Raw genomic sequence first — 144,179 nt, 5'->3', positions numbered from 1 at the left:
CAGTGTTAACATAGATCCAGCTTCATTTCAGTCGGTACAGTTATTGGGAAATAAAATCGGGGGTTTTAAAGGCCTATCTTATTATGCTAAGAGGGATGAGGACTGGAGGGATGGGTCCCTGCTCTGAGCGTACCTCCACACCACAGAGGAATAAGAAGTGGAGGGGAAGAAAGATCTTGTAGCCAGAGGCAGTATTCTTTACCTGTTCTTTTTTTTTTTTTTTTTTTTTTTTAAGATTTTATTTATTTATTCATGAGAGACACACAGAGAGAGGCAGAGACACAGACAGAGGGAGAAGCAGGCTCCCTGCGGGAAGCCGGATATAGGACTCCATCCTGGAACTCCCGGATCACTCCCTGAGCCAAAGGCAGACACTCAACTGCTGAGCCCCCCAGGTGCCTCTTTACCTTGTTCTTAAAAAAGGGCAATCTAGGGATCCCTGGGTGGCTCAGCGGTTTGGCGCCTGCCTTTGGCCCAGGACATGATCCTGGAGTCCCGGGATCGAGTCCCATGTCAGGCTCCCTGCAGGGACCCTGCTTCTCCCTCTGCCTCTCTTTCTCTCTCTCTCTATCATGAATAAATAAATAAAATCTAAAAAAAAAAAAAAAAAAAAAAAAAGGGACAACCTAGGAGACAATTAGGAGAAGGCGGGAGAGAGTACCTGAAAGTCAAACATCTACTGAGAAAAGTTGACTAAATGAGATAAATAAGAAGTAACCACTAATAAAAGGTCTTTGAGCCAAGGGTTCCCACGCTGACCTGCTTTCCTATGGAGTTAAGTTTTCACCATGAAGAGGAAGAGTGGCGGGAATTTGAGAGGTATTTTTCTTAATGGAATTGGCTGGGATGAGAATGCAGACATAGGTCTGGAGAGTGCCTGTAGATAATGTACCCACACTTGAGTCTTAGCTACTCACCACCTATGCCTACCTTCTCTTCTCCTCAGTTTTCTGAAAGACTGAAAAAATATTACAATTTCTCAAATGTCCATATTTCCAGCCTGAGTCCCAAGAGATCCACTCAAGGGGACCAGGTAAACACTGAACAGATGTGATGGTAATCTACCAATATACTATTGGGCAAATAGCAGGACCAGATGAAGTTGTGCTCAATAAAGTTGAGTAAGAAGCAGGAAAAATGGGATTTCCTTACAAATCACTTAAAAAAAATGGAAAAGGAATGTGACATGTAAAAGAAAGCTGCATTATGTGCGTTAGAATAATAATTACTTCAGGAAATAAAAACAATAGACTAAATTTCCTCCATCCTCTCAAAGGACTGAAAGCCATGGTGAGTGGAAAGGAGAACTGGCATACTTAAGAAAGAAATTAAAGGGGAAAATATGATCGGTTTCAAAATGAAAAGTGCTTGAGAATCAAAAAGCAGAACAGAATCAACATAGAACAAAGATCAGAGATGGGGAGGGTGGGCAGGAGAAAAACCACACAAGGGCAGTGGAAAAATATCAGGCAATGAAAGACATTAACTGGGAGCTCACAGATGTGCGGACCCAACACAGGGATGATCTATGTACTGGAAGATGAAAAACTAGAATGAGCTGACACTAAATGATGCATCAACATCTTGTAAACATACCATTTTCCAAAATGAACAAATGGCAGAGGAATGCATGCAGGTTTTTATTATTTATGTAAAGCTTAAAAACGTTAACATTTCTATATGTATAACATGTTATGAGAATATAAAGCAATGGGTGAGAATGGTAAATTCCTAATTCAGAAGAGTGGCTACCTCGAGGGAGGGATGGAGGCATGGAATCTCCAATGTATTCAGTGAGTTTTACCTGGGTTATGTTTGATTTTTCTTTTTTCTTCCTTTTTTTTTTTTTTTTTTTTTTAGATAAGGTAGTGAGAGGATGGGTTTTCATTATATTATTACTTATGGCTCTTTTTTCTGTGCTGGTGAGGATAGGTCTTCTCAGAGCTTATAAATGAAGTATCAATTCTATTATTTCTGGAACTTAGTGGGCAATTAAAAACTTCATTTTGGGGAATTTCTTTATTCAGGATATTTTTCTTCCATTATATCCTAAAATTTTATGTTATGAAATATTTAATGGATACAACCAGGTTTAAAGGAAACCTTTTGAAGTTCTTATTTTTGTCGTATTAAACTTATGTTCTGATTTGTGAGGATGAGCATTTTAGGGATATTAAGTCTTTCCATCTAGGAAAATTTCATCTTTACATTCATTCATGTCTCCATTTCTTTACATATTCTTCTCATATGTTATTTTTCTTGTTAAATATATATCTAGGTCTTTTATACTCCATATCTCTACTGCATATGCGATAATTACATATATCATTTCTAACTCCATAATACAATATAAATGCTTTGACAAGTTACCTATTAGTCTTTTTTAAAAAATATTTTAGTTTTTAGTTTTTTTTTTTTTTTTTTCGAGAGAGAGAGAGAGAGAGAGAGAGAGAGAACAAGCGGGGGGAGGGGAAGAGGGCTCAGTCTCACAACCCTGAGATCATGACCTGAGCCGAAACCCAAGAGTTGGACACTCAGCTAACTGAGCCACTCAGGCACCCCAAGTTTTCCTATTAGTCTTGATAATTTTTAGTTATATGTCTTGGGATCTTTAAACATATAATATAAAATTTGCAAATAAACATAATTTATCTTTGCATATGTGTATAAATAGGTATATATATGTGTACACACACACACACAGGTTTTTTTTGCCTTTTTTTATTGCATTATTCAGGTCATCCAAAATAAATTTGAAAAAAATTATAATGATAAAAGGAATTGCTAATTTTATTCTGATTTTTTAAAAGATTTTATTTATTTATTCATGAGAGACACAGAGAGAGACAGAGACATAGGCAGAGGAAGAAGCTGGCTCCCCATGGGGAGCCTGATGTAGGACTTGATCCCAGGACCTTGGGATCATGACCTGAGCTGAAGGCAGGGCCACCCAGGTGCCCCGATTCTGATTTTAATGGCAATGATTTTAAAATTTTTATCATTTATAAAATATTTATTATTTATTAAAACTTCTTTAATATATTTAGTTATGTTTCTTAAAAGAAATATAAGAATAAAAGAAAAATATGAAAGTATATTTAGATAAAGATGATACTGCGATCTTATTCAGAGTTTTTATTAGGAATTTTTTGTGATACTTATATAAATGTTTCTGCATCTATAGATATAGTATTTTTCTCTTTCTACAATAATTATAGTTTTCTAAAATATATCTACATGGTCATGCTATATTATTCTTTGTGACTGGATGTATTCAACATACTAATATTTTGAGAACATTTGCTTTCATAAGAATTTTTTTCCTTTTAGAATTATTAACTTGGGGTGTTCCTATTTTAGCTTCGTAGACATCTTGATAGTGTTCAATCATTTTTGGGAGTACAGAATATTTTGAATAAGATAAACAAAATAAGAATTGCAAATAGTTCCTCAAAATTCAAATTTGTTTGGTACCTGTGTTCAGAAAACAAAAGTTTTGACAAAGATACCACAAAATCTGATCATACTTGGTATCTGAGGTTTGGATGGTGAGTACCAAGAGCTCAAAAACCAAAGGATCTGTCGAAACTTTCTGAATATATTCAGCTTCTAGGTTGAATAGTAGAATTGAGACAGAGAGGAATACTTTCTAAATTTTTATTTGTTCTTTTGAAGGTTAGACTCTGAAGTAAGACTAACTCCGCCTAGACCCTTTCTAATGGTAGGTCATTCATGATATTCCAATTTCTTATTTGGTAAGGAAAAGAGAGAGAATGTTACTTTTTTTTCCTACATTTTTTTTTTTGTATTATTTATATTCTCTATGTCCTTGCTTGTTTGTATCTGCTTGAACCATCAAATTCTGATGCAAAATTCTCCACTATGTCTGTGATTTTTATGATGGTTATACCTCTTTGTCAGAGTTTGGTTTTATGGGTTTTGCTGTTGTAGTTTGTGATGTACAGGAATTCATTAGCTGTACTTATAGATGTTATAATATGCTTCTTTTCCCTGCTTAATGGCCTGAATCTTGAATTTTTCCTACCTGATTTTGATTCTGCCATTCTTGCTTTCTGTTAGCATGCATTTGCCTGGTGTAATTTTCCACATGCCTTATTTTCAAACTTTCTTTGTTCTGTTTTAGGTGTGTTTCTTGAATACAGCATTGAGCCGGTGTATCCATTAGGATAATTTGAGTTGCAAATAATGCTCACTGGCTTTAAAAAAAAAATGCTCTTCTAAAGTTGCAGGATAGGTTTTGTTTCAAGCATGGTTTGTTATAGTGTTGCTGCTTGATTTCTCTCAGGTCTTTCAACTCTGTGTTCCTTTGTGTGTTGGGCTGCTTCTCTCATGGGAGCAAAATAGCCACAGAGGCCCCAGGCCTCCCATGCATTTCTCCCTCACAGTCCAGAAGAAGAGAGAGCTCTTCTTCTGAAAACCTTGGAAATCTTGAATTACATGTCAACCCCTAAAAAAAAGTCACTGTGACTGGTGCCATGCCCCATTGAGTCTGGGCCAGTGTTACTCATCCTTGAACCAATTGCTTTGGTAAGAAGATTAGTATTATGATAAATGGTCAGTTTGGGTGAATTAAGGGTCAAGCTTAAAACTGAAGTTTGAAATTCATTCCACCCAATGGGTGGAATTATTCAAGAGAACAGAGTAAGAAGCATAAGTATTGTAAAGAAGTTAGTAGAATTCTCACTACTACATAGTAATATAATTCTGTATCTTCAAAAACCAAATGAATTAACTGAGAAAACACCAGGAATAATTAAAAATAATAATACAGTTTTTATAATATTAATATTAATAATGGGGAAAAATCACTAGTTTTTCTAGTGAAAAATATCACTGAAAAAATATTTCATTTATAAAAAGCAGAAAATATATTAGAACAAGTTGATTAAGAAACATATAATGTATAAAAGCATGAACTTAAACTGAGAGATTTAGGATGTTTCCAGCTGGGTAAACTCAATACTATAAAGATGTTGATTTGTTTCAAAATACTCTCTGAAATCACTGCAATCCTAATGAAAATCACAATCGAACTTGTCTTTCGGGTGTGTATTTGGGAAGGGAAGTTTGGTAATTGAGAAAAAAATATTTTAAAATCTAGTTGATAAAATTATTCATGCTAGACTAATCAAAAAATTAAAACAAAACAAAACAAAAAAACTGCAAGTGTAATGGGCCCATGTAGAAGAAGGAAGCCTTTTCTCAGCAGAAACCTAAAGCTACAGTAATTAAAAACAGTGAAGTACTGATAGAACAGAATAGAAAATCCCAGAAAAACCCAACATAATATAAAGGTGGCTTAGCACATTAATGGTGTGTGTGTGTGTGTGTGTGTGTGTGTATGTGTGTTTGTGTGTATAAAATTCAAGAGAGTACATGAGTTATTCAATATACAGTTAGACAATACTTAGTTATTTGGGAAAAAAGTGAGCCAAACCCTTATCTCACAGTTCATACTAAAGTCAATACCAGATAGAATTTAGCTATAACTTAAGGTAGAATAGGCCTTTTCATGAATGATAGGGGAAAAGCAATTAAGAAATATGACTGTGTAAATATTTAAATTTTTTTATGTGAAAACAAACATATTAGCAAATAGTTCCTTTCCTCCTGCTAAGGAAACTACAAAATCTGGACAAAATTTTAAGAGGAAAACAAAACAAAACAATTAAGGCACCAGAGAAGTCTAGGAAAAGAAGACAACCCAGAGAAGTCAGTTTTGCATTTGGTACTGCTTTTCCTTAGAGGCAACTGCCAATTTTGGAAGTTAGATGAGAGACTGAGAAGGTGAGCTGATCCTTTGAATGACTGTTGGATTTAGGGAAGGGAAAGGAGGTCAGTGCTGCCATGGAGGAATGCATTGGTAAGTTCACATGTTTTAGGCTAGGACTCCAAACCTAAGGGCTACAATCCATGAATAAGTGTGGGCCTGAAATCGATCTTCCCCAGAAGGGACTGAAGCCCAGCTGTTTCTTCTCCTCCTCCTCCTCCTCCTCCTCTTCCTCCTCCCTCCTCCTCCTCCTCCCTCCTCCTCCTCCTCCTCCTCCTCCTCCTCCTCCTTCTTCTTCTTCTTCTTCTTCTTCTTCTTCTTCTTCTTCTTCTTCTTCTTCTAGATTTCTTCTTCTTCTAGATTTTATTTATTTATTCATGAGAGACACAGAGAGAGAGACATAGGCAGAGGGAGAAGCAGGCTCCATGCAGGGAGCCCGATGTGGGACTCAATCCCGGGACTCGGGATCATGCCCTGGGCCAAAGGCAGGTGCTAAACCACTGAGCTACCCAGGTGTCCCTGAAGCCCAGCTTCAAATCATATTATTTTGTGATTGAATTTAGAGAATTCAGGGATGCTATTATTTCTAGCCACTTGTCAGAAGCAAACAAAATCCTTTCTGAAGGAAGGTTACATCCTAGTCTCAAATTTTCTTTACCATTTTTCATATACAGTGTCTGACACTTGGTCAAGAAAAGATAGACATGTAAGGAATCAAGATAAGGGTACTGGAAAATCAAGAGAAGAAACAGACAGTATAAGAAACCTATCAGGAATCTTGAAAATGAAGTTTTCATACATGGATTTTAAAGTGAGTATGATTAATATATTAGAGATAATAAAATATGAGTTTTATAACTTTAATAGATAATAGTAAACTATGAAAAAATACAAAATGGAAATTCTAGAACAGAAAAAATATGTAACAAATTAGTAACCCAGTGGACAGGTTTTGTTTGTTTGTTTATTTAAAAAGATTATTTATTCATGAGAGACACAGAGACAGAGGCAGAGACATAGGGAGAGGAAGAAGCAGGCGCCCTGCAAGAAACCTGATGTGGGACTCAATTCCAGACCCCAGGATCTCACCCTGGACCCAAGGCAGACACTCAACCGCTGAGCCACCCAGGTGTCCTGTGGACAGGTTTATTATGAGGCTAGACACATTGAAGGGAGAACTAATGAGCTGGAAGTTAAATATGAAAAATATACAGAATAAATCACACAAATATGAAAAGATTAAAACAGAGAAAGAAAGACAGGGACACAGAGAACAATGTAAGAGACATAGGGGAACTAGTGAAAAGATCTAACCTATCTATTGACAGAGTCCACAAAAGGAAAAGAGAAAGATATTGGCGAGAAACAATGTTTGAGAAGACAATGGATGATAATTTTCTTAAAAATAAAAAAAATCTATGAACACACATGATAAATAACACATTCTCCAGTAAACAGCAAAGGAACTTCTGCACCCATAGACTGATACAAAAGAAAATACTGACATGTACTATTCTGGGACAAGAAAATTATTCCAGATGAAAACTTAAAGATACAGGACAGATTTAAGAGCCTCAGAAATGATAAATATTTAATGTTGATATAAAACTGTAATAATATCTTCTAGGGCTAATGTATTACAAATAACATGTTAGGATAAAAACAGTTAAAGGGTTCTAAGTTTCTTGCATTTTCTAGGAAGAGGTAAATATACTCATTTATCTTAGACTACAATAACTCATCTATACATGTTGTAATCTCTAGTGTAACAAAGCATAGTAAGAGAATGCATGGCTACTGACTTAGTAGAAGGAGGAAATAGAACTATAAAAACAATTGACCAAAAGAAGGGACAGAGAAATAATACAGAACAGCTAGTACAGATAAAAAGCAGATGGAAAATGGTAGAACTAAACCCAATCATATAAATAATTACATTAAATGTAAATGAACTAAATATTGCAATTAAAAGACTAATATTATCAGATGTGTTTTTTTTTTTAAGATTTTATTTATCTATTCATGAGAGACACAGAGAGAGAGAGGCAGAGACACAGGCAGAGGGAGAAGCAGGCTCCACGCAGGGGCCTGATGGTGGGACTCAATCCCGGGACCCCAGGATCACACCCTGGGTCGAAGGCGGGCACTAAACCTCTGAGCCACCCAGAAATCCCCCTTTACCGTAAGGTTTACAGTTTCCTTAATCAACCACAGATAACATGGTGGTGATGGTGGTTATGAACGCTGGCTCTGTAGAATTTTACTGGGCTCAAATTCTGTCTTCATATTGTGCATCCACTGCTTTCTCATTGTATGACCAAGGGCAGAGACTCTTAATCTCTCTTTGTCTTTCTCTCTTTTTAAACATAAAATGAAGGGATACCTGGGTGGCTCAGTGGTTGAGTGTCTGCTTTCGGCTCAGGCCATGATTCTGGGATCTGGGGATCAAGTGCTGCATCAGGCTCCCTGTGAGGCACAGGCTCCTCTATCTGTGTCTCTGCCTCTCTCTATGTCTCTCCTGAAAAAATAAATAAAATCTTTTATATATATATATGGAAAAATGATAGAAAGTGAAAATCATAGATTTGTGAGAATTAAATGAGTAATGAACATGAAATATGAGAACAGTGGCTGGAGCACAGTAAATACTTACCAAATAGCTGTTACTTTTATTATTATAATTATGACTTTTGTGTGGGATATTGTTTTGGTATCTAAATTAAATGCTACTTAGATAAGTCTAAGGATAAGAAGTCTAGTCTTTTTTTCTGGTCTTGCTCTGTCCTCAACTCTTTCCCATTATTATTGCTTTGTCATGGGTCTGGTCTTTCGGGCCTCAAATTGGCAAACTATGAAGAATGGAGTCCTTCCTATGTGTGGGTCCTCTGGTTGGGACTGGGAATATTCTCTAGTAAGACAGGGCTGTACCCTTGAAGGAGCTCTCAGACGTGTGAATAAAGGATTTCCATGCAGAAGGATATGACTAATAGGAAGAAGGGTGTATCCCAGCACGTAGGATGAAGAATGTGCTTTGGAAGCAGGAAAGGGGGATATTTTTTTGGCTGGGGAAGAAGAGGAAGGCTTCATAATACACTTGGAGGGAGAGGCTGGAGAGGTTGTTCTAGGCACCAAGAACAGCAGGCACAAAGAGGCAGAATGGCAGGGAAGTACAAGGCATGTTTGGTACAAGGGTGTGGCTAATTGCCCATTGTCCCAGGTATGTCAGGTGGACAGAATGGGACAGCATTTGTGAAAGCTGGAGAAGTAGACCAGAGTTGGGTTGTGACTGCTTTTCTGTGCAATTTAGAATTCTTCAGAATTATTTCAGAGGCAAATCTGGTATAGCAAGCCTCCACATGTAGTCACACTGAAGGTACAGTTGTGCTTTTTAGTTTATAAAAGAAATTCCAGTATGAGTGTTCCCTAAATGGCCAAAGAAGTATCGAAAGGAATTTAGGATCTAGAAAGAAAATCATTCTTTCCCAAACTAAATTATATATATTATGACCAACTAAATGTGAACTGGTACTTGTTCAACTGTTTAGTAATGGTTATACCGGCTATGACTATAATAACAGTGGTAAAGACAATAGCACGCATACTAATAGTACCACCGGCTAACACTTCTTGAAAACATTTCACGGGCCAGGAACTACTATGGAATCTCTTAATTCATGAGTATATTGACTATATAATCCTCATAGGACCTCTTTGGGGCAATGCTATTATTATGTATATCAGAAAACATATTGTAAACTAGGAAAAGCACCATGCCGATGATAGTAGTAGGTTGTATGGTTTTCTTTATGTGTGCCCTAGGCCTCACCTGCCTCTTATTTTCCTTACATGTTCATCTTTTCTCTAGTTTTATGCTATAGGCTGGAGGAAGAGACAAATAAGGGGTGGGGGTTGCAGAGAAACACGAAAGAGGAAGATCTTTAGAAATTATTACTCCCAAAGAATTGCAGTTGGAGTTTTGTTTTTAAAACTCATTTAGAGAGAAAAAATAAAGACAATGCTGTCATGTAAAATATTATCTCATTTTGCTATCATGTAAAATATTATCCCATCTTGCATAGCTGGAGATGAGTGGCTCCTGAATTAGAGATTCTGGGGGCTACACTGGGTTTCAAGCAGCCTGGGAGTTTGTCTTCTGTATCTGTCTATCAAGTCAGACTCAACTCTAAGCCTCACAATATGAGATCATTCCCTCCCATTCACTACATTTGCACAAGATCAGTACCAACTCAAGAGTGTCGCTTACTCTCCATCTAGGAATATTCCCTGGTTGTGGGAAGGAGAGGGTAAACATTGGGGAATCTCAAAGTACCATCGGGAAGATGTCGACGGACAGCCGGTTAAGATAGGAATTAATTCCACAGGGAAATTATGTCGGAGTAATCAATTTAGAAATTTAAAACTTGGATTGAGATTCAAAAATTTGGTGAAAGAAACAAAAACAAACCCAAAAACTCTGGCAGAAGCACAGATCTGCTTAACGTTCTTTTCAATCTCTGACAATTGTGGGCCTAAGATTTTTGCGAAATGAGAGGAAAGAAATTATGTGCAATTTTCACATCGGAACTAGTCTCTTTTTGCCTATTCCTTTCCAAATTTTGGCTACTTAGCATGTCGGCCAAATCCAACAATGAACATCACTTTAGAACAATCTGAATGGGAAAACCACAGAGCCCCGCTTCTTTAAAATTATGCATGAACAAATCCAGAATAATCAGAGGAAGCATAAAACAGATTACGTTTTACCTAAAGTGGAATTTAAGACATGCCACAAGTAATTGATTCTCTTTCTAGGATAATTTAAGAACAAAGGCTTGTTTGACTTCTCCCTTTTCTTTTTTTTTAAGATTTTATTTAAGAGCAAGAGAGAGCTCGAGCAGGAGCAGACGCTCCGCTAAGCAGGGGGCCCAGGCGGGGCTTGAACCCAGGACCCTGATATTTTGACCTGAGCCAAAGTCAGACGCTTAACAACAGAGCTGCCCAGGTGCCCCTATTGGACTTCTTAAGCACAGTAGCAGGTCACCGTTCTGCAAAGCCAGGACCGTGATGGTCTTCTCTGATATAACCGATGTACTTTTAATTTTTGCCACCTTTGTGCTGCTTCCTCTATTTTTGTATCTGTTACTCTTTCTTGTGATTCCTCGTTTATATGCCTGTCTCCACTGTTAGGAGTTCCTTGAGAGTAGAAATCTGTTATTTACTCTTCAAAAAGGTATTCTCGATTTTTGCCACTGCATCGTGCGTGGGAAGCAGTGAGCCACTGTTTGTTGAGCTCATGAATGAAAGCATGCTTGCCGTGGTAAAGGCCACACATTCGTTAAGAGACATCAATAATTAAAAAAAAAAAAAAAAAAAAAAAAAAAAGAGCCATCAATAGTTACAAGTCTGAGATTTTGAGCTCTGCCATTAACTAAGTTATTTTGAACTCCTGACGTTATGTTTCTTCATTTGTAAAAGATGATTTTGAAAAATTCGTCCGGCGAACGTTCATTTCTAGAACAAGAGAGTCCTAGTGTTTTTTTTTTTATAAAGTTGAAGCATATGTTATCAATGAATAATTCAAGTTTTGACATCTGACCACCAGCTTCGGGAAACCAGGCTACCCTGTCCTCTCATCTCACTTTGCCAAAAATTTCAATTATACTCCATTCTGGTTTGTGTTGTCTCTTTTCTGCTGATTCCTCTGGGGAGAAAAGAGGTGAGTAAAACAGTCGTTGTATAGAGGATATTCGAGGTCAGAGAACTTTGTTCCTAGTGCTGGCTGCCAGGGGCTTCGCTTCTCTGGCCTCCGTTTTCCATGCCAGCCTCAAATAGCCTCCTAGGCCCTTCAGGGTGTTATAATTCATTCTACCACAATTTATGACAGGGAAGAAAAAAAAAACAGTGGAAGAAGATGAATCAAGTTGGATTCTCTGAGGAGATTTTTGAACTGGAGGTTGGTCTTTGGGTAACATCTACTTATTTTTAAAATCGTTGAGAGTCTTGCAACTGTGTATGGGCCACAGGTCCTCTAGAAATTTTCCATGCTTTTGCAAAGCTTACATAATTGCTTATGTGGCAATTGCAAAATCAGCCCTTGACGTGAACATGGGCCAGAGAAGAACTGTCCTGCTCAGAATTTCAGGCTTTCCCTCCTGCAGAGATGGAAGGGGGAGAGGGGCTTTAGCAGGAACCTAGGAAGAGGGCGGAGTTTGTGTAACGGGTGGGAAAAATCATCGAAGGGTTTATAAACAGTTGCAGTGCATGGAGGCAACCACATTTGAGACTGGAAAAAAAGAAAAATACCGTAGAGCCCATCATTTGCCCTCATTTCAGCAGAGAGGGAGGTTGTCCGTCTTGTGTTTCGTTCCTTCTATGTTTTGGAGATTGATGTCAAAGTAAAAACAATGAGATGCTCACAGTATTTTCTTTCCTAATTTGTCAATTGAGAATCAACTACCCAGAAAAGCAGGAAGTGGACTGCGGATGAGTTTATTAAGATCCTCTCTAAGCTGTTATTTGAGAGAGGATTCCCCACCCTTCCTTAATTGTAAGAGAGCAAGAAAGGCCTGTGAGAAGTTTGTTACCAGAAATCAGTCTCTGGGGGGGAAGAGTTGGTGGTTTATGTTCTAAAATCCAAGGCCAGAGAGAGTGTCCTAAATCATTGCAAGCAACTTGTTGGAGGAGAAGGTATTAAGCTGTGAGAAGAGAGTCTGATGGGGGGTGGGGGGTGGGTTCAAAGCCAGCTACACAAACAGAAAGACCAATAAGGCCCCCCTCTCCCTCCAGGCTCCTGGATATTTCTCCCCCCAGGCATATCCTGTGCAGCCTCACTTGTGCAGGTTCAGGGCAGCCTGGCCCGTGTCGGACAATAGATTCGCAGGATAACAACAGGGCAGTTGCTCTGAGGCCTTGGCCTTTATCAGGATTAACTGTTACATCAATAAGCAAAACAGGGCGGCAGGGTTTTTCCATCGCTGGCCTTTGCTGTTCCTGGGTGCCAGATGGCATTTATATCCATGAAAACAAAATGCTGCAAGTTATAATGTTGACTAGGCACTGTTACTTCCACTTGATCACACTGTTTGGGGCTCTCTTTGATGTACAAAACACTCCTAAGATAATGAAATGCGTTGGCAGCTGGCTAATGGCTGGGAAAGTGCAAACCCGACACTGAACCCTTCCACGAGGCTATTCAACGGCAAGGTGGTGTGAGGCCCGGGCCCAGAGGGCGCAGGGAGGCTCGTTGCCAGGCAGGCCCGGGACTCCGGGGCAGCGGCAGACGAGGGGCCCGGGGTTTTGTCCCTTCAATAGAAGTGGTCTGTGCCTGCCGCAGAGGAGAAATAAATCCATCAAGGCCCAGCTCAGGCTTATTCTGAACTGGCTGCTGGAATTTGCATAAGAGCCTCTGGATCACCTCCCCTCCAAGTGGAGGTGATCAGAGGCTTGGTCTTTTTCGTGCTCCCCGAGGAGGGCCTCATCTTTATGCAAGGAGGGGAGGAAGAGGGTCTTAGGAATTAAATTTGACTTTGCTGCTGCTAATCTCCTCCCTGGCCCTATGCACTGGGAAAGTAGAGCATGCATAATGGGGGGAGGCCTTTGCATCCCCCCCATCCCTCTAGGCTACAGTCCACTCCCTGGAGGTTTGGCCGGTACTGGCCCCCCTGGGAGGTCCCCTGTGCCCCCCTCCACTTGTGCCCCACAGCCCCAGCTCCAAGACCCCCGGACTCGCTGGCCACCAAAAGTTCTGCCCCTGCCTCAACTTCCCCAGTCTGAGCAGAAACTCTCCGTTTAAAATGCCTCCCGATTCTCTACGTTGTGAGATTGTAAACTCCGGGCAGAAACTGCTTTGGACCAAAGGTCAGGTACCTCTGGGCCAGCCCCTGGACCACAGCCAGCCTGCCATCTGCTTCAAAGCTAAGAAGAGGTGTTTTTTTTTTTTTTTTTAAAGTGATAGAAAAAAAAATCAAAAGAATATTTTGCATCACACAATAATTCTAGGACATTCAAACGTGGATGTCCGAAAGTAGGGTTTCGTGGCACTGCCACTCGGGGCCATCCACGCCCGGCCTGGCTGGTCCTGCGGTACCATCGAGTCCTTGCTTCAGAGCCTTCGGGATAGTCTGCAAAGCCTAAAATATTTGCCATCTGGCCCCTTGCAGAAACGTTCCTGAAACATTTGCAGATCACAGAGGAGGTCCGACTGCCCCTCTCAGGCCACTGCTGAAGTCCGGGGATGAGACGAGCTGGGTGGGAAGTTCTCCACCATCCGGTGTCTCCATCACCTTTACCTAGAAAAGTCATCGGTGCCAACGTCAGAGATGCTTTTCCTTCTCTCCTTGCTGAAAAAGGAGCCAGCTTTTGAAGTTCTTGCTAAAGCTCCCTTTCTGTGCTTTGGGTCCCCAGGGTCGACTCCAACGATGGTATTTGAACAAATGCCTTTGGTTCAAAATGTCCCAAAGGTGTCTGTTGGGCTGGAGTGGAAATCCAAGGGGAAACACTGAGGTTGGGGAGAGTCTGGTGATGATGCTGCTTCCCCTGGCATTTCGCCTTTCCAGACGTCCTCTGCCACCACGAGATCACAGTTCAAGACTGTGAGCTTATCTGAGCCAACAGAACTAGGTCTGCCCATCCCATAGCTGATGTCTGTGTGTCTGCTTGGAGCTCCGCCTTTGCTGTTTCAAACAGTGTGTTGTTGTTATTGTTGTTTAAAGTCTTTGACCACATTTTCGTTTCCTCCTCATCCTGTTTGTGTGTGTGTGTGTGGGGGGGGGGGCCCTGGGTATGAGGTCTCTAACTTCATACCACTCCACTTCTTTCTGAACTCTGGCTTTCACGAGATTGTTGGCCACAGCCATTCTAGGTCTTTGTTCAACATGGAATCTTTCTTCTCCAAAGGTTACAGCAGTGGGGCTCTACATGAGAATAAACTATGGGTGATCGTTTCTTTCTTTGTATTTTTCTGTGTTTCCCATGGGGGAGCAGGTATTTCTTTTATATCAAAGAGAAAAAAAAAAGTAAAAGAAAAATCGTAAAAGTACCAGTATAGTGTTCATCTCTACTTACTGGTGAGTGTGTCTCAATTTCTTCCTTTCTTCCATCTTTTCTATTTCTTCTTCTTCTCCTCCTCCTCCTCCTCCTCCTTCTTCTTCTTCTTTTTCTTCTTCTTCTTCTTCTTCTTCTTCTTCTTCTTCTTCTTCTTCTTCTTCTTCTTCTTCTTCTTTTTCTTCTTCTTCTTCTTCTTCTTCTTCTTCTTCTTCTTCTTCTTCTTCTTTCTTTTAATATTTTGTTTATTTATTCATGAGAGACAGAGAGAGAGGCAGAAGCATAGGCAGAGGGAGAAGCAGGCTCCATGCAGGGAGCCCAGTGTGCGACTCGATCCTGGAACCCCGGGATCACACCCTGAGCCAAAGACAGATGCTCAACTGCTGAGCCACCCAGGGGTCCCACTTCCATCTCTTCTTGAAGAGCATCCAGACAGTATTTAAATCCATGAAACTAGATAAATCAACTCAGCTCTTGTAAATTATGACTTCATCAAAAAATATGAGAGATAATGTCTGAGTGTGTGTGTGTGTGTGTGTGTATGTGTGTGTAAAACCCAACTAGACTTCTGGTTTCCAGGTCCAACTGTAAGGACAATAATAAAAAGATGAACAAACTGGAAAAAAGACCTGAAATGACATTCATCGAATTATCAAGAGTAGTTCTCTCTGTAAGTAGATTTAAGGGGTAATGAGTGCTTTTACTTTATGCTACACTTGTTGGATCGTTTTACATTTTTAATTATGATGGTGTATTATATTGGTAATGATGAAAATACTTGAAAATAATGAAAAACTCCAATCCCACATATCTATTTCCACAGACCTTTGAATATCCATTGTCCGCACTACATCTGTTATTAATCAGCCCCTTCTTTACCCACCCACTCCTATGGCAAGAGACCCTGACTTTTAGATGCCTATATCACCCTTCATGGAACATTTGAAAAATGCTACTGTTCTAGTTCATCTGGGACAGGTAAAGGGAGTCAAACTTACTTTATGGTTTCAGATTTTTGGGTTATGCATAGAAAGAATTTTTTTGCTCCAATCTTTTACATGTAGGATGTTTTGACCCCACCATTATGTAATCAACACAAATTAAAGCTGACAGTTACAAGTGCACGTGGTAAGGTAAGTTATTAACTAGCTGCTTCCAGAAAGATAAATCTTCTTGACAAATTTATATCTGCAGTATTTGACTTGGGAAAAATTTTGACTTGATGAAAACAATGGTCATAGGAGAAAACTAAGAGCAGCAGAAGCTCTTTAATTGGTAAGATTTGATAAGGATAAAACAACTTGCAATTATAAGATTTACATTAACAAAAAACTTGGTCTCAGTGAACAGAATTTTTGATATGGAAATGATGATAATTAGAGAAATATTTTCATTATGCTATCTAGCAAATTGGTCAAGGGGAAATAACAATAGTTTAATTCTAGAATATTTCTCAAGGAAAATTCATCAGTGTTGGTAAAATTATGATATTAAAAATTGCTTGAATTGATAAAATCAGAGTGAAAAGGTTCTTGGGGCCAAATCAGTGAAGTGAAGATTATCCTTTTCTTTGGAGATCATGCTTTATTTTCTAAATGAGCGGCTTAGTATTCTGACACCATGTATGTAGGCAAGTGATCAATTCTCACAACTGGTCTGAAATGAACTTTTTTCATTTACTGAAATTTCATACTTGGGTCTACGTCTGGACTTTATTTCTTTTATGTGCTTACTTAATCTGCACTGTTTTTAATTATGGTAGATTTAAAGTAACCTTGATATCTAGTTAAGTAACCTTCTTTTGCCCCCCATTAGAGTGATTTTTTAAAAACATTTTCTTAGTTCTCTCACATTTACTCTTTCAGGGAACTTCAGTATCAGCTAGTTAAATAGACCAGATTTTAAATAAAAAGCTGGATGATTAAAAAAAAAAAAAGCTGGGTGATTATAGACATTTTAGTTGTAATCTCCTACTTAATTTTTTAAATATCTTGGCTCAATTTTATTTATATTTATATCCATCTAATCTTTATACATCTATATCTATACTTATATATGTAGATATCTGCGTGTATGTATTTATTTGGTTTTTAGCCTTTAAATTAATTGAATTTAATTATTTTATTTTTGTTTTCAGATTTTTTCTTATTTTTGAGCCCTTAAAGATCCTTTGCTGTTCATTCCTTTTGAAGATAATTTCAGTTACTATATTATACTTTGTCCATTTTCTGCTTATTTCCGACAATGATAAGACCCAAGAGCCCTAGCGTTCCTGCAGCTCCAGCACACAAGATGATTTTGGCACCTATTTGGAAGCAAAATGGCAAGGGTTTATTTTTTTCCTGGAATTCAGTATATACTCTGAGTGTTGATGAAGAGCCAAGATGTTGAAGTGTCCTTGCTAGTGGGATTTCCCTGTACCTTCTTTCTCTTTCCCAAAGAATAAGAATCTATTATTTATCCTGCCCTTTGCCTTGTCCTCTAAATTCTTGGATGAAATTCAGAAGGAGCTTTTAAAGTCTACCTCCCCTTTGATGAGAGTTGGTGATTTGAATTTGCATTGTAATACTCTCCCTAAGAGGAGAGCCTTAACCTTCACAATGCTATATTTGGTAAATTCAATACCAGATAATGGACAATTCTTTGAAATGCTGTCTCATTCATCTGCCACTTGTTTATAGTTTGTTTTGGGGGTCAGTCATGTGACCTTTGGGGTGTTTTTGTGTGTGTGTTTTTTGTTTTTTGTTTTTTTTTGCAAAATACCTTTTTTATACATGTCCTATTCCATGAAGGAAAAAATTAGATCGATCTCTAATTCTATCTTTAGTGTATAAAATGATGCCTGGCACATCGCAGGCACCCAGTAAATATTGTTGATTGACTGACTTGCGTACCTTTATTTCCAAACACCACCTTTGAAGAATGCTAGGTCATCAGAATTAGCTATTCGTCTGCCCCAGAGGTCATTCCAGCATATCTGAAACAGATCTGACGTCCCCAAAGCTTCTGACTCCTCTTATTCCCAAACTTTGATCTCCGTGTCCTCCGTGTCCTCCTCAAAATGTTTAGGCTGAACCCACTTTTCTGTCATTTAAGAACTTCTTCCCTTGTCTCTCTTCTCCAATCCCATTCACATCCACGTGTAATTAGCCCCCAGATTCTTGCATCCTATTTCACAATGTCTCCATACCCATTCAGTTCTTCTGGTTCCCACCACCCTAGTTCCCATTCCCCTTGCTCCCCCTCGCTTGGCTGTTACAATTCCCCCCTAATTATTATCCCTTCCTTCAGGGACTCTCCCCACTCAGTCACTTCACCAAAATCCACGTTAACATTGCCTCTAGAACACTCATCCTTCCACAAGTCTGACCCCATCACTATGTGCCTGGGCTTTCTTGTTACCTATAGAATACAGCTGAAATGCTCTAACCTGCTTATATATCCTTCCAGAATGTGCAGGACCTCAATCACGATTTCCAGTTTAATTTGCTTCATGCCCTGAACCCTTTGCTCCTGCCAGGGTGGTGTCTTGTCTTTCCCTGGACGAATCCTGCCATCTCTTTGCTGCTGGTCTTTATCCCATCTCTCTGTGCTCTTTTCACTGGATGGCCCTCCATGGCCTCTCCTGTTCAGGCTTCCCCTGAGGTACCTTGCCCGCTTGTCTGCCAGCTGCACGAGGTCGTGTGACTGCCCCTCACTCTCCAGATCTCCCTCCAAAACCACTTCTCAGGGAAGCCTTCCACAGTCCCTTCTCTGGGAGCCTTCCCTGCTCCCATATTTTAGGTCACACTAAATGCCTTCAGCCCTGGTACTCACTAAAAGGTGCAGTGTGTAGTTATACACATATTTGGGGGGTCATCTGATAAAGACTGTCTCCCCCAGTTTATTCTAAACTCTGTGAATGAGGAGATCTGGCCTACCTTGTTCACCACTGGGTCCCCTGCAACCAGCACTGGAGCACACTAAATAATGAATGAATGCATCAATTTCTACAAAAGACTTGGCCATGCTCCTTACCCTATCTTCTCTCAGAAACCGCCCAAGACCCCATTTTGAATCTCTCTCTCTCTTTCCTTTAATCCCTGAACACTTACATCTTCTCTCATAGGTGGTAGCTCCTAGGGAGTAGTCTTTTGTCATCTACACTATAGTTCCTCCTAGGAACCCAGGAGGATGATCTGGTTTACTTTTGATTTTGGCTCCATTCATGATCTCAGGATCCTGAGATCAAGCCCTGTGTAGGACTCCACCCCGCCCCCCATGTGAACATGGAGCCTGCTTAAAATTCTCTCTCTCCCCTTCCCTCTGCCCCACCACTCCCTCGCCTCCCCCCCACACACTTTCTCCCCTCCAAAATAGTTACTGTTTTTGTTTTACTCCTTTGTTCATAGGAGTAACAGAGGCTTGCAAAAGTTGAAATGGTTAAAATCTGAAATGTTTGGAGTATTATGTCATACTTCTAACACACCAGAGTTTCGGTCAGAAGCTCATCTAAACTAATGTACTCCGATACATTAGTTTAGCCTTAATTTTAACCAATCAATTCATAGATGTGCCAGGATGTTAGTTAGGGAGGCTGGGATAGGATAAGGGATGAGTTCAGTGGGAATTTATACCTACTGGTGGAAATCCATGCTCTAGTGCCGGTGTGCTAATAATATCTTCTTACATTCTTATTTGGTCTTCTTTTGCACACTTCACTCAGGAATCTCATTAATAAACTCTAGCAGATAATGATAATAAGGAAATAATGGTAAACTAATCTGTGTTTATCCTGTTATCTGCACCTTAGCTGAGGATATAAACCCACATGGAAAAATTTGGCCTTTGTCTATTTACATCTGTTACAAAAGTGCTTGACTTTACCAAGGCTGCAGGTTTATTGCTCTTAATTCTACTCACAACAAAATGAGTTGTCCTTCAACCTTGTTTTGCCAAGCATTTCATTTGGATTAATAAATGGTCTATTGCAAAGAAAACATCAAAAAGTGTTCAAAAAGTGATATAGCACAATTAGCTCTGGACTGCTGCAGAGGGCTTGGAGAGTTTCCGGGGGCATATATGTTAATTCGAAGTCACAGGAAAGAACATGGGAAGGAACAGGAAAAGCTGTGGTTATACCCTGTAATGGAGCTACCAAGGAGGAAGATATTAATAGCATCTTATAGGGGTGCATTCTGGGTATTTTTCTTATCTTGGCCATTGGAAAGGTGGGGAGAAGTGTAGTTTTAATAACAAAATCTACTCATTTTTCTTTCTCGCTTTTGAAGATTGTGAGAAAATTCCTAAGTGATATTTTTGGAAGAGTCAGGAAGGTATCATTCTGATCTCTGTGGGTACTCAGAGATGTAAATGACTCAATTTGGATAACTCAGCACCCAGTGTGTCTCTTAATTGTTCCTTTGATGAAAAGAGGACTTTCCTGAAAGATATGAGCCAGAAGGAAGAGAACCCCAGTTACAGGGCTCTGAAAGAAAAAGCTGAGGTCTTTGGGATTTCTGGTAACCTGCTCAGTTGGGGAGTCAATATCTATAGATTAGAGAGTCAGTGATATCACTGTCAGGTTCTGAGACTTTTGTAACTTGTATGTATTTGTCACTGTGGTCATTGCCTGTCCCCATTTTGACTGCCAGCAAAATGCTTGAAATGAAAGTCATTTCTGGACAATGTCTTAGATATGTTGAATTAAATCATTCACTCAACCAGTTTTTATGGAGTGCTTACTCTATGCCAGGGTCTCCTCCAGAACCTGAAAATACAGCAGTAGGCAGAGCAGACATCTGTGCCTTCACTGAGCTAACATTCTAGGGAAAAGACGACAATTAAAGAAGTAAATAAAATCTATAAAGTATTAGACACTGATAGGTGCTATGGAGGGGGAAAAAAAAGGAAAGAGGATAGAAGATATTGAAGTTGGGGGTTGCCATTTTAAATATGGTAGTCAAGAAATATTTAATTGAGAAGGTGACATATGTAAAGATCTGAAAGAGGAGACACAGCTAACTGTGGTTATCTGGGGGAAGGGTGTTCCAGGAAGAGGAATACAAAGTTTAAAGGTGATTTCTGAAACTAGTTTATTAAAGGATTTTATTGGCTCAATGTCTCTGAAAACTCAAGGGTTGAGGCTGGCCTCAGACGCAGCTTGATAAAGGGATTAGAAAAACATATGTGTGTGTATATATATATATACATATATATATATATTTTTTTTTTTTTTCCCTGTTCTCTCTATATGTTGGTTTCATTCTTACATAGTTTGGCCTTTTGTGGCTGTTGGAAAGCTATGGTGTTTCCAGTTCTGACATTCTTGTACTTCATCTCCATAGGAAGAGTAAAGGCCTTTGTCTCACTTTGTCTCAGTATTATCAGCAAAATTCTCATTTTGTCTCTTTTGGTCGGAGTGGGTCCCTGCCCATTTCAGAACCAATTATTGTGATCAGAGCAATTACTATGTACTGATTGCTTTATGTTTGTGTCTCTTGCTACAGCAGAATGGCACAGACTGAGAAAGTATGCATGTGCCTGGTTTTGTTCTGGTTTTTGGCTTTTGGGTTTTTTTGGGGTGAGGGGACATTCCCCTGAAGAAAATTGGGGAACCAAGAGAAGGATTAATGGGTTTGAGATAGCAGATGCAGCAAATTGTCCTTTATACCATGTCTTTTTTGCTTAAGTCAGATTCCTGTTAGAGTTAGAGCCATCACAAACTTGATGGGGAAAGTCATTTCATCTCTACTGAATCCAGTTTCTTTTGCTCTAAAATGAGGAGATTGGACTCATGAACTTTAAGGTCACATTGTAATTTATACTCTATGACCAAGTATATTTTCTGAAGTCTTAGATTAAAAATGTTATATTATACTATGATATTACAAATATAATCTGCTGAAGGAAGGTAAGAGGGAGTACTTAGCTTCTATTCTGGTGATTGCTATTTGGTGTAAGGGCCAGGATGAATCCTTGAGGCTAGACTCTAAAATGCAAGATTTTTAAAAGCTGGTATGATCAGTCTTAGATGCCTTTGTCCTGTGATTTACTGTTTCCTCTATTTGATGAGCTATAGGAAGAGAGAGACAAAGGAAGAGAGTGGATCAGGATTCTCTGCTGGGTCAATTTCTAGCCTGGGGTTGGATGACTCAGTTGAAAGTCCAGCTCACAGAGTGTATTTAACACCAATTTCTATATTTGAAACAGAGTGGAGAATCTATGCACCTTTCTATATTGGCCTCTGTGACATTAAGACCAAATGACATTAGAATAAGGATTGCCTTAAAGGTGGAAGACCCTGGGAATTCATTTCCTGGACTTTCAGGACTGCATAGTCTTTCTTTAGTGCTGGATTGAGGAGAGTGGCTGAAGGAAATGGCCTTTCCTATAGGCAGCATCTTGAGACTCTGATTCTCCCAATAATAAGAAGGGACTTCCATGAGTGTTTTGCCTGTGTTTCATATCAGAGTTCCACATTTTATATTTATGACTATGTGGGTCTGACAGCTGGCATTGCATAAGAGAAACAAGAATCTCCTCAAGCTTCCTGCATGATTCAGACAATACCTAAAATCCCTTCATGGATGGTTTCCATGTGTCAGGAATAATGCATTCAGGTAGCCAGACCTGTCTCTGTGAATATTCTCTTGGAAATTTCCATGCTCTTTAGTGCAGTGCACAAAGGCCACATCAGACCTAGAATTTCTCCCTTCTTCGATGACAGATTCAGGGATTTATGTTCTCTTGGCTTCCCCAAATCACGAAAAATCCCTATCCAGTCTCAAGAGGTTTTTACAGTCTGATGAAGGCCATTTTCCTTTCTTTTTTTTTTTTTTCCCATTTTCTTATGCTTTCTTTACTGAAGTATAAAGAACCCATTTGCTTTTCTCCCATCACCCTTTCTTTGAAGTTGTAAGGGCATACTTCATGAGGATGTGGCGTTCCTGAAACCCCTTCCCCACCCATCCGAAATACTCTCCTTATTGTGGATTTTACATGGTTGATTCACCACAATACTTGTCTCTGAAATATTTTCCTAAAATAAAATATATGTAATAATCTATTTCAGTGCACTGTCATCCACATATTGTTCCCATACTCCGAGTGTTATCATATGATCTCAGCCAATAAGAGCTGACCCAGCAAACTATACTATACGCGTTTGATCAGTGACACTGTTCTGCACTTCCTGAGTTGAGTGCGTCTGCAGTGTTTGTTGTTTCTTTCCCTGTGCTCTCTTTTTCTGCCATTTTTTGTGTTCTTTTCATGGCTTCCAGAAAAAGCAATAGTAGACTTGCTGCAAAGAAAGAAAGATACTTACAATGAGTATTAAAACATAAGTTTTAGCTAGAGAATGAGAAGACAAGCCATGGGACTGGGAGAAAATATTTGCAAGGTACATATTTGATAAAGGACTGTTGCTTAAAATGTGCAAAGAGGGGATCTCTGGGTGGCTTAGTGGTTTAGTGCCTGCCTTCGGCCCAGGGTGTGATCTTGGAGACCTGGGATCGAGTCCCACGTCGGGCTCCCTGCGTGGAGCTTGCTTTTCCCTCTGCCTGTGTCTCTGCCTCTCTCTGTGTGTGTGTGTGTCTGTGAATAATAATAAATAAATAAATCTTTAAAAAATGTGCAAAGAGCTCTTAAAACTCGACAGTAAAATAAACAACCTAATTTAAAAAATGGGCAAAACCCAAAAAGACACCACCCCGAAGAAGATAAACAGATGGTAAATACACATATGAAAGAATGCTCCTCATCATATGTCATTAGAAAATTGCAAATGAAAACAACAATGAGATAGCACCACATTCCTATATTCTAAGCCATTCTAGGCCGAGACATGGAACACCAACAACAGCAAATGCTGTGAGGACAAGGAACGATAGGATTGGTTGTTGGTGGAAATGCAAAGTGGTTCAGTCACTTTGGAAGACGGTTTGGCAGTTTCTTACAGAACTAAACATGCTCTTACCATATGATCCGGCACTTGCACTCCTTGGTATTTACCCACATGAGCTGAGAAGTTATGTCCACACAAAGCTTGCATGTGGGTATTTATAGAAGTTCTACTCATAATTGCCAAAACCTGTAAACAACCAAGATGTCCTTCGGTAGGTGAATGGATAAGTAAACTAGTATGCCCAAACAATAAAGTTTTATTCAGCACTAAAAAGAAATGAGCTGTCAAGCTATAGAAAGACATGGAGAAAACTTAAGTGCACATGCCTAAATGAAAAGTCAAACTGAAAAGGCTACATACTGTATGGTTCCAACTATAGGACATTCTGAAGGAAAAGGCAAAGTCATGGAAACAATAAAAAGATAGGGGTTGGCAGGAGGGAGGGATAAATAGAGCGCCAAGGATTTTGGGGAGTAGTGAAACCATTTTGGGTGATACTGGAATCGTGGATACATGTCATCTTATGTTTGTTCAAACCCATAGAATGTACACCAAGAGTGATCCCAATATAAACTACTGGCTTTGAGTGATAACGATGTCTCAGTGTAGGTCCATGGATTAGAGCAAAGGCACCATTCTCTAGGGACATGTTTATGGTGGAGGAGGCTGTGCCTGTGGCTGGGGGGAGGAGGGATGAGGGGATATGTGGAAAATCTCTGTACTTTGCACGCAAGTTTGCTTTGGCCCTCAAACTGCTCTAAAAATTAAGTCTTTAGAAAATACAAGTAGCATAGGTTTTTGAGGTGACCTTGTGTGGAAGTTCTTTGACATTATAAAAGACATCATCACCACATCCTGAGAAGACTAACATTCAGCTTCATAGAAGAGGGAGGCAAGAACCATCGGTGGTGAGGCCCAACTCCAGTGGCCATGACGAGCCTTTGCCAAAGCCTCGCTGTAAGAACCGTGCCTTGTCAGCCTGTTCAGAGCTGTTGAGTTAGCAGGTAAGCTTTCCCGGCCCTGCCCTAGGCCTGTGCCTCTTCCACCAACAAGACCAAGGAAGGAAAGTGGAGAGGGATACTGCTCACTCTGAGTTTCTAAAAGGCCTTCCTGGGAGATGATCCCCCTCCCTTGTCAGAGCTGGATGGTATCAAGCCCAGCCTATCTGGGAGGACAGCTGGGTGCAGCTGAGACTGTGTTTACCAGTCCAGCTGCTGAAGCAGCAAGAGTCTCTCCCCTGCTGCTCCCCTGGCTGCCCCTTGCTGGCTGGACAAGGAGAAGGCTAGATTGAGTGACTTTGGCCAATAAGTATGCTAATGGCTGACATATAATGACAGCACCTATTGTGCCAGCCGGAACACTCCGTGTTTTACATGGATTGTCTCCATCCTCAAGATTAACAGCCAGTAGCACTTCATATATACCAGGCATATTGTCCGAGCTTTAGATATATTACCCTGATCTAATCCTGATGAGAGGCTAATGAGGCGGTACCATTACCTTTCCTGTTTTACAGGTGAGGAAACTAAGAGAAACTGAATGACTTGCCCAATGTCGCACAGCTGCAGGGTGGTATCATCGGTAATCAATCTGAAGGAAAGCATGAGTCCAGAACAGTGTGATAATCAGAGTTGTGCAGAGTTGGTCTGTTATCATTTTATTGATCCCTAAAATATTTTCTAAAAATAAAATGTATATGAAAATCCATTACGGGGCAACGTGAATACATGTCTTTCCCCCGCACCCCTGTGTTCTTAGTGTACCATATGTTCTGGGATAACGAGTGTTAGCATAACAGACGGTACCACATGCTCTTAATAACATGAGGGGATTGTATCCCTTGATTGTGATTGCTAGCATTAAAAAAAAATAGAAAAGAAAGCACAACGCGAATTTGGAGAAGTGGCAAGAGGGGTGGGGTTACTATCCAAAGACACTTGGTTGGTTACCATAATCTTGGAGAGTTTGCTTTTCCTAGAAACTAGCCTACAAGTTTGCAGGAACCTGATCTGGTCAGTCCCATGAGAGGTTTAGCCTCCCTGGAACGGACTCCTGGAGACTACAATAAAAATGAGAACACCAATTTATCAGTATGCAATGAGAATTATAATTGTCAGGGCACCAAACCCTTTCATCTCACCAGACCTCACAACATACCGTCCTTATTGATGTGCTGGACAGAAAGTCAAACTGTAATTAAGTTGTTAGATTAGTATAGGATCAGACTGAGGGAGTTTTTCTACAAAGCAAATATTTCAAGGTTATGAGAGCTGGGTGCATTCAACTCCATGGCACCGAGAGATCTCCCACCCAGGAGCAGCTAGCTTGAAGCTCTGTGTTCAAGTCTGAAATTGCCTTTGTGTCAGAGATGCACATTCTCTTTACGTCTTGTTACTTTGCTCTGCACAGCCTCGATCTGATAGTCCAAGATAGTGGAGTTTGTATTTCAGAAGGAAGCCAGAGAACAGGCTAGGGAAACAGCGAAGAGCACTCACACATGCTTCTCTTAAAACCAGCCCCTGGAAGATGCCACGTGGCACTTTTGCTCATATCCCATGGTCCAGTATTTAAGCTTATGGCTGCCCCACCTACAAAGAAGTCTGGAAGATGTAGTCTCTACCCTGCATGGCCAAATGATCTTCCAAAAATCAGAGTGTCCATCGGCGTGCAGGAAGTAGAGAGGGAATATCGGAATGAGAGGTGAGTAGACCCCAGCCCTCACCATGGGAGGAGAGCCAAGTGCTCCCCCACCTACAAACCCAGGTGCAGCTCATCCTGCTGCAACCGTGGAACATCATACAGCTGCAGTTGCAAGGTGAGGGCCCCAGCTGCCGGTCACTTTAGAGAGGGATCCGGGGACTTCCTTTGCCCAAACCCCTAAAGCTGGGAGAGGACAGTCCTGGTGGCCAGGTTCTTCTGTTCCTGGATTTTTTTTTTTTTTATAGACTTTCTAAAAAGATTTATATTCCTGGAATTTTTTTCTTTGAAAGACAAAACCAAAATTAGATACATGACTAGGATTCCCATTAGTGAACTAAGTGTGATTTAAATCTATGTCTGCCTCGTCTTTCATATTTATCCCTCCTAGTTGTTTTGGTGCCATTTTAAGATTCATTCTTATTTGCTTTCTCCTTTGTCAGTTCTCTTTTCATGTTCTGATTGATCTAGTTTGGGACTTGTGGCCTCTAATGTTAGGCCTCCACTCCTCCCTCCCAAATCACATTCCACACAATTGTCAGAATGTTCCTTCTGAAGTACTAGAGCATTCTGGATAGTAGTCTTCATGGTCTGACCCAGGTTTTCCCTTCCAGCTGGGCCTCCTATCACTCCCCGACCTGTCCTCTAAGACTAGCATTCCAAATGGCTTGCCATCCCCCAAACTCATCATTCCCATCTTTGCCCCATTGCACAGACTTTCCCTCTGTCTAGAGCACTCTTGAACCCAGATGGGACTCTTTTTCATCTCAATCCTAAAGTCAAGCTTCCCTATTCTGATTTCTCTTGACTCTTCTTTTTGGAATCATGGGACCCTAGACATACCTTGATTTTCATACAATAAATATACATATCAGCTCATGTAAGTTTTTTCTATCAACCAATTTAGTTTACATTGTGAACCCTCATTCTGCCTCTTATTGGATACCTACACTCAGATATAGCGGGATACTTCTCCTATCTCTTCTCTGGGCTTATGTCTAAACCCATGTGACTTACATGACTCATATAGACCCAAATTATTTGGGTTAGGGAATGTCTTCTTGGCCATGATCTATTCTTGCTAGCCTCCACTTGATGCCCATTATCTTCACCATTTCTTTGGCTGTCAGTACAGACAGGTGGCTATGACATCACTCATTCTCACCTTTCAAGGCAGATTTAACAAAATTTCCGGCTTTGATGTCCTTCCTAGATGCACAGAAATACACGTTCCCAGGCCACTGTGGGCAATAGGAAAGTTTAGGGTGCTAAGGCCTATCTCTCTCTGGATCACTCTCTGTAATGTGAGAACATTCTGTTAACTCAATGAGATAGCCTGAGCCCAATCCTCCCATATCTAGCATGCTGATACCTCTCTGATACCTGAACGCACCTCCAGGGCTCTACGAGAGACTGAAGCACAAGTTCCTCCATCACTGGAGCTCTGAATTTCACCTGGGAGTCCCGCCATCCCCTCTTTCCCTTCTTGTACACTCAGCTGCGTGGAGTTTTCCTGTTTGTTCCGACTCTTCTTTCTTCTTACCCTCTGAGGAAATGTGATTCAGTAGTTGGTGAGATGGGTGGAGGGTGGGAGGAGGCATGTGGGAAATCTAGCTCTAACCCCATCCTGTTGTCTCTGTGCCCTGACTTCCCTTGGGCCTAGGCTTCTGCAATTCAGAATGTTTACTGTGCTTTTTTGCTGTAATAGCCTTTTGGCATTGAATCCGGTAACGCTAAAATGGGCCAAAACCAAGGGGTTCCAAAGATGAGGTATTAATAACACAAAATATCATTATCCTACCATAATTGTATTTACCATATTTTTTTAAAAGATCATAATTTTTCTCCTTCACTAGACTTGAGCTTATAACTTTGCACTATATTACCTTCTAATTCAAGACATAACCCCAGATAAAGGGTGAAGGAAGGACCCTGATTTGGCCGAGCTTAGGTATCTACAAATAGGTGGAACCAGGGTTCAAAGTATAAATTAAATTGAGCAATAAAAAAAGGGATATGTGAGCTGTAATGTGTACCTTTTGCACAAAGATCAAGATATGTCTTAGAGTTCCATCAAGGCAGAGTGCTGGGGAGAGAGTAGGAACTTAGTGTCTGATGAATGAATTAAGGAATTACGTGGCTGATGCTAAGAGCTTTTATTGCTCCAGTGCTTGCTCTGTGTGGAGCCAGTCTTGTTAATGATCTTATAAGGAAGGCAGTATTTTTCTCATTTATCCTTGAGAAAAGCAACCAAGGATCAGAGAAGTAACCTCCTTTGTCCCAAATCAGACAGCTTGTGAGTAGCCAATACAGAATTCCTTTTTTTTGAAAGATTATTTATTTATTTATTTATTTATTTATTTATTTATTTATGTGAGAGAGACAGAGACAGAGAGATCACAAGCAGGGGGAGGAGGCAGAGGGAGAGGGAGGCGCAGACTCCCTGCTGAGCGGGGAGCCCAGTGCAGGGCTTGATCCCAGGACCCTGAGATCATGACCTGAGCTGAAGGCAGATGTTTGACTGAGCCCTCCAGGTGCCCCACAAATACAGAATTCTGACTCAGGTCTGTTTGATCCCAAATCCTGAATGTTTTCCACAGTTATCCTATGTCATCAGTTGTATTGAACTTATGAGGTACTTCGAGATTAGAGTCCCAGGTGAGATAAATGTGTATGTGTAGATGCACATGCATGTATGATGAGGTCTCTTGCTTTCTAGGGAATTTGAGACATTTTACAACCACTAGAAAGGATCATTTAAATATACTCTCTGACTCTGCCATTCTTAGAAATTTGATGCTGTTATTCTGTGGTTATTTCTGTGAGCCTTATTGATCCATCTAATATTTACTGCCTTATCAATAAAAGCAGGATACAATGTTAGCATGTGACCCTTGGAGTCTTAAGATTTGCAGTTATGGTGTATTTCAGCCAGATGATGCATTTGCCATTCAAGTGATTTAGGCATCGGTGGAGAGGAAGAAAAAAATGTCTGTTGAGTTACACGGGGATAAACGTTTCCTTTTTGCACTGCCTGGCAAGATGGTGGCAGTATTTTTTACAAATAGGATATGCGATTGTGTGTATATTCCAAGCGCTTGTTTATATTTTTCCTTAGGGTTTGACTTTCTTAGATGTCTAAAACACTCTGTGGGGGGGGGGTGTGGTGGGGAGAGGGAATGCCATAAACTTTTACAAACAGACATTGTCCTTGTTTCCTAGGCAAATTCAATGCACCTTCTGTTGGGTAATTGGAATCCAAGAAGTAACATGGAGTGTTTTAGCCAACTGTGAATGAGCTGTATTTATAATGGAATGGCAGAGATTTGGAAATCCAAGCTATTCCATGTGAGAGAAAGTGATTAAAAAGACACAATGAGAGATCAGAGTGTGTTGACTCAGTTGTAGCATTTGGCATTCAACGCAGTAAACACAGGTAAATGTGAGTAAATATTTCCAGAAGAATGGCCTGCACCCCTTCTATTTCTGAGATAGGATCCCACTGCATTTTGCTGGCAAATGCATTCTCTTCTTTTAAGGGGTAAACTGCGTCATTTATTTTTTTTTTTTAAGATTTTACTTATTTATTCATGAGGGACACAGAGAGAGAGAGAGGCAGAGACACAGGCAGAGGGAGAAGCAGCCCCATGAATGGGGGGGTTGGGGAGCCTGATGTGGGACTCGATCCCAGGACCCCTGGGATCAGGACCTGAGCCAAAGGCAGACACTCAGCCACTGAGCCACCCATGCGTCCGAAACCGCACCATATAAAATGAGCTGTAAAAACAGTCCATCTCAGAGTGGTGTTATCTCCTTTTTTTCTTCCATTTTGGGTTAATTTGATAGAAAAGAGAGATTGGGGGAGTTGTAAGCCCCATATTACTTTTTTGTGTCTAAATAGCTTCTTTTACAAAAGGCCGTGTGTGTGTGTGTGTGTGTGTGTGTGTGTGTGTGTGTAAATGTGTCTTTAGAACGTCTGAGCTCCTGGGGCTTTGTAAATGCAGTACCTTCACAAGAGGTCAAGGATGGAGGGCAAAGGGCAAAGGCCATGTTGCTAGGACGGGACTGCTGGTTGGGCTGGCCGGGCAGTAAGAGGAAGAGAAAAACACAGCTGGTGATTTAAACAGCTCTGTAAGCTCTTCATTTCCTCTCATTCATTTTTAAAACACCATTTAACGAACATTTACTCATGTGAATATACAAATACACCCCTGCCCTCTCCTCTTCCCAGCCATTCATTCCAATTTACCATTTTAATTTATTTTATTTTTTAATGTTTTTTTTTAATTTTTATTTATTTATGATAGTCACACAGAGAGAGAGAGAGAGAGAGAGGCAGAGACATAGGCAGAGGGAGAAGCAGGCTCCATGCACCAGGAGCCTGACGTGGGATTCGATCCCGGGTCTCCAGGATTGTGCCCTGGGCCAAAGGCAGGTGCCAAACTGCTGAGTCACCCAGGGATCCCTGCTGAGCCACCCAGGGATCCCCAATTTACCATTTTATTGGTGGCTTGTGGTATCTCTCAGAATTCCCAGGTCCCTTTTTCTTCCACGTGAGAACAGTGGTTTTCAATCATTTTGGAGTCATATACTTCTGTGATTTCTATGAATGGTATGATATGTCTCCTAAGAAAAACTCACAAGGCCTCGGAATGTTAGGAGTTCAGAGCTCCCCAGAAGTTCTTCAGTGGACTCTTGGTTAAGAATCATCACTGTCTCTGGTCTCCTTTATCCATGTATCTCTAATGCCATCCTACTGCTTCTTTTCCTTACAACATTTTTCACTTGCAACTTAGCCAATTGCTCTGTTTCTAACTTTGATCAAAGATGAGCCATTTCTTTTATGCCATAACATGGTGGACAAACGAGAACAGGCAGTGTGAGTTCCACCAGCCCCACCATCCCTTACTAGGAGTCTTCCTCCCATGTTATTCTGGAACAGGTGTCTATGGACTCTTCTTTCCACCTGGTGAGGATGAAACTGAAATCCAATAGTGGAAAATGATTATTGAGTTTTTCTAGGAATGGCGATAAGTTTGGTATGATACTATCGCTACGCCTTAATATGCACCCTCTCGGACTGAGGTATATATCAGTAAGACGGCATCCCCATCAGATGGAGTGTTTGGTGGTAGAGCTGAACGAAGCTAACTGGTTCCCACAGGAATCCTATCTCTGATTAGACAACAGGTCTAGAACTGATGGGAAAAGCTCAATGCCTGCGCTTCTCAAAAAAATATCATAAAAATATTGAAGATATTCAGGACTGTGTGTTTGGCTACTCTAATTTGGAAGAGTCTGATTTATGAAGCTAAACTCTTATTCCCAGAAACTGCTTTTCAATCGCCAATTATAAATGAAAAAGGAGTTCTTATGTAGGCAAAATATTGGCTCCCCAAGACTTCCCTCTCCTAACCTCCTGAACCTGCTACTATGTTACCTCACGCTGACCAGAGGGATTTTGTAGAGGTGATTAAGTTTAAGGACCTCAAAACAGGGAGATGATCCTGCTTGACCCAACCTAATTACCTGAATCCCTAGACTTGGAGAACCTTTCCAGGCTATTGTCGGAGAAGATATGTGATAACAGAAGCAGGGTCAGAGAGATGCCGTGTCACTGGCTCTGAAGGTGGAAGAAAGACAAAGGATGTGGGTGACATCTTGAAGCTGAAGCAGGAAGATGGATTCACCCCTAGAGCCCTAGAAAGGAGTCCAGCCTGGCTGACACCTTGACTTTAGTCCAATGAAACACTGTCAGACTTCTGACCTCCCGAACTAGACGATAATAAATGTGTGTGTTATTTCAACCTGCTAGGTTTATGGTAATCTGTTACAGCAACAATGGAGAATGAATACAGTTGTTATTCATTCAGTAGGGCAGTAGGGTGGCTCAGTGGTTTAGCGCTGCCTTCAGCCCAGGGTGTGATCCTGGAGACCCAGGATCAAGTCCCGCGTCGGGCTCCCTGCATGGAGCCTGCTTCTCTCTCTGCCTGTGTCTCTGCCTCTTTTTCTCTCTCTGTGTGTCTCTCATGAATAAATAAATAAAATCTTTAAAAAAAAAAAACGGGTAAAACAGTTTAAACATACATCATTAATATTACTATGCAAAAATTTTTAAGTTTTATATAATTCATGACCCGTGAAAAGGTGCCCATGGATCCTTCAAGGGTCCTTGGGTCCCAGAGGGAGAAATGCTGCTATATTTAAATATTTGACAAGATGTAAACTGGGAGACCATAGATTCTTTTCATCTGTGCTTTCGTTGGGTTTATTTGTAAATTCTTAATTCATTGCTTCAAATGTGTTGGTCTCATTTTACGAAACAGATATCTTTCTCTATGTGTTGAGCCACTTTCTCTTACATTGTTTAGATTTCTCATCTCTCAGCACTCAGGTTACCAACAGTAGCTTATAAATGATGCATCATGTCTTTTAGTAATGCCATCTACCATCGCCAGAAGCTGTGCATTAATTTTTTGCATAGTTCAAAATTGCCCTGTTTCGGATTAAAATAGCAGATTGGCTTATCTGCAGTGAGATTCTTTCATCTGATAAAAATATAGCTAGTTTTTCTTAGTAATGCCTTGAACTGTAACCATGTTATCTCTTAGAATATTTCATTTGTAGTATGTGGGGAAAATGTGCATCTCATTCAGACAATATATTTGTCTTCTTTCTTTTTAAGTTTATTGATAAATTTACTAGGAGAGAGAGAGAGAGAGAGAGAGAGAGAGAGAGAATATAATAGGTTAAGAAAGGATCTGGAGAGGTCATCTCTTTCTTTAGGCAGGGCTGTATCTGAATGATTCCGAACAGATAAGTATCTATCCTAGGGAATGGAAATGGAATTTCCTCCCTCAAGGGAGCCCTAAATGTATTTCAGTCAGCTCATTTGCATGAGTCATTTACATTGATTTCCATGAACCATTCCTCCGTCTCTATTCCTCATATAACCCTTGACTTAACAAAACCTCTCTCTCTTTCCCTCTCTCCTCCCCCTATTTATTATTCATTCAATTCATATTTGAAAACCTATTCTGAGAATGTCCTGTGCAAGGCATGATGAGAATCTCTGAGAAATAAAGTGCAGTCTTACCTCAAAGAATTTGCAATCTCCTGGAGAAGCCTGAGTGTGGGCCTAAGGAAAGGTTAGAGGACTCCTCAGAGATGTTTAGAAAGCATCATATGGTTGAGGTGCAAATGCAGGATACTAATCAGGTAAGTGTGGGCAGTGGGGAGAACAGACTGAGCTACTGTGGAGTACCTACTGGATGGGAAGGCCATTCTGAATGTAACCTTTTTTCTTTTTATCCTCAACAAACTTTTGAAAGAGAGACTTTCATCTCCCTTTATGTAATTAGAGAATATTGCACTCAGTTTTCCAATGGACTCTGATTTATCTGAGTCTAAATATTCATGCTTATTTCACTGGGCTACATTGCCTTTGATGCGCAATTATAGGAGGAAGGCTCTCAGTGGATTAAAATGTCCCCGGAGGATGTGGTGATTGCTAGATTAATTTATCAATCATCTACGATGTGCCAGGCGCTTGCTGGCTCTAATCTCCCACTTCAAGCCCGAGGAACCTGAAACATAGGTTAAGTACCTTGCCCCACGGTGCCTAGTAAGTCAATGGGAGAGTCAGGAGAGGAGCCCAAGGGGCTGGATTCCCCACACAGCGCTGCCCCCTGGGTGCTCCACTGGAGTTGGGAGATTCTATGTTGAGTGGGATGGAGGTCTTTTCATCTTATCAGAATAACATGGAAAGAAGCCAGTTCAGCAGCTGACACCACAAAGTGTGGTACCCGTTTTGACAGGGGAAGTAGAATGCTGGGAGGACAACAAGAAAGCGTTTCGAACCTAGACACCAGGAAGAGGAATGCTGTCTCTAGGCAATCAGTGCCAGGCCCAGACCTGGGGCATGAACAGAAGAGAGCCAGGTGAGCACAAGAGCACCTGCTCATGGCCGGGCCTTAACTCTGGGGCTGATTCAGAAACAAGCCAATTGCCTGTACGAGCCTCTTTCCCCAGATGTCCAGTTGGTTCACCCCTTAATTTCATTCAGGTCCTGGGCCACGTGTCGCCTGCTCGTTGAAGTCTTCCCAAACCCCCCTATGTAAAGTTATACCCTGCCCCCAACCTTCCTGATTTCTTTCCATGGTGTCTATTTTTTCCCCACCACATCTGTCTAACTTCCTACATTACTGCTTTTAATCACAGATTTCCTCCCACTAGAATATGTGTTCCGTGAAGCCACGGTGGTGGTGGTTGTTTTCCTGCTGTGTTCGCTGCTGTATTTCAAGATCCTAGAATGGTACTTATAAAATGGTGAGCTCTCAGTTAATGAATGTGAAGATCTGCAAGCATTCCCGATTTCATGGCCACCATCTCATGCGAATCAGAGATATTTTCACTCAGGTGCTCTCCTTGGAAACTTCCTGAGGACCTAATATGTCATGCTCTAGGCTGGCTCCTCTGGAAGCCACCAGTCACGTGGTAGGCAAGTCCTTTATCTCTCTATAGTCTGCAAATCCACACAATCCAATTTTGTGTGGAGTGGAGGATCTTAGTTTTGGTGTGGGCCCATCATTTCCATTTTCCTTTCCATTTTCTGCCTTTGCAGAGACTTGTTTCTAGGGCTCTCCACCTCATCAGGCCTCTGAAGCTCCTCCCTGGGATGTATTCCTGGGTCGTGATGCTTGTTACACAAAAACTGAACAATGCCCTTTCTAATTTTTCATCTGAAACGAGTAAGGCCTTTGGCTTTGGCTGAGTAAAATGTTTAAACCTAAAAGGTTACTATTAGAAATATTTGGCGGAGCAGAGCTACCAAATACACCCTATTTTGTCTAAATTTACAGCTTCTATTTATTTTTCAGATAATCTTTACAAATATGTACTGACAGTGCGTACTTCACCTGTCCTTTTATATCTGGGTAGAGGGATTGAAGCAGAGAACCCAAAGCCTGTGTGTAAAGAGCTCGTGACTGCAAAGGAAGCCACAGGTCTTAGAGACAAGAGTAATTCGCTTAATGAGAGAGAGAAAGAGGGTAATGGTGGGGCTGTGGGAGAGCTGAATATAATGAGTGTATTAGTTGCCTGACCAGGAACCTACATAACACTTTGCGAACTCGTTTACCTTTCCTATGTGGAGTATTCAAAGACATTTGAAATTTTGTTTCCCTGGTGATATACTACTGATGTGAAAATATTTTGGTTGTGGTTACTGTGTGACCTTTGGAAATAGTTTGTAGAATCACGGGTTAACTAGGCTAACTCCATCCATACGGTATCATTATGGTCATTATGGCAGCAGAGAATAGCATACTAGAAATCCAAACTGGAAAGAAAACTATGAGGTCACATTTGGTCCCCGCCTGGTGTGATCTGAGCTTCTGTACAGTGGTAGCCGTACCTAGAATAGCCTGAGAAGGCTGAGGTCAGAATAGCAACCTGTTTCCTGCTATGACTTCCCTGTTAACCTCACTCCAGTTCTTGGATACAAATCAAGCTTGATTTAGAATTTTCCCAGCTGTGGAGGCATGGAGTCAAAGCTCCTTTTAGGTGGTCTGTTCCTTGTTTCTCCACTATATATTTAGAAGAAAGCAGAAGATCCATTTATAAGTCTCTTAATGAACCAATTAGATGTTTTCCTTGGTATTTGAACAGACAATTCACATAAACTCCCAAAGGCCAAATACGTAATTCTGAACAAAACATTGAACAGTTTCAGGTTTCATAAACTGTTGAATTTGGAAATAATAGTTTCCATGTGTTTCCACTGATGAATCAACCTATAGTCATTTCATAGTTCCATTAAAGACATTTTTTTACTTTTCACAGTTTGGTTTTTCTATCACATATGTGTTTCTCCTCATCCCACACAAAATCTATTCCCCAACAGAACTCATGAATGAGAGAGAAGAGAGGACAAAGCAGTGAAATGTTGAGCAGAGAGTCAGTTGGGCCAACTCCCATGACTCTTCACACATGAAGGAATAACAAGGGTGGAGTACACACGTAGTAGGAGCAAATAGTGGCTGACTCATATAGGGACTCATGTTCCACACTGGGACCAGAAGGTCTTGGCAGACTGGTGAAGGTTTGTCTGCAAGTCTCTTCTGAGATCACTGGGATGCATAAACCACTCCCTCCGGGCATACAATAAATAATATGACAGTCAGCCACTCAACTTTTAATACTCTTCCTTTGACTCATGTGCCCCACTGCCTCATAAAGATCATTTCTTGAACTGTTTATAGTTCAGAAAAAGACATGTAAGAATACAAGATAGCTTCTAGGGTTACTCGATTCAATACATATGTGTGGAATACCCATTAGGTACTGGTCATGTTCTTTTTCTAGGAATTGGGAGGTATGGGGTCGGGTTCCTTGGAACTTACATTTTAGTGGTTGGATGGAGAGTGATACAGGCAGACATTCTGCAGGTAAACCAATAGACAAGTATGACGATTTCCAATGATTATGTTTTACCAATGAAATAGACCTGGGAGTTATGATTGAGGGTGACGAGGCTGAGGTCAGGGGAACATTCCAGGCAGAAGGAACAGAACATGCAAAAACAGAGTGGTAGACAATGGTCCAGCCTTTTTCATCAGCATCAAAGGGTTTCTGGGAATATTGGCAGAAGCTCTGAAATCACCAGGGGGCAGGGCCCTCCAGTCAGTTGGTATTTCAAATCCGGGGAAATATGAGGCCCTGGGCGTACACAATGGGGCCTAAGGACGAAGCGGGTCATGAAGCAGAATGGTAATATTCTTTGTGTCTTCTTTGCCGTTTAGCTACTTTATGTCCTCCCCTCAGCTTCAATACACTTCGAGAAAAATCTCATCTTTGGGGGCAGCTGGATACACACCGCCCAGAGAAATGATGAATAAAAGTGTATGAGAAACTCCCACAAGGAACCGTGAGAAGGAATCCTATAATTACACTGGGTTTAGATATAAATGCTACAGTATGAGCTTTAGTACAGTAAGCCATCAGTTCTCCACTGAGGTGGTCCTTCCTTATCCCAAAGGGGACACTTGGCAAAGTTTCAGGTAATTTTGATGGTCACAATTTAGGAGATGGAGCATCTCGAGAGCAGAGAGGCCAGGGATGCCACTAAACACGCCACAGTGCACGGGTCACTCCCCGCACCAAAGAATTGTCTGATCCTGCATTAAATGCTGAATCAAAACCCTTGTAGCTCTCTTACTAGCATGAGCTTAATCCTTCACACCAGGCTCCAGGGTTGTCAGGGTGCAGAGCAGGTTAGGAGTTTCTGGAGGCTGCTAATCTTCTTGTTCCGTTATTCCTAGCTCTACAGCTTACTGGATATGTGATGACGTGTGTGTAAAGGACCTGGGGCAAACTGTTTCATGTTCTGTGTCTTCATTTCCTTGTCTATAAAATGGAGACGATACAAGCCCCTCCCTCAAGTTATTTGAGGTCTGTCATACTGCGATCACTCAGTAAATGTTAGATGTTGGTTTTTTGGCTGTGGTAGCCTGGTTTTGGGGAATGTGATTGGCAAATATCAGAAGAGCAGGGTGGAGATGACTTGCATCAACATACCCTCTCCCACAAATTCAATGCCGCCCTCCCATGCTTAGCTGCTCCATGCCAGGCATTCTGCTGAGGACGTGGAGAAGGATGACAAATACAGAGAGGATAGACCCCTAAATGCTTTCTTCTTGGTGCAGCAGCATGATGACCCCCCAACAAAATTGGTAGATGCATTTGCCTTTCACTTGAAAATAGAACTGATGTTTTAAAGCCTCATTGAAGCATCTTGTCTGTCTGATATGTGCATGTGCCATTGCACCACTGGCCACTGAAGCTGACCTGTAAGCATTATTCAAACTGAATTTGGATTATCTTTGGTATCTGCTCGAAGGTTATTAGACACCTACTGGAGACAAATCTCTAAATGAGTATATCATCAGGGTTCTCCAGAAAAAAACAAAAAAAAAAAAAACCAAAAACCGAACCAACAGGATGTACGTATATCTATAGAAAGAGATTTATTTTAAGGAATTGGTTCAAGTGATCATAGGGGTTAGCAACTCTAAAATCTGCAAAGTGGGGCAGCCCTAGTGGCTCAGCAGTTTAGTGCCACCTTCGGCCTAGGGTGTGATCCTGGAGACCCAGGATTGAGTCCCACGTCAGGCTCCCTGCATGGAGCCTGCTTCTCCCTCTGCCTGTGTCTCTGCCTCTCTCTCTCTCTCTCTCTCTCCGTCTATCATGAATAAATAAATAAAATCTTTTAAAAGAATTAAAAAAAAATCCGCAAAGTGGGCTGGCAGCCTGAAGAACCTGGAAGAGCTAATGTTGCAGATGAAACGCAAAGGCCATCTGTTGGCCGAATTGCCTCTTGTTCAGAGGTCTGTCTTTTGTTCTATTTGGGCCTTCAACAGATTGGATGAGGCTCACCAACATTATGAAGAGCAATCTATTTTACTTAAAAGCCACCAATTTAAATGTTCATCTCATCCAAAGACACACTCACAGAACTATCTAGACTAGTGTTTGACCACATATTTGGGCATCATGGCCCAGGTAAGTTGACAGATTAACTATCACAGTGAGTGAGGAAGTGTGGCCTATTATTGGCAAAGGACAAATGTTTAAAACTGGTTTGGCTCCGAAGCAGTGGTGCCTCTAAAGTGTGCTTGTCAGAGGTCTACTTACGGTGACCAGCCAAGTGGTAAAACTTGTCTTTTAATTGCATGTGTTATCTGGCAGAGGAAACCATCACCACAAAGAGCAACAGCCTTCTCTTTCTAAAACAGTTGAGAGACTTTGGTTTTCTTACTGGAAGATCAAGATCCTACCCTTTTATTAAATTATTCGATGTGACATTTCCATCCCCCCCCCTCCATGATTTTGCCATAGCTAGAAGGAATAAATCTTCTCCGTGTTTGGATGTTTATCTTAGACTCCTGCCATTTTTTCTGAAGCTCATTGATATGGATAAGTCAAAGCCCAATTGTCATATTTGAACCTCCTACACCCTTAGAATTGTTATTTAAGAGGTTCAGCTCTTCCTGGAAAATTGTCTGAGGAAATTGAGTAGAGATATGAAAAGTAAATTGTCATTTGTTTATAATCAAATTCATTCCTCTTTAATAAATTTTGTATTAGAAGCTGCCAAAGCTAGTCACAGCTTCCTGTTCTCCTGCAACCTAGATACAAAAGCATTTCATTCAACCACCCCTTCTAGTGACTGACTCCTTGCCAGGAACTCCCAGCATGCACTGCCATCTGTTCACCTCTTGGCTGCTTGAACCCACTCCCCTTTCTAAATTAATACTAAAATTTATTTTCCAAATGCCAGTCCTTTGGCTAGTCCCTCAGCTAACACCAACCTAATTCCAAGTATCAGGATCCAACCACTCTCCTCCAGGAGGAAACAACAGCAGCAAAGCAAGGAAACTAAGCCTGTCTAAATGTATGATCCAAATCAGCTGCTTAAAAAGAGTGCCGCAATCTTGACGTGGTTCCCAAACAGAATGTCTGAATCTAATTAGATTACTTGGTATCAGATTCAAACTAAAGGACCCTTTAGGAGCAAATTCTTTTTCTTCTCCCCTCTTCTTCAACTGCTGTTGGATCTTCCAAGAACTAGAGCCCTCAGCTCAAGTCTTTTGGGAAGGCAATTTCCCAGGTTAATAATTTTTTTCTTGATTTTTCTTACCATTTGGCCCCTGGGTAGAATTAGCCACTTATTGTTATCCTAGAGGTTTCTTATAAACGCTTCTTTGGAAATTAGGCTTCAAAGGTGAAGAATAAGATGAGTTTCAAGGATTTCAGGATGAGAGGAAAATAGAGAGGAAGCCCAGGTCTCCTCAAATACTTTCTCCTTTGGAGATGCTGTGCAGATAAAGGGGCAAGAGGAAAGCTGTGTGGTGACTCAAGGTGACCTTGAGAAAACCTAATGTGTTCATTTGCTCAGGCTGCCATAGCAAAGTACCAGTAACTGGTCGAATTACAGAGCAAAGATATATCATGTCACAGATCTGGAGGCTAGAAGTCCAGGATGAAGGTATCTTTGGGATTTGTTGCTTCTAAGGCCCATGAAGGAAGAATTTTTTCCCTTCCTGTTTCCTTGCTTCTGAGGATGTGCTGGCAATCTTTGGCACTCCTTGACTTGTAAAGATATCCCCCTGATTTCTGTCTTCATGTTTGCATGACTTCTCCCTGTATGCATGTCGGCCTCTGTGTCCAAGTCCCCCCACCTCTATTATAAGGACACAGCATTATTGGATTAAGGCCCACCATGATGGCCTCATTTAACTCAATCATCTGCAAAGATCTTATTTCTAAATAAGGTCATGTCACAGGTCCTGGAGTTGAGGACGTCAACATCTTTTGAGGAGAGATAACTCAACTCATCATACCCGGGATGGCTGGAGCTGGAAAAGCCCATTTTCTTCTTCTCTATCAAATTTGAATACAGAAGTTTCAGCCTGTTTAGTTGTATAGATTGCAGCATGAATGTTTTTTATTGCTTAGCATTACCATCAAAGCGTCAGCAGATAGGCTGCTCTTTCCTGCATGCCTTGCACTGAATTGTTTTCTTATATAAGATTTTTTTTATTACTTGGTTGCTGTTGGTATAATTTTCTCTAAGAGAATGACTTACATATGGTTTTGTTAAAAATTAACAAAATGTAACTTTCCATTTCTCCCGTGAGAAACTGACCCAACCTTATGGTACTTAGGAATGGGTCCAATGGGAATTGGTCCTCACTTTCTATCTATCCAGGATCCTTTCACTCACAGTGTCTCAACCTCCTTCCATGCACACATCCACACAATCCTGGAGTATACACACGCACACACACTCACACACACATTTAACTTGGACTTACACAAGTCTACCTAAACAAAGTATTGGTTTTAATTCCTCTTATGGGGGAGTACTCCCTTCAAGTTCCTCTTTTTATTTTTTTTTTTTAAATTTTTTTTATTGCTTTCCCCTGGATGACTGTCTATGAGATGCCCAGCCAGCTGTATGCCAGCAGCAGAGTGGAAAGATAAACTGCTAACTGGTTTTCCACAGAGAAAGCCTACTTTATCTCAAGGAGCTGAACTGCCAGGTGGAGTTGAGTAAGCTTTGGGGGTTGCAATACAGTTGAGGCACAAAGTTTATCACCAACGTAAAACAACCAACCCAGTTCTGCTTTTTAATATGCTCTAAACTGATGGAACAGAGCAATGTAAACAAAGGTGAAGCAATAGTTTAGGAGGAAAAGGACTATGCTATATGGACAAATAATGAGTGACTGTTATTTTAGCTTATCTTTATGTGCAGAATATAATTTTATTTGCCCTCAGAGCTTGCAAGGCTGAGAAGTGAAAAATTATGGAAATCATATGGAAATTATAAGAAAGGAATTGTTTATGGCCGGCCAGGTCATCTGATTCATGGACTTACAGACTTAGAAAGACCTTTTTGAGAGCAATGAGTTAACCTTCTTGCTTTCTTAGGTAAGGAACCCAAAAGTTGGGTAAATTAAATGTCATGAGGCTGTATGGGTTAATGTGAAGTTTAAGGACCTTGGGTTCAAGTCTCTCTTGTTAAGTAGAGCTCCTCATGTAGATGTTAGAGGTTGTTATGGGGACTAAACGAGAGATCTTTGTTTAAGTTGGTAATGTGTTCTGAGTTACCTTCCCTCCTGTGACCAGTGTCACGGAACTAATTAGTCCTGGAGAAGGGAAGAGACATCATCTCTCAGTTTGTTGCTCCACCTCTGTTCATGTTATCTCAGCCTTTGGAGGATGGGATTCCTGAAATCCCCAAATGAATGATCTCTATGGTTACACTAAAAAAGAGGTTAAACTTCTTTTGGATAGTGGTTTGCGATGCTCTACCAACAACTTTTACCAGAGTTGCTAATAGTTAACCAAAGGGAGTGACTAGATGGAAAATTTTCCAGGCCTCTCTAGAGCGTACCTTGCCAAAAACCGTGTGAGAGGCAGCCAAAGTCAGGACGAGAAGGGAGAGCCAGGGGCCTGCAAAACACACATGCGTGATTGAAAGTCTTGGCTCTCAGACAGACGGAGCTGTGAGACACCAGAGCTCTTTCTTCTTTTGTATATTTACAGATTCGGGATCTCATTTAGGATCCAGATTCAGAGGCTTGGACCAATTCTCAGGACTTTCTCAGTGGTGCTTACTTCCTCAGTAAATTCATTAGTGACTTTCTGCAGCCTTACCTGAATCACAATCTCTATTTTAGCACCTTGACCTTACTGGCGGGGGGGGGGGGAGGGGGGTGGCGGTTGTGCACAGGGGGTTTTGGAAGGGAATGGAGACACGTGGAGTGGGGAGTAGTGGTGTTTCAACCTAAAGCACATTGCTGTTGGTGCTCTGGTGCCTAGTGTTTCTTCATCAAGACCGGAGAGGGGTGCCTGGGTAGCCTGGGTAGCTCAGTCGGTTGAGAGTCTGCCTTGGGCTCAGGTCATGATCTTGGGACCCTGGGATCAAGCCCCATGTCTTGCTCCCTGCTTAGCAGGGAGTCAGCTTCTCCCTCTCCCTCTCTGTCTCCCTCTGTTCCTCCCCACTGCTCTTGTTCTCTCTCTCTCCAAATAATAATAATAAACAAGACTGGAGATGAGAGAATGCTTAAATTAGATATGAAGGTAGAAGGAGAAACTAGCAAGCCTTACCTTCTCTCTGTAACACTAGCGAAGACATTATTTGTCGAGTGCCAGTGGTGGGCTGCAGAGCAAGCCACTGTTCACTTTTGCTGTCCAGTCCCATGGGTCAGTGAGGATCAGATGGAATTTCTATGTCTCTGGAAACTGTCCCTTTCTCAGGAAGGATCGGAATCTTGCCCCGTGCTGTTGTCAGAGTAAGGCCAGGAAATTTTTCTTGCCCGGTTTCAGAATGAGAGGTCAAAATGCACTAGGACACCACCCCAAGCTATCAAACAGTTAGAGGCTGTCATGGCCACCAATGAATCCTGAAGGCATAGACCAGGCCGGAATTGTTCAGGGTTTCCTTGTGGAACAAAGGAGCAATGCAAGTGGCTAATTATGAAGATAGTTACCCTTGATTTCTATGACTCAACCCAACATTAGCTTGCTTGTTGGGCAATATTGATTTACTTATGGTACCCTGTTAAATTCCATCTTTTAGATGCAGACACTAAAAAACAAACCAAGATCACTAAGGAAGCAAATGAGATGATTGATTTCATTTGAATTTTTTAATTGTTCCTGTTCTAAAGTTATAGAGGAGTAATTTGAACTCTTTTATTGAAAACGAAGATACTAATATCTCCATTGTAAGGTTGTTGTGAGGATTAATAAGTCAAACATGCTTAGGACAGTACCCGTCAATAGTGACGGTTCAATAAATATTCCATTTTTAGTATTATGAATATTACTATGTTTTGAGCTTGCTTTTGAAATAGCTTCTCATTCTTTTTTATGATTTTTCATATATAAGGTGTATATATGTAATTTTGCATAAATACCTAGACATTATCTCACACAGGTACTTACCTGTTATTTAAAGTCTTATTTTTTCCTTCATGTTTACGTTCAATGTCCCTTTCCTTTCTCCTTTGAATCCCCTCTGCACCCCTCTCCACCATGTAGCTGTTGTAAGGTATGTACTTACACATTTCCACCCTCGCTCATATGATCATCGTCTACACATTCCACATTTCTGCTTATCTGTGGGAGAGGTGTGGTTATGGCCCATCTTATGAGCATTGCATCATGCACATTTTCTGTGTCTTACTATTATTATTTTCACTTCAAGTGTAACTGTATAGGAATTCTTCAAAAGTGGCCTTTCTACTGTAACTCATTTTTTGGAATGGCTGCATGATAATCCGTGGTGTGAGTGAGCTGTAATCTATGTAAACATTCTCGCTGATCCTCAGGTACTTTGATCCCTGTTCCCCTTTCCTTTTCTTGCTACTATAAACACTCTGACATTAAGTGGCCTTTTACAAATGCCCTTGTGCACTGGTGATCTGAGAGGTGTCAAGGCAATTGCAGCATTGAATGGCACATATATGTTTAAATTTTTTTTTTTTTTTTGTATATGCTGCTAAATGGCTGGTCACAGCAGTTTTAACCACTAAATCTTTCTCAGCGATACGTGACACCCATTTCTCCACATACCTGCCACCAATAGAGGTTACCGATCGTTTCAATTTTTACTAGTCTCACAGATATAAAAAGAGACATTCTTGTTACTTTAATTTGCATTTCCCTGAGTATGATTTATTGCAAACATATTTTCATTTGCTTGTTGGTCTTTTGGGTTTGCTCCTCTGTGAATTTCCTATTCTAATTTTTTATTCATTTTTCTATGAGTTCATTTGTCTATCTTTGTTGATTTGTTAAAAAAAAAGATTGTCATCTATGGTACAAATATTTCTGAACCTATCATTTGTCTACTGAACTTGTTATGGAATCTTTCTTTTGCCAAACAAAGTTTTAAATTCATATATGATAATGTCTATCTTTTCTTTATAGCTTCTACATTTGATTAAGAAATGCATTGGTCAAGACAGTTCTCCTCCACCTGCAGATTGTGCATACCACATGCATATAGTTTGCTGGGTTTTCTTGAAAGTATTTATTTTTTTTTACAGTTACCTTTAATCCAAAAATCATTTATATTTGTAGATGACATAAGAATGGGGTTAAATTTTTAAAAAAAAATTCAGTTGAATCACGGTATCATAATCAGTTAAATACATATATAAATGTGTGTACACATATATGTTCATGTGTATGTGTATATAGATCTCCACATATATGTGTGTACATATATCCATATATGTAGGGTGTGTGTATACACATATACACATATGTATTATATACACATGTCTACACATCCATATATATGTGTACATAGACCCTATAGCCGTATGTATGTATCTATATAATAATTGATTATATAGTTTCACTGACTTCTTCTACGACCTTCAGGCCTCATCAACCATTTGACTCAGGAGCCAAGGAGAAATTTGAATTAATTGCAGAAGACAAGAAAGCTATGTTGAAGTCCACATTGATGCCAAACCTTCCCTTTCAAACATTTTGATCCTGTGACACCGTAACCCACACTTTCTTCTCAAAATGAATCACTCTTTTCTCATGGATATTTCTCTTGTACTCATCACTATTACCAGTAGAGAAGTTTCTTCATGTACAGATGGATTCTAAAGATCTCACACATCTCCTGCCTACTTACTTTTTCTAAGTAGCCAGAGAAGCAGCAGGCACCAAGTTGGTTTGTCAGAGAGGAGAGGAAAGAGTTAATATATCCGTCTCTCTTTTTTTTCTTAATTTCTTTTACTCATATATCCTGTTTTGGCATCTGGGTACCCGAGACCTAATGTTACTTATAGTCCCATTAAAATTTGAATACCAGTTGTGGACATTTACCAGCAACAATTATGATAGTAAAATTTCAGCATTAACATCTAAGCTTTCAGAAAAGCACAATTAGAAACATTTCCGAATAATCCAGACTTGTTCTTCCAACTTGAGTTATATTTAGAGTCATGGGGGAAAAAAAAGCAAGACAGTTCAATGATTTAATCTAAAATGTGATATGTGATCATGATTCCCCTTTATCCTAGGACAATGTCTCAAACTGGTAAGTGACTAAAGAGTGGTGGTTCTTTATGGGTTTTCCTTTTGGTGACCTTTACAAAGAGGCTAACGTAACAACCTAAGTCAGTTCATTTCTCCTTTCCTCACTGGCTCGAAGAGGTATTGGAGAAGTCTCATTTCTACAAATCCAGTCCTGACTCAATGTCAAAAAATTTTAAGGAACAAGATTTTAAACATAGGTTGCCTAACCCAAGAAAGAAAGGACTTTCTTTCTTTTCTTTTCTTTTCTTTTCTTTCTTTCTTTCTTTCTTTCTTTCTTTCTTTCTTTCTTTCTTTCTTTCTTTCTTTCTTTCTTCTTTCTGATGTTCGCTGTGAAATTTTATTATATAAAGCATATCCTTCTGCCTTTCTTTTCTGTAAATAAGAAAATAGATTTTCTTCTCATCATCACAGAAACTTACAGAATCATAGGACCTTAGAATTGTCAGGGACATTATAAACCAGTCAATGTTAGAAATCAGCTTCTTTAAACTCTTGTGAAATGCTCTTTTTTTTTTTTTTTTTTTAAAGCCGCCAGTTGATTTTAAGGGAAGGCCAGATTCTGTGAATGCCTGAACTCTGTTTCATGTCCTACTTCTGTGTTCCTCTGAACTTTATTTAAATGGCTTTGCCTGGAGGACTTTCCAGGGGTGGGGTTTTGTACTTGAACACGTGTGAGAATCCACTTGTGCCCTGCATTCTTAGGGGAGGTGATTTCGGCAGGGGATTTTTGCTTCAGGAAGGGAGGTTGTGTGAGTGCACTTTTTTTTTTCTACTCAGCACAGCTGGTAGTTCCCTACTGACTGGTGTTTGTTTCAAAGTCATGTGGCAAGGGGGGTTTCTGCCAATGTGTACTCATTACACATTCAAATATGACACCCTGACGCCCATTCACAGGATAACTTCAGTGTCGTTATTCAATTTTCCTGCCAGAAATAGGAAGTTTATTCCCAGAGTGAAAGTTGCTTTCTTTGCAAATGCAGGTTTCATACTCAACAGGCATATTTTAGAATTATTGCCTTTCTTAATATTAAATTCATTTAATTATTTAATTTTTCCTTTTTTTTTTTAGATGATTACTTGGATGATCATATCTGAAATATTTCTTAATCGGCAGCACATTTGTTAAAGAATACCTTCATGGAACAAGGCAGGGAGGCTTAACACTACTTTATACATTACTATCCTAATATAAACTGACATGTTGTTATTCTTATTTGGGGGGCCCCCTCCGGTGGAAGGTAACACATCTCTGCTATATTGTATGTGGATAAGGCCACATGGTTTGCTTTGGCCAATGAACGGAGTGTGACAGTTACCATCAGAGGCTTCTAGAACCAATGTGGGGTCCACCACTCCACCACTCTTCCTTTTTCTTCTGCCGCATGAGTGGATGAGTTCCAAGTAGGGCAGCCCTGTCAGGTGGATCCTGCTATAAATACAAAGTAGATCAAAACCACAGTGGCCACGGAATATGGGTAAGAAATCAAGCTTTATTATGGTGAACCCCTGAGATCTGAGGGCCATTTGTTATTGCAACATAACCTAACTCATCCTGACCAAGACAGATGGCATACCGGAAGGACTGGAAAGAACTTAAGTTCAAATCCTGGGTCTGCCATTAAATAGACACAGAAACTTGGACATTTTTAAGGTACTGGTGACCTTTAGAACTTGAACCTCAGTTTCCTTGGGAATGGGTACAATAGCCATCACCTTCTAGATCCTACAGGCTTGTATGAAGCCAATATGGCAGCATTTATGCTACAGTGCATTGAAAAGGGTCCTGCCCTATACAAGGATAAAGGGCTGTTATAATTGGATTTTCTCTCTTTTAGTGAGTAGTATGCACCAACCTTTGGCTCTTTTCAAATTTCTAATAAATGTCTTGAAGTGTATCATTCTCATAAAGTTTTATAAGCAGTCAAACACAGATACTCACATACATTTTTCTGAGAATGGCACTTCTGACTGTAGAGGACCACACTTTTTAAGCATCCAGCTTGGAGAAGGATACAGGTGGAGTAGTGTAAAGGTATGTGGACACCTACCTGGCCAGGCCAATCAGCCTGATTATCTTTTTAGAGCGTCGTTCTGGCCAAACAACTTTCACTTTTTGACCAAATATTATAAATGATAGGGATGCCTATTATTTTATTTATCTTATTTGGAAGATTTAGGTGGTAGAAGACCATTAGCTTTCGAATCATGGAGACCTGGCATGTAGTTGCCCCTCAACAAATATTTATCGAATCTACAGACAAATCAGCTCAAATCTCATCAATAATTCTAGCTGTGTGACCTTGTGCAAGATACGTAACATTTCTGGGCTTCAGTTTGCTCACGTGCAACACACAAAACAATAATCTCTACCTTCATAGGGCTTTTAAAGAAAGGATTAATGAAGTGGTAGATGTAGAAGATCTCTCAGAGTGTTTTCTAAAGATTTCATAAGGGTGGAAGTTCATTAACTATGTTATTTCTGGAATGGGTGGCCAGCTTATAGGAAAAAAAGGAGTGGGCTTTTTTTGTTAGAGTAGGCTTTTGAGCTTTTTTGCAAGGTTCTATTCTGGATGTCTCTGAACAATATCAATTAGCATTTTGATAAGCCCACACTTTCTTTGCCACAGAAGGAATCCCATATGAGCGCACCTGTGGCAAGCATTTAAAATGCTTTTGAAAAAAAAAAAAAATAAAATAAAATAAAATGCTTTTGACACACAAAAGTTTGAAAGGGGGCTCGGAAAAGCTTCCCTAACAAAAGGAACTGCACCACCTCCCTCCAATTGCCTGGTTTCTGGATTGCTTTTCCAACTCCTCTCAGCTATCCCATCTCTACCCCTCTGGGCCACCACCTGCCTCTTTAATCTCCTTGCAGGTCCTTGAAAGGCTGGCTTGCAGGTATTCCTTAACATCAAACTTAAGGCCTTTATACCAGCAGCAATAAGGGAGATGGCCAAGTTTTCAGTGATCTTCATCAACAAAGGGAGACAGGAGGGAACCTGTGCTACACCTGGTGCTCTGCTAGGTATTTCCCATTCATTTAATCCTTGTGAGGTAAGCGGCTTTGCTCATTTTTTTTGCAATGATAATTTTAAAACAAGGACACTAAGATACAAAGAAGGTTCAGAAATTTGCCTGAAGTCACATCACCAGTAAGTGGTGGAGCTAGAACTGGAATGCAAATCTAACTCACACGCCCCGCCTCACCCTTCCCTGGCTGTTCCCTAAGCTCAGTGCATGACAGGACAAATCAACAGCTTGGCCCATCTGGAGAGAGCCTTTGGAGTCAGGGGTCCTAGTTCGCCCACTGATCATGTCATTTACTAATTATGTGACCTTGGGCAGGTTACTTATCATGTCTGAACCTCAAGTGTTTCATTAGTAAAAAAGAGATAAATTGCCTCTTTCAGGCAGTGTCCAGGAGAGGACTAGAGACAGAGGGAATCGAATGAGGGCCTGGCATAGAGGAGACATTCAGTGGGTGAAAGTCCTCATGTTATTATTATTGCCCTCAATAAACAGTCCCTGAATAGGATGATGAATTCTACAGAGCAGTACTTGAGAAGCGTCCAATGGGTGATACAGATAGCACCCGCACTTGGAAGGAGGTGTAGGGAGGATTGTTCCTTGCTTGAATAACGGCCAAGATGGAAGCGCAGACAGAGTCACTGTGGAGTCCATGATAGTGGCGCCTGGGCCTGCCCTGCTTTTCCTCAGCATCGTCTCTCTAGGACTGAGGACAAAAGGCTTGAGCAGAAAGCCACATTCAATCAAGGGTGTCGGATGAACTCAATGCTGTTCTGTAAGGGGTAGATTTTGAAGGGGCAGGATGGAGACCAGGGAGGAATGGAAAAGATGATTGAACAAGGTGGGATGGCCAGAAAACTTACAGTATTTACTGGTCTGGCAGGAACTGGGCTGAACTGGAAGGAAGTAAAACGACAGGGCTGGAGAAGAAGCAGTGGGCCAAGTAACGTGGGAAGTCACAGAAAATGGGAGCTTCAAATACAGCACTGCACCCGGTATCTACTGCTGCAGAGTTTGGAGAAAGGGCGAACTCAACAACCAGGCAACGAAGAGACCACTGGTTGTCCTTATAATTCCGTACTGACCTATCTGGTTGTTGGGAGGATGAAATGAGGTATTAGATGCAAAGAGCTTGGCTCAGTGCTGAGCCTGTCCTAGGGGCTATTATTATAGTATCAGATTATTATTTATAACTTTGCGGCATTTAGATCACATTGTGGGGGTAGGAGCAGCAGACCAGAGAGACAGCAGACAGAGATATTTAGGGAGACCCTGTAAGTACAGAGCAGTGCCCAGCCCCTCCAGGGACAGAGATGAAGCTTCCTCCTGCTTCTCAGAACACTGACACATATGTACGTCCCTCAGGGACCTTATTGCCAGGTGTGGAGTTAGCATCAGCATCACGGGTGCAGTATCACTAGCCAGTTTTGCAAGCCAATCTTGGGGACCCTTTCTCGGCACATGTCCCCAACCCAGTCAGTTCCCAGATGTCCTCCTGAGGGATAAAGGCGGGGAGCAGAGATCAAGGCCCGGCTTTTGTCCCAACAGGACTGAGTTACCTGAAGTGATTTTCTATGATCAATCTGAGATTATGAGATGGGACTAAAATTTACTTTGCTTTTTTTCCTGCTTCCAGCAGTGTGGGGTCTCTTGAGGAGGAACAGAGAAGTTGGAGACTAAATAAAGAGCAGTTTCAGAACAAATGTTCTCCGCATAGCTGAGTATTGCATTGGCAATTTTATGACCCACTATGCGAGCACTTAAACAACTATAACACAAGGTAGAAAGTGATAAACACAGAGTACATAAGTGCTGTGGGGATTCGGGGGAATTATTTCAGCTAATTTGGGAAAGGCTTTGTGAAAGTGATGGAGCTGGAGCTGTTTTTGTCTCCAACATCTGATTTTGAAAGATTTCAAGCATACGGAAAAATGGAAAGACTCATACAATGAACACCCGCATACCCTTCGATGAGATTCGATGTTTAGCAATATCTTGGAATATTTGTTTTCCCTCTATGTATGAGAATATATGCATACATGGATACGTGTATGTATAACATACATAGTATGTGATTTCGAGAAGCATTTGAGGGTAAGTTATGACTATCACGACACTCCATTCCTACATACTTCAGGATGCATCTCTTAAAAATAAAGGCCTATGTAACCCCAACATCCTATCACTGAGAAGAAAATGAGAACTAGTGAGTGATCTGGGGGTTGGAAGAAAGCTGGGGTTTGGGTTTTTGACGACCTATGACAGGGCCCCTTGGACAGAGGTCTCGGAGGGAGACCAAGCCCAGATGCAGTGACTTATTTGGATCCCTTCATTGGACAGGGAAAGTGCTCCTAGACCAGAGAGTTGCCACAAAGGCAGATTTGGAAAGATCTGTGACCAGAAGCCACATTTTCTGATCCCTTTTGCATTGTCCCCACGATTCTCTTCCTGCCACCGGGCTAAATTTAGAACCCGACACTCTTGGTTTCTACACAGGGGTACCTTTGACTCAGCCTCAGTTAGAAAAGCTTATTGGATGGCACCTTTATGTGTGGATTTCCAAGGTGTTGCCAATCTGAATCCCACCAGTTCTCCTGGAAGATCAAGGTTTAAACAGGTGGAGGAAGAGAAGTAGGAATGACGAGCTGCACACCCAGGGGGATTGCTGTGCTGTGCATCAGGACACTGAGTGCTGTCCCGCTTCGCCTTCTGATTAACAGCGTGACTTTACACAATGGTTCTCAGTAAGAGGTGGTTTTGTCTCCCAGGGAAGGTTTGGTTGTTCTGGAGATGTTTTTGGTTGTCACAGTTGTGAGGATGCTGGTGGCATCCAGTTGAAAGAGGCCAGGGATGCCCTTCGACATCCTGTGAGGCACAGGGAGGTCCCACAGGTCAGTAGTGCTGAAGTAAGACCCTCTGTTTTTGAAAATCACTCATTTTCTCAGGCCTTAATATCTTCCCTTTGAAAGGGGGACATCTAGGCTAGCTCAGTGGCTCTCGATCTTGAAGGTGTTTAAGAATTCCCCAAGATGCTTGTTAAATGAGGCAGTTTTCTGGCCCCGTCTTTAGGGACGCTGTACTTGGTCCACATGGCACACCTTGAGAAATGCTGCACTGGTCAGTTTATAAGCTCTATCTCGGCCGTTCCATTTTCCAATTTTAAAAATGTGGATGAGCAACAAATGTACTTAGCGTTCCTGCCAAAGCACAGGATAAATATGGAAATAGGAAATGGCAATCCTCCTTAAAATCTCCTCACCTAGGTTGTTCTGGAACAACTGATGTGATGGAACAGCAGGAGACAACACATACACTTCTTTGAATTCAAGCTTTGACTCCCCCCCCCCCCCCACCCAAGCATCTTCTTTTCAACAGAGGCTCTTTGTAGCATAGGCCTATGTTTATTTGTTTATTGTGGGGTTTGAATCATAGGTTATTTTAGGGAAAGGGCAGGATTGGGTGTGCTGCTACTGTTGGCAAAGCATGACTCCGAGTGTACTCATAGCCACCAATTACTGCACTTTTTCTTTGTGTCAGATACTTACGTGAAATCATTTAGCTTTCCCATTCCAAGGAAGAAATTACTGGTGTCATTTCTCAGATGAGGAGACTAAGGTTCACCGGCATTTGGTAACTTGCTTTGTTAATGAGTGGTAGAGTCCATTGATCAACCTAGGACTGTTTGATTCCCAAACTCATCCTCTGTCTTTATCACTTACTGCTTCTGGTGGGGACTAGGGTGACCCAGAGGGGCAGAGACAGGGAAGCACGAGGCCAGCGGGTGCAAACACCCTTGCACGTGGCCTGACCCCACACACCTCCATCAGCATGTTCTTGGGCTTGCTTTTGCTTGGGATTTATGTACTTACACTGGAGTGAGATGCTTATTTACGTCATCATTCCTTGAGGATCCAAACTTCTCCCCCAACATTAGTATCTTCAAGGAAGATGTTTTTAAACAAATGTTTGTTTTTTCTTTTATAGAGATGCACTTATTTTTCTAAAGCCTCACATCAGAAATACTGATTTAGAATATCTGGGAGAAAGGTTTGGGTAGTTTTTTTGGTTTGGTTTGGTCTATCAGTATCAAAAATTTCATTAGTGAGATCAGTATTCTTTCTTTTGGTTAAGATCTTTTCTCCAGAAGGCCTCAGGTCAAATGCACATGTTACCTGAACACAGTGACACACTGAGTCATTACGGCAGCCGACATGCTGGGAGGGGTGGGGTAAGAGAAAAAGAAACCTGCAATTGGTGAATGGATGTGAAGATACATTTGGGAGAAGTCTATCCATCCTACACATAGCATGGTGGTGAGACGGACTTCAGGTAGATTCTTCAATGGGAGGTGCAAGATAATTATTTAGGGCCCTTGGTACTGAGAAAATAGGATATGGATTTTGGAAAAGCTAAGGTAAATACTAAAGGGGTTGATTAGAGGGAGGTGCCACAAGTGAATTTCTGTTATTTTATTAAAGCAAGTTGATGGCAAAGACACTACAATGTATTTTAAAGGGACTTAACACAAAAAATATAATTATTACATTGACAGTTTATTAGATGCACTAAAAAAAAAAAGGAATAGAAATTACAGCTGATAACATGGTTTTGCCACAAAAGGATAATGGCATGCTTCCCATGTTTTCTCATTGGAATGATCACACTTTTTGCAAAATAAGTGTGTGTTCACAGTTGCAATAGTGTACTTTTCAGCTGAAACAGTAAGTCCTGGGTTTTTGTGATTTTTCCTTCTAATCATCTAGAATCTTTTAACTGATAGTTCATCTCTATCCTGGAAGATGGCACTTTGCCCATATCTCTAAAGTAGCATTTACCATGTTTTATTGCAATTTATCCACTATGCATTGCCTCACTCATGGTGCAGAAAGAAGTACCTAAGGAGCTGAAACTGTGTACCATTCATTTTTGTATATCTACTTGATGGCATGGAGAAGGTATTCTGTACATGTATCAAATAAAAAAAAATGAACAAATATATTTTCTTTCCATATAATCCAAGTCTTGCTTTCATTGACCATAAACTTATTAGAAATAGAAATAAAAATTATTTTCTGCTTGTATAGGAAGAGAATACTATTGATCTGCTGTCACTTTGAAATGAGGACATGGAGTAGGTGATTTACTAGGAGCAGTGATGGAGCAGGAGAGGCCAAACCCCACATTTAACCCAGGTTTATTACAGTCAAACGTATTTCAGACTGGTACCTTGTACTGTTTTTATCGTTACTAGATCTTTAACTTTCATTTACCTCTATTTTTGAGTAATAAAGACAAAAGGTGTTAATTGTAGAAAACAGAACATATAGACATGTGTCTTTGGTCATAAGTATCAGAAACCACCAAGAGCTAATTTAGCCAAGAAAAGACAATTTGTTGAAAGGATATGAGGAAGCTTCCAGAATGGACAAGAGGCCAGAGAATCCGTTTAGAAATAGAACAAGTAGGAATTCATGTAGGTAGAAATTGATTGTGTAGTTCTGGTGCCACTATAGGATTGAATGGGATCTGACATTTTTCTCTGCCAGTGTAACTCAGCTAAAATGTCTTATTGGCTCATTGTGGCCAATGTGCAAGGTTCTTGGCTTATGCTGTTCAGGTGAGGGAAAGGATCTGGCTGAGGAACCTTGATTATTTTCCCATCAAGATACACACATGAAAAAAAAAAAAGATACCCACAGGAAGAAGAGGTGATTTTCCAAAAGGAAATCGGGGACACTAATGGAGGGCAGGAATGAATGCTGGTAGAGAAAAAAAAAAGACAGTTATTTAAACCATAATCATGCCAGCACATGAAGATAGCAGCTGGGATTTTATGTTTCCTTTCTAGACTTCATTCTAATCATAATTATAAGATGAGGACCTTACTATATATAGTTTGATGTTTCACTTTTTCCCACCATTAACCATATTTCTAAAGCATTTTTTCTAATAGTGGCATAAAATTTCATCTTTTGGTTATTCTGTAATACATTGAACTACTCTCTATTTGGGCTGTCTTCAGCTTTCTGCTGCTGTAACACAAAGACAAAGTGATGTGGAACGATATGGGCTTTGATGTCCAGGAGAATTGAGTTTAAATTCCAGCTTTACCATTCTCTAGTCAGGTGCTCCTAGGTACGCCGTCACACTTCTGAGTCTCCATTTCCTTAGTACAAAGTGGGGGAACTAAGATACCTTACAAACTTGGGCAGGCCGAGTTTGAAGGGATTGTGGGCTACCCAAGTAGAGTTGGGAGAAGAGCTACAGACTGGAGGTACAGATTTTGCAAAAATCTGTTTTTAGGAGGTGGTTGAAGTCTGAAGAGGAGATGAAATCAGCCAGAAGGAGAAGGTAGAGAGTCAGAAAGACAGGGAGCCAAGGATTCAAAGTGACCTGGGGAACACTCCTATTTAGTGGAAGGGGGAGAGAGAGTGCAAAAGCCACATGATAAAGAACAGATGGTGGAAGGATGAAAGAAGAGGCATGGAAATAGTGTGGAGGAGCCAAAGAAATTGTTTTAGAAAGAGAACAGAGAGGAAATGGCCAGGGAGTCCCAGCAGAAAGAAGGAACAGTTGGGAGTCAAGAACAGAAGAAGAGGAGACCTGGATGTGGCCAAGTGGTGCACTAATGCAAGGCCTGGTTTGGCAACTGGGAGCTGGACCAATCTCCACGGAGTGGAGGGTCAGAAGCTTTAGAAGGATATACAACGATAGTCCAGTGTTTGTATAAAAAAACAAAAAAACATTTCTATCAACAAGGAAGAGGAAAGAATGGAGAGAAGTTATAGGAGATGAAGGGAGGATTTTTCTTTTTGAAGGGTGTAAGAGACTTCAAGTTTCTAGGCTGGTGGAAAGAAGACAGTCAAGAGGGAGGGGATTCAGGCACAGGAAAGAAGGGGAAGTCACTCATTTACGTACTTCTTCATGTATTCATTCACCAAATTAGAATAGAGTAGCTGCTATGCCCTGAGATCCGTTCCATGCACTGAGAGTACAGCAACGATCGAGGCAGTGTAGGCTGCTGCTTTCAGTGGGGGTGTATTCTGTGAGGAGAAAACAGTTAACCATGATGACAGCCCAATAGCAACACCACAGGAGTAACTCAGAAAGAAAATTTTAGGGAGTAAATATATATATATATATATATATATATATATATATATATATATATATATACACAGAGCATCAAAATAGATCTACTGTTTTGTAATGAGTGGCTGCTTTAGATCAGATGTTCAGATGTGAGGCTAAGGAGGTGATATTTAATTTAATAATTAAGTTAAATGAATATTTAAAGAAGAGCTTTGTACCTCCAGGAAACAAGGGGATTAAAGGAAGGGATGGAAATGTGATCTGAAAGGAAGGTGTAGCCTAGATATTGAAGGGCATTGTGAGTCAAAGTTGTCTTCTTCTTCTTCTTCTTCTTCTTCTTCTTCTTCTTCTTCTTCTTCTTCTTCTTCTTTCTTCTTCTTCTTCTTCTTCTTCTTCTTCTTCTTCTTCTTCTTCTTCTTCTTCTTCAAGATTTACTTATTTGAGAGAGAGAGAGACAGAGAGAGAGAGAGCACCTACATGGCACACAGTGGGGTGGGAGGCACAGAGGAAGAGAGACTGGGAGAGAATTCCAAGCAGATTTGCTACTGAATGTGGAGTCTGATGCTGGGCTCAATATCATGACCCTGAGATCATGATCTGAGCTGAAATATTTAACTGGGCCATCCAGGCACCCAAGCCACAGTTTTATTCTAAGTGGGATGAGAAGCCACTGGAAGGGAGTAGTATGACTATATTCATGTCTCAAAAGGACCTCTCTGGCTATGGTGAGAATATAATTTAAGAGGAAGGAGCAGAAGATGGGAGCCAGTTAAGAAGTTATTGCTATAGTCAAAATAAGAGATGATATGGCTTGGACTATGGTGAAGATGTCAGGCAATGGTGGGAATAAGGCTGTATATAGGAATAGAGTCCAGGGACATGCTGGTGGATTGGACATGGAGAAGGGCTCATGGCTACAGCACTTGAGTGGATAGTGGATGATTTTATTGAGATGGAGAAGACTGGGGGCTATGTGCAAATCAAATTAGTTATATGTCAAAGCTGAAATTCAAAAACAACAACAACAACAATGAGCTCTGGACATGATAAAGGAATGATTGATGGGGAAATCACTTGGAGGAACATTTACTGGCTGCCTATCTCTAGCTCTGTGATTGCAGTAGGAGCTCCAGTGCTCCAGTTACTGAAAGCATGTATGGTTTGGAGTAGCCACTCTGGCTGAACTCACTGCTCTCTGTGCTCCTTTGCCCATCATTTTGTTCCCCGGTTCCATACTGTGACTTCTGAGCCACCTGCGTGGTTCTGGAAAATCAAATATCCTTTTTCTGATTTATCATTCAGCTCCCCATCTGAATCTCTGCTCTGCATACTTCCATGATCTCATCGTTAGCCTCAGCTTCAAGATACGCTGTCAGATAGTATCATGATTTCCTTACCTTGTTTTACCATTACACAGAACTAGACCAAAAGACCTTTGCTATCTAGCATCTCCTGCTGTATGACATCTGGGAAGAGAATTCAGCTGTTTGTAATCTGTTAAACTACTAGGTAAATTCAGCCAATGGTTTACGTATTCTGCTATTGTTACTCTTTTTTTTTTTTTTTTTTTTTTTTTTTTTTTAGAGAGAGAGAGTGTGTGAAGTGGGAGGGGCAGAGAGAGAATCTTAAGCAGGCTCCATGCTCAGCACATGAGCCTGATGTGGGGCTTGGTCTCATGACCCTGAGATTGTGACCTGAGCTGAAATCAAGAGTCGAAAGCTTAACCAAATGAATCACCCAGGTGCCCCTGTTATGTTATTCTTAAGAAAATTCTTCTTTGTTACAAGTACCAGTTTAACCAATTTCTTGTTAGGATTTTTTCAGAAATGTCTGGATAGAAGTGTTTATTAAACCAGCAGGCTGAAAAAAAATCAAACTAAACCAAACCAAAAACCGGCAGGCTGACCTCACTGTATTCTAAGCTACCATCTTCTGTTACTTGAACTTCTGAAAAATCTTCTAACTGATCTTTCTCTGTCCAATTCATTCTCATCCAATTCATTCTTCACAATATTGTTGAGATAATTTCTACAAGAAAAACTTGATCCTAGCAGTTTCCTGCTTACTAGGCTTTAGAGGCTCTCCATTATCTTTAGGACAAAGCCTGGTAATCCTTGACAGAGATATTGGGGATCCCCAAATGGCCCAGGTGTGTCCTATGTTTTCCAGTGTCCCTTGCAGTTATTTGGGTCTTAGTGACTAGTTCTGGACAGCAGTGAATGAATGTGTCTCTTTTGGGCCAAAGTATTTAGGAGCCACTGCCATACATACTCATCACCTCTTGTGGTGAGCCTGAAAACTACATCTTGAGATGGCAACATCAAAAGATAATGGGATCCCTGGTGTCTGAATTATTCCGTGGAGAACTGCCCTGAAATGTCATCTGAACTGCTTTGGAATTTACTTGACAGAGAGATAAATTGGTTGAGCCACTGGGCATTAGGGTTCTATTTCTGCAGCACAGCCTAGGCTATTGGATGGCACACATGGTGAGCATAGCCCTGCAGACTCGGACTCCAGCCATCCCTCCAGCTTGTTCAACTGTCAGGCAGGGAGGGAACCTTTCCCCCAAGGTACCATGCTTCCTTCTGCCTTTCGTCACTTCCCACTTGCAAGGTAATTTCTCCTTTCCCCCTCCTTCTTCCAACAGATAGACTTTGGTTAAATCTTACTCATCCTTCAGGTCACAAGTTAACCAGCACTTCCTTAGGGAAGCCCCTGTAGCTTCCCCTTGTCTTGCTCCTTACACATCATTTCAATTACTTGTGTTTGAACAAACCTGCCAGTCAATGCTGCTAGACCCTAAGCTTGGCCCCTTAGACCTTGTCCTTCTTAGGCACCACTCCTCGCTGGCCCCTACACAGAATCTGGCGTTCTAGTAAGGGCTCCATAAATATTTGTTGAATGATGGAATGATTGAATGAATCAGCAGAAGATAAATAAAGGTGAATAAGATGAAGATTACAATGGAAAAAAAAGGGAGATGTAACACGCGGGCTTTAGCCTGGACCAAAACTAGGCTTGGCCCTGGTGAGCCATCCTAAGAAGCCATGTAAAGTATCGATTCTAACTGAAACTTCTCTATCCTCTGTGATTCCACCTGAAGTATTTGAGTATAAAGGAAGTCTTTCCTTGTTAGGAATCTCTGGCACCTTTTTCTTGCATGTGGGGTAAGGCCCAACTACCTCAGCAGGGTGTATGAGTCAACTGACTGGGCCCTACTTTCCCTCATCTCCTCCCACCTCCTCCATCCATCCGCAGGCACCCTCTGCTTCAATCAAAGCAAATGCCTCATCCTCCCCGAAATACGTGTGAAGCTCCCCCCTTGCCACCTAGCCAACTCGTACTTGTATTTTAAGACTCAGCTTAAATGTCGCCTCCTCTGTAAAGACAGTTTTAAATCCCCTAGTCTTAGGCACTCGGCATTTTGGACTTCAATAACGCTGTGTCTTTACGTAGTAGGTAGAGTGTAATTGTTGATTTCTGTGTGTGTCACTCTCAGTACGAGGGGAGATCCTCTGAGTAGGGGCGATGTGTAACTCACTCATTTTTAGTTCCCATTACAGTGCGTGGCCAAGAGGGAGGCCCGTGAATGCCTACCGAGTGAACAAATGAACAAAAGAACAGAAACAAGGCTGGGTTATTGCAGTGGACGAGATTTCTACTTTCACTCTTTGTTTTAAAATATTTTCTTGAGTGAGTACACAGGGATGGGAGTGGAAGTGGCATAGGGGAATAATAGCTTCTTTTAAAAATCTATTTTCCACTTTTACGTTTTCTCCTAGGACCATCTAGTTTTCAAAGTGCAACACAATTTGGATGGCAGATTTCAGACTCCACGCGTGTTTATGAATTTATTAACTGGTAGCAAAATCTTTATCCGGAATGTACATACCTTTGATTTTTGATGAATAGAAACTAGTTTTTTTCTAATTACCTGAGAATTAATGTTCTGCATACCTTTAGAAATCCGGGCTTTTCTTTGAAAATTTTTTCCTTTATGGCACATGTAGGCTTAACACTTTTTCTATGTTGAGAGTGGGGAGGAGGGAGTTTTATTTGCTTTCTCTTCTCTTCTAAGTGTTTTTTGGATTGCTTTACTTTTTTATTTTTATTTTTTAATTTTTTGCAAGCATTCAGGCTTGAGCCGTGGAAAATCCCATTTCCCCTTCCCATTCGAGGATATTATTGCAAAAGGATGTTAGGTCTTGACAACTCTCCAAGATTGTGTCACTGGCCCCGTATACTAGATCAATTAAAAAAAAAATCCACATATCCTAGTGGATTGACTAGTTGAGGACCTATTGAAATGCTTACCTTAACACCGGGCACTGGGTCTGCTTTGCTCATACCTCATACCCTTATTGGCTATAGATGAACTACTCCCTGACCCTACCTCACATCAGAGGAACTGGGAAGGGTTTGAAAACTAGGTGCTTTGGAAAATTGGAGCAGACTATCTAGGAGCAAATAATGCTTCAAGGCCCACCATATAGCTCAGAATCTCCACAAAGAGTGGCAGGGGCCTGAGGATTTTTGAAGGAGAGAGATTCTTAACCCATTCAGATTGAGCAAGATCACAAGGAAACAAGACATAAAGATGTCAGTAGGCACGGAGGTGGCTGGTTTCAGTTATGTGTGGTCTGGAGCTGTCAAACCAGAGATATACCACTTGAACCTGGCTGAAAGATCCTAACATCATCTCCGGGACTGTCAAGAACAAAGTGTGTGTGTGTCTATGTGCGCGTGTGTGTGTGTGTGTATACACATGGTTTTGTACATATGCACCCTCGTCTGCAGGGACGATCATGTTTTGGCCCACAGGTATCAAGTCCTGCTTCCTCTGTCAGGTGACCATGAGTTTCGTGGTACTCAGCAGGCTTTTTGTCTAATGCATTGACACCTTAATGAAAAACAAAAGGTACATTCATCAAAAGAGACAAGATTACTCGAATCATAAATGGAGAACATCAGGGAGGCCAGCAACAATAATAATAATAAATTGCGGCTATTGTCCACAGAAACTTGCTTTTCTAAGGTACTTTTGATAATTGCCTGTCAATGTTTCAGGTTCCACACCCGCTCCTTGAATTGATGGGGTCTATTTATATCACATAAAATTCTTGTATTTGCCTCGTGAAGTGCCTTCCATTCTCAGGCCTGAGTAGGCCGGAGGTTATTTTATTTTTCCAGAAAGGGAAAGTGGCCTTGTTGCATGTGATAACTGTAAGCAGTGCTTTCTGGTTGAAGGCAAGCCAAACAAAGAGACAAATAAACATCAGCCTTAATGGTGAGGCAAAAGGAGCAGACCATAGCTTGGATGGTTCGGGGGCAAGCACGGTGGTGCTCGGCTCCTAACTTGTCTCCGGCAGGTGAGGTGTGGAAGCTTAAATGCAACCTCAGCATGAGGAGCAGCAGAAGGGACTGGAAGAATGGAGACCGTGACAATTGGTGTCAGGCATATAGAAGCCTCAGGGGTTATAGTCTGTCTTTATTTAAAGAATGTCCTAATATGAGGGACTGGATTTCATAAAACCACATGCATTGAAAGATACTGAAAGGTCCCATTGGTTCAGTTCTTCTTTAAGTCCTCTCTCCATAGACATAGAAGTGGGGGCATTGGCTGCACAGGACAATGAGGTGAGGAACCCACCATTGTATTTCCATTGAGGGAGAAAGCACCCATTCCAGACATTCGGGTCCTGGTGGTGTTTGTGTTGCTGTGTGACTGGGGACAGCTAGTTTGTCTGCTGGGGGCCTCGGATTCCTTGTGTGTTCCGTAAGAAAGTTGGGCCAGGTCCTACCCGGCTTGAATATGTATTGTTTCCAATCTTGGAGTCCTTCAGCTTTTGTAGCATCTGATCTCACAGTGGGGATCAGCTGGTGTTGACTAAATGAATAAGCCAACCATCGAGCTTTTCTCTAGGACATAATTTGCCTGTGCAGCAATCTCATTTCAGTGTGTTTGGTGACGGTCTGTCAGAATGACAAGGGTTACCCAGGAGAGTTAGCACCCTCCACAAACGCATACCTTCCTCCTTCTTACTAGGTGTGGGAGGCAGCCTCTAAGATGGGCTCCCATGACTGTGGCCTCCTGGTATTCACGTTCTCATGCAATCCCTTCCTCTTGAGTATGGACTGGACACATTGACTCACTTCTAATGGGTAGGAAATAGCAGAAGTGATGCGTTGTCACTTCTGAGATTGGGTTGCTAAAGCCTGTGATTCTGTTTTGTTCTCTTTCCCCTTCAGAGTCTTTGCTCTGGAGGAAGCCAGCTGCCATGTCCTGAGCTCCTTCTGGAGAGGCCCACAAAGCAGAGAACTGGCGTCTCCAGACTACAGCCAACAGAGACCTGCGGCTGCCCATAGTCATATGAGTGAGCTTGGGGGTGGATCCTTTGCTTGTTCAGCCTTAACAGGACTGCTGCCCTGGTGGACGATTCAGGGGTAGCCTCCTGCGACACTCTGAGCCATTCCCAGATTTCTGACTCATAGGAAGTATGAGAAAATAAATGTTTGCTGTTTTAAACTGGTCAGTTTTGGGGTCTTTTGTCACATGGTATATTAGATGACCAATTATGTTACAAAAAAGCATCTAAGTCCACCAGATAATTTAAAATACATGTAATCTAAATAAAAGATATGACCAATAACGTTATGGACAGTTGGAATAGTAACAATAACCAACTCCCACCTGGAACTTATAATGTGCTCAAACTGATAGGTAGGTATAGACACAAACATATATATATCTATATATACTATTACATACCTACATCCATATTAACCCATTCATTCCTCACAACCATGCTGTAAAGTATATGACGTGACTCCTCCCATTTTACAGATGAAGAAGTAGATTCACAGGAATGTTAAATAAATTGCCCAGGGTCAACACAGCTAGTAAAGGCAGGAAATGGTAGACCAAAAGTTTAAACTCAATTTTCCAGATGGCTTGCTTGTTACTGCCATGCTATACTGTACCCATAAAGGAGATTAGGGGGTACCACAAAATGATGAGGTATGATTACAACCAATATAAAGAATGGGATTTTATAGGGAGCGTGAATTGTGATATGGGAGGTATTAGACACCGTGAGATAGAAGCACAATACAAAAGGTTCCCTGCTGCCGTGGGTTGAAATGTCTATGTTCTTTCAAAATCCATTTTACATTTTGCTAATATTTTGCTAATTGTATGCAATCATCGTTAAAATTGCCGCTGACATTCATTCACACCTTTGATAATCGTCTCGTTACTTACTTGTAAGTCCAGCAAGGTGGACACACTGCATTCTATTCAGTTCAATCTGCCCCCCGCCCCCCCAGGGATGGAAGTCAGGCTGCAGGGTGAGAGTAGGCTGCAAGGTGTGGGCGGCCTCCTAGAGAGGTTTCCAGGCTCCTATTCCACAACTTGGAATCCCAGGAGTTCAACTCAAATGCAGAGTCTCATTTTCAGAGGTGTTACATTTGCATAATTATACCGCTGGCGATAGCTGCAGCTCAGGTAAGTCCAATAAGTTGGTGCCTCTGCACAAATATATACTTGCTCCCTTTTCTCCAGGCCCCCATCATCCTCTTATAACCATTCCGTGGCTTCTGGATCTTTCTCAGGTCTCCTCCCCCCTTTGTATCTCTTGCTGGGAAATAACTGACTCTGTGGTCGTTTCCCTCTGTCCTACCAGTGTGTGCCTTCTGCGGGGACAGAAGGCTGAGCTCAGGCGGTGGAGAAGGGCAGGAGCTTCAGCTGTAGGTGACCTGTTTCTGTCCCATTGGAAGCCAAACAACTGCCACTCCAGCCTCATCTCCCTGCCTTCTTCCTTGCCTCCAATTTTTCTCTCTGTACAGTGGACAGCGTATTCACTGAAAACAATTAACTCGGTATTTTTTAAATCTCAAAACAAGGTAAGAATAGGTTAAAAAAAGAAACAAACCAAAAAAAAAAAAAAAAAAAAAGAAGAAGACAAGCTCAACAGTGCATGCAATGAAAAGTCTCTGTATTTGATCAGCCCTCTGGTTTCCGAGAACCTCTTCCTATGAGCAGCCACATTTACTGGTTTATTGTATATTTTTCAGACATAGTCTATGTATATACATGTATGTATCAGATGTACACACACATATTTTCGATGAAATTTTTCTTGTACAAAGATGTTTTGAATATGTAAGTTTGATCACCACATACAATTTGGAGCATGACCTTTGGAGCATGCTTTCTGTGACTTTCTTTCTTTCTGTGACTATGAACAAATAAATTGTCATCAGTAGACATAGTCATGATAGAAACTAAGTGACTGACACCAACATTGAAAATTTGGTAGCACAGTGAGACTCTTAGAGAAACGAAAACCAGGGTCTTGATCAAACTGTGCCTGAAGCTATACCAGTAAATATTTTTTAATGTTTTAAGCAAATTTGCATTGGGTTTTCTTGGACTTGCAGACAAGTTAAAGCATCCTGATATACCCCCCTCTTTTCCTGCACTGATCTTTTTATATCTGGCTTACTCTTAGCTAATCTCCAAACCTCTTAACTGTTTTCTCTTTAGAGAGGCTTTTTCTGACTCTCCCAGACTAGGTTGGATCTTCCTTTTATCTGTTTTCCTTGCATTAAGGCCTTTTCCTTCTGCATGCTTGTCACAATGGTAATGAAATATGATTTTTAAATATCTCTCTCCCCCAGAGGACTGTAAATTAAATGAAGTCAGGGCTCTATCTGTCTGGTTCACTGCTCTAGCCTCAGGTTCTAGCATGCACTTCACACTTATTAACCACTCAATAATGATTTGTTGGATGTAAAACTGAATGAATGGTAGAATTTATTATAGATAAGTTGTTCATTCCCAACGATTTTTAGATCAAAGTTAACAGTATTCTCATAGACGGAACTACAGCTTTTTATCTCTGGTCAAACTTGGGCAAGATATTCTGAGTCCCCAGGATATTTTACCAGCTGTAATCCAATTTCATTACTGCATCTCTTGGACAGGATGCATGGGTGATGGTTAAGAGCCCCGTTCCACTGCAGGTTGGATTAGAAACCTGGATCTCTCACGTACTGGGTTTCTGGTATCGGACAGGTTAAAGAACCTCTTTCAGCCACAGTTTATCTGTAAAACGAGGATTTTAATGTATGTACCTCCCAGGGTCACCGTGAGGATTAAGTGATGTAATGTACGTAATGCGTGCAATGCACCTATTTCAATAATACCTACTGACATACAGTATTTTCCATCACATAGTAAATATGTTTACATATTACATGACACATGGAGCTACTTGCTATTATTGTTATTATTTAGAGGTGGACCTCAATTTCTAGGGCTGCAAATTGCGATTTCTCTTTACTCCAGGGCTTTGAAGGGCCTTACTTATGAATGATTTAACAGACACAGGATTGACCCAATGCTGGATTTTTTATGACTGGTGCTTGATTCAGATTCTTGCTTAACCCTGTGATTTTGAACAGCTATTGTTGTTCGAGAAAGAAAACGGATTTGAAGGAGTATTTATATTGATTTATTGTTGGTTGTCTGTTGAAATGTAAATAGCCCTGAATGTGCCACTCACTGGGACAGGGCAGTGTTTTCATAATGGACAAAATAGCCTTGTTTCACTTTAATAACCTGCTTGTGGTCAAACCAGTCATGGGATTCTTTAAACCACAGCAAAATGCCTGCTATTGTCATTTGCATATCAATGAGCAGACAACTCTCTGCTGTCCCTATTACAGGGCACTGCCATTTCCTTAACTTGGGGACAGTACTGAGAAGTTGGTTTGCACACACGATGGCCTATCTCTCCCGTACAGACACATGTGCACTGAGCCAGCACAACAGCTGCTGAGACAGTGACGCAACTTATCTATGGTGTATTTGTACAAGTTAGAATAGGTTGCCCACCCCCAGTATCTCATAGACATACAGGTGTCTACTTCCTTTACAGAAGTTGCGCTGTGAATAGTCATTTTGGGTTGTCAAAGCTGGATGCTCTAGATGAGGGAAGCTTCCATAAGAATAATAAAGGAAATAAGAACATCAGTTCACAGGAAATCGACTCTCAAATTCAGAGAGCATAAACCCCACACGTTTCCCTTGCTTGTCACCCCCTTCCCACTTCTGCATTTCCTCAGAGTTGGAAAGAGCCCGTCCATTTTACGGATTTGGAAATAAATGGGCATGTTAATCTCTTGCCTTAAAGGGTCACTGAGGGAGTTGAGGTTGGGCATGGTTTGTGATTCTAGATTGATGGCTGGCGGCCCCCGGGAAGTAAGGACTGCTAACTCAGGGACTGTGTCTTGCCCTAGGCATCAAGTCCTACAGGCTTTTCATAAGCATTTTAGGTGACCTCGAAGGCCACCACTGCAGCATTGAGCAGTGGCTTCCCTATGGAAGCCTGTTGGGCAGGGATTTATCACTCACACCAGTTCAGAGGGAACGCAGAGCCAGGGCACCCACGTCTCCATAACCTTTCCCACTTGTCAAGGCTGTCCTCCACCCTGTGGAAGACTCAAGTACGGCACATATCCACGTGGTAGTAGATTTCATTTTTAATTGAAAATTGGTTATCAATGTTGTACTCATCCCTTGAAAAATGTGAGGAACACACACACACACACACACACACACACAGAGGAAATGTCAATGATCCTACTTTTTATCTGCTTGACACTGTTCCAGACCCTATTTAGGGATAAATTCATCTAATTCCTTTCCGCGGCAACATGAGACAGATACTACTATTATCCATTTCTTTCATTGAGCAACTGAGGCAGGAGGAGGCCAGGACTTTGCCCATTCAATAAGGACTCTAAGTGCAAACGCACAGTGCTATCTCTTTCATGCGCACATACCGACTGAAGGCAACAGGTGCTGAGGCCGTTAACCAACTCACCGGCCATTCATTTGTAGAACCTGTAATGGTAAAAAGCAAATTGTATCCTACTCTACAGATACTATCTAGTATATGGTGGAGATATTACCAATAATAATAATAACTCCCATGAACTCAGGGCTTCCGAGGCCAGGCAGGCCAATCTTTTAAGAGCTTTAGAGGTATTATCTTACTTTATCCTCCCAACAGCCCAAGAAGAGAGTTATTTTTTTTTATTATTATCTTTTCTAAGAAGAGAGTTATTATGCTCATTTTAGAGCAACATAGGCTGTATACTTCACCCTAAATCCTACATCTAGGAAGCAGGAGAACAGGGGTTTGAACTCCTGAACTTGTGTGAAAATTATTAAAGGGTGTGGTGTATCTTGATGGGAAAACTCTAGGAGAGTCCCCAGGAGAATGCTGTGGGCATCTGAGAAGTATTGGCTACGCAGACGCTGAACTTGTCTATTAGATTTCCTCTCCCTCTACCAAAGCTCAGCCTCCTTCTAAGCCCCTCACCGCCACAGCCCGTTGCCACAGCTGCTTGTTTTCCTCTCTAATGTCCCACTTCTTTAAGCACTAGCTGGGGCTGGTTAGCAGATGGCCAATCTGAAGAGGGGCTTCGCAACCACGTACAGTGGGAGCAAATGAGTTAATATGTTCCAGATACTTTCATATCTTTGGCCTAGACTCTAACCAATATAATCACAGTTTATTATCCTTCTTAGGTAACAATCATTCTTTTATTCGTTCAATAAGCATTGAGTGGCTCTGATGGCCTGAGCTCTGTGACAGGATACTGCAATGCCCCATTCATTGGCGTGACTTTAACGGTGGGAGCCTTAGGCACCTTGGCAGGCAGGCTTTTTGGCTCTTCTGAAGTCACATTAACTCAATGGCCATTGACTCTGCTTATCTGAAGGGTTGGTCTCACTGGCACCACATTTGAAAAAAGTGACAGAGTTTGATTCCATTGTGGAAAAAAAAAAAAAAGGAAAAAGAAAGAAAATGGCTTGTCTGGGGTTAGATGAATTCTTTTAGATATGGAAGGTGCCGTTTTCTGACCTGGGACATAAAACAATATGAAATGTAACTTAGCTGACATGAAATCCAGCTTCAAAAGAGAAGTTTACATTAGTTTCCATGATGGGATTGGGATAATGTCTTCATAATTTTCTTTCTTTCTTTTTTTTTTTTTTTTTGGTCAGTTTGCTTAAATAACTAGGTTATCTTTTGCCCATTTCTAAGCCATTCTAGAGACCTTTTCTTTGATGAGACCTTGCCACTGCTGCACTATGTTGTTATAATTATTATTAGTTTTTTTCTAATAAAACTGTTTATTTTTAAAATTTTTAAATTTCATACACAATGACCATCATCTGTAACCACTTTGTTGGGAGCCCTTCCTGACTCTCCAACAGCCAATTTGGGGTGACGTGAACAGGTCAGGGGACCCAGAGCTCCAACGGGCAGGATTTTTAGATCTAATGAAGACTCTGTCAGGCCTGATTTGGATCTAGATAATGAGGGTCTGATTGAATTTGCCATCTTCATAGCATCACAAGGTCTTTGGGGTCAGTAAGCGATTCCCTTTATTTTTCTGCACAGAGACAAGGAGGAGGTTGAGTTGTCAGAGCATTTGTGTGTCACGCGTTGTCAGGAGTCACGCGCTGGGGGGATGACTTGCGAGGTCATCTTAGATAGGCTGTTTAATCTTTTTGTGTTTTCGTTTCTCCATCTGCGAAGGCGTGATAACACATGCTGGGCTTCTAAGAAAAGTGCTATTAGGAAGGTTAGGGTAGGTGTGCTACTTGAGAGGCTTTAGCAAAAACCTTTGCATCACTGTTTGCTAGAGAGATTGTAATCTGGAGGCGGTCTAGCAACTTGACAGCAAGGGACCTTGAGTCAAAGTCCCCACCAGGGAAATATCAGACCTAAGGGAAGGGAGGGTCATCCCTGATATTTCATGCATCTGCAGGTGACTTCTGGCATGGATGGTGCTGGAGTTTTTCCACGGGAAAAACTGAAATTCTGAGAATGTCATTCAAAAGTCCAAATTAAACGTACAATTTTTAAAAAGGCAAATTCTTAGGAGCTCAGCTCCACAATTATAAATCACCAATAACACGTTGGCAGCTGCAATCTGCTGCTTTGGGGGGACGTTGGTGCTGGAAACAGCCCCAGAGCAGCTTTGCATACATGACTCCAACAACGGCCAGAGTGTTGTTTGTTAGTCCTTGAAAATATGGAGGTTGGCGTGCTTTGGCTTTTGAGGTTCTCTGTGATGATCTCGGTTGCCCTACATTTCCCAGACCAGGTATGCTTTTATAAACATACACAGACCCAATAGTATTTATTTTTGGAATGTTAAAGCTGTTTTAGTAAACACCTTAATAAGCCCCCTGGATGAAAATACATCTGAATTTAGAGAACACCTTTGTTTCCATAACTTCCAGTTCCTCTACTTTAAAACACCAGTGTGAGTCTCTTCGGACATACGAGCCAAACTCAGGGGAACCTCTTATTTATTGCCATGTTCTTACTTACTTACTTCTTCTCCTCCTCCCTCCCCCCTGCTGAAACTCCTGGATTGAGACCTGTTGCTTTCATCTGCGTGGATTTCCCACTGGCAGGCCCCCAACTCTCAGATCATCCTAATTCCCCTAAGGGAATCACCAGATGCTCAGTGTGTGACCAATGTGCAGTGGGCTGTTGGGCTCTGCCCCGGCCTGCCCACGTGGCCTGGCAAAAATGTAAACAAGAGACGCTGCGACTCTGCCCCAGACAAAGGCAGGAAGTGTTGCTCCTTCCCCACGCAGCTGGAGCTTGTAGGAGGTGGACTCTCTCACCCAACGGTTCCAGGGCGTCAAGCTGTGGTGTCTGAACCATGAGGGTTCTGCTGGGTGAAAAACCACCTTCTAAGAGCTTGGCCATTTGTCACTCTGGGTTACTCCACAGACTTTAAAAATTCTCAGCAACTTCACATCCTGCAGCATCATGGGGAAATAGTTATGTGGTCAAACTTTAAAGCAATAGTTACAAATGAGAGCGGGTGCTTTCAGGGTGGTCTTGGCCGGAGACTGACTGACCTCTGCCTCTGAAACTAATAATATATGATGTTAATTAATTGAATTTAAATAATAAATAAATAAATAAAATAAATACAAATTAAAAAAATAAAACCATGAGTAACTGAAAAAAAACTTAAAAAACAAAAGTTGTATATGTAATGCTGATAATTCTGAAGACATGTCCAGTTTAATTAAAATAATCTCATATTAGGTTTAAGATCAAATATTCCCCTGGATGGCTCAGTGAGTTAAATGGCCGACTCTTGATTTTGGCTCAGGTCATGATCTCCGGGTCCTGGGATCAAGCCCTTCAACCTTGGATTCCACACTCCGGAGGTAGTCTGCTTAGGACTCTCTCTGCCCACCCCTCCTCCCCCCATAGTAAGTAAATAAATCTTAAAAAAAAACAAATCAGGGGCCTGGGTGGCTCAGTCAGTTGAGCATCTGCCTTTGGCTCAGGTCATGATCCCAGGGTTCTGGGATCGAGCCCCACTTTGGGCTCCCTGCTCATCAAGGAGCCTGCTTCTCCCTCTGCCCTTCTCCTTGCTTCTGCTCTCTGGTTTTCCCTATCTCTCTGTTAAATAAATAAATAAAATATTTAAAAGAAAAAAAAAGCAACAGTTACATTCACTGGGCATTATTTGTAACAGCCAAAACCTAAAATGGATCTAAATGTCCAATAAGGAGGCTTTGGTTAAGTAAATCATGATCTGAATTTGTATGTCTCTTTTTCTGCCAGATGTATCTATTTCCACAATTTTAAATTAGGGTCACTTATTTTAGATTGTAGACATTCTGGAGAGCTTGATGGAAACTATCAGCCATCTCCCCAGAAAAATACTTACACGCTCAACATTTTCATATAATACAGGGGATTTCAACATAAACTTGTCTACCACTTATTTAAAGGTTAGGGACACTTAATAAACAGGAGAAATAATATTTAATAATTCTGATATAGGGAATAGTGGAATAAGCAGGTAATAAAAAACTAAAATCTCATTTTTGTTTAAACTTTTGTTTTGTTTTGTTTGTTCTGTTTTTTTTGGGGGGGGAAGGATAAGACTTTTTTTGACCCTCTTAGGATCCCTGGCTCGGTCTGAAAATTAAATCAACATAGACAGATTACCAAGAGAAAAGCTCACACGTTTATTTAATGTAAGTTTTATGTGGCATGAGAGACTTCTAAAGGAAATGAAGATCCAAAGAAACAATTAGACCTGAGTATTTTATGCTAAGGGTGATGAAGAGTGTGCAGTTGCAGAGTAATGTGCTAAGTTAAGAAGTATGAGGTCAGATCAGTGTAGTAAACTGGGGAAAACGTAGCAAGGCCTGTTTGTTTGGATTCTTCTTGATGTCCCTTTGCCTCCTCAGATAAGGCACTCCTCTCCTCTGAGTGTAGGGAGGCTATCTCTCACGTGGGGATTTTATGATCTGTTTCAGGCCAAAAAAAGTGAAGGGGAAAAGGTCAGAGTGACCTTCCTGCTTCTGCTGTTTTCTCAAACTTCTTTAGCTTAAAATATTTAATTTGCCAAGATGCCATAGTTTGGGGTAAAATGTTTGGATCCCCATCACAGGTAACTGAACTTGAAGATGCTGACAATAGCTTCTCTGGGGGAAGATATCATAGTCTCTCTGTGTGCTTATTTGTATCTTTCAAGTCTTCTAGAACTATACACAGATTGTTTTTATAAGAAGAAATATGCCATCCGAGTTTATTAAAAAAAAAAAGCTGTAATTAGTTTTGGCAAGTATGTTAGGAACCTAAAGACATTTTTAGCAAACCTCTTTATTTACTAAATGATGAAATGCTAGGATGAAGGGATGTTTGGATGAAGGAACACTATTTCTGAATGAGATTTCATTAGGGCCAAATAAAAAGGTACCATATTGACAAACTTCTTTTCAATATGAAGTACACATTTTAAGATTCAAGTGAAACAGAGCCAATTAAAAAAATGCCAGGACCACACTCTGGGACCAAGAAAAGTCAGGCCATAAGTAACCTTTAGCTTAACATCAACAGCATTTCCACTCCTGGGATGGCCTTTAGGATACCTCTGGTAACTCTGTGTTCTGAGAAACTATGAGTCTGATATTCCTAATTCTTTCATCGTAGGAGGCAGACTAGTTCTTTGCAGACCTAACTTTCTCAATTTGAAGGTAAAGTTTGCATATCTTTTTTTCTTAGATTTTATTTATTTATTTGAGAGAGAGAGAGAGAGAGAGAGAGCAAGTGCGCAAGGTGGAGAGAATGACAGAGGGAGAGAGAGAAGCAGGCTCCCTGCTGAGCAGAGAGTCCAGTGAGGCTGGATCCTAGGACCCTGAGATCATGACCTGAGCCAAAGGCAGGAAGGCAGATGGCTAACCAACTGAGCCATCCAGGTGCCCAGAAGTTTGTGTGTCTTCTATTGGCAAATATCTTTAAGGAAAGAGAAGTTAATCAGGGGGCTGCAGAGATATCCACTTGGCATCCATGTCCCCTTTCTTGGGTAACACCACCATCTCTGTGTGGGGAAGCCCCTTCTTCTACTCCCCATTGCCATGGCTTTTGTGAGGCAGGCATCACCCTACCATCCCCATGATGAACATGTGACTCAGACCTGATCAATTTAGAGTGTTCTCTCTTTATCTGAGGCCACACAGAGTGGTCCCATAATGGCATAAGGGTCGCATCAGTGAGAGGCAAAGAGGGAGGTGTTGAGAGAGATTTCTCCAATCAAGACTTCTCAGCTGGAAGAATGTAAGCCTGGAACTGTCGTGGAAGAAGCCTGTAGAAGAATGAAGACAAACAGCACAGCAGAGCCCCAAGATGGGAGAAAGCAGAAGGGGTGGGGAGTCAGGGATCATCAAAGCCTGAGGCTTCAGCTGAGCCCCCAGATTCATGTGAGCCTGAACCCAACTTGCCATTGGAGTTTTCAACTGGGTGTGGCAATAATTTTCCTTTTTTGTTTAAGCCAGTTTGTGTTGGGTTTGCCTTACAACCAGTTGGGTCCTGATTAATATACTCATTTAATAATAACGCCTGTTGAGTACTTCTCAAGTCACAGACCTTGGGTAATCCTTTATGTGCATTCTCTAATTCCTGCATTAGTTCTTTTTAAGAAGGGAAACTGAGACTCAGAAAGGGCAAGTAACCCGCACAAGATCCCTCAGCAAGTATAATAAATCTATATTCAAACCCAGATATTTCTAAAACCCTATGCTCTTCCTTAGCATACTATCAACTGAGCAGTGGTACTTGAAGAAAATTAGGCCTGATGGCTGCTGGACGGTTCTTTTTTTTTTTTTTTTAAGATTTATTTATTTATTCATGAGAGACACATACACATACACACACACACAGAGGCAGAGACAGGCAGAGGGAGAAGCAGGGAGCCCGACTCAGGACTCGATCCCAGCACCCCAGGATCACAACCTGAGCCAAAGGCAGACACTCAACCGCTGAGCCACCCAGGTATCCCTGGATGGTTCATTTTTAATTACAACTTACAAAGGGAAACCCTGAGGATAATAAATGAGTACTTAGGAAGTATGGCCAAATTTAGAGGTTATACTTTCTTCACCTTTGGTTTCTTTGTCAGTGGCTCCTGTTATCATTTTGTTTTGTTTTCTGACTCCCCAGCAGTGCTTAACAGAAGAATCTCAACCGTGTTCATTTTATAGTTGAAGAGTCTGGGAGAGACCTGTTGACCCTGTGCATACACAATGACTGCTCCAGGGCTTGCTTCAGCTACAAATGAGCAGATGTGGAGAAAAGCCACGAGTCCTTTGAAAACCAAGGAGGAGCCACAGGCCACTTTGGGGTATGTTGTTATAAACTAGGGTGGGCTCTCTTCTCATGAATAAAATAAAAATAAGGAGATTTATCAGTTCTGCATTGCTCCATTCTCAGGAGAGTTCTTTCTTCAAGTTTGAAGAAGACATGGTAAACACAGGCCTGGGAAGCCCCGAGCATGGTTTGGACACTGGCTCTGAGGTTCACGCTGTACTCATAACATCCTGTTCTTCTCTGCTGGCTTGTGATGTGGTAGATAGAGGTCCCTCCACAGGCTGTTAACAGCTGAGTTCATTTTTCGTAAAAGATACTGCTTGGTGAGACTGTGGAAATGGGCCACTCCTGCCCCCCCTTGTCACTCTTACGGTTAAGGATGGGTACTCCCAGTTGCTCTGAGAATACACTTTCCCTCTGCTCTAAAATTAGGTCTTTCATTCCTTGGGGATATTTGGCAAACTTAAATTTACTTGAAGCCCAGAGGGTATTAGTGAGTGGTAAAAAAAAAGTCTCAAAAGAAAAAAAGTCGTTTATTTATTGTAGGAGAAATAGGCTCTGTTGAACTTTGCAGCTATGGTCAGGAAAGGAAGCGTAGCTGTTGGAGAAAGGTGTGATGATAACCTGCTATTGAGGAAAAAGAGTGTGAGTGAAGTCTTCTGCGATCCTAGGGACTGGGATTTATGACTTCTTATCCACGTTTTCTGTAGGAGGCTGGAGGGCCGAGAGATGACTTCTTGTGGGATATGTTTATCAGCTTCCTAGGAATTTGTGTTTAAAAATCACACCTACAGTGAAGACACAAATGGAATTAAAAAAAAATAATATGTCACTTCTGTGGTCAGGGAGCTGACCCCAAAGAAGCTCATTGCACTTGGAGATTCTAAAGGCATAACTAAAATAGCAGTGACTTCTGCTGGTCGACTACAAAGAAAGGTGTTTCCCTTCTGTCTTCTCCACTGAGTTGCAGAGTCACTGATTTGCCATCCGGGAGACAGACAACAACAGTGGGCTGGGTGTTTGAATGGCTTTTGTTAGAGAGCATAATGTACATTCTGTGATGGTGCTTCTCTTGGGCCAGTTCCACAACCTGCCTAGTCACAGGAATCGCGAAGGTGCTTTACAAAGGATAGATGGGTCCTTTGGCAAACTCAGACCTACTAAATAAAAATGCATAAGATCAAGCCCTGGCCACCTATAATTTTATCTAAGTGATTCTTATAATGGACCAGGGAACCACCCCTCCCGTCTTCCTTCACTGGGACAAATTCATCAGATTAGCAATTCACCATTTGAGACCCCTAGACATGACTGACAGGACAGCTCAGCCTTCAGCTGGGGGCAGAGACCAGGGACAGAAGGTGGAGATTAGCAGAACGTGGCAGAAGCAAGACCAGGATGGCAGGTGGCAAGAAGGTGTCCTATAGGAAATGCCAGTGTGGGCTGAAGAGGATTCTTGGTATGGTTGTCTGCATGCTTTCAAAGATTGCTTTGTTAAAAGAATGGAGAGTGGCAAAGCCCTCTTGGCCTCTTTCAAGTGAAAACACAAATCTTGCATCTGTTTATAGTGTTCACCACTTTTGTGCTGTTCTTCAAAGTAAGAAATCAGAAGTATCTATTGAAACCTCATTCCTTTCAAACAGAGCCATGAGAGGAAATCTAAACACACATGCTTCAATGTAACAGGCATATATATGTTGTGAGTTTGGCCTCCCTTTCCGCTTAGGAGAGCACATCCCATGCTCATTTACTCATTCGATCATTTAATTAGCCATCAGTTATTGAGCAAAGGCAATAGGTTGAACAAAGGCAAAATGGCCTGGTGGGTCCATAGAAGTCTATGCAATTTGCTATCATAACGTGAGAGGGAGAGGTAGTGGAACGCGATGTGGTGTTGGCAGCACCCGAATCATACAGGGTCTTAAACGTTTCTACGTCTGTTCTAAGGAAAAGAACCTGGCACAACCCCAACACCTGAATTTAGAAGCACATGGCAGAAGAGAACAAAGGCTGCTCGAAGGCTTGGATGAGTATGCATCAACTCTTGCTCTCCTTACCTCCCTTCCTTGGGCTTGTAGGAATCTACCTCTCGGATAATCTGGGCATATTGACCTGGCAACTCACAACTTTTAGAGAACTGCTAGATTTTTTTTTCCACAGCTGCAGAATATGTTTTGTTTTGTTTTTGTTTTTGTTTTTTTTTTTTAAATGAAAACCACTTCTAGCTTCAATTTTAAAATGCCTTAATTTGAGAGACCATTAGTCATGAAGGTGTTTCCATAGCAAATGCCTGTGGGATGTCCTAGCTTCGTTGGCAATAGTTCAAGGGAACTTATATCATTAAATTGGGACAAGGCCTGGCATGATGGCAAGGAAATTCATGGCTCCGTTCCCATAGCATGAGGCCTCCATTTAAGGGCAAGGTAGAGGAAAGGCAAAGAGCACTGAAGAGAAGTGCTGGAATGAAAACAAGTAACAAAAAGGAAAGATAAAAATGCAAATCCCAGTTCAGAGTGAATAATAGGAATGCAAATGGTGCTGCTAAAATAGGAAGGAACATTACTTTTCAAAAAGGCAAAGCAAAAGAAAATTGTAGTAGCTAAAGCATTTTGCAGGGTAAAATTGTACACTGTGTATGCCTCTCAGAAGCAAAGCCACCTACTCTAATTTTTCCCAGCACGATGCTGTGAATTTAGTGAGTCATTTTATGAAGGTTTACTACAAAGCTCCAATCTGCTTTTTTTTTTTTAATTTAAAAAATTTTTTTTTATAATACATTAGGATTAAATCCTTCTTTTGCCAGTGGATGCTTACTAATGCTCCCATTTTATAGCCAAATTTCTCACCTGGGCTACAAAAACACACTTTTCGAAAAATTAATAAGTTTACAGAATGATCTCCAGAACTTGTTAAGTCAAAAAAATATTGTGATGTAAAGAAGTGCTTATGGCATCCTCCTCTTTATCTAAGAAGGTCATCTGAATATAAATTTGGTTATATTAAAAAAAAAAACCAATAACCTCGCAGGAAAAAGTTTTTTATGGGGGAGGAGGAAATGAAGTGGAGAGGATAGAATTCCAAATTGGATGTCATTGAATGTATTCTGTTTTTGAATTCAAAAACATGTAAATATTTAATGTGATTATAAAACAAAATTAATCATGAGACAAAACAATCTCTCAAAATTGAGAGCAAAATGACACAAGGGAACCTGAGCCTCAAATGAGAGGCCTAATTACAGAGAGGAATTATTTCAGGTGACAAAGTAATTTATCTATAGGTATATGCTAAGCAAAAGAAATTGCCAAAGAATTTGTCAGCGGTTTTTCTTAATTTTATTGTTGGTGATAGTAGTGTTACTGTTTTGGCTTCTTTAGTTTCCTTCCTTCTTCCTTTCTTCCTTCCTTCTTTCCTTCTATTCTTTTTTTTTTTTTTTTTTTTGGGACTGATGTATGTACTATGGGATAAAACAAATGAGAAATTATGTTCATGTTGGAAGTTAGGATTTGGGGAATGGAAGAAGGTAATTCAAATATAAGATCAAGGATGTTAAGAAAAAACTCTGTAGTCTTGACTTTATAATTGTCAACTGAAATGTGTTATAATATAAGAAAGTACAGGTTTTCTAGGTCTACTCACTGCAAAGACCTGGAAACAGTGACACAAGCTCAGTAAAAATGAACATGTTCATTAACCAGGCTCAAAACCCAGACTGTGGTCTCTCAATACCATTCCCTCCTGAAAAGAAATAGAGTTCCTCGGGAAAGAACTGATTCTAGATCTGGGGCAGGAAATGTTTAACAAGGAGCCTGGAATAATTTATCCTATGGAAGAGCAGGGAAGCTATTTTGGGGTTATGTCTAAAACACTCTGGAGCCAACTAGGAAAGGCTTTCTGTCGCCAAAGATAGGACAATTAGAGCATCAATAAAATAATCACTGCAGTGACTTAAAACACATCTATTATGCTTAATCCTACGGAGATTCTAAAACATACACACACAGAGCAAAAAAAATCCCCCCAAACCCCAAAACCATTGGTTGTCTTTGGAGGACATTAGGTAACCAACTCAAAAATTTGAAAGCTAATAAATGAAGAGAAAGAATCAAACATTTATCCTGTCTTTTCTGTACATACCATACCACGGGGTAACCAATGGGAAAATAGTTTCTGATTCGAATCAGCAAAATGAAAATGAAACTATTAGACAATTGGAAAACGTGAGTACTGATTTGGTTAGTTAGTATTATACTTACTGTTAATTATATTTATTATGATAATGAATTGTCATTATGTTTATGACAAAGTTTTTATTCCGAAAATACATAGTATATATTTCACATATATGCATATCTAATAATATATTATGTATAATATATACATTATATAGTTACAGATGAAATGTTGTGATGTTTCAGTTTGGTTATGAAATAATCCACTGGGTATGAGGCCAAAGAGAATTGGATGTGGGTTTAAATAAGATTGATCACGAGTTGAAAATTGTTGAAGCTTCTTACATGGGGCTTTATCTTATAAGTCTTTTTGCTTTTGCATATATTTGAGATTTTCCACATGAAGATTTTACACAAAATCAATTGCTTTGCTCATCTCTTTTCTCCTGTAACCTGATTATTCTGCGTCCGATGTGGTTTTAGGCTCACAAGGCGAGTACTCAAGGAATGTTTGGTCAGAATCGTGCTGCTCTTGGTGAAGGTGTGTTCCTCTAGCGTCGTTCAAAATTCTCATTCCAGATAAAACTTGGACAATTACAGAAACAAATTCTAGGCCAGTTAGTGGGTAATTGCTTTCAGTCATAAGTTTTCAGACATAAACATTTGACATTCTACAAGTGGTCTTAGAGTGAAAGATATTGGTTCTCTTATCTAGAAGAAATATTTCCTTAAACCACAAGAAAACAGTTTTAGTTTTTCCAACTCAATTGCTCATGAAACATTGACATGATGTGGTCTCATGACTGATTAAATCCTCAACTGTAGGAAGACTCATCGCTAATTACTTTACCATATATTAGTGTATTTATATTAGTGTATTGATATTTTTTCCTTTCAGTTTATTTTTTTTCCCCTGAAACATTAATTCAGATCTCTGGCCTTCTGGATTGATCCCTTAATTGGCTACCCACTCTCCCCACTTCTGTTCTATTTTCCATTTCTATTATTTTTATTTATTTATTTATTTTAAGGATTTTATTTATTTCTGAGAGACACACAGAGGGAGGCAGAGATACAGGCAGAGGGAGAAGCAGGCTCCATGCAGGGAGCCTGATGTGGGACTGCATCCCGGGACTCCAGGATCACACCCTGAAACAAAGGCAAACTCTCAACCACTGAGACACCCAGGCATCCCCATCTCTATTATTTTGATCTAATTTCTACTTTATGTTTCTGACCTTTCTATTTACTTACATTTTTTCTGCTCATGAAGAAAGAATCCTCTTATATTTGCTGTTTCTTTAAAAAAATACCATCCTATTCTTGTTTCATTCATAACTACAAAAATCTTTTTATATTTATTTGAAAGTATAACTTTTTTGAAGTTTTCTTCTGCTCCCTGAATTCTCTGTTTCCTCCAAGTTCTTTTTATTATCATTATTTTGTCTTTGCTATTCCCTTTGGGGTATTCCTCAAATATCTGGTGCCCCTTGGCTGGATATTCACATTTAAGAAAGAGGCTGTAAATAGTTGATTGAACATTCTATGCAAGAGGTTGGGTCTTATTGACTGCCGGGCTTCCTGATAACTTAGAGTAGAACCAACAATTTACTGGGAGATTCCAAGGGTTAATACACACACACACACACACACACACACACACATATATGTGCTGTGCGTGTATATACATATGCTGTATTTATATATAATTGGTTTTATCCATGTATATATTATTTATATACTTATTTGTTTAACATAATATAACTGCTAATCAGCTCATCTACCATTGTTATGCTGTTTCAAAAATAATTTTTGATTTTTTTCTTCCTTCCTTTGGTCTTGTCCTTTGTTTTTGTTTGTTTTAGATCTGCTTATCCTTGTTGTTGTTGTTGTTGTTGTTATTGTTTAGCATAATCTAACCTGAAGGTAAAAGTCTATCTTTTTTTAGTCAGCTACAGATAAAAACCATCAATAAAATCTTAACTCCGATATTTATTTACTATGTATACTCTACCAAGTGGCAAAGAATGCATTTCCAGTATAGACACCCCACTGGTACTAAGGTCATCTGTAAAGACTTTGATATGAAAAAGAGCCAGAAACTTACAATGGAAGCAGTGTTGTCCCAAACAGTTTTCTTTTAAGTGTACTTGTCTTGAAAACACTCTGTATGTTCCTTCAGGGAAATGGATGCTTTCTCTTCCCACATTTCAAATTGGTAATCATCTCTATGTTCTGCTCTAGAACTACATTTAAGAAAAAAACATTTTTTTGTTTCATATTTGGATCAAGGCAAAGAATAATGAGTACTCTATGAGGAAGTTATTGTTTTTTATTTAAAAAATATGATTTCTAAACATACATGTCTGTATATTTTAGAGTAAAGTGTTCTCATTTATTGGTGCCAATTATTGCTTTCATCATGGAATTCCATTTTTGAAATTATAGTGCCAAATCTTAGAATGAAAGCTGATTCATATAATTTCATTTTAGGCATTTTTAGCATCAGAGTTGAGGTTGGGGTATCATTGTATTATATGTAATATATGTATGTTATAAAGTGGCTGACTTAAATTAATGCAATGCTTTTCCAACTCATCTCTAACACGTTCACAATTCCAATATTATCATTCATGTAAATTCAGGAAAATTGATCAGTATATAAACAAGAGCAGTCTGTTGAAAAAGAAAAGAAAAGAAAAAGATTTATTTAATGCTTTTCACAACTCAAAGTCTGTACTTTGAGAGTATGGTTGTACCAGCCTCTCAAGATATATCAGATTTCTGGACTCTCAGGCCATTTTTCTCTTAATGCATATGATTTGTGTATTATGGCCCATGTGTGATTCATATGTACTTTTAGATTTTACCTGGACTCTCTTTTGCTATGTGGATTATATTTTTGCCAAATCTCTCTGTCCCTGGGACATGTGTTGTCTTATTTAGATTTGGGGGCAAATAATAAAAATGAGAACCAAAAGGAACTGGGTATTTTGCTTTTGCAAAGGACTAATCAGCTAATTTCTTCCAGATTTTTCATTGTTTACATGAGAAAACTTAGACCTAGAAAAACAAGTGCCTGGTTAAATTTTCACAACTGGCTAGCACTAATGAGAAGGGATGTACAGTGGTAGGTGGAGTAGGTTTTCTGGCATCTCATTCCTGTCCTTGTTTCAAGCCAGATGATTCAAGTTAAGATGATGCCAAATTTCAGATCTAAAAGTGTTTTTAGTTCTACAATGTAGATAATACATATCAAATTTGTGCCTTGCTTTTGAAGAAATTTACTCTTAAAATTTATGTCCTTGCATTGTCTTTTTTTTTTAGTCACCTGAGGTTATGCTATTTGAGTCAACGGACTACAATAAGTTGCTAAGGTAGATTCTGAATAACACACTATGGAATGTGACATGAATGTCACCTTGGAAAAAAGTGTTTCTTGCCAGAGACTAAGTATAATAATATAATATTTATTTTGAGTCCTTGAAAGAGTTCCGGTCTGTTCAGCTTAGGCTTTTATGTTGAAATGCTAAACGGTTTTCTGTATAAAATCAAACAAACCCACAAGTAGACAGCAAAGCATCTAGAGTAATCGACCGGGCTTTGTCTAAAAGCCTCTTTTAGGGGCAGAGTGAACAATGAATGCACATTTTTTCTGTTTGCTATGTAACACTAGTAGTGGAAAGCCAGGTTACTATTTAGTTGATAGCTTTTGCCTTAAGCTCATCCTTTTATTGGTGTGTGTGTGTGTGTGTGTGAGAGAGAGAAAGAGAGAGAGAGAGAGAGAGGGAGGTGGAGAGAGAGAGAGTGAAGGAGAGAGAGATAATTTTTAAAAACAAATGATGACCTCTCTTTGGTAATTAGCACCCTTACACAAAAAGTAAAGGGCTTATTGCATCTTGGTTTGGGGTCAAGAACACTGAATGAGGAAAGCCAAATTTCACTTCCAGCTCTGATGTGCCTCTGTGTGTGATGTTGAGCAAGTTACTTGCTTTCTCTGGGTTTTGATTTCTTCATCTGTGAAATGAGGGAGAATAAAATTTAACTTCAAACCACCCGACTTGAAAGTTTCATAGTTCTCTGAAATAAAATGAGTAGTGTGGGCTTACTTCACTGATCCTCACAAAGCAAATAGATGATACAACATAGGCATAAGTGTCCAAATGCTTTGCTGTATCACTTCCTTCTTGGAAAGAAATGCATGAGAAAGTTGCCTGCCTTAGAAGACATTGCCTATATTTAGAATTTTTTTTCTTCATTATCCTAGCAGGCTTTATTTTTTGGAACTTATTGGCAATGTTGTGTTTAGTATAGACAACATTTCAATTAGACTTCTTTACTAAAATGTCTTCATTATATAATCAGAAAATAATTTATTGTGTCTCATGGGAATGTTAGGGTTTATACTCACCTGTATTTTCTGTGATTATTTGATTATCTGTTTTCACACCAGAGTATACATAGAATCCATGAGGGCAGAGATCATTACCAAACGTTTGGTTCACAATTTAATTCTAGATTTTTGTGTAGTGCCTGGCACCTAGTATCTAATCTATGGAGGAAGAGATATGTTTGAGTGGTGTGGCCAGGATGGTTCTGCCTCAGATGCCATATATCATCTTAGACTCATCCATAGAAGCTTCCATAAAGAAAACATGAGACTCATATATACTCTTTCTGAGTTCCCTGGGTTATAACACTGATAGAGATGCATTTTTTTAGTTATTGGTTTCCTTTTTTTGGAAAGTAGACATGATGTTGATCTGACTTGATAAACCTCCTACAGCCACCAAGTGTTAGAAAGTATTTGGATGCTATCTATTTTTTTCTGTTTGTTGTCTGTACAGAAAGGCTGTTTGCAAACCAAGTTTAAGTAGCTCATTGATTATGCCTCCCCCCCTACTTCCATGCAAAATTTTATGACTCTTCATATAGAGCCATAACTTGAGTTTGCTAAAATACTTGGCTAAGCATTTTGTCTCACCATCTTCTGCAAGGGTGGTGTGATTCACTCTAGCAAGCTGGAGCAAGGATGAAACCAATTGGCTTCATTCTGATTCTGGGTGCTGGATGCGCCCACTGAGGACAGGAGGCACCCCAGCCTGCCAATTCTGGGCGCTGGATGCACCTACTGGGGACAGGAGGCACCCTGGCCTGCCAATTCTGGGTGCTGAATGCACCTACTGAGGACAGGAGGTGCCTCAGCCTGCCGGTTCTGGATGCTGGATTCTGGATGCACCTACTGAGGACAGGAGGCACCCTGGCCTGCCAATTCTGGATGCTGGATAAACCTACTGAGGACCCTTGTGGCAAGAGGAGCTGGTGGGCAGAGCCTCAGTCTCTACGTGCTTGTCACATCTCAGCAATGTCACAGCTCCGTTAGGTCAGAGATTTGGATCATTTTTATAATTTTCCTTCATCAATCATACCTATAACAGTTGGAGCCTGGATGCTTTACAAAAAGCAACACCAATAATACTTGTTTGAAGAATCATGCCAAGATTACAGTTACGTAGGGTTAAAAGAAAAATTGTCTCAATTCCCCTTCCTTTCTTTCTTTGTAAATTCTCCTTCCCTCTCTCCCTCCTCCCTTCCTTCTTCCCTTTCTTCCTTCTGTTTCAGAGAGGTCAAAGGCTATAGCGAAAGAGCTTGGATTTTGGAATTCGGCAGTATTACTTAGCATCTCGGCTTTACCATTTCCTGTTAAGTCAGTGTAACTTCTCTGAGGCTCCATCCTCTCAGGTGTTATTACTTACATCATGAGGTTGTAGTGAGACTTAAGTTATATAATAACTTCAGCTACTATTTATGAAACATCAAATACGTGCATTATCTAATTTAACATCGCAGTAATGTTGCAAGCAAAAATATTTGGTACATGGTGGGCGACTAATAAATAATGAGCTAGGGGAAGTATTGGATGCTCCATAACACGTTTTTGGAGTAAGTGCTTATTTATTTGATTCGCAGGTGTCATTATCCATATCATTATCCCCTACAGCCCCTGGTACCAAAGTGAAACTGGCTATTCATTCATTCAAAAGGTGTTCTTTGAGTATCTGCTATGGTTGAGGGGGAAATGGGGAGCAAAGAATAAGGCAGTTCCTAACTTCAAAGGGGTTATAATTAGTAGAGGCTATAGATGACTAAAAAGACAATTATAACTAAGTGGGATGAGCCCATTGACAGCAGGGAAATGCAGAGTGGGTGTTTAGGAGGGACCCCCAAATTCCAATTTAGGGGTTCAGGAGGGTTCCTTGGAAGAAATTACATCTATGCTGAGACCCAAGGGGGAAATTAAATGTGGATTAGAGGTTGGAGTATCTGTAAAGGCACTGAGAGGAGAGGAGATTGATGTGTTTGGAAAACTGAGAGCAGATCATTCTGGAATGTGAAGGGATCACGGTGAGAGGAGGCTGGGGTGAGCAGGGCTGCTAGTCATGGAAGGGCACGATGCCCATCCTGCAGAGACTGTCTGATCTCTCAGGCTGTCTTTCAGCTGTGACTGGGTTCTCGTTCCCCTCCTCCTCAGCTCGGCTGTGTGGTAATATTGCTAAACCCTCATCCTTGTGTCATCATTGAAGCTGAGTTCTTAGTCCTGAGAAAGAAAGGCTTATCTTACTAGTACCAAGGTAGGACATTCTTGGCCAGTTGGCTATGTCTAAATATCACCCCTGCCCTAATCTGAGGGGTACTGGGCTATGGGGCAACGAGGCTCTTATCAAGGGTCTCTTCTGGTCAGCATTTTGCAGTCCAGGGCACTTTTAGCAAGCCTGAGAATCTGAGGCCAAGCTGACAGAGAGTCAACTCTCTTTCCACTGGGCTTCCCTGAATCTAAAGGCCTTCTGGAAGACCTGAGCAAGCCAGACTCTGTGGCATGGTAACCTAATTACCATTTCACTTTTCCTGGGAGCTAAGAGATAAACGATATGTGGATCTGTAAGCTAGATGGACGATGGATTCATTTATTGACCCACAGATTGTTTACCTTTGAGTTGGGGCCACAGAAAGTGCTATCCCAGGAGCCAGGCCTGCCACAGAGCTGAGAGAAGTCTGAGGTGTGCTCAGGGCACATGGGAAAGCAGACAGCCAGTTCTCAAGCTTCACCTTTCCTTCGTAGGACCAGTCAGATGCACCTTAACTCTGAGTAAGACAACCATACACTTCATTGTCCAATTCTGGCCCTTTTGAAAGTGAAAGAGGCTGCTAGTAACTACAGTCCTGGGACAGCCGGTATAGGCTGGGATGTTTCAGGAAAAAGCCAGACGTAGGGTTTGCTACAGAGGGAGCTCTCTCTGTTCGTCTGATGACAGCTCCCTAGTTCATGGTGTTGGGGCCTAGGTGGAGAACCCAGAGCCAGGTCATTTCTGGGTCTTTTTATGGTATTACTTTTCCTGTTGCCCAAAGCAATTTTTGAAACATTTCCCACTTTATGAGATCCTCATGTTCCTGAAAAGTCATTTTAATACAAGACGGTTGATTTCTATTCAAAACAAAGAAATGGGGGTAGTAAAAAATGGAAAACCAAAGAGAAGATAATCCTGAAAGCAAAACTGCAGCTGTATCTTCTGCTCTTTTATAATCCTTTATCAATTAGAATGGGGAAGTAGAGACATCATTCTCTCTAAAGTGGTGGCCCATAGTTATTAGTTTTGACGATATCAGGCTAGATGGGTAGGGATAGTTATTTGAGTTATTATTGTTTGTCCAGAGAGGTGACAAGAGAGAAAATATCTCACATACAACTAACAGGAGGCACCTTCTTTATTTATGCACTGTTTTCTTGTAAACATGTTTCTTGGCAAAATCATAAGGAAAATGTCAGTGCGTTATGAAGCCGACAGTACCTCAATTTTCTCCACTTCAGATTAAGCAGGTCGTGGGAGAATTTGGTGACCAAGCATGACTTTCATTTTTAATTTCTTCCTCCATTATAATGAATGATATTAAAAACTATGACTTTTAGCTCTTTCTCCTGAAGCAGAAGTTCTTGACCCAGAGAGATTTTGCCTTTCAGAGGATATTTAGCAATGTTTGGATGTATTTTTGCTGGTCACTACCAGGGGTGGGGTGTTCTTGGCTTCTCCTGCTTAGAGGCGAGAATGCGGCTAAACATCCTACAAAACACAGCATAGCCTCCGTTCTCAAACAAATCAAATCCAAATATCAATAGTGTCAAAGTTGAGAAGCTGTCCCTTAGCATCGTAATCATCCATTCATCTCCTCACTCAACAATTATTTATTGAGCACTTACTATGTGCTCGTCACCGTACTACTGAGGGTATGATATTGAACAAACTAGGAAAGATCCCCATTCTTCTCTAGTTTGTGTTTCAATAGGAGGGATGGATCACAGACAAGAGACACAGAGAGTTACAAACATGATGGAGAAAAATAAATCTGGGAAGAGGATAGGCAATGTCAGTAGGGAGCAGTGAGACCGAACCCTTGCCTCACTTGTGGAGGCATACAATATATAATATAATTATATTATATAGGTATATAATCATGATATATTTGTCATGATTATGGTTGAGTAACTGGGTCTATAAAGGGAAGTGGTGTCCAGGGAGGACACTGCTTCTAAGAGATACAGCTGGGATTTGACATTGGATATGTCTGATACTTTAAGGAGAAATGTCCACTCGTGCTATGCTCTCTATCATCACCAGAAACTAGGGTTGTCCTTGTTTCATTTTGATGGAATTCCCCTTTCTCTAACTTGCTGATAACCACCTCCTGCCCTGCCCATTCACTTTTAGCATCTATATTTCTGTTAGTTAGAACATTCCCTGATTACACCCTTTGCTCAGACTTGTTATCCTCATTACTTAAACACAATCCAAGCAAGCTGCCCGCTATCGAAGAAATAAAGTGAACGGAGTCTCTTCCTTTATTCTACATGCCCCTTTCCCTAGCCTCTCCCTCTCCTCCTTTCATAGCTAAACTTCTTAAAAAGGTGCTCCATTCATGCTGTCTCTCTTTACACTCCTCCAGTTTACTTATAATAGGGCCTCCCTACCTTTCTCCACGCAAACTGGTTTTCAAGGTCCACCAATGACTCCATAATCTTCATTTTTATAGACTTTTTCTCTTTGACCTTTCTTATGTGGCCTCCTCCCAACATTTGGTGCTCATGGCCTTCCTTTTCCTGTGTTTGGCATACTTCTCTTGACTTCTGTTTGTTGGCTCAGGATTCCCTTCTTCTTCCTCTTTGATTATTCCTTCTAAGTAGCCTTCCTGGGTTTCTCTTCTCTTCATCGCTTTATAAATTGGTGTCCTTCAGGATCTTGTCCTTAATTATTTTTTCCTTTTAACCATGGCTTCTACGGATTTGTCATGTAGAGTAGTCCCAAAGGTATATAACATACTCTGCAATATGCTGAGATATGAATGTGATTTAAATATGGTGAGGGGCTCTTGGGTGGCTCAATAATAAGGCTTAAGCATCTGCCTTCGGCTCAGGTCATGATCCCAGGATTCTCAGATCGAGCCCCATATCAGGCTCCCTGCTCAGCAAGGAGTCTGCTTCTCCCTCTCCCTCCACACTCCTGCTCGTACTCTCTCTCTCTCTCTCTCAATTTCTCTGTCTCTCTTGCTCACCTTCTCTCAAATAAATAAATAAAACCAATAAATAAATAAATAAATAAATAAATAAATAAATAAATAAATATGGTGAGAGTATGATTGGAAGAGTGAGGGCTATCTCTAATTAGTGATCCTGGCCAGCCACCCAGAATCCACATTGCTGCACTCAGCTGAATGAGTTTTACAATATGGACTACTCCCCCACCCCAACACCTTGATGACTACAGGAGGTCCCTGATTGGTCTCTCTGTTCTTAGTTTTAGCTCCATCCTTTACTCTCACCATATTCATCTTTCCAAAGGCAAATCTGATCAGGATCTAGTGTCTACTCACTGTATCAGTCCACTTGGGCTACTATTACAAAATAACACAGACTGGCTGGCTTAAAACAGCAGAAATTTACTACTTCCCTCAGTCCTAAAGTCCAAGATCAAGGCACCAATGTGATTGGGTGGCATCCTCTTTCTGGTTCATAGATGTCTGGTTGTCTTCTTGCTGTGTCCTCACATGGTGGAAGGAGTGAGGGACCTCTCTGGAGTCTTTTTTATTAGGGCACTAAGGACCTGATCACCTCCCCAGTTCCTCACTTTCAGATACCATCATAATGGAGATTAGGTTTTAACATATGAACCTGGAGACATAAACATCCAGTCTGCAAGACCCCTTCATTTCCACCCCATAATTCATCTCCAGGCATGTTTTTTGTGCTGCTACACAGCTGTCCCATTGGCTTGGAATGCCTTCCCTCCTACTCTGACTCCACAGTGCTGATGTTGGGAAGTCCTACTTTCCGCACAGCTCACCTAAGTACCCCTTCCCAGCTTTCTGCAGAGAGTACTTTCTTATATATGCCCCAATTTCCTCCACTTCCAGTTAGATTGTGGATTCCTTTAGGGTTGGGAGAAGAAAATTCAACAGCAAAGTTCCTGTTCTCAAGCAAGCTATTGTACTTATGATCTATCGGTATCTCATTGTAAAGTTTCCCTACTCTGTCCATTACAGATTATTGAATTTCTGTTGCTAATTTGCTGTGTGATCCTGTGTATTTCACTCAACTCCTCTGAGCTGTTATTTTATCAACTTAAATTCTGTCCAATAATGTTCTTATTATAACTCAAAGAAATGTATCAAATTCTCTGAGATCTCCAGGGGGAATGATGTCATAAACCAAAGATGAAATAAATTATCATTCATTAAAACAATATTTTTGTTATCAAACATTTTATTCAAACCTCAACAAGGTGAAACTATTTCCAAGGAAAAATAACTCCTCCTTATATATCTTTAAAGCTTGACACCACTTAGGGGCACCTGGGTGGATCAGTGGTTTGACATCTGCCTTTGGTTTAGGTAGTGATCCCCGAATCCTGGGATTGAATCCCGCATCAGGCTCCTCCTCACAGGAAGCCTGCTTCTCCATCTGCTTGTGTCTCTGCTTCTGGGTCTCTCATGAATAAATAAACAAAATCTTTAAAAAAAATTAAAGCTTGACAGGACATAATATAACAAAGCTTTATCATTTATTTTTTTTTCTTATGCACAACATCATTTGTCCCCTCACCATTTCTCCTTGCATTTTTGAAAAATTTAAGATTCATCCTTGCTATTTTGTAGAGCTCTTCCCGACCTCCACCCCCACCCCCAAGTGAAAGTTTCATGTCAGAGAAATGAGGAGATAAAAATTTACAATTATAAGTCCTTGATCATGATCCAAACTTTTCTCATGCCATCAGCAGCACTTACTGTTCTAACCTGGGGAGAAGTGAAGCATTGAAGAAGGAGAGATTAGAGGAAAAGAAGTGTAGATATGAATGCCAGGTACCTTTATTCATTTTATTACTCCAAGTTTTAGAATTAAAATCATCTTTGAAAAATCACATCTTGGTGATATGAGTGAACATGAGTCCATGAATAATTGTAAGAGAAAATAATACAAGAGGAAAATTTCCCTCTCAACACTTTTGTATCCCATTGACACTTCCATGGAATATCTCCATGCAGGGGAAACCGATGTTTAGATATTAAGGATGAGGTGAATATGGAGAGAGAAAACTAGAATTTATTGATTATAATCCTTGTGCTATGTGTTTACACAATTTCATGTAAACTTTCCCATAACTCTGTTTAGTATATTTACCTACTTTTGAGATAAACAGACTGGAACTCACCATACAGTTAGCAGTATGTAGAGCCAAAGCGGAAACCTAGGATTTTCTAACTCGAACACCATATCACACTGATGCCCTGTTATATAGAAAATAAACGTCCTGGCTTCAAGCAGTTTATAATCCAGAAAATAAATGCAAATGCCTCTGTAAAAAGCAGAATTGATAGAAAACATATGTGTCCTATTTTAAGTACTATAAAAATAACTCCATGATTATGAAGTTTCAGCCTCCTCACTAATAGAGCACCTACTTTTGAGTTGTTTTTTTTTTTTTTTTTTTTCCTTTACAGTAATGCAGCAACATAGAGATACTATTTGTGGACATTTTTTTAATTATTTTTTTATTTCAACAGATGATGTAACATGTCACACAGATTTTGAAGTCCTCCACATTTAATGCCTTCACTGGCTATGTGATTTTGGCAAGATATTTAATCTCAGTTAGACTCAGTTTCTGCTTATTAAATTGGAAGATGGTACCTATTTCATAGAGTTGCTATAAATATCAAGAGATGCTTGATTCATGAGTAATTCTCAGAAATGATGGTTGTGATGATTTGTGGCAGCCAATATTGTTGGTTTGTGGATTTTTGTTGTTGCTGTCTTTTTGTGTGTGTGTGTGTGTGTGTGTGTGTGTGTGTGAGAGAGAGAGAGAGAGAGAGCGAGAGAGCAAGAAAGAGAGAGCAGGAGCATGGTCAGGAGGAGGAAGCCTGCAAGGGGGAGGAGCAGAAGGAGAAGGAGAAGCAGGTTCCCCGATAAGCAGGGAGCCCAACCTGGGGCTCTAGCCCAGGATTCAGAGATCATGACCTGAGCCAAAGGCAGACGCCTAACTGACTGAGCTACCCAGGAGCCCTGGGCTTGTGTTTTGATACATTTTGATGCATTCTGGAGTTCTTTGGTGGTAGGTGGGGCCAAGATCCCACATGGAGCCTCTGGACAGTGCTGGTCAACTGATATGTGCTTCAAAGTGCTAAGTATCAGGCAGGCAGAGGGGAGATGCTAGGGTCAGGGAGATCCTGGAAAGAAGGAATCAAGGGTTTTGCTAAAAGAACTCTTAGCTCTGGGAAACAAACTGAGGGTTGCTGAAGGGGAGGTGAGTGGGGGGATGGGGTAACTGAGTGACAGGCATTAAGAAGGGCATGTGACGTGATGAGCACTGGGTGTTATACTATATGTTGGCAAGTTGAACTTAAATAAAGAAAAAAAAACACATTTAAAAAAAATACTTTTCAAAGTCCAGTCAAGGAAATGGCAAGGATATATAGGAAGAAAGAAGGTAAGAATGGGATAGGGAATGAATGTCTGTTTCTCCCAATTGAAAATCACCAAGAAGACCCTTCTTGGACGAATGGTCACAAAATTTTCCTCTTAATAAGGAATTCTTTTTTGAAGGATTAACCTTACAAAACACAAAACCACAAAGTGATGGCACATGTTTTCCTCCCCCTTATTTCATCCTTTAATGTAATACATTTAAAAAAGAAGTTGTTTCCCATAAACCTGATTAACTCTGAAGAGAGTCATAATCCATCTAAACCAATCCAAATGAAGGTAAAAGGAATAATCAGGCTCCCATTATGCAAAATGGTGCTCAGTTAATTTATTGCACTGCACTGAATAATAAGCTGTTAGGCTCCACATTACTTTCTTCACGTTAGATCAAATAGCTTATTGCTGCTGGAGCTTATTTCATATTGCATAAAATTTGGATATATTACAATAGACTAGATATTAGTCCATTATAAGAGACAGACTTAAGTACTTCATTTATAGGATCTCTCCATTTGGAAAATGGCAAGGGAGAAGAAGAAATGCAAACAAGGTAATGGACAGAGGGGGATTTATGTGCATTGCCCACCAACCAGCTCTGCTGTGGGTGGCTGCTGGTTACAGCATGGGTGTCTTGGAGAAATGTAGCATTTCCAGGGGAAGAAAATCCAAAGAGAGTTTATGTTCCTTTTCAGGGAAGTGTTGACATTTTAATTACTTTCTGTTTTCTTTGGAGCTACATTTAAGAATTGGAAGCAAGTTAAAAAATAAGAATTGGCTTTATTAGAAATCAGATGAATTGACATGCAGCCATGAGCTGGAGAAAGTCCAGATTCAACTCTTGACTAACTCAAGTCTCCAGCAGGATCCAGAGAGCCAAAAAAACCCCCAGCCATTGGACAGCTAACCAGAAGAATTCCTACTCAGGTCTTATCGTCTCTGAGAGCAGACCGTGCCTCTGCACAATCTAATCTTTTCCGGCCACGGGGCCCCTGTGCTTCACTTTGGTGGTTTGTTTTTTTTTGTTTTTTTTCCTTTAAACTTAGGTCTCATAGGGGTTTGTGAGGATAAGTAGAACAAGGATGCAAAGTAAAAAGAGAATGATCATGGAGAGTTGGAATGAGTTGGGGATGTTGGTGGGTTGAAAATGATTGAGTTTTGAAGATAATCTGACACTTTTGGTATTTCATAGAAGAAAACCGCCTGAGGAAGTAAGGGTGGGACCAGAGTCAACAGCTTAGGGAGATGTGATATATTCGCACCCTCTCTCCTTGCACCAGGAGCTGCCTCAAGTTGAATAAATATTTAGCAAACCCAGGGTACCTACATGTGTTCCAGGATCAGCAGATTTAAAAATAGTAACTTGGTACAAGAGTGAAAAAAAAAAAAAACACAAAATACACAACTCCAACCAGCATGTTTGTGGTGCCCTAAAGGGTGGCGCCTGAGGACAGAAGCTCTCTGTGTCCCTTCCTCACCCTCCCCAGACCAATCAATTCAGGAATAAATGGATCAAACCAAGTTCCTAAAAAATGATCTAATATCTGCTGTGCACCGGGCGCTTTAAATACACTATTTGAATTTACAAAAAAGCCTATAAGGAGATATTACCTCTACTACAGATACTGTTATTTCTGTTTCACAAATGAAAACTGAAGCTTGAGCGGGTTCAGCAAATTCATAAGCTATACAAACTTTTACTATAAAACATTTCAAATATATGCATGAGAAGATCAAATGGCATAATGAACCTCTAGGTTTATTTTATTTCACCCACTCAGGGTCAGTCTTTTTTGTCAACATCTACTGCACCCCCATTATCTTGAAGCAAATCCCAGACATCATGTCCTCTCCTCTGTATATCTTTCAGTATGTGTCTCTAAGTGATAGGGATTCTTTAAAACAAAATAACCATGATACCTTTATCACTCACACCCTGAAAACATTAACAAGAATTCCTAATAGCAAGAAATACATGATGTTCACTGATCCCCAAAAGTCTTGTAATATAATTTTTTGAAGTGTGTTTGAATCTAGATCCAAACACGATCCACACACTATGATTGCTTGATGAATCTCTCACGCCTCTTTAAATCTGTAGTTTCCCTCTTCTCTAATTTTTTTCTTGGACTTTTTGGTTGAACAAATGTGTTTTGTTTTGTTTTTTTCCCCTGAGGATTTCTAACAGTCTGAATTTTCTTGATTCCATTCCCTGAGGTGATCTCAAATATATTTATCATCTGGTACTTTGCACTTCAGAGCTAGAAATATTATCAGTTTCTGATTCCACATTTTTAGTAAGCCTAGGTCATAAGTAATGGCATAATTTCCATGAGTGGGGATGTACATGAGTATGTGTAACGTTATCAACTATTGAGGATTTTTTTTTGGTCTGGATTCTGTATTTTGTTAGCTATTGTAAAGTTGCCATATTCTAGTTTTATGATCTAAAAAAAATAAAATTCATTTTTAGAGCAGTTTTAAATTCACTGCAAAACCGAGTGGAAAGTACACAGAGTTCCCAAATATCCCCACCCCTCCACCTTTAGCCTCTTCCACTATCAACATCCAGCACCATAGTACTGCATTGTTATGATGAGCTATCCTACACTGACACAGCCTTATCACTCAAAGTCCATAGTTTACATCAAGGTTCACACTTGGTGTTGAACATTCAGTGGGTTTTGACAAATACATACAGATGACTTATTTTTCATTTGCTAACCAGAATGCTTCTCTAAAGAGAGATATCCCCCTCATTACCTAGTGGGTTATATGAAGTGAAGTTCGTATAAAAAACCCAGGGTAAATGCTTTTTCTTTCCCTTTATGTACCAGTTTGCAGAATAATGAGTTGGTTCTCTCTGGTATCCTCAAAGTGAACATAAATTCCTATCTGGATTTATACTGTTAGTTTCGCTAAGAAGTCATGGATTTAAACATTGTTGATGTGCTTCAATGTTCTATTATATTTGCACACAATATATCTAATATATATATATATATATATATATATATATATATATATATATATACACACACACACATACACACACCTATGCTAATAACTCAGTGGTAAAGTTCTAGATCAATGTCTATAAATCTACATTATTTTGCTGCCTAGATTTTAAAAAAGTAATTCTTAAAGTAGTTTAAAATTTTGTCTTAAAACACTGTTCCATCTACTGACTCTTATAAGGATTCCCCTGAGTCTTTGAGGATGATAGAAAACCTTGCTTTGTTGCTTCTAGAAAAACAGAAGCAGCTATTGAGATATAAAAGCAGGAATGAAAGAAGGAAGGAGGGTGGAGAAAAGGAGGAAGAAAAGAAAAACAGAGCGCAAATAAATGAGTATAAGAGATAAGCCAAGTAATTAATAGGCTATTGTGTAGTCTGGGAAAATCATTGCAGGGAATTTATTTCTATAGCGGCATGTGATGTTGTTGTGAAATAGTTAAGCAAAGAGGCCTTAAGATTTGGGCTGCTTGGGTCAAATCTCCAGTTCTGATACCTCCTGGTTGGGTTGGCTTCGTGCCTCAGCTTTCTCATCAATGTACCAAGGCCAAGTCAGCACAGGCCTATAAGGATGACATAAATGAACACAGAGTGCTTAGATTGCTCACAGCAAATGCTCAATAAATGCTGATTAATGTTTGTCCTCGTTATGATGGTGATGATGACAATGGTGATGATGATGACAATGATGTGTAAGTATGTGGGTGGCAAAGTAGCGAAGAGCAAGACAGATTTGCTGAGTCACTACTTGGGGCAGGTACTGAACTAGCATCTGTATTAATAATAATTACATATAGTATATATAATTTGTTACCAACTTTAGTATATTTTTAAATCCCTCATCACTATTCATTCTTTATTTTGGCACAATAATAGGCATAAGGAAGGAATACAATCTACTCTTTTTTGTGAACTGTGGAATGCTGTTAGGTTTTGCTAACATTTGCCCAGAACTTTTACAAGACAAAAAAGGATATAGCGCTAGTGAGGAACAGAACTTCAATATTCTCTAAGTAGAGCTTAATAGGCAAATCCCAGCAAGTATGTTCAAGCACTAAAGTGGGCCGTGAGGCACTAGTGAATCACACAATTCTAGTATTGCCCATGGCGAATCAATATCAATGTTCACCGAAGTTTTGTCCCCACACAGGAAAAGAAAGAAAGAAAGAAAAGAAGAACAATTTTCGAATCACTCCTCCAACCACAGAAACGATTTTAATTACCAATTCATCTGTTGGCAGACTCTTCTGGCAGATGTACCTGCAACTTGGAAAGATAACAAATGAACTGATTCCTTACTCCAGAGTTGACACTGAGAGTGCTTGCTGAATTTGTTCTCAGAAAAGAATCCCAGGCAACAATACATCTGGCACTCTGCTCGAGGAATTTGTCATGTCGTTGACATGTTCAGCCTCCATTGTCCACACCACCCCGACAGCAGGTCCTTTATATTTCAAAGAAATTGCAGTCTGAATTAATATAATTAGAATGTAACTGCTATTCACTGCACAAACTCCTCATTTCCAGGAGTACAGATCTGATAGCGTGTCTGTGCGCAAAATCTTCCCAATGATGGCTGGAGGGGAGCGAACAGATAATACAATGACAGAATAGACACCATTTCATCAGCCTTTGTAAGCACCAACTAATGGAAATATAGGAAGAGAAGAAAACTGTCCTATCTTTGGCATGTCTTAAATAGAGGTATCATTCAAGTTTACCGGCCTGTACAGATTTTTCATAAAATATGTAGAACAGAGTGTCTGAAGCAAGAAAGAAGATGCAATAGGAAAGATGGTGTATCTTCCAAAAGACAGCTCTAGGAAGTAGAGTGGATAATTCACGGATAGAGTTACAGAATTAAAAGGTGGTTGGAGGACTTCATTTATTCTTTACTGCTTCACTGTAAAGAGCTGATGTCACTCACCAAGTAAACAACTTGGGTGCTAGATTCTTGAATTTCACTGTTTGTTATTGTTGTGTTACTACAAACACTTGATAACTGATATGGTGGAAGCCTACATTAGCATTTTTTTAAATAAGATTGATTTATATTCTCTCAAACGTGGCATCCGTACCTTGAAGGACTCATTTTAAGGGAATAATGACCTGGCATATCCATGTGTAGGCTGGTGCTCATGGTCTCTCCTCTGAAGATTATAAATGGGTATGTTGAACCCCTAACCCCCAATGTTATGGTATTTGGACACAGAATCTTTGGGAGGTAATTAGTTTTGAGGAGATTATGAGGTTGAGGTCCTATGATGGGATTAGGGTCCCCCTAAGAAGGAGACATACAGAGCATGCTCTATCTTGCTCTCCTCCATGTAAGGACACAAGATGTTTCTGCCATCTGCATGCCAGAAAGAGAACACTTACCAAGAACCAATCTTGGGCTTCCCAGCCTGTAGAACTATGAAGAATAAATTACCATTGTTTAATCACCCAGGCTGTGGTATTTTGTGACAGTGGACTGACCTGACTCACAGTGGATGGGAACTTATTGGGTTCATGAGCACTGAGGAAGGATAATGGTTTCCATTTTCTTGTTTTTCTTAGAAGTGCGTATTGATCTTCACCTGAATTTCTGTGACAGAAATTGCAATAATAGAAATATGGAGAATGAGTAATATAGTATAAAATAGGGCCAAGGTTTGTGAGTGACAGATGATTTCCAGAGGAATACCAATGTCCCTTTTAATTTTAAATTAAATACATTTTATAAACAAATGCATTGTGGTAACGAGCTATGTGGCTTTTAGGTTTTCTTTCTAACCTCTGGACACATCTTTCCAATCAACATCTTAGAAAAGTCGAGAGTGATTCGTGGCCTCCAAGTTCTCCTGTGGAATATCTTCCTTGCTTCCTCTGACCTGAAGGGATTGCCTATTATTTTCCATCAGCTAACAGGTTTTCAGAAATAGGTGGGCTTCAGAATCACATATATGTATATGTGTGTGTGGTGGGGGCCATTGAAGGGGATATGCTATACCTAGATATCCCAAATACACCTAATCAGAATTGCCAGCTGGGGTGCCCAAATTGTATAAGTTGACAACCATTCCAGTGCTTCTGGTACCAAACTTGGTACCCAGAGACCAGTGTTCTTTCTCACTGATACAAATATCCAGATTTACCATTTAGGTGGATCTTTCTATAGATGATACATATGATTTTTTTTAATGGAAACATTTAATTTTATGAATGGAAATCCACTTAGGATATTTTGGGCCAGTGGTTTGCAAAGGGGCTTATCAGAACACCTGTCAGAACTTTACCCCGTTTGTGTGTGTTCCCTTTCCGCTCTTCCATAGTCACTTGTGTTTAGTTTCCCAATCTGTCTGTCTTGTTTGGGCTAGAAAAAAAAAAAAAAAAAAACGTTTCACGGTACAATGCAATTTATTTGCAAACAAATACAACAGAAATTTATATTTTGAATGTGAAAAGTCCTTTATTAGAATAAATGAATGTTCCTCCCTCCAATGCATTTGTCTTATGACTTTGGATGTTTATTTTTAAAAAAAAAAATTTTAAAATTTTTATTTATTTATTTATTAATTTTTTAAATTTTTATTTATTTATTTATTTTTTAAATGTTTTTTTAAAATTTTTATTTATTTATGACTTCGGATGTTTAATAATAGGATTGTGTGTTATAAACACCTTTGGACATCTAAGTACATGCACAGATGGAGAATATCGAGCTTGGAGGAAAGGGTCATCTTCCCGACATGGACACTCAGTGGAGTTGGTCTCTGTTTTCTCTGTGGAATATGAAAGTCAGACTTGAGTGTGGGAGGTTTAGGGAATTCCTGTCCCAAGCCTCCTAGTTTTTAGCAGCCACTGGCTCTGACATTGTCATTTTGATTTTTAGTGGCCTTACAAGAATTCTCTGTAGGGTGCGTGGGAAGTGGTGTGAGGAGAGGGGCTTTCTATCCTTGTTTGACCAGTGGATTGTGGGATAGACTTGCCATATGGAAAACAACTTGATCTATCCAAGGGAGGTAATAGTGACTCCTAGGACCCAGCCTGTTCTATAACACCCCAGAGGGCTTTATTCCGAGGTTTCAGAATAAACTGGCAAACAGCTGCATGAGTGAGTACATAACAACTATTTATCGAAAAAAAATTTTTTTTAGTTGTGAAAGAAGTGGAAGACACCATGCAGGGGGCTGGAGGTTTGGGGTGGAGTGATATAGGAAAATAAAAGGAGAAAGTCTGAGCTAGAGTGCTAATTGTAGAATCAGAGATGTGGATTACAATCCACTTTTACTAGTCGTGTGCCCTTCATGGAGTCACTTCATGCCTCTGGGTCGGTCTTCTTATAAATTCTATGGGACTAATTCTCATACATTCTATAGGAATAATACTTGTCTCACACGGTTGTTGTAGGGATTTGCTAAAAGCATTCTGTAAGAGACTTAGTGAAATTCCGGGAATAGAGGAGTTTTTAACATCATACATAAGAGCTAAGAGCACTGTATTACATGGTGGTGGTTATTAGCACATGCTTGCCAGGAGAGCCGACTTTTGAGTCCTTTTTGACTTTAGGCAGAACTACAGATATTGGCATCCCTAGCACTATGGCTAAATAACACTTAAATTAATTTATTGAGATGTCTTAAATTACTACCATTATTGTCAGAAAATAGATTTCATTCATGTCTATTTTTTCTGACTCATGAACTGAAATTCCCTAATTCTTGCCTTAAGCTTACAAGCATTTTGTTTGTAAGAATTATTTTTTTAAGAACCCTCAGAAAAAAACTGATGTTCATAAGAAAGTAAGGAGTCTTTGCAACAATGTATCGTTTTATTATTATATTTTCTCTTTCCTGGAAAACCAATGAAGAATGGCAGTTTTATATGTAAAACAGTAGTTAGCCTTTATATGGATGACATTTTCCTAAAAGCCTAGAAGTATTTCACATTTTGCAGAAAAACACCCTGTTCCCAAGTTGGATCTGATTAAAATTCAAATCTATATTACCATCTCATTACTTTCTGAAAAAGCGAATGCCACACTTAATGGGAAATGCTCAGGGTCGGTGAGCTCCGTTTCATGGGTTCCTTAGCAAGACCGTCTTAGGACCCAGGAGGGCTGGGTCACAGCCACATCCTTGTTAAAACAGTCACCTGGCATGAATGCTAGCCCTCAGTTTTCCTTCCGTTCCCCTCTCCCATCCCTACATTGTTTCAGCTGCCAGCCCCCTAATATTTTCTCTAAAGTAAGGGAAAGGAAAGGGCAAAAATGACTTTGAAAGAATAACATTTCTTTCTATGGACTTAAATAGAACACTCAACACAAAACATCCTGTGTTTTCTTTTAATTGATGGCACTCCAACCGTAGTGATGGGAGAACTTGACCAGGACTTGCTTTTCAAATAGGCATGGTTTTGATCGCAGACTATGCTATCAAAGGCAAGTTGTTGCATTATCTAAAATTACACGCTCCAGGTCTCCTTATCTTGTTGTGCCTATGTGCCCCCCTCCATTGTACTTGTTGCCTTCTAGCTTGTGTTTATTGTGTCTTTTTGTTTATTCTCTGACTCCCCTAGCCATCATGGAAGCTATGACAGCAAGCATCTTCGTCTACTTTGCTCACTGTTGGTTTCTCTGTTCTTAAAAACAGTTCCCTGGCAAAAGTTAGAACTCAGTAAATACTTGCGACATGAATGAATGGACTGGTTTTCATAAGTTTCCTTTCCCATACAATTATGGGGAAAAAAACTGGTAAAAATATCATCTCAATGTCCTTTAAGTAAGTTTATACCTAGTAGATATATTTGAGAGTATAGTTTTTTTTTTTTTTTGAGAGTATAGTTTTGTTTGGAGTTTACATGTCTTAGTTGGCAAAGCAAAGATATAAGGGTTAGATAAGAAAGAAATATCTCCTTGCTACCATCTCTCTTCTTACATTGCTTTATTTTTCTTCAAAGAGTGACTCCCTTACCCTACATGCTCTCCAACAAGATATATATTTCTTTGCTTATTGTCTACCTCCCCTTACTAGGCATAAGCTTTCTAAGGGCAGGAACTTGTGTATTTTGCTGTTATAGCCTCACTTCTTAGAATAGTGTCTGACACAGAGTAAGCACTCAATACATATTTGTTGAATAAGTGAATTTTTGGATGAATATATGTTTTATAGACTATCCATGCCTGGTCCTGATGCCTGTGAATTCCACAGCATGCTCAGACATTAGTACTTTGGTACTGCTGAGGTGGATGTTGGGTAGGAAGATGAGAAAGGCAAAAAGATGACCACCATGGCACTAATATTATACATTTGCCATGCATAGTGAAAAAGAGGTCCCATTCATTTTATATATGTGGTATAATATGAACTTAGGTTAGGGACTGTTGTTTGAATCCTGGCCCATCTACCAATTTTCAGAATAAACAGAAATAATTTCTTGATTTCTTGATGTCACATTTTCATTGTCTGTAAAATTAAAACAAGACTACCTAATCTATGGGACAGTGGAGGATAGAAAGGGCTTGACACATAATAGCTGGTCAGTAAATGTTAGCTATCTCTATCATCATCATCAGTATCATCTTCCTCCTCATCCAGAAATTGATAGACTATAGCTTGTGGGCCACATCTAGCCTGCGGCCTGCTTTTAGAAACACAATTTTACTGGAATACAGCCATGCCCATTCATTTTCTTACTGTCCTGCTTTCTTACTGGCTGCTCTCTCACTACAATAGCAGAATGAAATAGTAACAGGAGACTGTTTCCTATAACACCTAACATTTTACTCTCTGTTCCTTTGCAAGGTAAGTTTGTGTATCTTGATCTAGAATATAGTTTATCAGTAATAAAATAGCCTGGACCAGTGTGACATGGTAAGTGCAGAAAGTAAGAGGTAAGTGTCTAGAAATGTTTATAAAATTTTGATATGCTTTTGACATTTAGGGGCATGATTTTGGTTTATGCAAAAGTGTTGATTTGTGATAGATTGAAAATGAAAAACCAAAACCAAAACCAAAAACAAACCTCTGGTCCTTCCCACTGGGAAAGAATCTGGTCTTTTGTAACAGGATTTTGGTGTATTAGTAACTTAGTAAGATATACTTGGTGTGGTTTCAGATGGGAACATCTGGGGGCTCATCCAGTGGGAGTGACAAACAGGTCCTGAGATTGCAAGTGACCTGGGAAGGTTGATGGTGAGCCCATTAATAACGTCATGCAAATGGATTTTATATGCAGATGGGTGGGCCAGCCACAGTTCACTTATCAGCTAATACAGTTGTAATGTGTTGTTTTGTATCTGAGAGAAGGCGGCCACCTCAGGATATTGTGTGTGTCTCATGTATGAATATAAATGAATTCCTTAAATGTATTTTAAGTTGATAATTCATCTTCTCTGAATAGTAAGCCAACAACTTTCCTGGAAATCTAGCAAAACAACAGTTCTATGACCAGCCTTATGTTTTGTTGCCTGTGTGCTTAAAAAAAAAGCAGACTGACTCTTTCCTTTTCTGTCTTAGAATCAGTTCCAAACAGTAAGGCGTGCCAGAAAAAACAGACAAACTCTCAGGAACAACAATGCCCATTATGCGTGGGGTAGGAGCTGCCAAACTTTGATTACTGGCCAGACGTTAACCCCTTTGGTGTCTTGTGGGGGAAATGCCAAGTCTGGATGGAGACACTTCCAGGATTTTGCAGTCACTCGTGGTGTGAGAACAGGCGATTTATAATGACTTGCGCAAAAAAGGCCCGTGCTGAGGAGGAAGTGCGAATTCAAGGCCACATCTCCTTATTTCATGAATTTTACCCTAAGTCACTCTGGCCAGTGGACATAGACTCCATTACCTCTGTTTGTCCCTTTGCAGGCCTGCTGGTTGTGAGAAACATGCCTCCCTTGTCTCCTGGGTTTGCAGCTGGATGTCACAAGGAGAGGGGAAAGTTTGACCCTCACGGAGGCCAACCTGGGGGTTCCTTGAGCTATGGTAAAGCTGCTAGAAAGCATTCCTGCAAACTCTTTTATGATCAATTTCTTCCTCTCTGTATATATCCTGTAGGTGGACGGGCTGTATCGCATTGTGAGAACTACAAGAAGCAGAGAGCAATGCAGCTTATAGCAGGAGGGTAAGAGCATGTGCGTGTACTATGTGAGTGCATGTTTGCATTTCATTTGTTCTTTCACTTTGCTCTTCATTTTTTTTCAAGATTTTATTTATTTATTTGAGAGTGTGTGTGTGCAAGTGTGCGCGTGCAAGTGCATGGGGGGGGGAGAGGCAGAGGGAGAGAATCTCAAGCAGACTTCCCACTGAGTGTGGAGCTGGAAGCAGGGCTCGATCTCAGGACCCTGAGATTATGATCTGAGCCAAAGGCGGACACTTAACTGACTGAGCCACCCAGGCACCCCTCGACTCTTTAATAAATATTTATTGATAGTCTACCATGGTGTGGCTGAGGATACCAAGTTAGTTACAGTCATAGCAATTGCTACCATTTCTTATTTACTTCTGCATGTTAGTATTATGTCAAACATTTTGCACATACATACTTTAATTCACTTCATCCTAAAAAAAGAAAATTTTATAAAATAGCCCCATTTTATATACTAGTAAATTGAGTTCCAGAAAACTCAAGGGCACAGGGCCAATGAATGTCAGAGCTAGGATTTACATACAGATGTGTCTGATACAAAACCCATTCCCTTACTCATTTTGCTGAATTGCTTTCCTAAAGGTGAACCAAAAAAAAAAAAAAAAAGAAAAAGAAAAAAAATATTTCCTTAATGTCTTGGAATTCACATTCTGGCTGGCAAGAGGCATGTCATTCTGAATGAAAAGGGCTGTAACACAGCTATGTACGGAATACCATGATTAACTGATTCTGCTGGAAGGCAGGAGAAGGTGGAAGAGGGTAGAAGAAGGCCCCACAGAGAAAGCAGTACTTGAGCTACACCTCTGTGGAATGGGATATTCACAGGGCAGGGCGGGTAGAAAGAGAGATAGAGGGAGAGATTCAGTTCGGTGTGCTTTGTGTAGGAAGAAACCTGGATTTATTCAGGCCACAGAGAGGTCTGGTTTATATAGTGATTCTATGATACAAGACAGAGGACTTGGCAGTGGGAAATTCTTTAAGGTTGCTCCTCCACTTACCATGTCCATGAAGACTTTTGTCTTCTTTATTCTCCATGACTTTGCCATGTCTTACTAGGAGGTGACACAGGGAGAAACTACATGCAGCCTGAATAAATTAGAGGTGATGATGACGGCTAATGGAAACAACAGGAAAAAGACAAAGCTAATCCTGTGCTTCTGCTTGTTGCAATGGTGGGACCCTTGTGGGACAACTTTTCAGGGATGAAGTTATCTACCAGCCTTGGAAGTGAAGATGCAGGCCTTGGCCTTGTCTGTACCACAAGGAGGAAAAAATGAATCAATATATTTGGTTCTCTTCAGTTGTATTGTTTCACCCTGTAGGGCATGGGTGCCTAATTCTTTCACCAGAGATGGAGGACAGATAAAGAGAAGAAAGTAGCAACCACAGACAACCCTCCATGAAGATGACTGTGGTAAAGGGAATGCCCTATCTGAATATTTGGGAATAAAGTCATCACCTTCAGTCCAGCAAGGGGACCAATCCTGCTCAAAACAAAGGAGAACAGTGACATTATAGCTGGGATGTTTGTGAACCTTGGGTTGTTCTCTTTGGAACAAATGAAAAGCAGTTAACATAGATGCAACTGGCATTGTTGACAAGCCCAACATCACAACTCTGGGGTTTCACTTTGAGAAACTGAGGCTTATTTTTGAAATTTGGGAGATTAAGAACAGAACATAATGATCCCTAGAATGTTCACTTGCAGCAATCCTGGGTTTTGTGCATATTTAAAAAGGGATACTGGGCTTTCCTATATTCATTACAAAGTCCTCTCGGCCTCCAAATCTTCCTATAAAATGCCTATGTTTCATCTTTAGATACATTCTGTGACTGAATATGATTATGGGATATTACATGCATCCTTGTCTATTCAAAAGATCATGAAAAAAATGCCCATCATTAAAGCCCCAAAGTGATTGGATTGGCATGAGGAACGGGGATGGGTCTGGCATGAGAGAGAGGATCTGACTCTGGGATTTCATGAAATCCAAAACAATAGGACAGCTGCTTTTCTATAAACAGATTATTATTATTATTTCTACCTAGACAGCTTGATAGCAGCCATTATCTTCTTTCTGGGTGTCTTATCAAGTTCCGGCTGTGTGCAGCATGGGTGATAAGGAATGAGAAATGTCACCCATGGGATTGCCAAAGATTATTTCCATGCACTGCTGTTCAGCAAAAGCCAATCCCTTAGAACTGAAAAGTAGTCCTATTGTTCACACTGGGCAGTTGCTATTCTGACTACACCAAGAGAGCAGAAAGAGGATGTAGTTGCCATTGTGTGAAAGATTGAAATTTCATTACTCTAAGCTAAAGTTCAAGCAGTCTTGATTTTGAAAAGCAGAATCATCATGGAATATCTTTGAAGAGGGAGAAGACAAGGCAGGGAAAGAAGAATGAAATGAGCTCAGAGCTTTTCAGGACTATGAGGGAGTATAAAAAGAGAGAGAGAGAGAAGAGAGAGAGAAAAGGTATAATACTTTCAATCACTGGAACTTAAAATGCCAGGTATCCAAGCCTTGAACAAATTGAGCTTCACTGCATAACCATAACTTGTGATCAGATTGCTTAATGTAAAGATTCCATTCTACATATTATTCATCAGAAAATAGTTAATTTGCTGAATTTTTATTTAGTTGTCTTTGGTTCACATTAAGTTCTTGAATGAAATTAATCTGTTGATATTGAAAAGTATTCTTTTGTTTCTCAATGAAAAAAATAAATGTTTTATTACAGATGTGTGTTGCTCTAAATATTTGAGGCTAAAAACAAAATCTTATTTTATTTTTATTCTAGTATCTCAGCATCTCAGCCTTTTCTCTTCCTAGAGAAAACACTGTATTGGAAAAAACCAAACCAAACCAAACCAAACCAAAACAACAGCAAAAACTGAAGCATATGATTAATTTGTACTATATTCATATGGAATTTCCTCCCAAAGTATTCAGAGTTCTTTAATCTCCTTTAGACACAGTTTTAGAGTCATGCTGATATTATAATATAAGCTCCTTGGAAGGGAGCCAAATAAAATTTTTCCAACATTTTAAATCACTACTCTGAAATTGGAATTTCAGATTAATAAAATACTTTGCTCTTAAACCAACAACTTCTGAAATTAGATTTCAATCACAGAATCATAAAAAATGAGGAATGGGAGGAGCTTGGGAAGGTAAAGAGCAAAGAGAGTGCACTAAGAAAGAAAGAAGAACATGGGAAAAGAGGAAGGGACTTTGATATCCTTTTTTTTTATTTTTATTTTTTCAAAGATTTATTTATTTATTCAGAGAGAGAGAGAGAGGCAGAGACACAGGCAGAGGGAGAAGCGGGCTCCATGCGGGGAGCCTGATGTGGGACTCGATCCCTGGTCTCCAGGATCATGCCCTGAGCTGCAGGCGGCGCTAAACCGCTGCCCACCGGGGCTGCCCTTTTAGAATGCGATCTCTGGAGAGGGGTGAGGGGCAAGACCTGTTCTTGATGTTTCTATAACACCTCAAACAGAGTAAGTATTCAGGAAGTATTTGTTAAATGAATTAGTGCAAGATGTGTAGAAAATATGGTTTCAGTGTTAATATATCCAAAGGAATATCCTTCTAACTAAACAAGTTTTTTTGAAGTTCTTTCTTGCCCCTGCTATCTAGAGCTTCACCAACTTTAATACATATATGAATTATCTGGGGATCTTATTAAAATGAAGATTCTAATTCAGTAGACCTGGGATAGGGATCTGAGATCCTGCATTTCTACCAAGGTCCTATGGAATGCTGATGCACTGGCCCATGGAATATACTCTTAAGTAGCAATGTGCTAGAGTTAAGACATGGGGGGCTGGGCTGGCAGTCATGAACTCTGAGTTTTTGTCTCTGACATTAGCCATTTGGGTTTTTAAGCCAAGTGATTTGTTTTCTTAGCTCCAGTCTCCCCATCTGTATAATGAGTGGGTTCTTACAGCCTTAATATTTCAGGGTGAAAGAAAGAAAAAGAAAAGGAAGGAAAGAAGGAAGCAAGAAAAACATTTAGAGAATGCCTAGCCTGTCTCTAGAAATCCTAAGGAGGCTGAATTAATCCCTTCCAAAGTCGCACAGGTAATTTGGCATAGCTGAATTGTGATTCAGTTGATTTGTAATTTCTAACAGAGTAATTTTCCACTATCATTTCTTTTATCGTTATTAATTATTTTTGTGGGTTGCGTACAATTTGCTTGATGCAATACTAAGTGTTGGGAATACAAAGATGAGTAAATTATCATATTTTATTATCAAATCTCTTGCCTGATTAACTGAGAGTTTTCCATGCTTCAAGGTGACAAGCAACTCATCAGTGCAAATGTCTAATATGTGTGTTAATATGCTAGTCATTCCTTCTCAGTGATATAACATATTAATGGTTACAATAGAATGTCAGCAAAGATGGCCCCAATTCTCCAACTATTTCCTATCCATTCCCTTTGCTGTGAGATTTTCCAGTTTATCATATCAAAAGGTGAGATTCTTTTCCCCCACTTCCTCTTTTGGGGCTGGTTTGCTGTGAATAATAGAATGCAGTGGAAGGGATGAAGGGCCAGTTCTAAGTCTTGGCTACAAGAGCTCTTGTCCATCTTGTTTCCTTCCTAGGACTACTGCCGCTATCACTAGACAAGCCTGGGACAGACTCTTGGAGGATGAAGGATCACAAGGAGTGATCAACTGTCCCAGCTGAGGCCAATCTAGACCAGTCTACAGCGAGCCCTTGCACAGATATGTGTGAAAACCCAAACAAGAGCAGCACATTTGCTTACTGAGTCCACTGTTGACCACAGATACACCACTAAGTCAGCTGAAACCAGAACTGATAGGGTATGTCCAGTTTATGCCCATTCATAAACTCCTGAGCAATAATAAATGCTTTTTAAAGCCAATTATTTTGAGGTGCTTTGTTATGTAGCATAGTTAAGCAGTAGGACGGCTTTCTGAACACGAAGCTTTCGTTTAGATAAATGATTTTAGTTTGGATTCTCTCTAGAAAATAATAGGTGAGAATTTATGGGGGTGGCATGGGCTTTACTAACTTTCATATTTTTTCAGTTCCTTCTCACCTTACAAAAAAAGGGGGGCATTTAGTTTGTATTGTTTTTCCTTTTACTGATAACAGAAAGGTGTGCAAGGATGACAGGAAATGCTGTTTGGAGATTGAAGCCGAAGGTAATATACATGCATATTCCTGTTCCAAAGGAAGCAAAAAAGACAGTCAAGATCTGAAATCACAAAAGAAAATGCATGTTTGAGTTGTGGTTTTGCTATGTAGGTAGGCTATCTTGAGCTTTGGTTTTCTTCTTGGTAATCAGGTATAACGATAGCTGCCTGTCTTCCTTCAAATGTTGTCATGAGAATGGACAGATGTAGTAATACAAAAATGCTCTGTCAAAGGTATTTGCAAAAGACATATCTGATAAAGAGTTAGTATGCAAAATCTATGAAGAGCTTATCAAACTCAACACCCAAAAAACAATCTAGTTAAAAGTGGGCAGAAGTCATGAATGGCTGTTTTTCCAAAGAAGACATCCAGGTGACTAACAGACACACAAAAAGATGCTCAACATCACTCGCCATCAGGGAAATAGAAATCGAAACTATAATGAGATATCACCTCACACCTGTCAGAATGTCTAAAATTAGCAACACAAGAAACAACAGATGTTAGTGAGGATGCAGAGAAAGGGGAACCCTCTCGTACTGTCAGTGGGAATGCAAGCAGATACAGCCACCCTGGAAAACAGTATGGACGTTCTTCAAAAACTTAAAAATAGAAATACCTATGCTCCAGCAATTGCACTGCAAGGTGTTTACCCAATGAATACAAAAATACTGATGTGAAGGGACACATGCACCCTGATGTTTATAGCAGTGCTAACAACAACAGCCAAATTATGGGAAGAGTCCAAATGTCCATTGACTGGATAAAGATGTTGTAGTGTGTGTGTGTGTCTCTGTGTGTGTAATGGAATACTACTCAGCCATCAAAAAGAATGAAATCTTGCCATTTGCAACAATGTAGATAGAATTACAGGGTATTATGCTAAACTAAATAAGTCAGTCAGAGAAAGGCAAATACCGTATGATTTTGGTCGTATGTGGAATTTAAGAAACAAAATAGATGAATATAAGGAAAATAAGAGAGAGGCAAATCATAAAACAGACTCTTGATGATAGAGAACAAACTGAGGATTACTGGAAGAGAAGTGGGCAGGAGGCTGGGCTAAATGGGTGATAGGCATTAAGGAGGACACGAAAAAAAAAAAAGAGGACACCTGATATGATGAGCACTGAGTGTTATAAGTAAGCGATGAATCACTAAATTCTACTTGTGAAACTAATATTATACTGTATGTTAACTAACTGGAATTTAAATAAAAACTTGAAACAAACAAAACCAACCAAACAAAAAACAACCAGTCTCATTTTAGGACAAAATTACTTTCATTTCCCTCCACAAAATTGTATTTCCATTCCTCATACTTTTTTTTTACCAAAAGCACATCTCTTACTTTTCTTGCAGAGTTATTTCCTTTAGGATTTCCAGAAGTTTTAATTATATTCATTAGAATTTTTAATTCTTAGAGATGCCTGGGTGGCTCAGCGGTTGAGTGTCTGCCTTCAGCTCAGGGCGTGATCCTGTGTCTGGGTATTGAGTCCCACATTGTGCTCCCTGTGAGAAGCCTGCTTCTCCCTCTGCCTATGTCTCTGCCTCTCTCTCTGTCTCTCATGAATAAATAAATAAAATCTTTAAAAACATTCTTAATGCTTAGAAACCTTAATTTCTAAGTAAAAACCAAGTAGTAAGCAATTGTCTGTCATATCAGCATTTTTTAATTTGCAAATTTATGGATAAATCTAAGAATTTTTAGAAAATTTTTTTTGCAGTACAATCTTTTAATATAGCATAAAACATGTTTACTAACATGTTTACCCAGATTTATCTTTAGTTTCTCTATAATAAGACACAAGTACATAAACCTATTTTTATAATAAAAAATGCTTTGTCAAAGAGTAAGTGGTTTACAAATGTTACTTGTGCTAAACATTATACTCAATTCATTATACTTTCACATAATAGCATCTAGTTATTATTGAGAAGTCATTATTCCCTTTATATGTATAAAAGAACAACTACCTTATATACATTATATGGTTTTCAAATACCTTTTATTTATCACATTCTGATTCTCCAGGGATGCTCAGAAATATATATCTTTATATTCTCATTTTGCAGATGGGAAATCTCTGCTGTTTTCTGTAAGATGGTATCTCTAAAGCAAGATCATGGACAGATTTGCTAAGACAGGAACCCCAATATTTTTGGAAGGTTTTTTTTTTTTTAAGATTTATTTATTTGAGAGAGACAGAGAGAGAGAGAAGGTGTGTCACTCATGTGAGAATAGGGGGAGGGGCAGAGGGGGAGAGAGAGAGAATCTCAAGCGGACTCCCTGCTGAGTGTGGAGTCCATTGCACAGCTCGATCTCTCGACCCTGAGATCAGGACCTGAGTGGAAACCAAGAGTCGGATGCTTAACTGACTAAGCCACCCAGGTGCCCCATGGAGGTTTTTGTTTCTGTTTTTGTTTTTAGAGTCACATTTGGTGAATAAATCAGATCTGTGGCTTTTATTACCTGGTAGAAGCCTCACCTAGCATTACAATTTTTTTCAAAACAGCTATAGTCTATGAGGTGCTATTCTTTTTTTCCCCAAGGCATTTTTAAAATGACAAAAAGATAATGGTTCCTCTGAAATTGCATCTCAACCTGATACTTATATTCTTAAGTCATCGGATTATCTATTTGATGATGTTAATGGACTAAACATACAATTAAATTATTATCCTCAGAGCTCGAGCAGTGAATTTTAATTTTTGATTATGTAGTTGTTTTGGCTGATAATGTGGGCACTGGGCTCAAGCAATCTCTACCCCAAATATGTACAAGGGCCCAAGGATAACGCTAAGCTTATTTTGACCATATCTTATCATTGTTCTAGTCGTGTTATATTTTGAGAGGATGATGGACAGTTGCTATTGCGACATTATAATAGCTGCCATTAATAACAGCTGACTGTGTCAGCACTCATTTGGTTCTCACAACAGCCCATTGGATGAGATCTGTCATTATTCCCATTTTATAGACGAGGGAACTGAGGCACAGACAGATTGAGTAAATGGCCTGAAGACACACAGCTGGTAACTGACAGGACTAGATTTTTAGCTTAGGCCATGGCAATAGAAAATTCCTATACTACACACCTCTGTTTTTTGTACTATAAGCTTTTCTCTAAGACAGACACCAAGAAAAATGCTATATGTTCATAAGCACTATAAACACTAGGAAATGCAGAAATCTTCTAGCACTCAGTTCCTTGTTGGAAGTTTTCCGTGTGCTATATGCATGGAAGATGTAAAGGAAGTAGAAGAAATGTTCCCTCCTAATGGACCTGAAGATTTGTGGGTGGTGATGATCTTTCTGGAAGGGTGGGAGAGCAAAGCTGGTGCTAGAAATTTTGAAGGTTATAGTGGGGTGGCAATTGATAGTAACCCACGAAATCACTTCATTTCAAGGCACGGCTGTCCAGATTCCATTTGGGTCTGTTAGTCCTTGAAATACAGCAGTCTTGCTTCTATCCTCGATTCTTCAAATTGAGAAAGCACTAGGCTGCTCTAAAATTTTTTCTCACAGTCCTTCTGTCCACATCTCGTGGTTTCTACTTACTTCCATGTCAGCTCGGACATGGATGGTAAACCCTTCGCAAATTTCTATGTGAAAGCCAACCTATGTCAGGTATGGATTGAACTCCGTACTGCAAAAATTTGTATGTTGAAATTCTAACCCCTGACACCTCAGAATGTGATCTTATTTGAAGATAGAATAGTTGCAAATGCAGTTAAATTAAGATGAGGTCATACAGGGAGGGAGTGGGCCCCTAACTTAGAGGTGTCCTTATAAAAAGAGGAAATTTGAACATAAATACAGATGCAGGGAGAACACTTGTGAAGATAAGACAGAGATCAGGGTGATGCTTCTATACATCAAGAAACACCAAGGATGGCCAGCAAACCACCAGAAGCTAGCAAAAAGTCATGAGACGGAAGGACCCTCAGAAGGACCCTCAGAAGGAGCCAACCCTGCTGACACCTGGATCTCAGATGTCTATCTAGCCACCAGTATTGTGACAATAAATTTCTTCACTGGTTTTTGGTACTTTGATATGGCAGCCCAAGCAAATGAAGACACTATCGAACATTTCCTCAGTTGAGTAGGTTTTACTGAAGATATTTGGGGATGGGGAGGCACATCACAGGGAGAGGTCAAATCACAAAGCCCACAACATCCCCCATTAAATTGCCTTATCTCTCTCTCCCCCTACTCTCTCTCCTCATCTTCTTCATCTCAGGTTAATCTCTAAATATCCACTTTCAAATTTGTCTCACTATTTTGTCAGTATTTTCCTTTCCTTTGAAGTTGAGGCTACAACCAACATCTAGATCCTGGGGCTCAGTTGTTAGCCCAACCATTCATCAAAGTACATGTAAAACACAAACGGTCCATTCATTTAGAGAAATTCCTATGCCAAATGTTATAGTAAGAACATTTTTCTAGATGGCCTGGTTTCAAATCTTGGCTCTGCTACTTACCAGCTATGTGAACTTGAGCAAGTTACTTCACCTCTCTGAAATGAGGAAAATAAAAATAGTAGTAATTGCAGTGCAGACTCTCTGCCTCAGATTTGGTGTCTCCTCCCACCAAAATAGACTGAGGCAGATATTTGCATAGAGATGGTGCATTGGGCAAGGCTCTCAGGAATAGCACTGTAAGGGAGTGGGATGAATAGTAGGGATGGCGAGAGAGTTGACTTGGGATGTAGGTACGAGTAGGTAGGTCCTCAGCCCTTTCCATGGGAAGCTGTCCTTCAGAGCAGTCTCATATTAAGGTAAGTGGGCCTTGCCTTCATCCAGTCTCACTCACAACAACTCGTTATTGAAAGCAGGCTACACCCAGCAAGTGTTCATCACCTTTGGGAAGGCAGTTCCCTTAGGCTGAAAGCAATTTTTTGAGAGCAACATAGCTCTGCGCAGTTGGTTACCAACAGCATCCTGATATCTGGGGAATGCAGGTCTTGGCCACCTGTCAAATTTCCAGGCAGGCAGGAAAGTTTCCAGGTGACACCTCACAGCATTTACTACAGGGTTCTTGTGAGCATGAAACAAGTTACTATATAAAATATGCTTGGAACAGTGGCTGGTGTGTGGTCAGCCCTGCATACATGAGAACCATCTTGTACTCAGGGTCTGCATGAGCAAGTTGTAGCTTTCTGTAGTTACACACAGTTTACAAAATAATTTCACGATTTTGATTCTTACAGAGGGCCCAGAGGTGAGTGAAGTAGTAGATACCTCATTTCAAATACTTTCTAAGGAAACAGGTTCAGAGCAGTCAAATACCTTGTCCAATGACACTCAGGTGGTAGGGACTTATCCTCTCTGTTTTTAATTTCCTCCTCCTGACTTGTAAGCATGGCTAATTTTGGAAGCCACAAGTACCCATGTGCGGGCTCAGTCTCACCAATCCTAATCTCAGGACAGATGGTTTTAAGGATTTACAATGCCCCAGTCCAAAACCAGGATTCCGCCTCCATGGTCTCATGGCTGGCTCGGCCCTACCCTGAGCCATGCTGAAGTCACAAAGACAGCTGATGGGGATGCAGGCATTTCAGCAGGGAAGGTTGACCAGCTGGTTTTAAGAGCCCTTGTGTGATAGCCTTGACCTTAATGGTTTCTATGTGTTGTTGGGTACATCTGGCCTGCCACCTCAAAGACCTGGTTTTGTGTTGTCTGAGAAGAGAGAAGGCTTTCAGGGGAACAGTACACTAAACAAATACAGAAAAGACTGGTAGTTAAGCCAGAATTCTACTTTTTAAAATTACTCCAAATACTTGAATCCCCAGAGCAATACAGTTTTTTCCCCTACAGGCAAACTAATCAAACATTTGCTTGGTGAACTTAACATCAGGGCAAAGGGAATTGTTTGGTCTTAAGAAATATACCTCACCTAAGATGCTGGGAGCCTCTTTTCTCTTGTATAGCAGTGCCAGCCTCAAATGCCTTAATGCCTTTTTCTGGATACCAGAGGCCCCACACCCCTGGTTAGGGTTGTACACGCACTGCTGGTCTTTGTCTCTGGGACCCTCATTTTATTATGTTCCATGGTTGACCAACTTGCCTTTTGAGACCATCACATTAATAACTCTAATGAGTTTACAGGCAAGGCCTACTCTAGCCAGATGGTCACTCTGACTCCTTAGAGAGATTTTGCACATTTCTGTGCTGACTTCACGACTTACCTCTCAGAGGGCAGTGCTATGCTCTTTATTTAGAGAGACAGCAGAGTAAGCAGAGTAAGCAGAGTGTTTAGAGCTCACACTCTGAAATTAGATTGCCCGGGCTTACATCAGCTTGGTTTTGCTAACAGTGTGACCTGTGACTGGTTATTTTCATTTGATGTGACTCATTTCCTTTAGCCACACAGTGGAGGTGATAGTAGTACAGACTTTATAGGGTTGCTTAAAGATTTAGTAAAGTAATTGGTTTAAAGCACTTGGAAAAGTGGCTGGACAAAAAGCAATGCCTAATAAATCTTAATTAATGAGATACATCTTATGGATGATTGCTTACAAACTAATAATCAGAAAGACTATTCACTGAGTGCTGCTATATCTGTGCCCTATTATAAGACTTTTACTTGAATATCACTTAAACTTTTCAAAACTCCCAGTAGGTCAGAAAATATTTTGAGTTTATTTTATGGGCAATTAAATAGAGACAGGAAGAGTAGAAACCATAGTCAAGAGGTGGAGCTGGTAATCTAGGGAATCAAGATTATCATCTCTATAAATCACGTACATGTTCAAACCTGCAAATTAATTTGAATGCTGCTGTCTATGCTGGGGTCCTTTCCTTGATAACATTGTGCCTTACCCTCATGCCCTACAGTGTTTTTCCCAATTCCAGAAAGACAAAAACTAGATTTTTCATGTCACCAGGAAGCTGGAGCTCTATTACTTACCGATTTACATTCCTGTTTCTCCAGCTTGCTTATCCCCCCTATCTAAGCACTACTGTATTCCAAGTCCCCCTTATCCTAGGCCACCCAACTGCCAGGGCTCTTCTGACACTGTGCTGAAGTCTCCCGATAGCAACTGCTACATAAATCTTCACCAGCTCCCTGTTGCAGCTCCTCAGGGTAACATATCCTACCAGCCCAACTGTACTTCCTTCAAACATAGGCAATCGGGTCCTGCCCTGCCACACTCCAAATGGAGAACAGTCATAGGTTTTGGGGTCCTTTGTGTTGCCTGCTGGGGTAGTTCTTAACCAGGGAAAATCCATACTTTTAAGACCATACTGGTCTTAAAATATAATTATAAAAGAACTGGAATTGAACCCTTGTCTCCTGATTCTACATTTGTCCCTGCAGGTGAGGTTGAAAGATGGTGGCTGGGGACTAGTTGTTTGGGTGTAGACCACATGGATAGAGGTAGGGCCTGGAGTCTGAGACCCAAGGCTCCAGCAAGACACTTCTACCAACGTAGTAGAGGATCCTGGGAGCTAAAGGACTAAGCCATGATACGATTAAAACAGAGGCAGCCCAAACCCCAAGGGAGACCACATGGTCAGAGAAGCAAGAGGTAAGGATGGAGACTGAATCACATGGAGAGAATGAGCAAAAAGAATTTCCAGATGACTCTCTCAATTACCATTGCTCTTTGTAACTCACATATTTCAGATGTGTGTGCATGGGGTGGAGACATCCCAAGCAACTGAAAGGTCCTGGGATTAGTGGGACAGGCTCAGATCCTTTCTGTTTTACCACCCGCCACCTCATCATCTTAAGTCTGAGGAGCAGGTATAGTGTTTCTACAGCTCTTCAACAGCTTCCAGCCTGTTAAATAGTGTTGAGTCCTATCGTTGGAAAGAGAAGGTGGAGTTTCCTTTTTGTGATTCATGAAAGTATGTCATGAGGCTCAGGTACTGTCAGGATTTTGATATTGCTCTTGGGCAGCTTTAGATGACTGGGCACACCGTATCGCTGCCTCAGGCTCCGCAATCACCCTTAAAAAGCATGGGATTATTTCATTTCCATGTACTTTTGTCCATGCCATCCCTTCTACCAGCTGTACCGCTTCTCCTCTCTTTGTGACACAGCTGAAGCATCCTCTGATTGGGTACTTCCTCTGTTGTGTGCATGCTTCTGTTGTAATAATAGCGCTTGATATTTACTGTACACTGAGTATGCATCATGCACAATCAATTTATGAATCAGGTATTATTATCTTCATATAACGGATAAAAACTGAGACTTTAGGTAAATTCATAATTCTCCCAAGATAATCTGTATCAACAAAATTCAAACCCAGATGCCTGACTTTGGAACCTGAGTTTTAACCACTATGAAAGCCATCTGCAGGCCATACATAGCTTCATTCATCCATCTTTCAAATACTCATTGAGGACTTCCTATATACAAAGAGCCTCTTGGCTCTGGAATACAACAATGAGCAAAACAGATAAAATCCTTACCTTCATGGAGTTTGCATTTCACTGGGAGAGGCTGACAGTACACAGATATGTACATATGTAATGTAATGCCAGGAAATTGTAAATGCAGTGAAAAAAAAAGTAACATAGGAAAAGAGAACAGAGGACACCAGAGAGTTGTCTTTTAAGTGATGAGTGATGGAAGATTGCTCTGAGGAGGGGATGTATTGGCAAAAATCTGACAAAATGGCATTATTTCCTACACCACAAAAAAAGTGATCTCTCTTCTAAAGGCAGAGCTAGGTTTATTTATGTCTCCCCAACAAGATTCCAGGTTTACAGTACCCCAAAGATGATTGTATGATGAAAAGAAGAATATGATTATGAATGCTAAACAATGGGCTAGAAAGTCATGTCTGAAGTAGCAAGTGTTTTACGAGAGCATATTCCTAGGGGTTTAATTGGAGGAGAACGCAGTAAGCAAATGTTTCTCTCAACTCCTTGCATTTCAAGACCCAATAACTTTCCAGCCAAGAAATATGTGCTATCCCCTCTCCCCAGTGTTTTCTGTGGCTTGCATTTTCATTGACTAAATATATTTCAACCCACAATCCATGGTAGGGAGACTTGGTCAGCTTCCTTTTTTTTTTTTCTTTTTTCTTAGGGGAACTTTACAAAGAGGAATGATTGTATCTGTCTACTGGATATTCCTATAACTACCTACAGCACCAAAGTTCTTGAAAGCTGACATGATCAAAGGGGATTGAGTTCTGAAACTATACTTGTCAAGGTAGAACATTTGATACTTAAGTCAGCTACACCTTAATGATTTCATGATCTCACACCAACTCCTAGAAAGAATCTGCTTTTATTCATGAATGCCAAATAATGGGGAAACAGAAGCCCTTGCAGTTTCTTGGTAATTGGGAGGGAAAGGAAGGCTTGGATATTCATGCAGCCTTTCATTCATATCTTTGTCTCCTAGGTGTTGAGATGCTATAAACCAATAACCAACTCTGTCCAAAAGAGAAGGAAAGCTAGAGGCTAACTCTGAAAATGTAGGCTGTTTCAGAACAATAAATCAAAATTGGACAGCCCTCATGAGAAAAGTAAGAGAGTTATTTGCAATTTTCATTTAATTAACCTGTGTGGATTTCCCTATTAATGTATGAACTTCATGCTGAGCCTCTGCAGATTCAAGGGTCACAAGGGAATTAGAGAGAGAGAGAGAGAGAGAGAGAGAGAGAGTTAGTCCAGGGACTAAAGGCAGGGATGAAGGTAGGCATGGAGGAGTGACAGGCTAAACACTTGGACTGGTCAGATGTGTTGAATGTTTTTCTTTTTCTTTTTTAAGATGTGTTGAATGTTGATGTCCATGCAGCATCCACATCAGATATTGCCAACATTTATGAGTACACTCTAAATATCCTGATCAGTTCCAGAATACGGTCTTTTCTCTTTTTCTCTTTCCAACCTCTCTGTTTTACTGCCCCATATTCCCAAGCACACCCCATCAGATGCCAGATGGGGGCTGTCTCAGGCTCTAAAATTACCCAACATGCCATTGATTAAGACCATCACTCGGAGCTCATCCAGAAGTCTACCTCAGGGAGTTAGAAATAAGTATGTGATTCTCTTTATAGACTGACATGTAAATTATGAATTTGCCTTTTAATGAAAGACATTTTAATATTTTATTTCTTAGTCTGGCAAGATATAGTACCTTCAGGAAAAGAAATGTCACTCCCCACCCCTGAAGCCATGATAGACATTGTTAATCAATCTCCACACTTTCTTTGCTCCTGGTCTGGGCCTCAAAATAATTTACAAAACAGTGCTCCAGGTAGCAACTATCACCTGGTCAGGGTAGGATTGCAATTGAAATCTCCTTGTCATCTTTGTGCTACATGGTGTTCTGTTTTACTTACTCTTTACTTGATATAAATCAATATCAATATCTATCTATCTATCTATCTATCTATCTATCTATCTATCTATCTATCTCAGCAGAATCCTCACATGTAGTCCTATGGTATGCCTTAAAGAATTAATATATTTAAAATTAATAAGAACCTTAAGTCTGCATGATTAAATAAGAGTGCATAGTTATCATTGCTTGAATGAAAAGCATTACAATGCACCATTTAATTTACACCGGAAATCTCTGTATTGTAATAGATATCAAGAAGACCTCTTTAATGTTGAGGTCTACCATTTTATAAATTTCAGAAATGTTGACTAACTAGATTTGGAGTTTGGCAAGGGCAATGGGTAGCCCTAAGATACAAGTGTTAAACTTACACATAACTGTAAAAAAAGAAAGAAAAGTATGAAGTGTGTGTGTATTTGGAAAGTGTAGAGAAAGTCCCCTTCTTTCTTTCTTTCTTTCTCTCCCCAACACAGACACACACACACACACACACACATAATCCTATTTAGTATTTATGGCCATAAGATATGCCTTGCACATGGGGAGAGTCTTCATTCATCAGTTTTATTTGTGTTAAATTGTTTTGAAGTTTTACTGAAAAAGTAAAAATGGGAAAGTTGAAAGGCTGTAGGAATCAAAGGTCTTTTGTGTGAATCTTGGTGTGCCATTTGATGCTTGCCTGTAGAAATTTGGGGAAATTATTTACCATATCAAAGTCTCAGTTTCTTTTGGAAAACGTCTGGCAGGGTAATAATATTTACCTTTCAGGGTTTTTTTTTTTTTTATGAGGATTAAATGAGACACACTTTTCTGGCAACACTTTGAAATTAAGGTGCTAATATGGGAGTACTTTTTAAAACATAAAACACACAATATCTATTGCTATACATCAGCATATGACCATTTTTAATTTTGAATTAAAGTTTTAAAATAGAGAGTTTTCTATGTAATATGTTTCTAATAGAAGCAGTATCATTGAACTTAGGTAATGCTTTATAATATTTCTATTTCCTTTTAATTTCCTGGGATTTGATGACTTTATATATGAATCAGTGTAGATCCACAGCAGCTTCTATTAGACCTTTACCCACAGGTATGAGAAGCCCTAGGGTCACCATTGGTTCGCTTGTGTGTGCAATAGTTAGAGGCGACACTCAGTGAATTTCAGGAAATTAAGCAGTGTTATGTCTTCACATTTGTCTCAAATTAAATTTGGATTTCAATTCAGTGCCTTGTGGTTTAGCAATAGCCAAATAAACTGCCATCAGTTTATCTAAGGCTCAGTCTATGGTGGTGAGCTGAATTGACTAAACATTCAAGATCCTCCTACAGAAAAACTTGAGTCCCTCACTGTGCTCTTTCTCAATTACTTTTTCCTTTAAAAGATTTGTTAACACAACTAGTTTTCACTTTCCATACTAATGAAAGCAGGGATTAGGTGCAGATTACCAAAGTGAATGAGATCAGCTGTGAAAAGTGACTTTACGGTACAAAGCATTGGAATTGAGCTTTCTCAACCCTTTACAAGGATCTTCACGAAAATACTCTTTCCCCAAGAACTGAGCAGGACTCTCTCTTAAATCTCCACCTCTGTCTTCAATTTTCTTTTTGCTGATGGATTCACATGTATCACTGATACCAACATATATTTCTAGTGATTTTTGTAGTTTGCCTGTTAACACCCTGCCTGCACTTTTTAAACACACTGGGCCATTTTCTGACTGGCTTTCTACTGTGCTTCCCAGGAATGACCCCTGAGGCTTCTGGGGGTCACAGTCTACCAAGTCCTAGAATGTGGCCAGAGAGTATAACAGCATTCATGGGGATTGTGCTCATACCAGAAGTAAAGGAAACACTTTGAGTCTTTGTTTTCCTCTGAAGATTTCTCCTGGAAGGGAACCTAGGATGACTAGAAATAGCTGGTGTGAGAGATGTCACTGATTGCAATCAGAATTATATTCAAGGCTTAGGGTCACTAGTTAGAGAGGGCCACTGTCCATAGCTGACCTATGATGATTGCCTTCTGCTCTTCCAGTGCTGGCCCTGGGCTCATTTCATTGCACCCTACTCTGTGGACCTAAATTAACAGAGAATGCCCAAGATAATATAAGTGCTATGATACAGTGTGCTTTTGGATTTGTGTTTTCTATCCGTAAGACAGGAGAAAATCAGAATGAGGAAATGTGATGGAACTGTGCACTTCCTTCTTCCATCCTCACGTTCAGCTTCTTCTCTCCTCCCAAGGTCATGGCAGGAATATAGAAGACATTATTTCCCATGTTGACCAAAAATGGCACCTTCAAGTTCAGCAGTTTCTCTTCACACTATTAATTATATCTTTCTTAGTCAAAAAGGCAACTGATTTAGACCAGTATCTACTTATTTTTATTTTATTGTAGTAAGTGTTTACTATTTACTTACAAAGTATACATAGATAAGTCACTTCATCCTGACACCAAAGCCATCAGCTAAACATGGCAATAGCAATAGGAATTTGACAAAAAGATTTGTGTTCATGTGGAAAATCTGAGTACAAATAATGGAGAAGTAGAGTTCAACATTCTGAACAGTTGGTAAATTGCATATGTCATCACATGTCATACAAATAACTGGCAATGCTCTAAATCTTGAAAACAATACAATATATACATATTTTTTTAGTTTGAAATCCAATTTTAATTTAGATTATATTTATCCAAACTCCTACAACAAACACCTCACCCCAACAACTTAGGTCAGTACAATTCTCAACGTTGCCCTATCCCCACCACTGGGGTCAGGCAGGTCCATTGATGTCACTGTACGTGAGCCAGCATGTCAGAGCCAGCCTCTCTTCTCACCTGACTATGATGATGGGGTGGTTCCCGTGCTTGCAGCTGTGATCCAGAGGGTGTCTATGCTGAATGCAGAAACTGCCATGACACTGGTCACAACCCCAGAGGCCTCGCTAATCCTAAAATAGACCAATCAGACTTCTGCACTGGGGCCTCTTTCCAACCCTTCCCTTGACCTGCGGTACTTTGCATCCAGCTATTTTTGTACTAACTCCTTCTTTCTCTTTTTTTAAGGTTTCAGTTCACATGCTATGTTTGTGGATCAGCTGCTACTCAGGATCCTGTATGCAATGGCATCCTAACATCCCTAACCATTCTCTTTGCTTCTTACTCTGTTTATTTTTCTTCTTGATACAGTTTGCCATCTAACATATTACACATGTATTGGCATGTTGATTTTGTTGTCCCCCACTCTTAGAGTGCAACTCTTCTTCTTTGCTGAATTCTAAGAGTCTAGGACAGTGCCTGGCACATCGAGGCACTGAGTAATATTTTTTGGATGAATGAACAAATGCAGTCTGGAGGCATTATCTCACAACCTCACAAAACAAGACTTATCTATGGCACAGTTCCAGGTTTGCCATGTTATTTTGAAGAAATTAATAGTAGCAATAGTTATAATTTATTGAGGGCCTTCCATTTTCTGGTCATTTAAAAATATGTCATTTTATCTTTATAAGAATCCTATGATAGGAATTTTGTCCCCATTTGAGAGATGGGTAAGAGGTAGCTCAGAAACCTGGCCAAGGCCACACAGCTAGTAGGAGGGGAAGCCATGACACCAAATCACATCCTATGATTCCAAAGCCAAGACATATGCCATTTCACCAGGCTAGCTCACAGAATGAGAGCAAGCAGGGCTAGATGTTGCATTAATTACTGAGCAAAGCTCAGCTAGATGAGCACTAGCTAAATGCTAGTTTAGCTACCTAGCTAATTAGTTGCACAGACCTGGTTTTGAATTCTAGTTCCTACCCTGAAAAGAGTAAGGCATTAAGTCAGCTCTTTCTTTTTAAAATCAATTTTACTTAGGTATAATTAATATACAATAAAATATACCCATTTTAAGTGTACTGTTTTAATGACTTTTGATAAATGTATATGCTATGTAACTACCAGCACAATTAAAACATAAAATATTCTATACAAAATACAAAATACTTCCATGACACCCCCCCCCCCCCCGCAATTCCCTTGTGCATCTTCATGGTCAAACCCTTGCACATCTAGCCCCCTTGTATGCCCCAGGCAACTACATGCCTTGCATCTCTAGAGATTAGTTGTGTTTTCTAGAACTTCAGATAAATAGAATCAGGCAATATGTACTCTTTAGTGTTGCTTTTTCTGCTCAGTATGATAATTTTAGATTCATCCACATTGTGTGTACTAGGAGTTCATTTCTTTTTTATTGCTGAATATATTCTATTATATGAAATTTATTTATCATTCTCCTGTTGATGGACATTTGATTGTTTCTGGTTTGGGCTGTTATGAATAAAGCTGCTGTGAACACTTATGTACAAGCCTTTGTGTAGACATGAGTCTTTATTTCTCGTGGGTAAACACTTAGGAATGGAATTGCTAGGCAGCCCACGTTAAGTCCATGCTGAACTTTATTTAAAAAAAAAAAAAACAAAACTGTCAAAATGTTTTCAAAAGTAATTACACCAACTGAGACATTTCTTAGTATTGGGTTGCTCATCTGTAAAACAAAGGTGTTTGACTAGATGATCTCTAAAGTCCTTTCCAATGTTGTTTTGACCCTAGGAACCTACTGTACAAGATTTCTGACCCTTGACTGGCTTGAGGTACTAGGCTTTCTTATTCCCCCTTTCTTTTCATATCTTAATTTCTATACATTTATCTTGTTCCTGTAAGTGTTGATGATGATGGTAATGGGTAAAAACTATAATTATTTTTGATAAATTATATGTGTCAGGCACAATCATCAGTGTTTAACTCAAATTTTCTCACTTAATCCTCACAACAAACATTTGCAATGGATAGTATTTTTATAATTATTTTGTGATGAAGAACCTGAAGCTCAGGAAACTTAAATAACTTCCCTCAAGTTAAGGAAGCTATTAAGTGGTAGAGCTGGGAAGTAAAATCGGGCCTGATCACTTCCAAATTACTAATTTCTTAGCCCTTTCTCCATCTTTTATTTGACCCTCCGATATGCCTGGCTGTATTCTGGACCTCCTTCACCTTCTCAGTGTTGTTTACTAGTTTGTTCTTGCACACTCTGGCATGACATCAGTGTTCAATGACCCAGCAACTTTCCAGAAGGCAACAAACAAAAAAAGCAATTTAGAGAGTGAGGCAGGCTTAAGATCATCTTACTTATGTCAGCTCCATTAAGTTTTCATTAACAGTCAGAATGGGACTTCTTGAATCAGCATAATGCCAGTAAGCGTTGCTTTGAAAAAAGAAATGCTTAACTAATAAGATGTCTTGTCTACATTTTATCTGAATCGAGAGGGCCCAGGCATTTCAAAGCATCTTAGAGGTCATTGCCAATTTTGCACTGGACAATTAGCATCTCCTTTCTCATCAAGTGGTGAAATTACCATGTTAGCTCTTTGCAGGAATCAGAACATATTATTGGCTCTTCATGCTTTTCTATGCAGTCATCATTAGGCATAACACGGACTCAGATATTGAGTATTATCATTTAGATTAGTAAAGTATTGTGTGAATATCTAAGCATTTTCCATTCCATTATATCTCAGTATTGTCTCATGGAGCAAAAGCCAAGACTGTGACAATATCATACTTCATGTACCCATGTAACATCTATACCACGTTACGTGGCTTGTGAGTAAACCATTTCTTGCCCCCACATTATTTATAGTGCTAATCAAACAATACCATTAAAGAAGGATTGACTTTAAAGAATCCTGATGGGAGTTTTGAATTTTTTTTTCCTGAAATGACCTCTGCTCTACTCTACATCTAGAGACTTGAGGAGTTAAATCAAATCCCAATACCCTCATGAGCCTATTCTGACTACAGTATTTCTACTCCTCTCATTCTTTGAATCTCTAGATCATTTATAGCCACCCCTGGACATTTTATTTTTATTTTATTTTTTCCCCTGGACATTTTAAAAGTTAATTATATGTTATATATTAACACTTGTGTTTCACTTATAGAGAGATATTGTAGCATATAATAAAAGAGTATGAAGACTGAATTCAGACAAATACCATCTTGGATAATTAAAAACGATGTAACTGGGGAAGTTTTATATCTTCTGTAGGACTCCATTTCCTCATCTTAAAAAGGAAATAGTAGTGTTCACAAATTACGGTAATAATAGCTGTCTCACGAGGTCCTTGCAAACAATAAATGATATAATGTGTGAAAATGAGCATGTGCTAAATGCTAAACAAATGGTAGTCCCTCATCCGTCTTCACTCTACAGACTTTAGATTCCCTGAGGCTGAGCCATGTCTTATGCTTCTAAATATACTGCATCCACTCATTTAATAAAAATTAATTTAGCACCTTACTATGTACTAAGCAATGTACTCAGTACTGTGAGTAGAGTCAAACAAACTATCCTTTCCTTGTGGGCTTATGGTCTAGCAAAGAACGTAAACGTATTGTAAAATAAAAACACAATTACATGTTTTCACAGACATTTGGAACATTAAGGAGACCTCCATACTATAAAAAAAAAAATCAAGGATTCAAAGCAATTCATTCCTAAGTTCTTTTTAGGGAATAGAAAAAAAAAATATTTACAGTGATGCCTCCTCATGCTCACCGACCTTCATAATTTTATTTCTTTTGCATTTGCTTCATAAATATTTTGGAATTGAATAAATAGAGGCATATTACAGACAGAATCTGGATTTTCCCTTTTTTTCCCCTAATCATGTTACAATCATAATTGTTTCAAAGTATTCTATGGTAAGAAATAACATTTTTAAGTGTCACTGTTTCAGAGTTTTTACATTTACTTGGCCATTGTTGTGATCTGAAGTTGAGTGCCTGGTGTTGTCATGACTGTCTTTATAATCATTATCAAACAATACTTGAGTCTACCATGGGTTAAGCACTGCTTTAGATACCTAGAATGATTTTGCACTGAAGAAATATAATTTAGATTCGGAATTGGCATATACATTTAATTGAAAAGTTTAATTGTAATGTACGGTAAGTCTATTTCTACTGGGAGAGAGAAGGCTAAAAACAACTAAAATTACTAGATAAAATACAAAATCTTTTCATAGAAGCATTGAAATCTTACACATTCTAACATGGAATGTGTAAGAAATTATTAAGAGCTAGGATTTAGAGAGGTGAGCAAATCACCACTCAGCCCTGAGGACATTTACCAATCTAGTTTAAATTAAGCTATCAACACAGCTGGGGGCTTGAAGAGCTTGGTACAAAGGGGAACAAAGTGGAAGTTCGGAGCTTGCCCAAACTTGCCAAATCCACAGTAAACATGGTACTTTCTGTTCCCTCTCCTAGGGCACTGGTTCTGGTCACCAGCACACACAATGCTGGGCAGGTGGGTCAATAGAAGCCAAGTGAGGTGAGGTCAGAGACCTAGAATGCAGCCTAAATTGAACATCAACGTGCTTGTTTCAGGGAGAGAAGGAAATCTGAGGGTAAAGCAGTAGGATTTTTTTTTTTTTAAGATTTATTTATTCATGATAGGCATAGAGAGAGAGAGAGAGAGAGGCAGAGACACAGGCAGAGGGAGAAGCAGGCTCCATGCCGGAACCCGACGCGGGACTCGATCCCAGGAATGCAGGATCGCGCCCTGGGCCAAGGCAGGCGCTAAACCGCTGAGCCACCCAGGGATCCCCTAAAGCAGTAGGATTAGACCAGGTGCTCAGACCAGAGGAAGCAGGGTCAGAATGGAGAGTGGGAGGCAGAACCTAGATATTTAGAGTTTGGGGTTTGGGCAACTGAATCATTTAAGTCCAATGGGCCAGGCTGAACATATAATATGAATCAATGATGAAGGGAAAGATTATTCAATATGCAGAACTTGTATTGTAAGCAATATTTGATGAAAAATTAAAAATTTTGTCCCCACTTCATCCCCCTCCTTCAACTTCAGCTGTACTAAAGAGTTAAATGTGGAATGTTCAACTATTACCACAAATAAAAAAGAGAAAAGAAGAAGAAAAAACTTCAAATAAGCATACAGTGCCATGTATTTCTGGAACACGGAAGATTTTCTCCACATAAAAGCTATGGTAAATATCAAGAAGAAAAGATTAAAAGAAATAATTCTATCAGAAGGCAAACAAAAATTTCTTATGTTGAAGCAAAAAAAAGAAAATATTGGGAATGTATTTGCAGCAAATATAACCAAGTTATATTAATTAATGTAAGTTTATATTTTAATACACAAAGTTAATATTTTAATACACAAAGAACATATTAAATCTGAATTAAAATGCTAAGATTCCAATAGGGATTAAATATGGAAAAAATATTTATAAAAATGAACATAACTAGATAATAAAGTAAAGGGATGTGATAATATAATAATACAATACTTACTAAACATCTACTACATGCTAGTCACCATCTATGTACTGTGCACATATTATTTTACTTAGTCCCCACAATCCATAAACTAGGCTCTATTAAGAACTCTAGTTTATAGATGAATAAATAGGCAGAGAGAGACCAGGTGGCCTTGGGTCTGAACTTTCTTAATGTCTTTTGTATTCATTGAACTTAGGCTTGTTGTTATATCTCGTTATCAAGGCAAGAGTCAATAAATATTTATTGTTCATGATAATATATAAGAACAGCTTCAGACTCATTTCACTTACACAGTATTATTACCCTTAGCAGACTCTAGCATAGCAGAGATAATATGAACAAGTAAAAAGATATTTAAAATCACTGAATTAGAATATAATATTATAAAAATATCAAGCTTTTCTCTGTAACTTACAGGATCTGATAAAAAGTAGGGGATCCCTGGGTGGCTCAGTGGTTTAGCACCTGCCTTGGGCCTGGGGTGTGATCCTGGAGTCCCGGGATCAAGTCCCACATGGAGCCTGCTTCTCCTTCTACCTGCCCCCCATCATGGATACATAAATAAAATCTTAAAAAAAAAATCCTATAAGATCTTAGGACCCAAATCTTAAACTTTAGGCAAAAATGTTAGAAAATAATTTTAGAGAGGTTGAAACAAGAGAAAATTCTTTTCTTACTTATGTGTGTGTATGTGTGTGTTGTTTTTTCTTTTCTTTCTTCCTTTTTTTTTTTTTTTTCTCGGTATCCTTCCCTGCAGTTTTTAAAGTCTTCCTCACTCCCTTTTCAAAAAATTACCTTTCTTTTTAGTTCCTAAAGGCTAAGAGTTTGTTTTTCAATTAACTTTACAGAGGTCTATACGCATTGCAAGGATTTGGTAAATGTATTTGACAGAAGATAATTTAAGAAGATTTTGTTTATTGAAGCTGACAAAAAAAAAAAAAGACTTGCAAACCAATTGATTCCAACATCTGTCATGTTTGGACAGAGTGTTTAAACCGCAGTTTGAATACAAATTGAGTTTTGGCTGGAGAACAGGTTCATATTTCAGAAATGGTTTACCTCAAGAACATTTTGAGGATAAATGTTTTTTACCTTTTCCAAACATTTATGCTAATTCAAGCACAGGCAAGTTTAAAAGCTGAGAGGAGAAAGCTCTTGGAAAGGATGGGGGTGGGGAATGAAGATACTGGTGAGAAAATTGCACCTCTATTATCCCAGCATGAAGCCTCGCATATCTGATTTCTTCTTTCCCTCCAACACTTTTATCAAATCAGCCATCTAGTCTTAGAAATCTTTTCTCCACCGTGCCCCCTACATTGTTCCTGGTTTTTTTCCATTTGCATTGCTAGCATCCTCATTTAGCCCCGTGGCCCCCTTACTCCTAAACTATTCTAATGATTTAATATTTCATTTCCTTGTTTCTGATCTCTCTTACATTCAGCCTGTCTCAAATAAGCCACCAGACAGACTTTTGTAAAGGACTACCTTCTCCATATCAGTCTCTTGCACAGATTTTTTTTTTTAAATTCCAATATAGTTAACATATGGTGTTATGTTAGTTTCTGGTGTACAATACAATGATTCAACAATTCCATACATTACATTGTGTTCATCAAGAAAAATTTACTCTTAATTCCCTTCACTTATTTCACCCATCCCCTCACCTACCTCTCCTCTGGTAACCAACCATCAGTTCTCTATAGTTAAGAGTCTGGTTTTTGGTTAGTCTCTTTTTCTCTTTTTTTCATTTGTTTTGTTTCTTAAATTCCACATGTGAGTGAAATCATAAGTATTTGTCTTTCTCTGACTTATTTTACTTAGTATTGTACTTTCTAGATCCACCCATGTTGTTGCAAATGGCAAGATTTAATTCTATTTTATGGCCGAATGATAGTCCATTGTGTATATATATTTTATTTTTTATTCATCTACCAATGAACACTTGGGCTGCTTCTATAATTTGGCTATTGTAAAATAATGCTGCAATGAACCTAGAGGTGCATTTATCTTTTTGAATTAGTGTTTTTATATTCTTTGGGTAAATGTCCAGCTGTGGGATTATGGATTATATGGTAATTCTATTTTTGGTTTTTCAAGGAACCTACATACTGTTTTCCACAATGGCTGCATCAGTTTGCATTCCCAGCAATAGAGCATGAGGGTCCCTTTTTCTCCACATCCTCACCAACACTTATTGTTTCTTGTGTTTTTGATTTTAGCTGTTCTGACAGGTGTGTGAGGTGATATCTCTTGTCCTTTGATTTGCATTTCCCTCATAATTGTTGAGCATCTTTTCACGAGTCTGTTGGGCATCTGGATGTCTTCTGTGGAGGAATGTCTGCTCATGTCTTCTGTCATTTTTTAATTGGACTACTTTTGTTGTTGAGTTGAATAAGTTGTTCATATATTTTGGATTCTAACCCTTTATCGAATATGTCATTTGCAAATATCTCCTCCCATTCAGTAGGTTGTTTTTTTTGTGTTGTCGATTGTTTGCTGTGTAGAAGCTTTTTATTTTAAATTAGTCCCGTTGAACCTCACTTTCAATTGGGGAAACAATTTAGAGATTTTGCTTGAGTCATCAGTAAATACAGGTAGAATAATTAGGATCATATTTGACATTAGCACATGATAGGGATTAATTTTATCATCAAGAGAATAATGTGATGAAAGTAACATGGCTGGACACATTATTTCCAGTTCTGACTTCTGAGAGATTTTAAGTGATTTCTGCTACCTTTCTGGCCTTCAATTTCCCCAACTCTAAAATGAAGGAATCGGAATAGATCAGCCACTTACACATTTTTATAGCAACCAAACCCTTTGTGTAAATAAAAACTTAAAAAAATGATCTTAGACATAAGGTCAATGTTTGCAGGTGATAAATGTGGAGCTTGTGGGGTTGAACTAAGGGAGAAGAACAGGAGCCAACCCCTCAAGCTCCCTCTCACCATCTTCCAGGGTTACTTGGCACCTCCTGGGATGTCCCAGATTCAGCAGAACATAAGAATAGATGACTACTAAGATGCCTTGGAATAAGACTTTCCGTTCTACTGATGTTTGTACAATGAATCAGCCAGATGATTTTTATGAAACCAATTGTTTATTGGGTCTTTCTCAGGATGGGTCCAAATTTAATCTTTATAATAAAAGCAATAGACTAACACCATTGCCTTAATGATTAAAGAAATGTGTTGACCAGACCATTGCTCAGAACTGACCATACTAAAGATTGAATCAATATACCATTACATCTCTCTCTCTCTCTCTCTCTCTCTATATATATATATATATGTATATATCATATATACCCCTTCTAGTCAGGTCTTAAAGAGCCATGGTTGTCATAACTAGTAATGTGGAAACAATAAGGATTTTTTTTTAACCTGTCATTTAATTTCCATCTAAAAGCTGTCATCAGCTTCCATACAGGTCAATACAGAGTCCCCAAAGTGAATAAGGTTAATGAAAGCTAAACATTTGTGTAATATTCTCAATTCTAGATAAGATTTAGTTAACTGTATACTAGGCTCTACTCTCATTTTTTCTTCAAATAGCCCATTGGAGAAGGTATCATTATTGTCATTTTATATCTGCAGAACATGTAACTCATCTTTAAGGAACTTGTGTGATGTCACATTGGCCATTAAATGGCAAGGCCAATATGTGGGCCCAGTTTCTTGATTCCATATTCAGTCCTCTTTTTACTAAGCCATAGACTCAGTGAAAATTTGGACAGAATAATGCACAAGCTTTTTTTGTTGTTGTTGAAAATGTGTTCTTACTGTTCTGCTTGAGAATTCTCAGTAGTTCAGAGAAGCTCTCTGAATCATCTGATAACACACAGTTCATAAGTATTCAGGACATCGTGGATTTTTCAAAGGCATGATGGGTAAATATTCTTCATGTTTCAAATTATAGTGTGAATATTGTTTTCTGATTTTAATATTTATTGATTTTTTTGAGGTTCACTGCATAATTTTCATGATAATTCCTAAATCTTCAGGAAAAGCTTGCATTCTTAAGTAACAAATCGTGTTTTTATCCACATCTGTTCTCATTTTCTATAGGCTTAAAAATTCTCTATTTATTATGGGAGCCAAAAGAAACGGCTACTCACTGGAGTCTCTATTGAATTCTAGCTCATTTTCTCACTTAATTCTTTACTTGAGAATGAAATGCTTATCCAAAATAAATAAGGGACCTACTAAACTGCAGTGATTAACAGGCAATGAGGTTCAGATTCCATTTACTTATGGAAATCGAGTAAAATCCAACACTTTAGTAATACTGTTGTGATGTCAGCTGCCCGATTAGGCTGTTGTAACTGCAGGAGTTACTACTTTAATATTGCATTAGCACATCATTAACTTGAACCATGCCAAAGCAGTATGAAAATGAGCAATTCTCATTTTTTAGAATAGACAATATGAACTTTTCCTGCTCCTTAAATTTGTTTTATGTGGTATGCTGCAGTGGGGGTGGTAATAGAGGATATGTAGAGTGAAGTTATATTTTAAATTAATAACAAGTTGCTTTTGCAAAAGGCTGTGTATAATTAGAAATTAAAGCTAACGTATATTTTTTAAAATAAAAAAAATAAGATAAATCCTTTTATATTGTTTTTGTTTGTTTGCTTGTTTATTTTTTTGTATACCCTTGTTAGCTGCCTAAAAATCTTTTATGGAACAAGATGGGTTAGAAATAAGCAAACAGGGGCACCTGGATGGCTCAGCTGGTTAAGTGTCTGCCTTCAGCTCGGGTCATGATCTCAGGGTCCTGGGATCAAGCCCTGCCTTGGGCTCCCTGCTCAGCGGGGAGCCTGCTTCTCCCTTTCCCTTTGCCCTTCCCTCCCACTTGTGCTTAAACTCTCTCTCTTTGTCTCAAATAAAAATAATAAAATAAAAATAAATAAGCAAACAAATGAATAAATAAATGAAAGACTGCTACTTTATACAAATCTCCAAGTTATAATTACTTACTGAAGCCATATTAAAATATATTTTGAATAGATGAATGGCTATTGTCTATTAGCTATGTGGCTAAATTCCCTTTTTAAAATCTGGCACACATATTGTTTTATTTTTATTATCATTTCAAATTGCAGAATGCAGGGGCACCTGGGTGGTTCAGTCAATTAAGCCTCTGTCTTCATCTCAGGTCATGATTTCAGGCCCACATCAGGCTCCCTGCTCAGTGTAGAGCCTGCTTCTCCCTCTCCCTCTGCCTGCCCCTCTGCCTGCTTGTGCTCTCTCTCTCTTTCTGTCAAATAAATAAAATTTAAAAAAAAATTCAGGGATCCCTGGGTGGCGCAGCGGTTTGGCGCCTGCCTTTGGCCCAGGGCGCGATCCTGGAGACCCGGGATCGAATCCCACATCAGGCTTCCGGTGCATGGAGCCTGCTTCTCCCTCTGCCTGTGTCTCTGCCTCTCTCTCTCTGTGACTATCATAAATAAATAAAAATTAAAAAAAAATTCAGGATGCTTGCCAATTTCTAAGCACTTTAACATGTATCGGTCTTATTTCATCCTCACATAATCTTATAATGTGGTCAGAGCAAACATCTGTATCTTCATTGCATAGATGAAAAAATTGACTTTTAAACACTTTTTGACTCTATAACACTAAATGACTTTCCCTAGGTCACACAAACTCTTTTTTCATTGTTTGCTATCTATATCATGTTGGAAAAATTACTATTTTATGCCTTAGTTTCAACATCTGTAAAATGAGTATAACAAGTAGATATACCTTGCAAGACTGTTGTAAGAAATAAATGAGATAATTCATTAAAAATCAGTACAGTACCTGGAACATGGCAAGCATCTATAAATATTAATTGTTGTTATTTGTATTGCTTTTGAAAAAAAAAAAACCTAGTAATTGCATTATAGAAACGTATTGGAAGTGCTATAAACTAAATAACACGAACACTTGCATGATGTTAAATGTCAACATATTTGCTTTAGAATGAATTATTGACTTATAATTGCTTCTTGTTCCATTTGCTCATGGAATTCATTTTCTTTCTTGATAACGTGTATTCTTCAGTTGCTCTTTCATGATGGCCTGTGAATAGTCAAGCTGTTGATCTTTTATGCATCTGAGAAACTCTATTTTTGCCTGTATTCCTAAATGATTGTTTAGATGGGGGGAGACTTTGGTTGTTGCCAGTGAGAAAACTGATGTCCACCTGATTGTTGGCCATCTGTCTTCTCTCTAGGGTGGCTTTCAGGGACACAGAAAGGATTCTCTCTTTATCTATGCTGTTCTATATTTTCACTATCATGCATTCTTATAGGGGCTTACATATATTTATTGTTTGATGTTAGGCAACCACTTTGAATTGGATACACATATATATTGAAGTTAATAGTGCTCAAAATATTGTCTCCCACCATTTGCTCCATTACCTTCTTCTGGAACTATCCAGTTTGTGTTTAAAAAAACTCTTTTTCTATACTTGCTGTCTCTTGACTTTTCAATAATATTTCTTCATCAGTTCATTTTTCAGTGAAATATTTCACCTGCATTCTGGATAATTTTCTCAAATCTATTTTTATGTATTCTCTTTTTAGGTGTGCATACTCTGATTTTTATTTCTAGAATTTCTGTTTAGTTCTTTTAAAAAACTATCATTTTTAAGACATTTTTCAAATTTATTTATTTATTTATTTATTTATTTATTTATTTATTTATTTATATAAAGAGTTATTTCTTTATTTGGGAGAGAAAGAGAGAGCATGCTTCAGAGCTGGGTGTGGGGCAGTGGGAGAGGGAGAGGGAGAATCTCAAGTAGACTCCCCACTGAGCATGGAGCTTGATGCAGGGCTTGATCCCACAACCCTGGGATCATGACCTGAGCCAAAATCAAAAGTCAGACACTTAACTGACACACCCAGGCAGCTCTATCTCCTTGAATTTTTAAGCACTCACTTTAAAAGCTGCATTGTTTGCTCTATTCAAAAGTTCCTTGAGTATAATTTCTCTATATATGAATATAATTGCTGCTTCTTCTGGTTTTGTTCCATTTCATTTCCTTTTGGCACAGTTTTGTCTGTGAGTACATTTTGTCAAGGGTAATGCTATATGGGCATCCTATAGGTGCCCTAAGTTGTACAGTTTCTATAGTGGCAATGTCACAGTTGCCTTTCTGGAGATTTCTATACCTTTTAGGTCATGTAGGAATTCAGGTCTCAGAAGTGATACAGGCTCAAGGCTGCAGAGTCTGGTGGTATATTATGTTTTTTTCCCATGGTCTTAAATGGGCCTTGGCCCTGCTTGCTATGGGGAAGCTTGCTGAACATGGCATCTTGAATCAACATTAGTATAGTACTTTACACAAATTAGGTGCCAAATAAATGCTTGTTGAATGAAAGTTTGCAGAATTAGGCTTCATAAACACAACTTTTACAGGCCAGAACCCTTGAACTTACTAGCTTTAGTTGTATCTTATGATTATTTATATTCTATGCATCCTTAAAAATACTGTTTTTGTTTATAGGAAAGCTTCTTGGTAATGCGATTATATCCTTCGTGAAGTTATTTTTAAATAAAAAAAAATGAAGCTGAAACATAACACTCTAGAAATTAAAGTCCAAAGACCCCTCTGGCAGTTCTTTTTCTCCCCCATCCCCGCTCCTTTGAAAACAATTTACAAATTTTCAGAACCATGATGTTTGCTGTTTTTAAAATACATGGCTATACAATTCAAATATGTAGCATTGTTTTATACCAAATCACTGAAAATCAGGACTGATCCTATATTATAAATAAAGTAAATTAGTCTAGAAAAATAGCCTGAATATCTTGACCACTTTTTAATAATCATTTGCTGAAAATTATGGACAGAATAAAGAAGTTGGTTTTGCAGAGAAAAAATACACACAGAACCTTATTTTCACTGAGGGCCACCTTTATGTTTCAACATAATTATGACTGCTGTACAAGGGATAAGTAAAAAGTGGAAAAGAAAAAAGCCAGTATAACTACAGAAAATTTAATTAGTGTAATAAGTGCAGCTGTCTCAATGCTCTCTTTAAGCTTGCAGCATTTGCATTCTGATATAAAAGCACACTAACCAAATAAGCAAATAGTTTTGAATTCTACTCTTGGAAGTATAAAAATATAACAGCCCTTGTTCTTAAAGAGTGTAATGAAATTTTGATTAGCTGTGTCATTATTAAATAAATGGAATTAGCAACGTGTCATTAACTATTTATTTTCATCGGGTTCTGGTAGGTACAGATCGTCAATCCTATACCAAACAGCCAAGGGGTGAGGGGGAAATATGGAACTCGGCTATATCAGAACCAAATTCCTGTCTCATTTGCAAAGGTTAGAAGCTGTAAGCGTTTGGGTGTTAAAGGTCTTTACTCCTTTACTTCTTCTCCTGAAAAATGGAGATAATAGGGCCTCCCCCACAGAGTGAAGGTAAGATTCAATGAGACAATACCTGGGAAGATGCTTCCCCAACTCTAAAGCAGCGGATCACAAAATGAAGCCCCCGATGGGCAGCAGGCGCATCACCTGGGGACTTGTTAGAAATGCAAATTGTTGACCTACTCCAGTTCCTGTTTCCACTTCCTTCTTGAAGCCCTACTTCTTAGGACATACTTACATCCGTGTAATAAATTCCCTCTCTCCCACTCAAGCTGGGTTCAATGGTTTTCAGTGGGTTGCAATCAATCATTTCTTTGGTTGATAGAAAACATCTGCAGGCAACTCAGCAAGTCTCACAGAAGACAGTCTTTCTCTGGCTCAGGAGGATCCTTTTGTATCCTGTCAACTTCATGTCCTCATCCTTTCCTCTGCAAGTAAACTTGTTTGGATGCTCAATTAGGTATTTGCTTAGTCACCCCTCTCTCTCCTTCTCTATACACCTCCACTCTTCCCCACTCCATCCATGCACACTGTGCAGGTCTTATTAAGAGGTTGTTTTCGTTTGGGTTTTTTTGTTTGTTTGTTTTGTTTTGTTTTGTTTTTGTTTGTTTTTTACATTTTGCAAAGTTCTGGATCCTGACAAACTTCCAGCCTTCCCTCCTCTATCACCTTTGCTATGAGCTGGCATTCATTGCTCTGAAGCAGTATATTACCTTTTTAGTGGGTCAAGCATTTAAACCAAATGTAAAATTCAATGCCAAATCCATATAGTATAAACATTAAACATTCCAGTTTTATCTGCTTTCCTGTTCCGAAGCATTCAACATCCTATTGGACACTAAGAATGATATGCTCTAAACCTCATTTCATAACTTCTCACCAATGGGTAAATGATGCTTAAAAACAGTGTTATAGAAACTTAATGTTGGAAGATATCCACAGTTTTCCAAATGCAGGGTTCCTGCTACAAACTTCCTGCTTTTGGTCACCTAACTCTTCACATTTTCAGTGATGAATTGGGTGGCTTTATTAATTAATGAGTATTTCCTTCTCTTAAAATCAAATCTACCTCTTTGTCATATCCAGCTTCTGCTCCATGGAGCACTTTGGAGCAAATATACTTCCTGTGCTCTATGATAGTTTCATCTCTAAATTTTCCTTTCTTAGGGTAAATGTCAACCTCCTTTACCTGATTTTTGTTAAGTAGGTTTATAGAGCTACAGCCATTTAATTTCCTTCTAAACATGACCTTATTCATAATGTTTTTCTTTAATATGATCCTCCAAAATTCAACATAATTGGAATATGACCTCAATGTTTGTTTCTATGGACGTATGCTGGCACCCTGGTTATTTTGGTAGCACTACTGTCATCTCGTTGGCTCCTAGGATCTTTTTCACATGTCATATTGTCAAGTCAGGACTCCTGAATCCTGTATTAATATGGTTTAGATAACAAAGACTTCCCAAAGAAATGTAGGACTTAAGAACTACCACCACAACAGTAATATATCATTGAGAAAATTGGCCAACTTTGACTTTCCATGGAGCCCTAGACATTGGCTTGATCACAACTTGCCTTCATCTCCCCTTCAATCCCCATCTTTTACAGGATACGAAAACCCTCTTTTAATCAAAACTAACCTTTCCACCCATGTAATTCATTCTTTTCTTTTCCCTGGGACTTTGCCCCCTCTCTCTCTCTTTTCTTCCCCTCCTTTTCTCTTTCATTGGCTTTACATTTGCTTTGAAACTGTTTCAAATCTCTTCCATTGCAAATGAAACAGAATCTCTCTTGTAACTACCTTACCTGTTTCCTTTCTTTTATTACCAGGCTTCTTAAAGAAAGTACATGCTACACTTACTCATCTTTCATTTATTATTCTTTTTAAAATATACTTTAATATGTCTTCCATGTCAACTTTTCTACTGAAATTGTTCCCATTAAGTCTAACAATTGGTTTGACTGTGAAATTTGAAGGTCATTTTACAGTCCTTCTTTTATGGGTGGCATTTAATACTGTCAGTCATTTTTTTTTTTTTTCCTTTTTAAAACTCTCTATTCCTATGGCTTCCATGACCCAGGACTCTTGAAGCTTTCTTTGTATCTCTTGGATCATCTTTTCCTGTTCTTCTATGAATTTCAGATTGTCTTTCTGGACCTTAGAGCCTACAGCACCCACAGTAACAGAACTGAACTAATTAAAGTCTTTGACTCCTCTGACCTGGGTCTGTGCCTTTAGTCTTCTCTCTTTCCTCTGTCCCTCTTTCCTTCCCACCACAGTCATCCTCCATAATACTTTCTGCATAATCCACACGAAATACAGTCTGAACATGTGAATCCTGGGTTATATCTGCTTTAGCTCTTTGTTCCAATGTGACAGAGTCCTGCTTCTCTGCATGACTTAGTGTTTTCATGGCTTTCTCTGCTTCTCTGGTAACACCTCTCACAGTTTCCTGCTCTCCATTTTAGTGCTTAAAATTTTCTGCATGCGCTATACTAGCTTTCATCTGTGTCTTCTTTACATTGGGTCTCTGGCTGGAATAAAACCCTTCTCAGCTCAAGAGCTTATTTCACTGGCCTTTATCCCTTCTCTCTTCACTGGATGAGTTTGATGTTCCTTTTTTGTACTTGCATGAATATGCCCATCACTGCACTTTTCTTTTTATGGTTCTGTCTCCTCAATTAGACTGAATACATATTGTGAGGATCGTATCTGTATCCCCTATCAAAGGACCTGGATGAATGATTAACTATTGTGTGGCACTTTTGCTATTTACATCATTCTACACTTTCATAAATATCATTCAACATTTATCTTTTATTATAGCAAGTTTAGTCCAGCATTCCAGCCTGTCCTGCTCTTTTTTAATTCTTCAGTTAATCGTCAGTACTATTCATTACCTTGCCATTCTTTGTGGTCCTGGCAGATTAGACATGCATGCCACCTTCGTCTCTACCCAAATCATCAACAGGAGATGGTAAATAGATCCTATGCTAGAATTTAGAGCTGCTGAGCGGTATCCTAGCACCTAATGCCTCATTCTTCTTCTTCTTCTTCCTCCTCTTCTTCTTCCTCCTTTTCTTCTTCTTCTCCTTCTCCTTCTCCTTCTTCTTCTTCTTCTTTTCTTCTTCTTTCTTCTTCTTCTTTTTTCCTCACGAATTGCCAAAATAAAGTTATCTTTGCCAAATAGCTCAGTTGCAGATGGAACTTAGACATTGGATTCCAGGTACTGTCTTATAGCTCCTCCCTCACAAATGCTTTTTGTGATGTATTTATGAAAGATAAAGTGAAGTAAATCTCTAAGGTTACAGCACCACTTTCATTCTTTCCTTATTGAACATTCAGTCAAAAACTATCAAGAGAAGGGGTTAAACCATTAAATACAGTTTATATTTTAATGAGGAAGTGAAGAACATTGCTACTTTCTATTGGTTACACACCAGAGCCTCTGTATTAATAATTATGAAGCAAAATTTCTGATTATCATTACTATAAGGAAACTATTTCATGGTGGGTAGTGAGGAAAAATCACATTATTTGTAATGAAGGGTAGTCAGAAGAAAGGCAGGCTGGGATAAGCATCCCCAACCCCATCCCGAGTCCTAAGAGAAAAACACCCTTAAAAAGATTTTACACCACCCTGGAGCCCTCTACCCTTTCCCATGTGAACAACTACCTGACAGGTAAAGGAGTGTGTAGACAAAAACCTGATTGGGTGACAGGTGCATGGAGGGATAATCAGATTGAAACAGCCCACCAAGAAGTTCTTAAACTCAACACCAAAGAAACAAACAATCCAATCATGAAATGGGCAAAAGACATGAACAGAAATCTCACAGAGGAAGACATAGACATGGCCAACAAGCACATGAGAAAATGCTCCACATCACTGGCCATCAGGGAAATACAAATCAAAACCACAATGAGATCCCACCCCACACCAGTGAGAATGGTGAAAATTAACAAGACAGGAAACAACAAATGTTGAAGAAGATGTGGAGAAAGGGGAACCCTCTTGCACTGTTGGTGGGAATGTGAACTGGTACAGCCACTCTGGAAAACTGTGTGAAGGTTCCTCAAAGAGTTAAAAATAGATCTGCCTTATGATCCAGCAATTGCACTGCTGGGGATTTACCCCAAAGATACGGATGCAGTGAAACGCCGGGACACCTGCACCCCGATGTTTATAGCAGCAATGTCCACGATAGCCAAACTGTGGAAGGAGCCTTGGTGTCCATCAAAAGATGAGTGGATAAAGAAGATGTGGTCTATATATACAATGGAATATTACTCAGCCATTAGAAACGACAAATACCCACCATTTGCTTCGACGTGGATGGACCTGGAGAGTATTATGCTGAGTGAAATAAGTCAATCGGAAAAGGACAAACATTATATGGTCTCATTTATTTGGGGAATATAAAAGTTAGTGAAAGGGAATAAAGAGAAAGGAGAGAAAATGAGTGAAAATATCAGTGAGGGTGACAAAACATGAGAGACACCTAACTCTGGGAAATGAACAAGGGGTAGTGGAAGGGGAGGTGGGCGGGGGGTTGGGGTGACTGGGTGATGGGCACTGAGAGGGGCACTTGGCGGGATGAGCACTGGGTGTTATGCTATATGTTGGCAAATTGAACTCCAATTAAAAAAATTAAAAAAAGAAAAACAGCCCACCAACATTATCATAAAAACCCTTAGACTCAGAAACTCCAGTGGCAACCCTCTCAGGACCCCTCTCTCTTAAGGAGCTTTGTACTATTTCTTAAACCGTGCCTTGCTGCCCACCATTCTTTGTCTGGTCTACCTCTTCCTTCTTTGAAGTGGTTTGACCAAGAACTGCAGGCACTAAAGGAAAAGGAATCCTGAAACATTTGGAATCTCACAAAACATGATTTTAATGTTGATTATAGAAAACTAAAAATTGGTAATATTATTTAGTTTTTACAGATGTCAGATACTTTTCTATTAGATGATTTATATATACTAATTTATTCCTCAGAACAACTCTATCCAGGAGGTATTATTTATTTATATATTCTACAGAAAAATGCAAAATCAGAGAGGTAGGTAAAGTGTAGGGTTATACAGTTAGTAAATTATAAGACTAATTTAGTTTGGTTCTAGAAAATTCTGACGTATATACTTGCTGCCACAAATTCTAATCATCACTGTCCTAACATTTAGTCATATCATGCTTGGAAAGGATCATCATCTCTTTCAACACAATACACCCAGTTGTCTTTGTGTGTACTATCTGTGAGTGGGTGGGTAGAGTCCCTGGGCTTAGAATAAACATGATAGAGAGTAAACCAGGGTGGAGAAGCAAGAACTAGTGCTCTCTGCCCATCTTCCTGGAATCTAATTTATTTCTGATAGGTCTAGAAGGGAATTGGGGTTGGAAAAAGGCCTATTATTATCTTCTTTATTGTAGTCATCATCATCTTTATTGTAGTAGCAAATGTAGGAAATGTTCTATTCTTTTCCCAGTATTTCTCCCTTGGACCCAAATGGGAATTTGGCCTTCTTGGGTATTAGGAAGATAACATGGGTGTTTCCCTCCACTACCACCCACCCCTTGCCAGAGAGGAATGAATCATGCCTGGAGGATGGGTGGACCCAATGGAGAATTCTATGAGACCTGCTGTTCTTTAGTTTGAGATCTTGTCTATTCTCCTAATCTTGTTGCCATGTAATAGGTGAATTAATTAGCCAGGGAGTCTCCATCCTGCTCCTGAACAGGTAAAGTTGTTTTAGGATGAGAAGAATATAGATTTCCTTTTGTTCAGAATTCTAAGCTGAATTTAGAAATTCAAAGTCAAAAGTGGCACTATGTCCCATTTCCTTCTTCTTTCAACAATGACTACTGTGTACCTGCTATGAGTCATACACTAGTCTAGGTGCTAGGGATTCCCTAGTGAATAAAACTGCCTCCAAGGAGCTTGCATTCTAGTCAGAGAGGATGGACAAAAAAGTATAGCATGACAGGTAGTGATAAAGGATTGAAAGAAAAATAGTACAAATAAAGGGGAATAGAGAGTGCACAGCATAGGTAGGATGGTGATAATTCATATGGAGTGGTCAAAAAAAAGCCTCTCTGATCCTGTGACATTTGAGCAGAGAGTGAGAAAGTGAGACAAGTGGTTGCGTGGGGTAAGAGTTTCTATGCAGAGGGAAAAACAAATTCAAAGACCTTGATGTAGGATGAAGCTTTTCTTTTCTTTTTTCTTTATTTTCCTCCCCTCCCCTCTCCTCCTCTTTTTTTTTTTTTTTTTCTTTTTTTTCTTTGAGATACCTGGAAGCCAGTGTGGCTGGAGCAGAGAGTGAAAGGGTAGAATGGAGGAGCTAAGTCCAGGAAGGCAGCTAGAAACAAGGTCATTTCCATCCTCAAAAGCCAACGTAAAGAATTTGAAGTTTACTTTGTAAGAGATGGGAAATCAGAGGGTTTTGAGCAGTGGAATACCATGACCTAACTGTGTATTTTAAAAAGATAGTTCTGGGGATCCTGGGTAGCTTAGTCATTTAAGCATCTGACTCTTGGTTCAGCTCAGGTCACGATCTCATGGATCATGGGATGGTGCCCCACATTTCACAAATTTTCTTATAAAATCTATTTTTATTTTGAAAATTTAAATATACACCTAATTTGAAAGCATAGTAAATTGAGCTCCTACATAACCCTTACCCAGATTCCACATTTATCAATATTTTGACACATTTGCTTCAATTATCCCCTTTTGAATCATTTTCATATTTGATGAATTATTTCAAAGCAATCTATGATATCTATATCATATCATGTCACCCATGTATAGTTTGGTATATATCTCTAAATATTATGAACATGTTCTTACATAATGCTATCATTATACTCTAATAAAATTAATAGGAAAAATTTCTTGGTATCAACTAAACAAAGACGATATTTAAATTTTCCTGAATTTTCTTTTCCTTAATGAAATAAAGTTTACTTGGAGTGAAACACATCAATCTTAAGGGTACTATACAATGACTTTTAAAAAAATAATATAAACCTGTAAAATCAATAACCTAATTAAAATATAAAATACTTTCACAACTCTGAAAATTGCATACCCTTCTAGTCAAATCCTATTTCTACAAGCAACCACTGTTCTGATTTCTATCAATATAGATTAACTTTTACTGCTTGTGAATTTCATAGAAATGAAATTATATGATATATATTCCTTCATGTTTGGCTTCTTTCTTCAATGTAATATTTTTGAGATTAATTAACATAGTTTATATGTATCACTAGTTAATCTTATTTTTATTTCTGGTATTAACCCATTTTATGAATATAAAATAGAAACTATTGTTGGCAAATTGAATTTAAATTTTAAAAAAAAGTTAAAAAAAAAGAGAAACTATTAAAAATCTTTCCATACTCAACATTATTTTCCATGTTTCTTCAATAAGACATGTGCCATACTTTTGAGAATCATTGCTCAGTATTGCCTCTCATTGGACCACCTTAATGCTGGACAATATCCAGAAATGTCACATACGGAAATAGCCATAGAAATTATTTGTTGAGTGTCGCCATATTGGGTATGAAAAATACAGAGATAAGTGGAAAATGATTTCACACTTATGTACTGTGAAGAAACAAATATGTCAGTAATCACTTGTGCGTAATGACAAAAAGCAGAAGTAAATCTAGTATTTTGTGCAGGCACAGAAGTGATGAATTCTGGCTGTGGGTGGAGTATAGGGCAGGAAATCTGGGAACAGGTAGTGGGATGTGATCTAAGCTTTGAAAGAGGGCTGGACTGGGGTGCCTGAGTGGTTCAGTCAGTTGAGAGTGGAAATCTTGATTTTGGCTAAGGTCATGATCTCAGAGTTGTGAGTGATCCCCACGATGGGCTCATCCTTGGGCATGGAGACTACTTAAGATTTTCTCTGTCCCTTTCCCTCTGCCCCTCCCCCTCTACATGAGTGCACACTCATGCACATACTCTGTCTTGAATAAATAAATAAATAAATAAATAAATAAATAAGTACAATCTTAAAAAAAAAGAGGACTGTGCTATCTACAGGAGGTACATGAGGAATGGATAGTTCAGGCTGAAAGAAGCACTTTACAAACTCACAAAGGTATGATGGTGTCTGACCTTTGTCCATCCAATCAATGGGGTGAGAACCCTTGGGGATTATCTTTTAATAACTCCTCACATCCCCCTTGCTCCTATGATATCTGTCACTGAATCCTATTGATAAGACTTTTATAGTCTCTTAAACAAATACCCTCTTCAGTTCCCATTGCTACTTCCTCAGTTCAAGCCCATGTTACCTCTTTTACCAAGCAATTGCCACTGACTTCTCATTGGTTTGTCTGCTCTCAGTCTTCATTCTAACTGCTCCTAAACACTGCCACTAGAACTATCTTTTGCCAGACCCCAAACTGATTGTGCCATTTCCCTGCTTAAGAGTACTGATTACAGACTGGAGTTTATGCTCCTCCTCCAATCCTCAAGGCTCTTCAACTTCTTCTCTTAAATACCCTCATGCTCTGAGTCTCCATGTGTTTTACCCACAATACACAATTTTCCTCCCTAACTATAACTTACTTTTTTCCTGACTCTGTATCACTGTTGAAATTACCAATACCAGTCTTCAGGGTTTTTTCCCTTCTCTCTGCTTAATTGATCCTTTGAGGCCAAATTCAATGTTACTTCCTTCTGGGAAGCTTTCCTCAACCCCTACTCCTGTCAAAATTAATCACTCTTTAGACATTGCTTTTGCCACGTAGACCAGGCTTTGTATCGTAATGATTTATATTCATCCCCATTCCTCCACTGGACTGTAACTTCCTCGGAAAAAAAGGCCATGTTTTTGGTTACTGTTGGCCTAGCAGAGTGCCCTTTCCATTTCTGGCTCTCATTAATATTGCATAAAGTCATTCTCTTTTACTTATAAGGTACACTGTTTTCTAAAGCAAACTTTAATAAATTTTAAACTATCCTTGTCATGACGTATAGTCTGACATGGTGCTGAAAGGCACTGAACATGGCTAATTATATGATGAGTTATAAAAATGAGATCCTAACATGCCCCAGCAGGTAAACCAGTTTATCATTTAGGAGATTCATAGCCTTGACTTACTTGTAGACATGTGGAATTTTTTTTCCTCCTTTTTACTACACCTATTTTTGAAAATGTTTTCCTTTGTAACTTGAGGGAAGCATGCCATACCTAAGAATAAATTATCTGACTCAGGCAAAAATATGAGATTAGGCTAAAGATATTTTCAGTATGCAGAAATAGGACACACTGAGGTCTTGGGAACCGTAACATCACATTGGGATGGGGATATATGAAATAGACTAAATGTAATGTCTTATGATTGAGTGCATATTAGTATCTGGTCCTATGAAGTGTTCAGCCTAGACTAAGATTCTCATTATAGCTTAACTGAAATAATGAACTGAATGTTGAATTAGAAATAGGTGAGTAAATCATCATGTCCCCAGTTTCAGCGTGATTCAGTCAGCTCCTAGGAGATTTTTTTCCTCTTTACTCTTAAGAGAAAACAATAATTGAGCATTATATATATGAGCAATGAGACTAATAATAAAATCATTAGCTATTTCAGTCATATGACTTCATGCTGTGAATGACTTTTTAAAAACACACTCTGTTGTAACTCATGATGTGAAATGCGTAAAATATTTAATGAGCATTGAAACTGACATCAGATCCTGGTTTGTACC

The 144,179-nt window shown here is 39.6% G+C and overlaps 2 long non-coding RNA genes across 4 annotated transcripts in view; both read left to right on the top strand.

The window, feature by feature from the left end:
* Positions 1-16,930, top strand: part of LOC119869317 — a 19,017-nt gene extending 2,087 nt beyond the window's left edge. Inside the window, exons 2-4 of the long non-coding RNA XR_005370477.1 lie at positions 3,676-3,721; positions 6,466-6,602; positions 15,413-16,930. This is a non-coding gene — a long non-coding RNA (uncharacterized LOC119869317). The remainder of the gene's footprint in view (positions 1-3,675; positions 3,722-6,465; positions 6,603-15,412) is intronic.
* Positions 16,931-23,424: 6,494 nt separating this feature from the next.
* On the top strand, positions 23,425-107,119 carry LOC102154670. 3 transcript variants are annotated; one of them, XR_005370474.1, is made up of 6 exons: positions 23,425-24,721; positions 26,234-26,417; positions 73,780-73,919; positions 102,129-102,195; positions 106,188-106,307; positions 106,836-107,119. It is a non-coding gene; the product is annotated as an uncharacterized LOC102154670 (long non-coding RNA). The 3 variants fall into 3 exon arrangements; XR_005370475.1 differs by having other exon boundaries at positions 73,742-73,919; XR_005370476.1 differs by lacking the exons at positions 23,425-24,721; positions 26,234-26,417; positions 73,780-73,919 and adding an exon at positions 77,972-78,105.
* The last annotated feature ends 37,060 nt before the right edge of the window (positions 107,120-144,179 follow it).

The sequence above is a fragment of the Canis lupus genome, chromosome 15 (assembly GCF_011100685.1).
Source record: "Canis lupus familiaris isolate Mischka breed German Shepherd chromosome 15, alternate assembly UU_Cfam_GSD_1.0, whole genome shotgun sequence".
Classification (NCBI taxonomy): Eukaryota; Metazoa; Chordata; class Mammalia; order Carnivora; family Canidae; genus Canis; species Canis lupus.
The sequence above is the reverse complement of the archived record's forward strand: the minus strand, read 5'-3'. Positions and strand labels throughout refer to the sequence as shown.